We start from the raw sequence: 140,511 nt of genomic DNA, 5'->3' as shown, positions 1-140,511 counted from the left end.
ATTTTGGTCAAGCATTTCCAATGCCAGGATTTATGGATAACTTCATGCTGTTAATAATTTTTCAAATAATTAGCTTAGAGAATGAAATAAAGAGTCAGACAACAGATGCTCTGCCAATTTCTACAGAAAAAGACTTGGGAACAATTGTGTGTCTTTCATCTTCGAGATGACTCGAGAGATAGCCTTGTCATTGATGATAGCATAGTAAATTACTAATGTGGTTGTGCTGGAATGGTCATGATGTGTAGTAGTTGGTGAAGTAATTAATAAAAGCCATGCATGTTAGCAAACAGACTTATCACATGTTCCCTGAAATAAACAGGTTAGGAAATACTTTGTCCGGCGCTTGGTCAGAATTGCATGGATCACAAGACATTGGGTTATTGTTCTTATGAGTTTGAAACCTAGGCCTGCAAGTTGGAACCATATGTTCAATATCATGGTTGTTGCATTGACGATTCCATTGTTGAGTTCGATGAAGTTCCTGAATTTGAATGTCGTTAGTTGATTTCAATCAACTTGCATAACCACTTGGTGTCAACTCTCGATTTACAGGTATCTGTAGGCATTTGTGTTCATATTTTTCTGACATTGCAAGTTCTAGCTAAGTACAAGCTGTACAAGCCCTAAGATGTAGTCATGCATAGGTGATCCATTTTTCAGTCGCACAAACCCTCAATTTCCTTCAATTTCATTTTGTCTAAGTCCACTTAAGCATAGCTAACAGAATGCTTCTTTCCCCACCATAAATGTTGTTATAGCATTCCTGCTCACACTTCCAACCTATTCCTATAATACTTCTTACCAACAAAAGTAGGTTTCAAAGTTAGTTTGTCACTTAGTTTCTTTGTTTTGTATGTGTAGTAACATCTAAATCAGGTCAAAGGCCATTTGTCGGTAAAGCAAGTAAAGATTTTTCAATCAATTGTTCGGATGCAGTAAAATTTTGCTGCGGCTGCAGGCATGGAAATGCAATGACTGATGTGATCGGAATGATCCAAACCAAGGTAATTTAGCACAAACTACACCAAGAATTAATTTGTTTATCGACTTCACCGCTCTAGCTCGAAAACTAAACTACTTTGCTTCTAGCTTGTAGTTTATATGTCTTGTTTGTATCATTTATACTTTTGATTCACTAAATTGTTTAGCTTATGCATTCTTTAGCAGACTATTCTCATGGCAACTCCTGCCTTCTATGATGGTTTGCTTCAATTTGTGCTTCATACTACTGGACATATTAACACTAACTTATTTGGACAATCCATACACTCTATGCCCCTTACTCCTTGTACAGGTGGTCCATCAACAGTAGCCCAATCACCATAAATTGAGTAGTTCTGGCTGTGGATGTAATTGTCTGAACTCCTTCTTCCAACTTGGAATACTTAGATGAGCTCTTTATGGCCTGCATCACCAGTCTTGGAGTTCGACACCAGCAGAGAATCTCAATGGCTGGCTGAGGTCATGATTAGCTTTCAAGAGTATTCCATATTTCAACGGGTCATGCCCATTTGCTTATCAAAGCCAACAACAACTTGCATTTAGTTAGTTGTAGCATTTTTTCCTGCAACTTGGCCAAGTTCAGGAATGGCTAAGATCAAACAGCAGAGAAAGGAGAAGGCACTTCGCCCACTTTTGGCGACTTAATAAAAGCATTGGATGTCTACCGAAAATAAATTCAGTGAATAGGATGTTTTTAAATCAAGGCGAGGGTTTGGGCAGCGATCCGAAGAAATGATCATTTTTCTGATCAAGATCAAGATAGATTTCATATTATTGTATTGTGGGTCCAGCATGACTTCAATAGAAAGCAACAAGTATGGGTTTTCTGCCCTCATATGAGTGACCACACAAAGCTAAGATCACTTGGCAAAGAAATTGGAAGGTTAGGGATCTTGGTGCCTGCCAATCTTGTAGCTTATCCAAGGATCATCTGATAGATGATTATAGTTCCATCTATTAAGATGTTCGTAATAGATTTGATAAATATACAAACTATATTCATCCATAAATTGCATATTGTTTGCCCATTAGTTTCTCTAATGTTTTTGTAGTGTTGGTCCATGCGAAACAATGCTTAAATTGTACTAAATGACATCTAAGCCACCTATGCCAAACCATGCCCATATTGCATTGAATTGTCGGCGAACCAAACTCGATATTTGACCGCATCTAACTAAGCCATCTATGGCAATCCATGTCCAAATTGCATTGAATTGTGAGCGAACCAAACTAGATATTTATTTTTCTAACTCCAACCATATTGACTTGCACATTCTTGAACTAGATTGCATTGTGCTTACTTGTGCCTGATGCAAACGTATGCCAACCAGCTTGAGAAAAAAATGCATTGAGACCTAAGATAACTTCTAGAATACATGGATACATGATGGTGATATAGAAGCGGATGGTATAAATGATGGAAACCCGCAACAAAAGTCTACAATTATGTGGCTTATCCGGCATTGCTATATGACATCATGACCAGCTCGCCCACATAATCAAAACTTCTAGAAAGTATTATAATATCTACAATGCTAAACAGACGTATCTCAGCAGCAAAGCTTCCATATATATGCACAAGATTTAACTTTTATATGTTCATTATTAGGAACCTAATGTAAATTTGACCTGCGAATGATCTGTTTGACTTCATACACAAGTCAATGATATTATCAGTGTGTTGTGTGCCTCTAGAAGTAGATGATAACGTTTATTTTGAATAAATATTCTTTGCCTGCTTGACTTGTTTGAGGAGTCTATTTTATCTCTCAGCTATTTTGTGAGTGAAAATTTGGAAATATGTTGGTGTCGTGAGTTTGGAAACTAGATCTTATATGTGAAGGGTATCATGCTGTGTTTAGCTTAGAAGATTTGTTTGATGATGATAAGAAAAAAAAAATGAAAGGTCAATATTTCATGCGTGACCTTAAATTTTTTTTTCTCGTGTCCAGATCTTTACACTTGCGGTGTCCAAAAATTGACCTAAAAATCTGAATGCTAATCCTCCAAGTTGGTGAACAATGGACAGGCCTCTAAGCAAGTTTATATTTATTTTTTGAGATTTATAATTAAGGGAAGCTGGAAAGGGGGAGATCTAAAAGAAGGCTAATTACTAAACAATTTAAGACAATTTAAGAAAGTAGAAAACATTTGAGGCTTCAATTTCAGAAGCGGAACTCAGGGCAGCATGGGAAGGAATCTCCTATGCGAGGCGAATACTACAGGCTGACAACATCATTCTTGAGGGGGACTCAGTGAAAGTGATTGAGCAGATTTTACGGAAGGGGCGGAGGAGCAGACCACTTGCTTCTAGAGGACATCAGAAGGCTACTGAATGATGTAGCGGTTTTCAGGCTGTGCATGTCTATAGAGAGACAAACAAAGCTGTAGATTGGGCGGCCTCCTTTGCCGCCCACTATTCTGTAAATTTTTTTTGTACCCATCTTGTATCTATTCTCCTATCCCTGTATGTTGCATACTTTTTTTTAACTCCAATGGCAGTAAGCAGTTGATATACCAAAAAATAATAATAATAAAAAAGAAATATTCCAGTACTCAACCTGGGCCCCAACTCTTTCTAGTTGTGAGGAGGTGGATGAAAGACGTGAGATCCAATATCAATCTCAGCAGGCCACATGTCGTGCCAATTGTGGAGAGAGCATTTGGTACAAAAATTGGGCCCCATATCTTTTTCAATTGACAAAAAAATGGTCGCCATCTCTTGGTGACTCTTGCGATCATTTTTTACCAAGTTTAACTATATAATATTATATTAAAAAAAGAAATTTGAAAGAAAACGCCAATCATTGTCCTTCCAATGTGAACGCACACCCTATCACTCTTCAACGAGCTTATATTTCAAACTCCTCACCATAATAATAGGACAGCGATTTTATCTTTCGCCCGAAGGAAAGATTCACCGTCGCATGAATGAACCGTTGGATCGCGCAGCAGCCGCTTTTAGATCTGTGTAGACGGAGGGATGATGATGTTCTGAATGCTCTTCTTTCGTGCGATTGATACAACCCGAAAACTCCCGTTGACTCGTTCGCTTCCCTCGCACTACGATCAGACGGTCAGACGGAACAAAGAACCCATATTTTCTGATCCGCTCCGGGGTCATCCGCTCTAATAATCTTATTCTTACTTTTATTCCCCTATTCCGACGTGGTTGACCCCGCGCCTGTCAGGACCTACTTTTTTTTTTTTTGCCAGGGTGGACCTACTTATTTGTGGGAGTTTAGGACAGGACTAGGGGGGACGGACCTAGACTCGGTAACATGCGCCCCCGCACCTCGAATCTTATTACCGTGGTCCTCTCGGTGGTCCAGAGTTGGATTCGGTTCGCCGGTCCTGGAGTTGGTGCCTGCGAACACGGTATGGTAGACTGCCCTCTATTCTTCTTAACCGCGGAAGCCAAACTGTTTTGTTCCTAAACTGCCCTCGTGCGACCGGAGTTTCGACTATTCCTGGTTTTAAACGAGAATAGCGAACATGTTCCGGAATCACCGCAGATATAACCTTATATCTTTTATGTTTTTAAATTAAAATTATAGTATATCGTACTATATCATGCCAAACGGTACGAAATATACTGTACCAATTCTCTATTTTTGGTACTAATAACAATACATATGGTGTACTGATCTTTCGATATGTCAAAAAAATTTTGTACCATTAAAATACCGTTACAAACTCTGATATCAATACACAATTTTTTATTAAAATAAATATAAAATATATTTTTTTTTAAAGTAGGGAGAGAATGTATCAACTACTTATATGGAAGCATGGCTTTTAACTACTTATATGGTGCGCATTATCATATCTGGACACGGGGTCTGGAAGCGCTACTGATCGGCTGGTAGCTTGGGTGGTGCCAGGTGTGACGTACTCATATGGAGGGTCGAATCGGGTAACCGAGCCGACCCATGGATGGGGAAGGTATGAGTAAAATAGGTCGGGGTGCCCAACACACGACTCGGTCTACCCGCATCGAACATTCTCCTGGCGGGATGGGGGTCCAGTGGTCGGGGCTGCTACGCGGGGGTGGGCTTGTCTCTTCCTCCCCCCTTCCCCTTTTGTTTAGCAAAAAAAAAAAAGATAAAATTTAGCTCTACAATAAAATAATAATGAAGTTAATATTATTATATTGCTGCAAAGAAGTTTTAGAACAAAATATTGCAAGGTGCAATTATATTAGCAAACCTATTTCTAATAACTTTGTTCTTACAAGACCGGTAAGCGAGCAGTAATATAACGGCGATATTTTAAAGCACGGTGCCGGCCGGCAGGTTGCGGCCAGCGGGGGCATTGTTGTCATAAACTCGTACAACATTCCTCGCACGAGCGGCGACCCGGACGCGGTCCTCTTTCACCTCCCCATCCCGGGTTATCCCGTACACGTGTGGCCCCCCGCCTCCGGGACTCCGGCATCCAGACCTGCAAGCGTGCGCCGCGGTGGCCGCTCCCTCCTTCAGCCACGTGCCCTCTCGCGTCCCGATCGCGTCTCGCCCGCGTCCGCCCGGCTCTTTCTCCTCTACCGCGGTCATTCCCACGGTCTAATCAAAGCTTGTTTAATTAGAAGTTGTTTTTACTATTTATTAATTGCTTAAAAAGGGGTATAAATATCTCGCTGTTCGAAGAGTCGGTCGGCCGAGATTCATGAAAGCCCTGCTCTGCCTAGGGATTCTGGATCCATCCGCATCCACGGTTCCTTCCATTTCCTCCTCGAATTCGATCCGATCATAGGGTTTCGATCGTGTTCCCGGGTTTTCTTATTCGGTATTGCCGTGGTTCCGGCGAATTTTTTAGGATTCCGTTGGTGGTTCGCCGGGGGGGAGGGGGAGTGTTGAGAGAGAGCTAGGGCTCTTGGGATGTGACAATGCCCGCCATCGAATACCAGGGATCGTCGGCGCCGTTCTCGTTTATTGGCCGTTCGATCTTGAGCAGACGGCGGGATCAGGTCCACGCTATGGACGCCGGCCAACACCACTACGCCAGCCTGGACCAGGAGCTCGATGCCTTCCAGCGCCGTGTCGCCGTCCTCTTCCAAGACCTCGCCGCCTCCGCCGGCGGCGATGAACTCCTATCCGTCTCGTGGGTCCGGAAGCTCCTGGATACCTTCCTCGTGTGCCAGGAGGAGTTCCGTATCGTCCTTTTCAACCACCGCGCCGCTGTCGGCCGGCCGCCGCTCGACCGGATGATCGCCGACTTCTTGGAGCGCGGCGTCAAGGCGCTCGACGTCTGCAACGCCATCTGCGACGGAATCGATCAGCTCCGGCAGTGGTCGAAACATTTGGAGATCGTTCTCGTCGCGCTTGCCGACCCCCGGCATAAGCGGCGGGGGGCCCTCGGGGAGGGCCAGCTCCGAAGGGCCCGGAAGGCCCTCACCGACGTCACCCTCCTCATGCTCGATGAGAAGGACGCCGCCGGCTCCGTCCTCTCCCACCGCAACCGCTCCTTCGGCCGCAGCAGCGGCTCCTCCAGCAGCGGCTCCTCCAGCCGCGACCACCATCACCACCGCCGCTCCTCCGGCGGCCACTTCCGCTCCCTCTCCTGGAGCGTCTCCCGTTCATGGTCCGCTGCCCGCCAGCTCCAGGCCATCGGGAACAACCTCGCCGCCCCCCGCGGCCACGAGGTCCTGGCCACTAGCGGGCTCGCAGTCGGTGTCTTTACCATGAGCTCGGTGCTCCTCTTCGTGATGTGGGTGCTTGTTGCCGCGATCCCCTGCCAGGACCGTGGCCTTGGTATCCACTTCTCCATCCCCCGGAGCTACCGGTGGGCGGCCCCCATCCTGTCGCTCCACGAGCGGATCGTCGAGGAGTCCAAGAAAAAGGACCGGAAGAATTCGAGCGGTCTATTGCAGGAAATCCATCAGATGGAGAAGTGCGCTCATCACCTGATGGAATTAATGGATGCAATCCAGTTTCCAGTGACGGAGGAGAAAGAGGTAGGGATACGGCACAGCGTGGAGGAGCTGGCCCAGGTTTGCGAGTCCATGAAGGGAGGGCTGGACCCCCTGGAACGCCAGGTGAGAGAGGTGTTCCATAAGATTGTATGCAACCGAACCGAGGGGCTTGATTGCTTGTCTCACAATCCTGAGTGAAATCTCCAGTTGGGGGTTCCTTCAGAATGTGATCAAGATGCCACCATTATTGTTTCTGAATTCCATGGGGTGTGTTTAGTTGCTAGGCAGAGAGGGAGGCGATCGAGGGAGAAGTGATGGAAGAGAAGAATCAAATGTCTCAGCACCCAAATAAGTTAAGCAGGTAATGCTCGTGTATTTACCTTAAATACATTCTGTAGAAAAGGAGGATGGGATTGAAATGTCTGTTACCGATGATGCCACGTCTAGCTTTGCTGTCTTTGCTATATAATCTTCCATTGATTTTCTGAGTTCTTGGATCCTCCATGAACATAGCCAATTGCAGGACGGCTTTTTTACCTTGTAAAAAATTGTACTTCATTTCCTTAAGAAATTTTGTATTGCGTGAGTTGTTTTGTGAATCTTGCATTTCATTTTTAATTCAGAGAAGGGAGGTTTGACGTGATAAAAATGTTTAAATGGAAAGTGATTAAAAGATGGGCAGGTCTGTTTACTCCTGAATCCAAAATATTAAGAAATGTGCTGCTTGTGCTGGTTAATTTTCATTGTATAGGGTGCATATCTAATCACAAAGTAATGCAGTTCTAATGTTTGTGAGAATATTTTTCTCGGCCATTCATGCTCCTGTCTCATGCTAAACTGTATTTGTGGTTGTAAATGCAATCCCAAATGAATGCTTTCTTCAGTTTGTAAAATCATTAGGTTTAAAAGAACAGCATATGAGCCTGGATAGATGTAGTCTAACAAAGGGAGTTGGCAATGGTTTGTGCGGACATATTATTACCTGTAAAAGTTAACCATTTAGATGAGGTTGAGTTAAATTGATTCATAAGCAAACCTGGGGAGAACCTGTTCGTGGTATCAAGATGGTAGGAAAAGAAATAAAATGTCTAAAAAATGCATCGTTTTCATAAATGCAGTTTGTGAAGCTTTTTTAGAAACAAATATTAAGCATCAATTGTTAACTAGAAAATGATGAGAATCTGAATAGAATTCCAGATCTTATCCTCCAAATGTTACCATTTCTTTTCATACACCAAATAGCACATGAATTAGGCAGTGAATTCAGTAAACCTCTAGATTCAAATGATGTGTGTGACAGTTTCATGAAGAGAACCCTAGATTTCTCAACTTGAATGTTTGCTTTTCTCTAAGAAACCAGAACATTTTCGCTCTAGGATATTGTTAATATCTTCATCTCCTTCTTGCTAATGGTTATCTGGATAGGAAAACAATTTTACTTGATCTGATTTGCTAGAAGACCATGTAATCTGAATACATGAACTAGTAGAAGAAATGAGGAAAAAGAAGCTACATTTCAATAAGTCAGCTCGTGTTATTTAAATTTCTTATGTTTTCTTATTTCAAGCATCAAATTAAATTGTGGAAGTTGTGGAGCAGTTTACCAAATATTTTAGTTGAATATTTAGTTGGGGTCAAGAGTTATGCCCAATTAGATGATGCAACATGGGCAAGCTAATCATAAGAAGTGGACTAAGGCTAAAGTGGTAGGAGGATGGACTTAGGATTTGATTGTGAAATGTTTATGGAGGATTACAGGAGCAGTGTGGAGTCCTATAAATTGTGAAGGTCTTGGACGACCCATTTCTTAGATTCGTGTGTTGATAAGGTTAAAATCTTGACAAGGGATGAAGTACCTAAAACTTTTAAAGGATCTATGGGATCAAATTACATATCTTGTCGGTGAGAATAATGAATAAATTGAAGAAAAGCATTGCATCTATTAGTGAATTCTTTATTATAGATAATGAAACAAGTCAAACTTCGCAAAAAACTGTCAAATGCTATTAAGAGGAATGGCTGAATATTGTAAGCATGTGTGTAAACTGTAAACACACTCGTAGATGTCATGGAACAAAGATGTAAGAGGAGATTCAAGAAAGCTGAGCTTTGCTAGATGTTGTTCCTTAAATTGGAGTTGATGGTATTGAAGGAATTAATGAAGGCCCATTGTTCAGATAAGAAATTTTGCAATACTTTTCAGAGAAGAATGATCATATTTAGATAGGTTGATTTGAAATTTAAATAACTTTATGGTTGTTCTTATAGTTTTAGCCTACTGTACATAGAATTAAAATTTAATGACAATTAGAATTTATGCCTGCTTCTTTTTCATAAAACTTGTCAGAGTACAGGATTAAATTTTCTGTCACACATGGGAGGAATTGATAATGTGTATTAGGAATACAGCGATACAGAGATTTCCCAACCAAACTACTTTCACTGCCACTGAGACTTAATGTAGATTAATATGATTCATATGGAGCAGAACATTAAACTGTGACAGAGCTTATTAGTGATAATTGAGCATAGCATTTTTTAAGATTCCAAGGTTCAGGCATCTGTAGAATGTGCTAATTGCTTCTGCAGGAACAGTCCATCTCAAATACAACGTGAAGGGTGAAGCGGATTTAGAAACCTTTTTATTTTGGAGTGGGGTTTGGGTAGGAACCAACGACAGAGTAGAACGGGAAACCTCCAAATTATGAGATTACATTCTTGTTTACTGTTCTAGTTGACCATGGCTTGCTTCTAGTCGGTTTCCTCTGTCTTCTTTTGCTTCTAGTCAGTTTGCTTGTTAATCATATTGAGAATAATGTATCATTTCATATTACTTATTATGATCAATGGAATCCATATTTTATAAGTTTATCTCATCAAAGTACATTAGTGAGTTTAACAGTGTTCTGTCTCCTGAATTTTACCTGGTTGATTAATCAGAAAAGTAACCAAGATGAATTTAGGAGCAAGAGATCTTTCTTATTTTGCATATCATACGAGGAATTATATGTACCTGATTCCATGTTTTGGCCCAACTATCTTGGTTATCATGATCTTTTCAATCTCTCAAGTATTGCTTATTAATTCTTATTAGTTAGGGATTCAATCATGAAATTTTCCTGGTATTATAAATGATGTGTCATTAATTCTACCCTCTTCTGGCCTAAGATTTCTATTCTATTCTCTGATTCAGGTGAAACCTGAAGTCATCTTGTTGCTTTGTGACTTCCATCCTTGATGGTAAGTATTGCATAGTTCCAAAAATTTATAGTGCACGTCGGAGTCTGAAATAAATGTTCTGGACAGCATATGGTCATCACCAATTCGAAAATATATAGTAGTTATGGAGAGAGAATTTATTTGTGAAGCTAATCAATTTTCTTGGTTTTGAGAAAAAGCGAGCAGCTCGTAGCCTCATCATTCAAAGTTTCACATCTAGTTTCTGTGTGAAATAGTTTAATGGCTGAATTGATAATAGTAACTGCTTGAAACAGTAATACTTCGCGTTTGTCGGCTTGGACTTGTTTATATTTGCAATATCTCATCCATGAAAGATGCATCTGTATCCACTCGACACTCTAAAATAATATGTGGGTTTTTTAACAAGCCTTCACCTAGCTCAATACTCTACTAGCAGAAGTTGTTCTCGTGACCAAGCAACCAGCTTGGTTTTGCTTGGTTGGCCGGGAATGCCAGCCTTATCAATGAATGGCAAAAAGTCCATGTAACAAGGAATAACTTAAAAGTTTATTGGTCTTCTGAGCAACCTGAAGCCTTCTTTCACTCAAATCAACAGCTCTTGTTAGGTAATTGGTAATTTGGCAGCAGCAAATTAGCATTTAATCTGCTGCGAATGTATAGATTGGTTCTACCATGATTGGTTCTATTGGGATGGTTGCAGAATGCAAGAGGACTTCAAAACCATCGGTGTTTAATATATGAGCTGTTCATTGCCGAATTTTAGTTTGAATGATACGACCTCTTGCCACGTAAAGGCGGTGTTTGGGATTCGATTGTGAAGGATGTCGATTCTTTTTTTCAGCCCTTTACGTGGTACCTCGATTCCGCAAGCACTGGGCTAAATTTGCTCGGTGGTAGGAGGTGGGATGGAATCCATCCCCAGTCTCAATTAGGGGATAAATTATCCCTCGATTCCGCAAGCACTGGGCTCAATTTGCTCGGTGGTAGGGGGTGGGTCGGTGGGATGGAATCCATCCCGAGTCTACATTAGGGGGGGATGTTCTTTTTTGTAAATTATCACACGCACCGAGATTGCTGTACTGCATTTTAGAGTTAGAGTGGATCATAGCGGCCAATTCACTTGGATGGCGGTGATGTTGAAAAGCGCACCTTGTTTTCTAAACACCCGTTACCTTCACGGTATAACCATACTTAGAGATGAGGCTCTCCCAATACCGCCACCAGATAGATCTTCGTGCTTGGTGCCCAGTAAATAGAAAATTGTACCAAGGGCTGCCCGTTAAGTCTCCTAAATTCTGAGCCTTCCTCGCAGATCAGCTTTATGAAGAAATCCCAGGGATAAATGCTCGCGTATGATCCTGCGGGCTTAGGGAATCCTGGGTAAATAAAACGACCTGCAACTATTTCTATCTACTTTTACTCATCAACAACCCCCAGCCCCACCCCAATCATAATAATAATAATAATAATAAACAGCAAAGAGGGTCTAAACTCATTGATCGGCCTAAGGGTCAACAGCCTAATAAGATAGAATTTTAAAATCAGATGCATAACTTATTTAAAGCATCAAGATGGCTGGCTTTATAAAGTAGCAGCCTCTGCTATCGCTGACAGCCGGACGCTGTGAAAGCAATTCTGCAATGATGTACTCGTCAGTATTTTGTAAGCTAGTTACAAAAAAAAAAATCATCCAGTCACAAGGCAACGTCATGTATAAAACCAGCAGCAGTACCCATTTAATAGCTATCCGAATAAATTCAAAAGCACAAAAGTGAAGAGTAAATGGATAACAAGATGTATAGAAGGATATTCTCTTTCCAGCATTATGATGCAATACATGTAATACAAATGAACAAAGGGTATCAGGAAAAATGTGAAATGCTTATTCTAGCATCAGTTCATTTCTCTCAGCAGCATATATGACCTTCCTAGACTTCACCTCTAGCCTTTGATGTGAACATACTGGTGGAAAGACATAAACAGCAGCTTTACAAATACATAATTACATTTCTTAAAGCTAACAAATGATTACCGATCTCTGTGTTCAAAAGCTTCCCAACTGCATAATTTACAACATACACCGAGAATGCTTCAATTCCAGCATCAGGCTACGCCCAGTTCCTTCTAGTAAATAGCTAAGGAATGTGTTACTTCTCATTCTTAGCAGCAAATGGATTACTCCTAATGTTAATATGGAAAGCAGCTGCAGGCAATAGAGCGAAGATTCAACCTCTCAAAAACTTGGGTGATGGTCAGAGGAAGAGTTCTGGATAGGACCACATTAGGAACTTAGCAAATATGTCGGTCTCCAGAAACTCGATGTGTGCTGCCCGGCCGATGATCGTATTCAAGTTTCTTCCCTGAGCAGACTGGTCAAAGTTCACATCGCAGCGCATAAAAACACGCATTTGAGATGAGGGAGCACGAATCTGATCCAAGCAGTTGTTCAGCATTTCCATGAAGACTTGTGCCTTCTTTGATTGATCCCAAGACGATGCTTGGCACAGCTCAATTCTGGCTGAATGATAAGGAACATAACCATCCTGGCAAAAGAAGGCAATTTAGTGGGGGAAAAGTGCTAATAAGCCATAAAGTATGTTTTATACTCATGGTAAAGCATTGCTTACCGAAATATATAATATTTAGAAATTAAGGGAAAAAGTCAAACACAGCAACAAGTAGTGCTAATCTTGCACCGTATTTGCTGCTACTGAGAGAATAGTTTTAAGGAAATTTGGCAATACAAGAATCAGCTCTTCAGCAAAAATCAGAAGTTTGAGAGGTCATAACATTTAAAAAAAGAAAATAGAAAAAAAGAACATGAAGCAAGACTTATTTCACATTTACAAAGAAAATGCAAACAAACAGAAGAACTGGCTTTTGTACATAGTAAGTACTTGTGATGGCAATCATCTACGGTGGAAGATGGGTTACTGACATGAACAGGGAACAATCTAAAAGAAGTATCTGCATTAGCACTTAAACAAAAGGCTCGCTTCCCCCTACTAATGTATCCGCCACTCTTTTCCCTTCCATGGTTGCTTGGATACTGTAATGTCTGGTGCCAAGCATTAGTATAGGGTGGGGGAGGTGGGGTTTGGACTTTTTAATAGTAGATTTTGTGAACTGGCTCTATGTGATATAACATGATTTTATATTACTAATGAAAAGCAGGAAACTTTTTTGGCTTAAAAGAATTGTATTTATAGCACAAAAAATGAATGACACAATAGAAGTAACATCCAATAGATAATGTTGAAAAATAGCATATGTTGCTACCAGAAGATAAACTGATATGAACCCTATTTCAAGATCATATCTGTTCTCAAATTATATTCCTAGTAACTCTTACGTTGCTTGATGTTTCTTAATTAGATGACAACAGTTTACTAGGTTAGACCGTAAAGGTAGGGGAAAAGAATTGTGCTGTAGGAGATTGTTTTTCCCCTATGAAATCATTCTACAGTAGAATAAACCAAAAAAAATATATAGGTTGTTATCCATGCAGAAGCCAAGTCAGCCGGGTAGAAGAATCATTTGGCAATTTCATAGACATGTACAGGTACTATTATTTTATGTACATGATTAGGCGACAAAAAAGGGTAACTAATATAGAGTAGAAATGAAGGCATACTTAAGAGCTGCATCAAATTCATATGAATCAACACATTTTCTCTAGCAGAAGTTTCCAGTTTATCTATTTGTGTTGTTCTAGCACATCATAATATCTAGGCATCTAGCACATCTAGTTGCCATTTCTACAGAAGTAACTATCAAACCGCAGCAGAAATTTTAAATTAGACTATGAACATGTAAGAGAATGCAGACAGCCTTGAAAATTAAAGAGAATGCAGAAATCTTAAATTAGACTATGAACACATAAGAGAATGCAGTCAGTCTTAAAAGTGAAAGACATGCTTAAGTTTCAACAGAAGCTAATGTCAGATTGAGCAATCATATGCATTTTTTAATATTACATGCATTTTAATTTAGATTATTTACAACGGATTAAAAATATTTAGGGAAAATTACAGTTCAACTTCCTCAAGTTTGGGAGATTCTCACACACAACCCTCATCTTTAGAAATTTTCAAAGTGACCCTTTAGTTTCCAAATCAATGAAAAGCGGTTCTCTGACTCACCAACCAGCCAATGCAGTTAGCCCGCCATTTAAAATGTCCAAAATGCCCTCAACCTCTTCAGACATCTTCGAACGTCCATTCTGTTACCCCCAATTTCTATCATTTTGTTCAGACCATCCGCTCCTTTCCTCCCTTCCAGGCATTTATCGACATTCCAAACAAGCTACAAATGAATATCATTTTTTCAATTTTCGTAAAAATTAAAAATCAATTTATCTACCTATTTTTCATAGTCACTGCCTTCCCCTCCCCTTTTCTAATCTCTATTCCTCTTGTTCCAATGCCGCCAACAATGACCATTTCGTGTTTCTTGGGCGTCCTCCCTTTCCTCCACCATCCTCTTCTCCTTCTATCATGTGTAACGCAAGTTTGGCAAATTCAGCGGTGGGAGAAGCCGGCAGTGGTAGAAAAAAAAGCCGGTGGTGGTAGAGGGAGAATGCGGCAGCAGCGGTGGGAGAAGCCGGTGGTGATGATAGGCGGCGGTGTGGCGGAGGAGCGGCACACATAGGCAGCCTCCCTCCAAGGCTCCATGAAGAAGGTTAAGGACTTTCACCTCAAACAATAAGATACTAAGAGCATTTTCGTGATGTCACGTGCCACCTCTCTGTTAACGAAGATAAACAGCAGGACCACTTTGGATTGATTTGAAAATTTGAAAGGCCACTTTGAAAATTTTAAAGATCGGAGGGTGTGTATGGGAATTGCCCAAACTTAAGGGGGGCAAATTGTAATTTTCCCAAACATTTAATAAGGGAGTTCAAAAGAAATTGAAAAAATATTTAGTTCCGATCCAAATTTGTTTATATTTAATTAGGAAAATAAGTGAAGAGTCCCCAATGTGGAAAGGAAATAAATTAAAGAGGTGATAAAAAGAGAACATTTCCAGATTTATCATATTTGGATGCATGATGACATGCCTTCAAGAGTATGTTAACAACATAATCATCCCATCTCTATCACTACAAACTAAAACTATAAGAGAAAGAAGAGTCATTCTTATCAATGCAGGAAGAAGTAATACCTGTGGGGAAGATAATAGGATGATGTTCTTAAAATTTGCCAATGTGTTCTGCTGAAAAAGGAAAAACAAAAAGAAATTTTTTAATTTTTGAGCAAAAATTATGTTGATAATATATCAGCAGTACTCAAGACATATGTAATCCTTTGGTCAAACTTGTTTAGACATAAACTAGTATCCAAGGGTGTGCAAATGGATGTTTAAGGAGGGGGAAATACAAATCATATCAACAGTTGGAATGGATTGGAAGAGAGAAATTTAACAGAGATATGAATGGTTAGAGATTGATATCAGAGAGGTAGTTAGGCAACATAGTATTACCATTTCAACAGAATGACTGCCCACTGTCATAGTTATATAATAAAGTTTTTCATGAGAACTAAATAATTTTCCACCCAAGAGTAATAATAATGATAACATTAAGCCTTTCGGTGATGCAGATTAGCTATGATCAGTTCGTGCAGCTCTTTTATTGGTCAATAGGCTTGCCGCAGAGCCTCCTCCTAAATGCATCAAAATCCCTAGTTTATAAGTCATAACAAGTGGAATAATGAGGAAGGATCCAACCCTTTGAGGGGAAAAATACACAGGGCTTGTTTGGCAAAATTCCGTGTAATGGGGTGGAAGAATGTGGGGTGGCAGGGAGAGGGAACGCATAGGTTCTGTTCACCCAGCCTACTCCTCGTGGGATTAAAAAGAAGACCTCAGGAGGAGCGTGAAACCCTGCACTCTCCCTCTCCTTCTCCCTCCCTTCCACCCCGCACACTCCAATCCCAGCCTATCCTGCCAGATGTATCCAAACAGGTCCATATATTATACCTTTCCTACTACCCTGAGCAAAAGACTCGATTACTGCTTGTACTAGCCCATCCGGACAGTACATACCATACCTTCTAGGTACTAGCACATGGCAGATCCTCAAAACCGATTCATGAGTGAACCAACACTGAATCAAACCTATACCACAACATCAAGTTTAATGGTGTCTTTACACCTTTTTTGTTCTAAACTCTCATTATTGATCGTACCTTGTGTTGCTATGGTCATACTATATGACCAGCAAGCAGTATGAAGCCACAATGATTTTTACAACACTGCCATGAGCCCCCCAAAAAGAAAAAAAACAAATGCACATAGCATAGGGCATGTTTGGCTAAATTCTGTGGGATGGCTGGAAGAATGCAGGGTGGCAGGGAGGGAGGGAATGGGAGAGGGCGAGGGAACGCATAGTTGTGAACCTCAGGAGGAGCGTGAAACCCCGCACTCTCCCTCTCCATCTCCCTCCCTTCCACCCTGCACACTTCAATCCCAGCCTATCCTGCCAGATGTAGCCAAACAGGTCCATCTATTGTACCTTTCCTACTACCCTGAGCAAAGAACACAATTACTGGTCGTACCAGCCCATATCAGACAGTACATACCATACCTTCTAGGTACTGGCACATGGCAGATGCTCAAAACTGATTCATGAGTGAACCAACCCTGAATCAAGCCTATACCACAGCATCAAGCTTATTGGTGTTTTTACACCTTTTCTGTTCTGGACTCTCATTATTGATCATACCTTGCATTGCTATGGTCATACTATACGATTAGCAAGCAGTATGAAGCCACACTGATTTTTACAACATTGCTATGAGCCCCCAAAAAAGAAAAACAATGCACATAACGTAGGGCTTGTTTGACTAAATTCCATGGGATGAGCTAGAAGAATGCGAGGTGGCAGGGAGGGAATGGGAGAGGGAGAGGGAACACATAGGTTCACCTAGCCTGCTCCTCATGGGATTAAAAAGAAGACCTCAGGAGGAGCGTGAAACTATGCACTCTCCCTCTCCTCTCCCTTCCACCCTGCACTCCAATCCCAACCTATCCAGCCAGATGTAGCCAAACATGTCCATATATATACCTTTCCTACTACCTTGAGCAAAGGACTCAATTACTGGTCGTACCAGCCCATACCAGACAATACATACCATACCTTCTAGGTACTGGCACATGGTAGATCCTCAAAACCGATTCAATAGTGAACCAACCCTGAATCAAGCCTATACCACAACGTAAGCTTACTCGGGTTTTTACACCTTTTCTGTTCTGGACTCTCATTATTGATTGTACCTTGTGTTGCTATGGTCATACTATACGACCAGCAAGCAGTATGAAGCAACACTGATTTTTACAACACTGCCATGAGCCCCCAAAAAAGAAAAAAATAACAAATGCACATAATATACTAAATCACTAGCAGTCACAATTGAACCAGCTAATAGCAGACCACATAAATCACCATCTATAAATAACAAAATAAGCAGATTAGGCCATAAACAATGATCCTTTAAAATGGTGGTAGTGAAGGGCAATGAAAGCAATTATCTAAAATAGAATTTTTAGGAGAAATATAGTTCAAGCAATCTTTAGAGTTTAGAATAATTATGATGAGCTAGAAAATGCACCATCAGAAGAGTACTTACAGTCTCTCGTGAAGGAAAATGATTTGTCTGTTTAAAGGTTTGACAGCTTAAGAAAATAAACATTGCTAGAGATAAAACTTAAGGATTAGTTCTAAGTTATGTATTCATATAATGTAGATTCAACAATATCACTAAAGAGTTTGTGAGTCAGAAAACAATACTATACAAAAACTGGTTCAACCATGTGCCATACTCTAGATCCCAACACAACCCTCTGATAAACAATCTGGTTGCATTACCTTGCAGAGCTTGTAAAAAAAGGTATTTTGGAGATCTGGGTTGTCGCTGAAAGTAAGCTGATGAATGCACTGAGCTCCTTTGAGTTTCTTCAGCAGCCACAACCCAGAATTGAACAAAGAGTTTGAGCTGTACCAATATCCCAAGTGCGGTCCAGATATTGACATGTAGGTATGCAGGTGTTTTAGATAAGGCGCCATCATGCTCTCTGTCAATTTAAAAACAACTATTAGAATGATATATGGATAGTGTGTGGAAGGAATATCATAGAAGTTATGAACAAATACCTGCTAAGGCAGTTCTTATAATTATGTTCCCAATGGAATGCCCGACGAAGCTAAGCTTAATGTCATTGCAGCCTCCATACTTCGAAAGCTTATCCATTTTCCTTCTAATAAATGCAATCACTTCTTCAGCCAACCGGCTTCCCATTTCTCTGAAATCTCCAGATGTCTTTTCTTCATTAGTCTCCGACATGAGACACTCGACTCCAGGATCTATTAAAAGCCATTGATTCCGAACAAGCCGTAAATCCAGATGATGTCCCTATTTTGATGTAGATTTAAGTAAAAGAGTCAACTTAGCCACACTACATGCAGTGGATATATTAATGTTCACAAATGGAAAGCCTTCTCTCACTAACCCACCACTATAAATAGATACACAGATACCATGGTCATAAATAGAAATAAACTGGGGTTCAATAAAAATATGAACACACACAATTAAATCTTATCAAGGCTGAATTATATGCACCATCTTTTGTACTCCCCTGCAGATGATTCTGAGTTCTGAGCATAGATCTTATAGTTCTTTGTTTAGCTAAGCCATTCAAAATACTTCTCTAAAACTTGCATACTTCGTGCTAAAAAATTTTAGAGATCATCCTTTCTGAAGGACCGCATAAGAGTAAATTCAATAACTAAACAGAATTTATACAAATATTCCATTTCAAGAAGCTGACTAGATGGGAACCAATGGTAAAAAAGATCTCAAGTAGGAAGGACAAGGCTTCTTCTTTCTTTTCATCTTGGTATAGAAGAAATCTGTTTATGATAACAAAATCTTGATCATGGATAGACTGGATCGGCAGGCTAGCATGTCTTAGTTAGGATATGTTGAAATAGTGAAGAATTATCCAAAGGTCAGAATTGATATGGAATATGATTCACCATATGGTTCATTCTGTTTTTGTAGCATGTTTGATTTACTCCGAAATTCAAAAAAAAAAAAAATTACTTTGAAGTTTTTTTTGTTGACTAACTACTTGGGGCATCTCTGTAGCATCTCAGCAAGCTTTTCTGACCACATAAAAGAATTCTTGGACTAAATTATCAAAAAGATACTAATGTAGTCAAATGTTGTATGACATGTTTTGGATTGTAAAATCATTATGTGCAAGTTTTAAAAGCAGTCAGCGAGGAGATATTAAAATACAGCTTTTAACCAGAGTCATTTATACATTAATAATAAATAATAGTAAGAAGGAGAGAGTTGATATATATTTAAGTGGTGATAGTTGCATAAGTGGAACAAATTTAATAGTATTTACTACTTATCTTCTTCACCAGATTTCTTTTTTCATTGCTGTCGCCACTAAAAGGTTTTGGAGTAGGTGCAACTAATAAGGAAGAAATAGCATAATCCTTTATATCAAGCAGTTAGATTAACTTCAAACTTGTCAACATACACATGTACTGCAAAAAAAAAAAGTTAATTTCAAGCCTGCCAATAAAATCATGGGTCCATGATCATTCCAGTAAAAATTATCAAACTCCCATCCTAAAAAAAAAAGATTTTAAGAAAAAGGAAAAGACTACAAATTGAGTATGATAGTTTCTGATCTTCAACAGAACTTAAAATAACAAATTTCTTGACCAGATTGCCATTACTGAAAAATTCTTTAAATTTAGAATGCTAATTCCCCTACCAATAAAGGTTAAACTTTTATCTACAACTGCAGCAAGTACAAGAAATCAATTAAACAATATATAGGAATCATTAAAGATGTGGAAGTGCGTCAACAAAAACGTTTTTCAGAGCCAATTGTGATATAGTCCTGTATCAACAAAATACATTTATTTGCAGCAGGTTCACTAAAGGTCGAACGGCATGCTGATCCCCCCATTTTTTACATTATATGAGAAATCTTCATTCACGAATTTATTTGGTAAATCAAATCAGATTCACATCAGGCAATAAAATTTGAATAATATCAGGTAAAAGGCATCAAAGGAAAGCAATATTATGTATGTGTGGCATGATGGTGGACATTTAATCATGCAATTGATTCTTAAAGAAGAATTTGTAAGTGTGTCATGTGCAAAAGTCTTTAATTTGTGGAGGATATAAAAACAGAGTGCCATGACTGGTAACTAAAGACATTTTCTTAACGAAAAAAAAGGAGATGTCTGAAAAAATGAAGAAAATCAATACAACAGAATTAAAGATGCGAGTATTCTTCAAAAAACAAGCTACAAAATTAGGATAAAAGAAGTCAGACAGAGCAGTAAAGTAGCAACCAAAGGGCCAAGCCATCAAGTTTTAGACAACTGAAAAGAAATTAGATAATGGAAGCTGTAAAAGAAGAAAAGGAGTGCTGTGACCAAGCATGCAGATTTTCCAAACTCGTTTTAGCTTAGCTCTATGTGTGAATTAATCAGATGTCTGACATGCGGAAGAACATGCAGGCAGGGGACAGGAGTCACTCGGACTTTATTTTATATGCTATGTATGCAGATGACAAGATAATTGTAAGGGTAACAATAATCAATTGGAAATGTCATCCAAAGTCAAAGAAATAGGGCAAGTCATGCTGGAGCAATCAAATAACTCCATGGTTTTATGCAACACACTAATCTCTAGAACATGAGAAGCATATTAAATAAAAAAGTGCCATTGAAGGTGGAGCACGTGCCTGGAATCCATGCACAAAGACAACAACTTTTAGTATGCGACCGTTTTTTTGGGCACCAAAACCAAGTTTCGGTGCTGTCCTTTCTCCAATCCGTGTAGGTATTGCAGCCGTCACATTACGATCCAGAGAGTGCAAGAGTGAATTGTCAGCAGATCCATGAAGTGGAACATTCATGATCTGTTGCTCTACAAGAATGACAGGAACATGAGAAGGATCACCAAAGATTTGCATGTCTTGAACAGACCGATTGTTAATCTGCAGAGAGCTTACAATTTTTAGAATCCCCTGAAAACATCAAATATTCGACCGCTAAAAACATTTCCAACCTTAAAAATATCTCACCTTCATTTGTCCAATACTTTTTCTATGCAGTTCAGCTCGCATAATTGAACTCTGTGCAGGCTGCAAACACAAATAACCAAACTAATCAATGTTAAATGACCTTGCACATAATATTTGACAAGAAATTCTATGAAGTTTGAAAATACAGAAAATAAGTTTAATATTTAATGTCAGGAAAATGATAGGAAAGTTTTGGGGTCAGGGACATAGTTACATCCTCACTGGATTTTCGTGGAGTTCCAACTTTTCCAAGTCCATTATGGTGAGAAGAATCATTCACTCCACTTCTCAAATAGCGGTGAGGAATTTCAATCTTCGAATGAACCATCCAAATAGACCATTCTGCTTTTCGATCAGAAGCCCAAGCATCATATAGATGCTCAATTATCCTAATCCTGTTTATCCTGAAGTGGAACAGAGCAATTTCTATTATAAGAGCTGTTTCAATTTAAAAGCCAAACTCAGTAAGATCTATTTAGTGATGTCATATGCAATATGCATGGATGCATCTAAAAATTTTGAGTCAACATGCAACTTAAGCAATTCAAGACAAAATAGATTGACAGACATCTTGGGCAAGAGTAGAAATGTATTAAGTGAAAATCAAGCAATTAAAGCTTCCTAGTCTCACAAGTGTACTGAGAAGCAGCTTAAAATCTTAAAGCAATATCCAGGCTCTATTGTTTGCTCTTATCAGCTTAAAATATTAATTTCAGGCAAAAATTAGCGCTTAAATCCTTCTCAATGACCAAGAATCCTAAAAACAAGAGTGTAACATTAAAGACTAAAAGTTTCTTTCACTTGTTATGATGTTGTATAAGTTTGTCTCGCCATAGCATGCAGCATGACATGTAATTAAGTGTATATGCTACTCACTGCATTTATGTGCAAAACAACCATACATATGAGTGCAAGTGTAACAGTATCCTGAAATCCATTATTATATGAGGAGAATTAGTCATAAAAGTGCCCAAGACCAACTCCATGAGACATGTCCGTATGACATGAATCCAGAGCATTTGTCATATCCAGAAAAGGATTTAGCATTAAGACATCTAAATGGCGAATGGATATGGACATTGGACAAAGACTAGAATTTAAATCAAACTCTGGCTCTTCATATGTAAAATAAGGGGGAAAGTGACTATAATACTTATAAAACAAACATAAATAGGTTTAAGAATGCTCAAATGGGGACACATCGTGATCAACATCATCATTCACACCATCATGACACATCACCATGATAACCTCAAGTAAAACTGCTTTAATAAAGTTACTTGACAAAGCATTCAGCAAACCTAAATATGCCCATTCAATTACTAAACCTAGATGATTGTTATGGTATTTCTCTAACCAATCTAAACTCCTTGATAACAAAGTTGAGCTAATTAACTTGCACAAAAAGGCTTAAGCATCCCTGTACTAACATCAATACAGATCAAATGAAGATGTCAAACAATGGAACGTGGACATGTGCTTCCACCAAATCAAAATGTCATATAAACAAAGCTGACCATAATATCTATACTCCATATGAAAAATGATGAATCAAGATCTCCATCTGTAAAATTCTGGATTTGCAAAATGGAGATAGTTTGTCTTAGGCGTACTTGACAACGAATATGACATCTAAATTCCAGTGCAGCGCTTGTGGGTAGCTAGGCAGGTGGTGCGTGTGGGTGCACATGCTCATGTGTGTACAGTATATCTGAGATAAGTTTTCATGGTGTCATCTCATTCAAGAAAGCATATTGTTTCAATGACGCAATATGTAGCAGCCTGTAGCAAGTCCAGTGCATAGTTAGGAATTAGGAGTCTTGTGTGTGAAACTGAAAATCAGACAGTGATTGTTGTGAAAGTGACATGACTCAAGTGCTGGTTCCAGTGGCAATATGTATATCATCATAATAAATTAGCTGTATTAAACTTGAAGCTGAAATAGTATGGGATGATTCAATGGTCCAGGAGTCGCTAAGGCCGAGCAAAAACTTCCAAATTTTAGACAGATAATGCCTCCTAAAGGAGGCATGTGGAAAAGGAACTGTAGATCAAACATGTTTATTTGACATCCACAACAAAATGACATCACTCTCATTAGAAAATAACATCACTCTCATTAGAAAATAACATGATCTCGCAGTAGAATATATGTAAACATCTTTTTTCATAGGCACAGCAGCCAAGTTGTTCTAATCATGAATTCAGATACAAAATTATGCAATGAAATATAAATTGGAACTCTGATAGTCATTGTTTCGCACTGTAGGTAAAAAATGGATGTTCAAATAAATTTAAAATAAAATTTCCAGAAAATTCATTCTGAACAAAGAATAACTTCTGTTTAAACAAAAGCCGTACAAAACTCTCCAATATGACAAAAGGAGGACTAAGTAACAGTCACTGAGAGAATGTACTGCACCTATGAAACTTCAAAAATGCATTCCATATAAATGAAAGTTGGTTGCCCACAGTGAAAAATACATCCAACAGCTCTTCCTGGGATAGAGTGTAGAGCATGACATCATTCCCAAACTCAACCACACCATTTGATTTCTGCATAAGCACAAAGAGAAGTAACACTTAACCAGCAAGTTCGCAATACAGATATTTTGTAGCAAAAAATAAGAAACACCAGAAAATTCTGCATGGAAGTAATGGAATGGAGAACATAATATTACAAAAAGAGGATACCTCCAGAATATTGTATAGAATGCCAACCAATTGCCCCACACCCATATTCATTCCAGAAATGTCCAAACTGGCAGTAGAAGAATCTGTTCTTGAAGAGCTAACTGATTCAAGTCTACCAAGATTCAAGTCGGCATTATTTAAATCATCAATTGTTTCATCAATAGCTTTGCTGATCTTTTGGAGTTCTTCAAGAAGATATTCACGGGAAGCTAGTAATAGCTTGATAAGTTCAATTGCACTCGAGATCCACCCTTGACCCAATATCTGAGCATAACATATTAAAGTTTAGCTTTTACAGTGAACATGCTGAGAAAAAATATTACTGATTAGCTTTCAATAAGAAGACTTGAACTGATCTCAAAGCACTAGAAAGAGTATTGTATTGTATTACTGTTATAGAGAGCATGTAGAAATTCTTACATAAGAGTTGACAACCAGATATTTGTGCTCTAAAAACATGGTTATAAAACATAATTTACACTTTAATCTCCATTATTACAATAGTAAATGAAAATAAAATATGTTCAAAATTAAAGGGACTTAGGATTGGCATTCAAATAAAGGTAAAAGGCAAGGAGAGCAAATTAAAGTGGGAAAAAAAAACATGGTAATTTTTAAACATATTGTTGTCTCCACTTTTCCCTGGAGTTTTTTATTCTCTTAACCCTTAATTATGCAGCCTTCTATCATCTAAAAGAATCCTAGGCTAAGCCATAGCCCATTGCACAATTACCACTACCCGAAGAATTTTGGTAGGATACTAAAGGTCTATTCAATCCATATGACCCACCAAGTCGATGATTGGAACCCTACCTGATTCATTTCTAATCAGGTCAGTCTCACGTTTGGTTAGTCTTGACTAACCCATATCCAACCAATAGAAATTCCCCACCCAAATCCACTAATTTGGGGTGGATTCGGGTGGATAGGTAGATCCTGATTCAAAATCGCTACCCTACCTATAAAAAAATTTCTTAAGCTTTTACCCTATACTGAGGTGAGTAAATAGTGAGCTTCGGGTCAACTCTGATATACACATTTCTTAAAACTATTAGGAAGTGAAAAGAAACAAGAAAGAGGAAAAGAACAGGGATAATGTATACATAGATACCAGAAAAATCTTGAATTAAAAAAAAAAAAATCAGGCATACCTTAAGATCCCAAAGAATCCTGCTCTTATTATATAAATTATTAAAAAAAACTTATTTTGATGTCCCAACACAAATGTTATCCTGCCATTTTCCTTAAAATAAAAATATTGATTTATTTCTCCTTCACAAATCCCCACAAAAAAGCAAACAAAATCAATCAACACATGAATTTCCAGTCCCACTTTCTGACAAAAGTAGATATATAAAAGACACCAATTCTTGTTAAGGCATTGTCTAAGAGATTACAAAGAGGGAAAGAAAGTGGTCCTAAACACCAAATTTTAATTTGTACTAGGTAAATTCATGAAACAGTGCATGACTGATTCAGACCATGCTAACAGCAGCCCAAATCCCACTTTTGAGTAAACTATGATGATCATATTTGAGAAAATAGCTCCAACAAAACTGAAACTTGAGTGAGCATAAAATTCCACATCAAAAGGTAGGATTTGATCTGATTATTAACTAACAGCCCATAATTTGATCGACACGCGCTCGAGTTACATTATTTTCTATACATGTATGATGTATAATAATGATGTTATGATGCATGTCAATTCCATGTATAAATCATCATGCAACACATAGAAGAATAAGAACTTGATATGGTTACGTACTTGATTGGTTTCTTCATGATGTTCATCAGCATGATTTAACACCATGTGAGATGTACTGATATGTTCAAGTTCAACAAGACAATGAAAATAATAAGTATACATAAAATATGTTCTAGCAGGTAGAAAATCCACCTTAAAAACTGAAACCATCACAAACCTGGATACCTTCTGGGCACGGGTGTAAGTACCCGCTTTCAGAAAAACAACATGTATGCTGAGGTCAACAAGCACTGCATGGAAAGCATCAAAATGAACAGGACAATATGAATGCAAACCCAGAAGTGCTTTGGGAGGAATCCTGAATTCATGGCATGCAGCTGAAACTGCATCAAAAGAAGCCTGCATCTCAGGACTGTGACATGAACCAGAAAGGATTCAGACATAATTGCACTGTGATTGCATGTATAATTAATCGTACATAGAAGATAGAAAGAAAGACAGAGATACTATTCGAGAAAACCAAAAAAGCATGATTAAGCTTTTCCACTCACCCATTTTCTAATATTGGAGCATACATGAGCTCAAACTTTAGTATTACTGCAGAAGTCAATGGGCTCTGGAAATCAAAATGCATGGAGCATTGTTAACCAAGAAAATTAACATAAACTCCAAGGAGAAGAAGAAAAACCATGCCAACCTCATCTTTGCCTGTAGTTAAATTAAAAGAGACCATAACAGACAGAAGAACATCCTGTCTAGCATATTTGACTCGGAAGGGTTGCGTAGAGAAACTGTGATCAGCATCATCTATCCTCCAAACACCAAAGATATCATCTGGGGCTACACCAGGAGCTGCACAACCCACCTAGCATGTCATTTCCTATTAGCTAAAGTTCAAATTATGGAGAAAAGTACAAGATAGTAAAAGATCAGTGCAGACAAAAGAGTGTTGGGTGGAATTTCTAGACCTCATTCAAACCTTCCTAATTATTCTTTTTTTTAATTTTATCTCTCCACTAGCTAATAATGTTAATTGGATAAAAATAAAATCAGTCTCATAATTTAAGGAGTCAGAGAGAGAGAGAGAGAGAGAGAGAGAGCATGGGTGAGAAGGCCTAATTATTCTTTTTTTTAATTTTATCTCTCCACTAGCTAATAATGCTAATTGGATAAAAATAAAATCAGTCTCATAATTTAAGGAGTCAGAGAGAGAGAGAGAGAGAGAGAGAGAGAGAGAGAGAGAGAGAGAGAGAGAGAGAGAGAGCGTGGGTGAGAAGGTAAGAAAACAAACAAGAAGAATACGCATTTGCTCTCAAAACTACATGGGTTAAAATATAAAAAATTTATATTCAAACTGTAAAGCAAACAGCAGATTAAAAAGATTTTCAAAACACTTGGCAACAGTTAAACCAAAAGAAAGAAATCATGATGCCTTTCTCGTTCCTATCCAAATATTCTGCAAGTAGAGGATGGATAGCAGGTTGTATCATTTTCAGATGGTTTTAGCAAATGCAGCAATAAGCAGAGATATCAAGCATGCAGCTGATTTCTTCCTTCTGTAATAAAACTTGAACCATATCTCCATGATATTTATGCATCAATATTGAAACATTCAATGGAGATCACAGTAAATACCTCTTCCAATTTCGACTTAGCAAATGGGGATCCAAAAACATCCCTTGCATCTAAAACATTTTTTTTTTTTCGTTGTAGTCTTCAAATCTAAAAATGGCATCATGATACGTATGGTAACAAAATCCTTACCCATGATCAGCTAATTTCACACTATATTACAATTTATCTTCACCAATTCAAAATAAGTACCTTCATACTGAATAACTCTCGCCGGAGTACCACAAGATACCTGGTTAGTGTCCTCCCATCTTACACTTATCTTTATCTGATACCATCTGCAATTCAAACAGATATGCGTCAAGAATAGTGATTCGAACATCCGAAAAGATCAATTTTTGCATAACTTTGTAATCAACAAAGGGAAATTTTTTGATAAAGGCTGGACGTTTAGAAGATCTTGACTTTAAAATTACAAGCAAATAAAACTTCACGTTTCTAAAAATTAGAAAAGATTTCAATACCCTTGTTGAAAGAGATCAAGATTGTGGAAGCGATGGATATAAATAGCGATCTCATGGACGGTCTCCAACATATCTGGAGGCTTGAATCGTACAGCCCTCCGCTGCGACGTCGGAGGTCTTGCATTAAGCAGTCTCTTCGGCGGTGGGCTTTTTGAATTCAGGCCGATGAGGCATCGCATCTGCCGAAACATGTGTGATCAGCGCCCCAAGTCCTCCTCGAGATTCGCATCCCTACGCCTAAATTTTTTCAAGAAACTTGGATCCAATCCGTCTCAGAACGCCGCCATTTCCTCTCCGGCGTCCTTAAGTCCCGGCCCGAAAGAGGAACGGAACGACGATTCCCGCCGATAAATGGACCAGATCCTGCCCTTAATCGATGGATTCCAATGGTTCGAAGCGGAGATCGGGATTACAAGGCCGTTATGGGGTTTCTATCTCCTCTTCTCCAGCAGAGAAACTAGGGTTTTGGCCGTGATCGGGGGAAGAGACGGCGAAGCCGGGGTGGTTTCTCTTCTTGCCGTGAGAGATTCTTTCGGACGGAGAGGGCCAGGGGGGATCTTCTTTTTTTTTTTTGCATCTCTTTTGTTTCTAAAAGTTCGCTTGTTTGTTTCTTCGGTGGGAGCATTGATTGCTGAATCCCCAACCGTCCAAAGAAGGTTCCCGTGAAATCACTGTACCCGTGATGATTCGAATCTTGACCGTCTATTTGGTTTTCTCAATGAATGGATGCTTAGGCTTTAGACTTCAGGTAGTAGTAAAGCGGATACATATTAACGACTGGTATTTTTAATATTTTAGTGACACAGATCAGGCGATGGTCATTTAGATACAATGAACAAATTTAAAAACCACTATTTCTAAATCTATCATACTAGAGCTAGACATGATGACGGTCTACATATCCCCATGATCATATTATTTGGAAGCAATAATGAACTTCCATCTATATCCATGTTCAATAATAATTACATTTTTTGATAAAAATTTATTTTGCCGGACTTTATCTATTTTTCTAAAAATATTATTTTGGTTAATTATAATTTCTAATAAAATATTATATCATAACATGTAGCACATGATTTGAAGTCGTGCTAAAAATGTAGAGAGCAATGTAAATCCAGGCATGGGAAAAATAAGGGTATAATACTGTATTATTTGCAGGTGTAACAATATCCTTTTTTGTTTTTTCAGGTGATTGACATATAATCAAACAATTAGTTGGTGAATAGAGATAGGATAAGTACGTGTGCTAGTTTTTCTATGCATGAATAGTTATTCTATGCTCGGTGATTTATGTAGATTTAGGAGTGAATATATGTAGAATCATTGTTTAGCACGAGAATAAACACCCTAATTAATGTATGTGGTAACTAATAAAAATAAAATTTCTATTGCTAGGATGAGTAGTTATCCTTGCACTATTATGTACAAGTAGGTTTTTTGGCCAGATGCCATATAAAATTATCGAACAAAGATCACTAAATTGTGTCACTTTTAACAGATTTTAATGCATGGAGCAAGATTATTGTATTTTTGGTATTTATACCCATATGTATACACACATATTAAATAAATGCTATACTTAATAAACTAGCATCTAAAATCTAATATGTATTAGACATAAATACATGACTTGAATCAATTCAATTTGCTTTTAGGCCTGATCTAGTGCTTGCAAGATGCTTTACTCAAAAAACAATTTACTTTTGGAGCTCATATAAATTCATTTTATTATCTTGTACAATCTAGTGGCTCTAAATTGGACACATAGACTATAACCTTTTTTAAAGGACGGTGCGCATCAAGTGCTGGTTGGTAGGGAAAATAAATGGACAATAACTCATAGGCATACACATATACCTTTTCTGGATTGTACTGTATGGCGTATAGTACAGTAAGATATAATAATTATACAAAACAAAAGTTGCAATATACTTAGATCCTTTCAGAGATTGGGTGCCTCCGGAGAACTTGAGCATCTCGATTCCAGTCTATTTGATGAATGTATAGATCAAAATAGTTTTCATAGTCTTGCTCTTAATGATGTAGATGGCAAGTAATTTGCTTAATTTTTTAGGGACCGCAGGATATTAACTCTCTCGCTCCCTCTTCGTTGGCCTCCTCCTTCTCCTTCATCTCTCTCATAAGAAGACCAAATTCTAAATAGTGTTATTCGCAATTTTTTAAAACGACTGAAATATTATTGATGTTTCCAAATAGCTAATTTGGATGATGAGGCTATATTTTAATTTTATGGCTTTTGGCAAGGTATAATTTTTGAAGATGATTTCAAGAAGTCCCACCTTTTCTCGTGTCGAAGCCAACTTTTCTGAAGTAACTCTTGGACACCGTACTCTTTTCTATCTACTTTTGCTTTTCTCTTAAGGGCGCTAAATCTGCATGCTTTCCTGTTCCCTTAATTTTTTTTTTCAAACCAATCACAAGGCAATTTCTCTCTCTCTCTCTCTTTCCACAAAAGAAATCTTTTGCTTTCTCCTTTTCTTTTACTTTATCTTGTTGAGACCATGCAAGAATCTGACCACTCCTCAATTGAAAGTTCATTATTCAATAGACTAGAAACTAAGCATGAAGTGTGGTTGAACCTGAGGAAGGTAATTGGTCCTCTTCATGTGAAGTCCAGTTCAATCGCACACTTTTGGTACAGGATGCTGTAGTTGATTGGTGCATGGATGGTGGTAAGTCATTACAATGGTTCCTCAAGTTTGTAAATAAAACTGATGCAAAATCAAGCAATGGTGAAGTGCAAGAACTAGTTTATCTTATAGAAAAAATTGAGAATCTAAGAAGTATGCAGGAAAGGCAATGGATAGATCAAGAAAACCAGGGAAGTTAACCCTCTGACCCCCATTCCTGCTTTAACCTGGGCAGCGGTCGCATATATAATGACTTTAAACCCTTTCCATTTGAAACAATACTGCAATCAGAGAAAGTGGGAAAACCTTTTCCCAAGTTTTTTTTTTTTTTTGGGACAAGCTTTTGATCATTTCTATAAGAAAGGTAGTTAGAGGGAGGATCTATAAGAAAGGATAAAAATCCATGAAACTGACTCATCAACATTTCTAAGTGCGTGGTCCTCGAAGCCTTCCCCTTCATATGTTTTGAAGAGGGGTGAGCTGCGAAGTTTCAACTGCGAGAATGAAAGCATGCTTAATTATGAAAGGGAAGCTTCATGCATGCCAACTGCACAATTGGATAGGGAAATCTAGAGAAGGTTCTACTCAAGGAACAAGATTTCCAACACCTCATAAATGATCGAATTGGTCCTGAATCAGAGTCCAAGCTTATCTTTTTAGATAAAGAAACAAGTCTTTTTCAGAAATAAGGGTGGCCTGATTGCATCGCTGCAACCAATTAGGATGCTATTTCAACATTAGCCAAGGTCCTGAAGAATTAAATCCTCAAAATTTAGAGTGCAGGAAATTCTAAAAGTCACAGATATTCTGAAAAAAATATGAGTTATGAACTAGGCCATCCTGATGGACCTCATGTGTATCAGAAAAATAAGACACCCAGCTGATCCACATGACAGTTTTCTATTATGATCAAATGTTTGATCTTCCTTAAACAAGATCTTAAACTTGAAAATTAGAACAAAAGCGAGCAACAGCTGCAAATTAACATCTCCACGAAGGTTGTTCTAGTATTTGTACAGAGTAGTTTGGCTGTCAGCACTCAGCAGTTTAAAAGCAAGTCCCCAAAGGGAAATAGCGCTCTGCCGCGAGCCCAAAGAAGACCATCATCACCACCATCAGCCAGGATGTCCCAGCTCGGAGAAGAGACCCCTGTCCCACCACCTGCAGCCAATTAAAATAAAAACACGCACGCACACGCACGCACGCACACAAAAAAAGATGGCGAAAGAAATAAAAAAAGAGTAAAAGGACTACTCATTTTCTCAATCATCATTTTTCGGAGAGGAGGGGGGGAAAATAAGTTGATGGAAGGTGAAGGAAGACAACGCACCTGGTTCGCATTCCCAGGGGAGGGCAGAGGGAGAATGGTAGCCGAATCCGTCTCGTCGCTGGGAAGAGGAACCGCCGGATTGCTACTGATGAACGGAATCCCACCGCCGGAGTCCGGCAATGGAGCGTTCGCGGGGGCGTGACCGTTGCTCGGCTCCAATGGGCCGGAAAAAGAAGGAGCAGCCGCCTCCGGCGCGGGCGTGGGGGTAGAACTCGGGGAGCTAATGGGCCAACCGTGGGAGGGCAAATCCCCGCCCGCGGTGGGCGGCAGGGCAATGGGGAACGGGGCGACGACTGTTGGAGGGAAGCTGGGGGCGAGGTCAGGGGTTATCACCCTCACGAGGAGCTTCTCGCCCTTCTCACATCTCCTTCCAGAGCTGTCCCTAGGGGAGAAGTAGTAATAGCCTGGGCGGGCAGCATGCCACTGTGCGCGTGTGTGTGAGAGAGGACATGACATGAGTAGGTAATATGAGTTGAGTATTAACAGTAGAGTAGAAGAGAGTACCGTGAAACGGGTGGAGTTGCTGCCGTCGTAGATGAGGGCAGCCTGGGAGAAGCTGCAGCGATCGAACGCCCTTCTATTGTGGAAGAGGTAAAGATTTTGGAGATGGTGTTTGTGCCTGAACACTAGAGTGGGGTAAGAAGCAGAGAGGAGCTGTGAAATTAGTCGCGGAGAAATAAAGGAAGAATGGGATGCGCATTGCTCAACAATGACGGTCGTGCACTCACCAAGAGAGTCTCCAACTCGAACCGTGAGGCCTTTCCACTCGGCGACGCCGTCCATGACAACGGCATTCATGGCTTGAGAGGGCCGAGCGAGGAGGAAGAGTAGAAGCGAGAGAATTAAGAGGAAGGAAATGGAGAGAGCTCCTCCCATGCTGCTGGATTGTGGTACAACAGGGGAAGTATGAGCCTCTGATGTCTGAATTATAGATACTCTTACTTTCTCGTGAATCAGCCGACGGTGTCGAGACGAAAGCTTTCTGTACGAGCGAAAGTTGCCTGTCGCCAGACTTTGGCGTTGGAGTTAGAGAAGGCTCCGAAAACCGAGCAGTTAAAAAGCGAGAGGGAATCTGTAAAAGGCAAAGTCGGGCATCGATATTGGGAACCGAAGTTTAAAGTTAATAGCTTTTAGTGGTGGAAATGAATTTAATCTAAGCAAATTCTAAAGTAATCACCTTGGTCAGGGAGCGGTTACTCGTTTATTAACTCCAAAATAATTCAGAGAGCAGTCTCCCAGACAAAGGACGAAGACGTTGTCCAGCGAGGCGTGATAGAGTTTTTGTTTGTATCTCTCTGTCATTTGGTCCATGCAACGCATACGGCATCAGTCTCGAAACGTGATGCTGCGGGGAATTCGATGAGTCAATTTAGGCAGTTGAGAGCACCGTCCATGACTAAAGCCATCATCAATTAAAATTTATGGGCCTGGAACTGAAATCGAGGGAGAACAATATAGATCTCGGCATGCAAGAATGAACACATGATCGGGTGCTGGACTCACAGACCTGCGTAAACCCAATCTGGAAAAATTCCAGATGACAAGACGTTCATCAGCATAAACAGAAAAGGGAAAAATACATATATAGCTAAAACACTGGGATGATGACAAGGAAATAGTCCAGGTCATAACTGTCTCATCAGCAAAGATAAGAGAGAACCAGCTGAAAAAAAAAGAAACATATATAAGTAGTAGGCTCGAACTTGTATCGTTATGTGGCAACGTTTATAACTGACAAAAAAAAGAAAAAATACATAGGTCAACCCAACAGAGATATGATCACTGTAATCTATGCCGTTGCACTTTTCCTGCTAAAAAACTTGGAACGGCAACCATCTTCCCTTGTCCAATCTAAAATGCCACCATCTCTAACTATTTTGTTTGCGCTGCTGTGAGTTTTGTACACGCAAATGTATTCTTCTGAAACAGTCGGCAAAGATTGCTGGTGGAGGAAAACAAGTGCTAAATATGCCCTTGTCCCCTTCTTCTAGCTATAAGAGGGGGAAAAAAAGGATCACTATAAATTATGATGTCTGGAGCACTCATCGTACCACTGCATGGAGTGAGCTCTCCTCAGAGAACGTGGTGGTTTCTTCTTCTCGATAACTGGGATCAGATACTTCAGGAGCTGCAAAACATACGACCATCAGTTAGTCCAGCGTAATCCTACACTTTCTTTGTATAAATACCTATACAAAGTAATGCCAAGCTAAAATGATAAAATAGGCTCATGCTCGAACCGGACAATATACTGTTTCACGTACAGAGATGCAAGCAAACAAAGGAACAGAATATCTCGGCGTTGCCAAAGTATTCTGAGAATCATTCTAGTGGATATGAGGGATCCAGCTCATCACATCACAAAGTATACAAAGAAATACATATTTTTTTGAATCACCCCCCACCCCTAACACACACGCACGCACCAATCGAAAAACTATGACCGATAAAACAGGTTCTTGGAAAGGAAATAATATGCTTCTGCTAACCAAAAATTGGCAGATAAATTGCACTCAGTAGCTTACAATGTGAAGAGATCACCAGCATTGGGTGATCGTTGGGTGGCAGATATACCATTACGCCGGTGGCCGACCTAGCTTGCTCGACCCTGGTGGGCTAAAGCCTAAAAGGCCTTACTATAGGTGACCTGATGGTTCTAGGTGCGAGGAGATGGGATGAGTCTATCATTCGATGAGCCTTTGGCGAGCAGTTGGCTGAGCAGGTTTTGGCGCTGCTGCTCTCCGTGGGTGGTGCTGAGGACAGGAGGGTATGGGGCTGGATGGGCAGGTCGGAGGTGAGGACCAAGGACCTCATGGAGCTGGTTAGGAGGACACCGGCTAAACAATTTGAGGGGGGGTGGATCTGACAGATGCGCACCCACCCCCGGGTGGCCCTATTTGTGTGGAAAGTGGCTTGGAGATCCTTGTCTACCAGAGAAGTGCCGGCTCGGTGGAGGGTGGGTGTACCTTCGGACTGTTGGACTTGTTTGGATGTGGAGGAGTCTATTTTCCATGTTCTGTTTAGATGCCAGCAGGCTAGTCAGATTTGGGAGTATGTGGCAACTTCCGTCGGTCCGCTATGAAAGTGGGTGTCGACTGAGGACTTCCTGACCTTCCTATGGACTTCTTTTCGGAGGCCAGCCAGGATGGAGCAGGGGATTAGGACAGTTTATCTGGCTTATCACTACCGGCTAGGTAGGAATGCCCGAGTCTTTGAGAACAGGTGCGCATCAGAGGTTGGTGGTGGACCAGGCTCTCACTCATGCGGCGGAGATCCTTGATATAGCCACTTTGTCATCCCTTGGGCTGGTAAGGAAAATCTGGAGCTCTCATTCCGCTCTTGTAGCGCCCAGGACTATATCCATTTTCTGAGAGCTCCCACCCTCTGGCTTTCTCAAGGTGAACTTCAATGATAGTGTCAGCAAGATAGGAAGCAGCAGAGGTGCTGGGTTTGTCATTAGAGATTAGGAGGCCAGACTTGTGGTGGCCAGAGGTCGATGGATCTTTGAACGGACTGTGGTCGGGGCGGAGGCCAGAGCTGCATGGAAGGGTGTCTCCTACGCAAGGCGAGTGCTAGGCACGGATCGTATCATCCTTGAGGAAGATTATGCTACAGTGATCGAGTACATTCAGAATTCAAGAGATCCTGGCAGCAGGATGCGACTGATCCATGATATCCGTCGACTCTTGGGTGAGTGCACCTTCTATCGAGCCACTCATGTTTAAAGAGAGGCAAACAGTGTGGCTAATTAGGTGGCTTCCTTTGCGGCCCAGCATTCTAAGGGTTTTATTTGGGACAACCACTCCGTAGTTCCGACATCCTTGTATTCTCTTATCCTCTCTAATTTTATGGGTTGCACCCACATTCGTTGTGTGTGAGTCGCTGTTGTACCAAAAAAAAAAACTCACCAGCAAAGAAAAAGAGGAACATAATAGAACATGATTCTAAGGCACTTCAAGAAGGATGACTCAAATGCTGTGCTTAGATCCTAAACATGTCTTTAGTGGTTGCAAATTGAAGCTTCAAAGTTCAAACTCACTGCATCATGTGACCTTTTCACCAAAAGACCAAACCTACAAAATATGGGCCCAAGATATGTTCACCAAGTTTGGAATGCTATCAAATGTGAATGATTTATCCACTCTTGTGCAGTTATCCCTCAAGAGTCGTGACACTTCGGAATCTCACATCAGGAACATCATACTTTGATGTGGAAAATGATATGCAAGAGCAATATGCTAGCCAAAATTCCTGATATGGCCTCTTCAGTGTAAGAAGTAGGTATTGCATGCTTTCATCAAAATATGCTGAAATGGAGCGGACAATACAAGTTTGACAGAAATTTAATTAGCATCAAGGCCACCTTACTGCTGATGCAAATATAATCCTATTAAGACTTAACAGCAATTCTATTCAACCCATGATGCAACTTATACATATCGATTCTCATTTGGTGGTAACATGGCAAATCCAAAGAAGAAAATGCATTTTGGGCCCATTCTTTGGAGGGTAAAAGACTTACCTACGAATATGTATTTTCTTGGAGAAGTGCTTCCGAGGCAGCATTGAGATAGGAGAATAATTTATCTATGTTCTTTTATATATTGGAAAGTGGCTTCAGAATATGTTGTCTTGCTTTCCTACTTTTCTGAATAAGTTGCTATAATTTATCCATATTTCCATAATACGCTTTATTATATAAATATTATTATATAATATATTAATATATATTCTATTCTATTATTATATAATGCAATAGTAATATAATATATAAAATATTATGCAAGATATTATATTATATTGTATTACATAATAATAATAATATATTATGTAATAATATAATATATTATATAGGGTTAAAGATTTTTTAGGAAAAAAATAAAAATACTATTTTATCGGCCGATGGGAAAATGACTTACCGACCTCTTAGGTGGGCAAGAATTTTCCTCTTTTCCATTGATAAATGATGGGAAAAAAACTTACTCATCTAGAAACACATGAGAAGATGGAAAAGTTAGCCAATGAGAAAATTTAACTTTCCCATTGACCATCAAAGAATGAGCCATCCAGCTTATCTTCACTTTATATTATAACTTAGGTTATCTTCACTTTCAGCCCTAGGTGTTTTAATTAGTTGAGCAAGGGAAGACAGCTATGCAGTTTATAAAACAGTCCAACCACCTCTAGCACATGCAGGTCTTAGGTCAAACTTCACAAGTGTCACTTGTTTGGTACATGAGTAACAACCATGACTACAAATTGAAAATTAGAACCTTGTGGGAAAATTGAGGGAAATAATGGATGGATATGGAGAAAAGCCCAGCAATAGTGCTGCTGTTGAGCACCACCAAAGTGTTTCATCATCGTGGAGAAACCAGATAAAATCATTGCGGATATTTCTGCCCGTATCGAACATTCTTCTGGCGGAGCTTTCTGCCCGCATCGAACATTCTCCTAACGGGGCGGAGGCCCAGTGGGGGCTGCTACGCGGGGATGGGCTTGTCCCTTCCTCCCCTCTACCTCTTTTTTCGGGTAAAAAAAAAAAAAAAACAGATAAAGTCAACAGGCCAAGTATGTCTGAGACTCTGAGTAAAAGATGTGGAAAATATTGAATGGGCCAATCGGACATAACAAAAAAATGAAGCCTGTGGGTCTTCACATCCCTAGATGTAGGCAGCATATGCAAGGAAGTTCTTGTTGGACTCAAGCTTACATTAATGTTCCACGAAGTCCACAGAAAAATTGGACAGGGAGCATGAGAAAGGATTCAAAGGCCTGCATCTATAATGTAATATGACCTAAAAAGATGCTCAAATTTCTGACAAGATTTTTTTTTTTACAAAAAATAAAATACTCCATAGAGATGGAGAAACAGATACAAAGTAGGTTTAAAAAATCTCTTCAAAATGATGAGTGGTAAAGAAGGAGACTCAGGTCCTGTTTGGGGGAGCTTTTGGAGGGCCAGAAAGCACCAAAAGTACTTTTAGATGAAAAACTGTATTTGGTAAATTTTTCAAAAAGCTGTTTCAGCTTTTGCGGGAAGCTGAAAATAGCTTTTGAGAGGAAGCTCCAATTTGGAGCTTTTGGGAGGAAGCTGTTTCAGCTTTTTCGGAAAACTGTATTTTTGACAAAAATGCTCATATTAAAATAACATAATTACATAGTTTGTCCCTTTATAAACCTAAAAATCTGCTGGAGCCAAGAACCCTAGCCGTCAAACTCCCTTCCGTAAGAAAAGGTATTTTTCTTTTCAATTTTTGTATGCATCTCTTGAACCACATTTTAAAAGAAAAAAATTTTAATCCTTTTCCATACCTTCCAAAATCAATCTATTGTTTTTTTTTTTATCATCAACCTCGCGACCCACGCTGAGGTCCTCCTTGAGCGTGGACCACGAAGAAGAGCCCCTGGACCGCGGAAAATTATTTTATGAAAAATTATAAAAAATTATTGTGGGAAATTATTTTATACTAATAATTATAATATTTTATACCTTTATTTTTGTATTATACTATAAATATAATATCATATTATATTATATCATAATACATTAATATGTTATGTTAAATAATTTAATATTATGTTATATTATGGAAAATTAATTTATACTAATAATTATAATATTTTATATCTTTATTTTTGTATTATACTATAAATATAATATCATATTATATTATATCATAATACATTAATATGTTATGTTAAATAATTTAATATTATGTTATATTATGAAAAATTAATTTATACTAATAATTACAATATTTTATCTCTTTATTATTGTATTATACTATAAATATTATATTATATTATATTACATTATAATACATTAATATGTTATTTTAAATAATTTAATATTATGTTATATTATGAGAAATTAATTTATACTGATAATTATAATATTCTATACTTTTATTATTGTATTATACTATAAATATAATATATATTACATTATATCATAATACATTAACATGTTATGTTAAATAATTTAATATTATGTTATATTACCAAATATTTATTTACTCTAATAATTATATTACTATTATGCTATATTAACATAATATTATTTTATATTATAATAATATTATACTATATCGTATATTTATGTATTAATTTATGTTATATTTTATTATGTTCTGTTGTATAATACTATGCAATGTCCTTTACGGTAATTTTGTCATACAAAAATACTTTTTCAGTTTGTTTACCAAATACAAAATAAACTACCACAGCACTTTACGAATGTAGTTACCAAACAGCAAACAACTTTTCATAACAGCTCTACTTCAGACAGCTCTACTTTCAACAGCTCTACTTCTAACAGCTCTACTGCCAACAGCTCCTCCAAACAGGGCCTCAGTCAAAAGCTCTATTTGACTTCCATAATATATGGATAGCCTGAAAGATGTCTCGCGGAGAGGGAGTATATAGAGGGGTGGTGCGCGAGTTCGCCGTCGAGGATGACGGCATCACCCTCGACGACGCCATCCCCGGGTCTCCAGGCCTAGGGTTTTGGTTCTCGATGGCAAACCTCTCTCTTTCTCTCCTCTTCTTGCGCCGCTCGATGGAACCATCTAGTAGGAGCCCTTCTTCATTCAGCGACCGGTCTTCGGAGACGAGGGACTCGAGCGGCAATTTATGAAACCCTAGGGGTTTCGAGAAACCGGAAAGCGGCTTCAGAAGTTGCCATAAATGGAAAACAGCGGGCCGGGCCCTTCTATTCTGGTCACCGACGGGGTAACCCAGCGGAGGTGACTCTTCGGAGCGCTTGCTGCGTTTCGCCCCTGATGTCCCGGCTTCTCAAGGTAAAAGGAAGGTAAGGTCACTCCAGGTGAGTTTAGGATGGACACGGCCGCCAGCGGCCGGTTTTCTTGGTAGTTAATTATTTACTTCTCGTGATTGCCGCGCCAAAAAGGTCCTGTTTTTTTTTTTTTTTTTTTTTGGGGGGGGGGGGGGGGGGGGGGGGGGGGTTCAAAAAAGGTCTTTGTTCGTAGTTTTGCCGTCATAGCATCGGATTGTCTACGAGGAGTAGTTGACGGACTTCTTTATAGTGGATATTTATATAAAATTAAGCTAAAAATATTATAGTAATTATATTTATTCACCCTGCTAGCATGTATTTTCTAAAAAAAATCTAAATTCAGCTCATATCTTAACCTTTAGATTGTAGAAAAAAAAATATCGAATTTGGATTGGATGGTGTTTGGTATATTCATAATTATATTTAAATAGATGGCCTAATCTATGAATACTATAAAATTGTCAGTTCAATTCTTTAAGAATATCCAAATAGGCTTTAAGTTGTAACATTTGTTACCATGTTGCCTCGTGAGTGAATAAGGTTAGCTAACAATATTAAAATATCCAACATGCGCCAAATATGCAGATCCATCTATTTTACTCGAGCCTTCGTTTTAGGTCGAGGTTGTTGCTGTTGTGTTATTATGAGACATTCCACACTTGTTATTTCTTTTATTTTTTTATTTTTTATTTATTATTTTCATAAATAAAATTATAAAATTCGAGATAAAAATATATATTTTATTATATTATTTTTATTTTTAAAGGTTATTTTTATTATTTTTAAAAAATAAAGCAAGAAATTTTATTTTAAATAAAGTAAGAAACTTCACAATACCAAACATATTTATTTATTTTGTTTCTAAAAATAGAAAAATAAAAATGATACCAAACAATCTTGATAGCAGTTTTTATACAATTTATTCAAATACAACCGTAAATCATCGAACATCTTCATTGTTAAAATTTTTTACTAAGTCAAATATAATAATATAAAAATATTTGATATAGTAGCTCCTGAATTTAAAATACTTGTGATATGGCAACATTGTATTTTTATAGTTTCAACAAATAATGGTTATTATAACTTGTAACATTGTAGTAAAATAATATAATGATATGAGTTCATATTTATTAGCAAAGTCAGGATATATTGCATTGTTTTCAAGTTGTGCCTGCAATGTTGTTATAACGAGGATATCTTTGGAAATGAAATAAGTTAGTGTGATTCAACATTGGATAATTGATACAATTAAAAGCAATTGATATATACAACTGTAATGAGGGACAAAACCTATAAAATTTCATTTCATGGCAAATGCTTGTATAAATATTATTATCACAAGACAATTTTCCCTCATCTTTGCATGAGAATAAAAATATTGAAATGGGTATTACTATCTCCCACCTATATTTTTATTCATTAGCAATATCTAAGTTTGAAATATACATATACATTCTTTTTGAAGTTATGCCTGTAATGCTATTATAATGACTTTATCTTTGAAAATGAAATAGGTTAGCGTGATTGTAGAGATATATTTCAAAATTAGATACTTCAGAAAAATTAAAAAATAAGGAATAATTGAAACAATCCATTAGCAACCACGAACTTTTCCATGAAAAATGATTGTGATGCACAACTAGAATAAGGGGGAAAACACTGGAGTTTTATCCCATAATAGTTTTTTGCTTAAATTTTGTCACTAGATATTTTTCCATCATCATTTTGCATGAGATTGTATAATTTTGTAATGGGTGTTATTTACATCATACGAATTATGTTCTACATAATGAAATACCAAGAAAGGTGCAGACCAAAATATTAAAGGTGTAGGCTGAGATATTAAAGGTACAAGATCAAGTGAATATAGTATAGATTGAAAAATGTGAGAATCATTGGCCCAAGACAAGGCTATTTATATAGTGGAAGCCAAGAAGTAGCTAATGAGCCGCTCGTACTACTTAGTCCATGGATGAAAATGCTATCTAAAATATATTATGCCATGTGGAACAAACCAACAAATGGATACACTTATCATATCTTTATCTTTATCCCAAAAAATAGGAGAAGTGAGATAGTTACACCTATTTTACCACTATCTATATCGCTATTTACAACATAAAAATAGTGGTACAACTACTCAGGATATAAAAATAGTGGAGGAACGATAACTATTATGCATAAAAATAGTAATCTACCTGATGCAAATCAAAAAAGAATAACTTTCAAAAGTTAAGCAGTGACACCTATCCCAGTAGTTAATGGAACTATAATCATCATCCCTCTTTCGTTATTCTCTTTCCAGATATCGGTGGCACATCTACATGCATGATTGCTCAATTTAATCATCAACCTTGTTACCACCCTCCCTTAGCAGATAAATTTTTCTGTCATACCCGTCTCCTGACGGTCACAACTCAAACCTATATCCAACTATAGTGAACACTGAAATCTCCGTGACTCCAGCTATTATAATTGTTGCTGGAAATTGGACCCGGGGCAACCGGTCAGCCGAGAAGGAGGAGCTCCGGCGAACACTGGCGGGCGGCGATCCGTCGACGAGCGGCGTCCTCTGGGGAACCTGCAAAAAGCCGGTGGCCGGAGTTTCCGGCGCCGGCCCTCCGATGCCTAAGTCAAAGGGGGGCAAGCGTATATGAGGAGAAATAATGTGTGTCCAGAGTTCTTGCCTTCCAGCCCCCTCTAAGGTGGAAGGGTTCTCCTTTTATAGAGGGGCGCTGGATTACCTGTGATGCGATGGGGCGAGGTTGCCATACGACTGAGCACGTTGCATGAATTGGTGCACGATCAAGTGAATTAATGCCTTGCCATAGGGGATGAGGTCGGAATCAAGGAGTTGTCACGGCCGACTCGATGTAGCCGAGCTGATTTGCCGTGGAGGATTGGAGATCCGTAGATAACAGGCGCCATGCGCATTAATTGTTGAGTTAGCCGGAGATACACATTGATTGTGGAGTAAGTCGGAGGTACGCATTAATTATGGAGGAAGCCGGAGGTACGCATTAATTGTGGAGTAAGCCGGAGATCTGCAGAGGCCACGCGTATTAAATGCTAGGGGCGGTGGCAGGGTATGATCTCTGATCGGGCTACAGAAGAATGTGACCACGGTAGGTGAGTGGCGAGGTTGGACTCCCGAGGTAGCAAGCTCTGAGGTCGGGCACCTGGTCGGGCGCCAGGTCGAACGCATCCGAGGTCGAGAGTTCCGAAGTCGGGCGCCCCTAATCACATACCTCGTGATATGCTCATATGATGTGGGGCGACATGTATTACCCCAACAATAATAGTGAATGGAAATCATGACGTCCAATTCAGATCGAGTGGGGCTACCCTTGCTCTATTATGGTATGACCACTTCGTATACACAATCGTGCCGTGTGAGCAAATTAAGCTAGATCAGCTTGTTTGGAAGACGTGTCCTGCGACCAGAGCTTAGACGCGACTAGCGGATTCTCGGATTGGGTGCTTGATTAACAAATATTGTTTGACGTTTACCAAGAGTAGAACCAAGTGAGCTTGTGACAAATTTATGTAGGGGAAGCGAAACTCTTTCCTCCCGAAGCGTCTTGAAGCGTCTTTTGAAGGACAAAACCATGAGGATATCCCTCTGTCAGCGCTAGACGTGCGGGTCGAAAATGTCTCCCCCCGTAGCGCTGGACGCGCGGGCCGGAGCACCCAAAGCAGACAATACCTTGTGAGGGACGCAGTCTCTTTCTCTGCTCGGCTCGGTTGGGACTATGCTATTGCGCGGGTCCAAAAAACCCCACAACAATACGTAACATTGGAGAAATAGTTCAAAACATGGGCAATGAGATTGTAGGTAGTTCAATATGTGATTAATACTTGACTAATACCAACTGGGAATATGATTTAAAGGAAAAACTCATAAAAATGAAAGGAAGATGCATGATTTATAATACTAAGTAATAAAAAAGTTTTTTCTACGAAAAATAATAAAAATTCTAAAAAATAATTTTACTATAATAAAAAATGAGAATACTAAGATAGATTGTTTGCAACTTTGTAAAGATTGAAGTGAAAAATAGATGCGAGTTGCAAGAGAAGCACAAACTAAAAACAAAGTAGTGGGGAATATATTGAGATAATATTGGCATATATAACAAAGACTTTAGGGCACTTCCGCATAGGCGCTTTAATTTATGTCGAAAGACATATCAAGAAGGGGAAGAACTAACATAATATGCGTGGTGTTGTGAGAAAAAATTAGAAAAACTCAAACCGTTATAAAAAAGGTCCATGCTTAGGCGTACTTAACTAATGAGCATTCACAAAGACTAATAGCAGCTGGATGGGAAAAAGGACATGATCTTGTGAAGCTATAGAAAATTATGCTCTACATCTAAAATTTGAATCAAGTTGTGAATGTCAGTTGAATAGGGCTAAATATTTCTTATATTTAAACTAGTTCGAAACTAAGCGCCAGCTTAAAAGCAATCACAATGGCACATTTGCATTGTGCGTCAAACATGTCGACAATAGAAAATAGACATATTATGCCGAACCATTAAATAGAAAAACGAAATATTATTTCAACAATAAAACTTAAGCAAGGAAATGAGGTTTAATTCCACAAATCTTTTTTTGAAAAATATAAACTCCAACCAATACCATGCCTGATTTCGGCTCATGACGTATCTGGATATTCCTGCACGAATATCTTAAAAAAAAAAGAGCTTCTTAGCCCATCCAGCCTGAGGGCTCCTCTAAGTTCTAGTAATAGAGAAGCCATGGAGGTCATTTTATTCCTTCCTCAAAATTCGGATTAGGGTGGAGCGCACGTCGAGCTTCTTTTTTTTTTTTTTTTTGGGTCAAAACGGCATATTATATAGCTCTAAAATGAGTACATCTTGCCAGATCACGAAAAAGTAAAGAGTACAAAGTGGGAGAAATATCTCCTATAGATGTCCAAAGAAACTCCTCGGAATGCCGGACGACAAAAGAGGTGACCCAGTCTGCTGCCATGTTCGCCTCCCGAAATATATGGGCTGCCTGGAAGCCACCCAACTCCTGAACCAGTCTCCGAGTCTCTCTAATGAGGGGATGGCCATCTATCCATACCCTGAATCCAGTCAACCACCACATAGGAGTCCCCTTCGAGAAGCACCCACTCGGCTCCGAGGACCCTCCTCGTAAATGACAACCCCTCTCATGCAACTCAAATCTCTGCCCCAACAACTATAAGTCCCGTCGTGCGTTGACCTCTTGCTACCACCATCCTGCCCGAGGAGTCTCTGATCACAAATCCAACCCCTCCAGATACACCATCCACTAACATGCTTCCGTCGAAATTTACTTTGAGATGACCAAAGGGTGGGGGCACCCAAGAAACGAGGGCGAACCTGGGCGCTGTGACAGCGAGTAAAGTGCCCCAGATGTCCCTGGCCATCTCACCAATAAATAACGCAGAGGCTGCAATAACCTCTCCGGACTGTAATATAGCTCTATTAACCACCATCGTTGGTGACATTCTCCTATCATCAAAAATGTCAGTATTTCTGTCCAACCAAATATAGTAAGCTAGGTATGCTCTGAAGATGCCCTCTTCCCAAGATCTGGGGCTCCGATGAATACTTTCAATAACAGAACGACGAGCTTCTCGATCTACGAATCTAATAATATCCTGTTGAATTACTCGGAAAGGTCCTCACCGAATGTTTGATCACGGGGTAACAAATGGAGACACTTCATGAGATGAATCAGGACCGGTGGCGGGTCCCTAAAGGCCTATGATCCAATAAAAACCGATACTGCCGGCTTACGAATTTATCCGACAGTAACAGTCGTCAGATGGTCGATCAACAGTTTCAAAGGAGAGCCCGCCGCTTGGCTTGACATCACCTTCCCCTGTTCCCCATCCTCATCCAGACTCCAGACAGACCACGGTAAACGGGCCGAAAGTGTCGCTTCAAAAAGTCCACCGATTCGATGCCGTCCGTTTACGGGGGAGATTCCAACGCCGCAAAGGCTGGACTTAACGGCGGAGCAGAGCCCCAAAACAGGCCACATAAAAGGGCACCAAAAAAATATTCATCGGAATATGACCCACGAACGAGCGTAGAGTGGAAAGAAACAGATTAATCACGAGGACTCTTAAATTGCCCTCTCTCTCCCCCCGACCACTTTTTCTCCGTCTCCACTTTCCGCTCCGTTTCCCGGAAGGGGAGGACTGAGGAGGGCGAGCCAAGACGCTTCTGTCGTCTTCCGGGGCGGAGACAGCACCGCCTAGAAAGTGAGGGAAAAAAAGGAAAAAAAAAAAAGGGAAAAAAAAGAAAGAGGAGAGGTCAGCCCCGCCCCCCTCGCCCTCTTATTATAGAAAAAAAAATCAGAAAATAATAATAATAAAAACTCCACCAAAAAAATAAAGGAGGTTTATGTAAACTAAAATATCCTGCAGTCTAGAATCCTATATTCTGCTGGCTTTTGGCTACTTCCTCTCATATCTATCTCCATCCAAGAAAGGAGAAAAAAGATATATGGCCTTTTCGATGAGGAATTTGGGGATTTATTGATGGATTTTGTCAGCGTTTTGTTCCGGTTTGTGTGAGGGATCTGGTTTTTTGTTCGTTTTTGGTCGAGTTCAGATTGAATGGGACGGTGATGTATTAGGAATTTAGGATTGGGATTTGGGAAGATTGGATGGGAGGAATGGAACCGCGTTAAAAGATTTCAGATCCGGGGAGGAGGGGAGGAGGAAAGGATCGGAGGGATCGATCGGGGGCGAGGGCGATGGATGCGGAAGATTTGAGAAGGGTGATGAGGAGCACGGGCGTGGATCTCTGGGCTCTAATCGAGGCCGCGATCGATGTAGCTGCCACGGATCATGGCAAGGAGCTGCGGGCGCGGCGGGACGGGATCGTGGAGCGGCTCTACGCGACGCGGCCGAGGGCGGCGGATCGCTGCGGGAACTGCGCTCCCGCCGCCGGCAATGGCGGCGGGGCGGCGGGGCGGGAGGCGGCAAGCCAGGCGAGAGGGGGAGTGGAGGGGAAGGGGAGCATGAGCCCAGCGGCCAGGAAGCGGGCGGAGACGGCGTCGCCGCCGTCGATGAACGGCGAGGAGACAGAAGGACAGGACTATGCGAGGGATGATCGCCGTCCGATCGACGAGCAGACCAAGATCTTGGCCATTAAAGAGTTTCTGGATGACCCCGATCAGGTCCATCTCCTTCCTTCTATATTTCTTTTTCTTTGCATTTTCTTTAACAATAAAAAGAAAGAGGATATTTTTTATAGTGAATTTTTGTTTGGTTGGAACAGTCGGATGATTCTCTGGTAAGCCTGCTGCAAAATCTTGCAGACATGGAGATTACTTTCCAGGCTCTCAAGGTAATAAAAATAAATCCTAATTTTTTTTTTCTTTTCAAGAATTTTTGCTTAGCGTCTCATTTTTTATTAAAACTTCTTCTCTTTTTCTGCATCCAGGAAACGGATATAGGAAGGATTGTGAACGGCTTCCGTAAGCATCCCTCGTTCGAAGTACGGCAATTGGTTAAGCAACTCGTCAGGTGACGACCATGATCCTCTTCTTTTCTTTGAAAGAAGTTTAGAAGAAAGGCTTAGGCTTCTGATCCTCTTTTCCAATTTGGTCCCCAGGAGGTGGAAAGATCTCGTGGACGAGTGGGTGAAATCGAATTCCGCCGGCGACGCTGCATATATCAGTAGGTCACCAAACTCGATCCAGAAAAAAAAACTTGGTATCATCCAACTGTGTCTAATTTCCTATGCCGATCGATTGCAGCTGATGGAGACTCGCCGCTGCAAATCCCTGTAAAAAATAACAATCAAAACGGGCACCAGCAGGTACTCAATTCTCTATGAAATTTCTAATTTTGATTTCCTTTTTCTGGTATCTAAATTGTTGTTATTATAATTATTTTGTCTGTCATTGCAGGCTTCCGAATTCGGTTTCTCAACAAATCCTCACAGTAAGTGATGGAATTCTGTTTTTTTTTTTTTTTGCCTTTTAAATTAGTATATGGTAAGAAGGCTAATCGTTGGGGTTGAAGCAGATGGTTACGCGAGCTCTGAGAGAAATGGCGGGGAATTAATGGAGCCAAAGGCGAAGCCCGCCCCGCGGAAGGAAGCTGCAGCGAAGCCAAACCACTCCTCCCCGCCTTCTGCGCCCTCTCCAGCTGTAAGGAAATCAGTTTATTATCAAACCATTTTAAATGGAAATTATTTAAATTTCTCTAATTATTATTTTGTAATTCGCGTAAGGCCAAGGAGGACAGCCTGCTCGATCCCGAGAGACTCGCTTCCGCGAGGAGACGCCTCCATGAGAACTACCAGGAAGCTCAGAACGGTATTTGATTATTCTTTTTATTTTCTATTGGAATTTTATGGTGTTTAATTATGTACTAAAATTCTTCTTCTTTTTTTTTAATGTGGGGGGAAAAAGCGAAAAAGCAACGGACCATTCAGGTGATGGATATCCATGAGATACCGAAACCGAAAAATTCCTTCACGCGGAATAAAGGCGGCTTCCAGGCGAAGCACTGGTGAAGTCCGGTGACCGGCGGGTGCCTGTAATACCTTTAATTATGATGCTTTGCTGATGGATTTTTTTTTGGGATTTTAGTTCTCGTTTTCTAATTAACTGGAGATTTTGGAGAAGGATGAGAAGAAAGGGTATTTATTAGGAATTAAAGGAATTTTTTGATTGGCTGGTGGGGATGCAACGCGGGCGATGGAGAGTGTCCACGTGTCCTTTCCTTTTTGACGTCTTTTGTAGTGGCCCGGGGGTGGGGGGCAATCCGCGGATGACTCGGGGAGTGGAGCCGGAGAATTTGGTGGTTCTTTTTTTGGGGGTAAAAAAGGTGAAAAAACCAGAGGCTTTTAATTTGGGGAAAGAGGGACTCCAAAGGATAGGAAGAAAGAAGATGTGTCGTGTATCGAAAAAAGAAAGGAAAAAAAGAAGAAGAAGAAGTTGGACCAGACCGCCCTTTGAAAGTTGGATAACTGTTCGACACTTGTACGCAAAAAAAAAAAAGAAGAAAAATGGATAACTGGATCTTTTGGCGTGGAGTGTCAGATCATGACAACCATAGGACAATCACAGTGACATCTGGCTCACAAAGTGGTTTTAACCATAAGATTTATGTAGAGATAAGTAGTAGCATAGACAGCTAAATTGAAGCCAAAGGGAAGACATTTTTAGGTATGAAAAAATTGGTGGGCAATGGTATCATTCACCTCAAGTGTGAGATAGTGATATATTGGTGGCTCATGCATCCCTTTTTCAAGCTTTGCCTGCACAAAACAAGGCAGTCCAATAAATTACTAGAGGGTTGTGCCTTGCACTTGAGGCTTATGTGAAGCCATGACATGTAAATTGCGCTGGTTCTTGATGCAGAAAAATGCTGGAGATATATTGATGTTTGCAGTTTTTTTTTCTTCTATGGAACGAATTACTTTGTCGCGCTCTAAATATATTATTTTTTTTCAATGAACCATGTCAAGTTTTAAATCTTAAGAGCCATCCTAAGCATAGGAATGACATCCTTAGGAATACTCTTGTATACGATGCTACAGACAAGTAGATCGGATTGTTCGCAGAGTAATAGGAAAGCATGCATGATAAATGGCCGGCAAAGGATGGCTCACAGTCATTAGTTATATTATTGAGATAAATAATATAGAAGAATATGATAAGTAATGTCTTTCATTATTTTTATTATAATGGATGCTTATAATATTAATAACAGTCTTTTTCTAATCTATACTTTATTTTAAATAAAATAATTTTTGAATTTATTTTTGTATCTTTTCAAAAGGTGATTGTACTAAATTATTTTATTTGATAAAACATGAAGAAAAAATAATGCCATTATTTTTTAATAATATCCATTATTTCAGCAACCATTTTAATATTAATAAATATATAAAAATATATTTTTACATAAATAATGACAACTATAAATATTGTAATAATCAGTACAAGCTTCGGTTGAGGCGTTACAACGGGATAGCGGGTCATTTAAGGCCTTGCGTAAAGGCACCTTGCGAGTACCAGTCACATGAAAATGACCTACCGAAAGGAATTACTGCAACACAGTGCACCCCCCGTCACGTGACCAGCATGGGAATAACCAATGATCTTACAGCCAGAAAACATACTATTTTATCTTTTTTTTAAAAAGATAATATCGTTATATTTTCATTATTACCCATTGTTTTTTATTATAAAATCAGCGCTGTTGGGGAGTAAAAATGAATCACCAACACATATGGTTAAAACACCCAAATCCGACAATAAGTTTGACCTCAGAAGGCCGAGCTCAGAAGGCATGAGCTTAGAAGGCCGAGCTCAGAAGATCGAGCTCCGAAGGTCGACCTCAGAAGGCCGAGTGCGGAACGCCCACATAAAAAAGAGAGCATCAAATCCTCTATATTTGGGATCAAATTCCGCAGTCTCTGTCACCACAGCTATTAAAATTTGAATTCCTACCATCTCAACCAATTGCTAGCTAATTTGAACGCCCATGCCATCAAAGGTAATCTATTTAATCCGAAATATGCGCAATCGCAATTAGGGGGCTTCCTCCTCCACAAAAGAAAAGTTTCTCGGCTTTCTCCCTGGCAAAAATACATTGCTACATTACTTCTCTTCATAAAAAAATTTCTCTCTAACTTAAGCATCAGAGGGCCTGTGTCGGAACCTCCGACCATAGGCTTCTTGCAGGTCCACCGAAGATAGCCGTCAGCTGCCGCACCACCAGTCGGAGCTCCTTCTTCTCGGTCCGCGGTCATCTCCTGGTTCAACTTCCAGCAACAAGCGTATTTATATAAGCAAAAGCGGTTATAACTGTTATAGTAACTAATAACAGTTTTGATGAGGGTGTTATAAGGAAATGACGTGTTATGCGCGACCTGGCCGAAAAGTGCTGTTGAGGCTCGAGAGCACGGTATCAACGTGTCAAGACAAGAGCAGAGTTTACAAACCCCAAGCACGTGGTCTCGCGCACCTGCCCAGGACCACAGAATTGTTGCAGCACACTCACGCGACCGGCGTGGGCATAACCAACGGTCGATTGCATCTACGAAACGTTTCCAATGGCGAGCGGTGGTGATCAGGGAAAACAGATTTATAACTGGAGAGCTCAAATTGTTTTGAGATCTGTGCCGAATATAATCTAACGGACTACGTCGCGAAACAAGATCAATCATTCTTTCCCGCGAAAGATGCAACCGGAACCGTTAATTAATCGTGCCGGAGATGAGGGGTCGTTTTCGATGCCGGAGCTTATCCGGCCTCGGTTTCCAGCTTTGACTCCCACGCGCCTTCTTTGACCGGATCCGAGCCCACGGGCCACGGCGGAGCCTAATTTACTGCGCTCTTAATGAACCCACTGATTGAACGGTCGAGATCCTTTGATCCGCGTGATCTTACGACGGTGATCCCGATTTTCCGCGTGGTTTTCCGGCGAATTGGCTGCTCCTTTCTTATGGTCTTCGTGGACCAAGAAAAAAAACTCGTGGGCCCGTGGCCAATTGCCGCATCTATTTGCATGCGTAAAACATCTAGGGCTCGTTTGGTTCGCGGGAAGTATTTTCCCTCCTAGGATGGGAATCAGATTCCTAGGAAGAGGATATCTAGGAAAGTACTTTTGGCATGTTTGGTTAACCATGGGAAAGTGACAAATTTCCAAAGTGCTTATGTTTGGTTGACCATCCACTTTCCTAGGAAAATTATGTATAATTCCTATTATTCCCTTAATAAAAATTAGGTCTTTAATGCCTCTTTAATGTTTCTTTAATGCTGAAGGGTCTTTTTGGGAAAAAATAAAAAAGAAGTGATTTCCGCCTCATGGGAAAGTAACTTTCCCATGTTTCTCATGGGAAAGACTTTCCCATGAAATGTGGGAATCATATTTCCATGGGAATACAACTTTCCCATCTCTCTCCTTTGAAAACTCCAACGAAACAAGAGGCATTTCATTACTTTTCCGTTGACCACACTTTCCCCCCTCCTTTTTCTGCGAACCAAACGAGCCCCTAGAGGTTGAACCGGGAATTGGGTAGCACCTTGTTTTGTTTGTATGCTTATGGTTGTGGTTGAATTGGGAAACAACTCTCCCCTCCCTTGGATACAATGAATGAGGCCTTGGTTGGAAGAATAGTTGGTAGTAGAGTATTTGAAAGTTGAGCTTTTAGAAGTAGAGCTTTTATAAAAAAACTATTTACTGTTTGATAACTATATTTCTATAATATTGTGTTACTTTAATATGTATTTGGAAACAAATTAAGAAAGTACTTTTAGTATGACAAAATGACTATAAAAAATATTGCATAGTATTATACAACAAAGTATAATAAAATATAATATATATTAATATATAAATTATGATATAGTATAATATTACTATAATGTAATATATATTATTGTAATATAGTAATATAATATTGTATATTATAACATAATAATTTAATATAATATTAAATTATTTAATATAACATATTAATGTATTATGATATAGTGTAATATAATATTATATTCATAGTATAATACAATAATAAAAGTATAAAATATTATAATTACTAGCATATATTAATTTTTTATAATATAACAAATTTTCTAGGTAGTGATAAAATTAGTTAAATAATTATTAAAGGGACAATTACACAATGGATATTTTGGTCAAACAAACAGCTTTCCAACCGAGCCTAAAAGTACTTTTTCGAAAAGCTCCAAAATGGAGTTTTTTTCGAAAAGTTGTTTTTAACTTTCTGAAAAAGCTAAAACAGCTGCTCAAAATTTTTACCAAACATTCTTATTTTATCTAAAAATGCTTTTAGAGGGTCAGAAAGTACTTTTTGGCCCTCTAAAAGCTCCTCCAAACATGGCCTAAGGCTGCTACAAGTGCTTAACTATTTGTAGGTGATACATTATACACTTAAATAAGTAGAATTGGAAACACCTTAGATTATATAAACTAAAATTTGTTGAGAATCTATGATGCTGCAACTTGGTTTGCATGATGATGCTTTTTATTTGGCTATCCAAATAACTTTATTGGATAAATGATCGAAAAAAGAGGATGCATTGGGTAAATGATTATCAGATGCCTGCTATATAACAAGTAGATATCATACGGCATTGTTATCTGTTACAAAAGGACATTCTTCCAATACAATTAGCTTGCTTTAAGAGGGAAGCTATAGATATTGGAATAGATCTTGTCGATGCACAGAATCCGCATCCTGAAAGATGAGTGGTTCCATTAGCCCATTAATTATCAGCATTTTAAGTGATGCTAGGCATGCAGGATCTTAGGAGATTGACGAAAAGCTCTTTATTTCCATAACATACAATATAATACAAGTAGATAAAAGAGAACTATGGAGATAAAATGTTCTTGGTATTCTTTAGATAGATGTGACATTGTTATATTGAACATCAATGAAAAGTTCTCCTATAAGAAATTGTTGTTTAATTTATATCATACATTCGCTAATCATGTCATTATTATCTTCACCATGCGTGTCTTGCATTCAAGTGCTCTAAACGGATTTTTTAGTCGGGTATTGAGGATCCAACTTGCAGCCTTTTGGTGCAGATTAATCATTTCCTTTTACCCAAGGTAAAGCTTCATGAGCCAATTTTATGACACCCAAGTAGTTTGTTGTGTAGAATCTTAGATTCACATTAGATGTGTAATTTACATTATGATTAGAGTTGAAAATGCATGGCTTCACCTGCCCAACTCGTGGACACTGGAAGGAAATTACCAATAAAGTCCTGACAAATCAGTTATAACAATTTATACATGACTTGATCAAAACTTTTCTTGTTGAAAATAATGAATAAATAAATGGAGAAAAGAAATAATATCTTGATCACGTGGCAAGGGAGAAATCCAAAGCTAATTAGGGTTTTTTGTTTGTTGGGACTCTGCAGATTTCTTTCTTAGTGCATTACGATATAAAGGAACACTTCCTATAATTATATAATTTTATCATGGATATTTTGGTCTAAAAAAATTATAATTCTAAAACAACTTTCCGATCTGTGCTAAAAATACTTTTCCGAAAAAGCTCCATATTGGAGTTTCTCCTAAGTAGACGATTTCAGTTCTTTGGTAAAACTAAAACAACTTCTCATTTTAAAACACCGCTATTTCATCTAAAAATATCTTTGGAGGGTCAGAAAGTGCTCTCTGGCCCACCAAAAGCTTTGATAAATGATATGTATCCAAAAACTTTCTTATTTCTTACATGCAAGACACACGGTACTTATCCGACAAAATAAAGCTCAGAATTATAATTTATGCTTCCCCTATGAGACCTCCTCACGGGGCCCATGGAACTTTAATACTTATTCCTAACCATTTAAGTACTAATTATTGAGACCATGATTTATGAATGGTTTTTTTGGCTTCCAAGAGTGGTCCAAAGAAAAACTTCTTTTCCCCTAAACTTTAGAGAATGGAAAGGAGACCCATCCACATTACCCATACATTGATCCGAATACTTGTAGATATAAAATCCAAGACTCAAAACTTGAGACAAGAACTCCTGATTGGTAAGCAAAGAGATGTGACTACTAGAACAGGTCGCAATTTGCCTGATTTTGTTGAATATGAAATCTCAATTCAGATGGTGTTGGACTTTTCGATTGCTGTATCAAGTGGCATGCTTTACAATGTCAAGTGTAAAGGAGCAATGTCAAAGCATTAAATTGGTTCAAGAATTTTCTTACTCTTTTTACTTTCTTGGAGTGAAACTTCTGAGTTACGTTGGCATTAGGTAATGATGCCGCACAAATGCGGAAAAAGAGGAGGAGAAGGAAGAACAAGAGAGGAAGAAGGAAGAAGAGGTTCTAGAGACACAGGAAGAAGAGAAGGGGAGGAGGAGGAGGAAGAATAAGATCTGGGGGAAAAGAAATTCTTAATCATTCATTCAACCCTAATCATGAAAATAGTTCCCTATATATAGGGCCCAAATACACAACTTGCATAAACCCCCCTTACACAGAAATAAATCCTAATGAACCCACAAATAACACAAATAAGCCCTAAAATGCAAATAAGCCCAGAAATAAAATAAACCACAAATAAACCCTAGAATGCAAATAAGCCCAAAAATAAAATAATAAAATAAATATGCAAATAAACGAGTCTGGCTCAATCCGGGGGCTCAGGATCATCTGGATGAAGGGCTCTGATGTCCCCATCAACTCCTCCCGGGTGAGAAAAACTCGACCCCGTCGAGTACAGGTCTGGCCGGCTGTCGTACTGCTCCAGAAGATCGGGGTCAATGCGCTGCAACTGTGCTTTGAAAATCCACGTCACATCAGACTTTGGTCGACCTTTCCACCGAACAAGGTAACGTTGGTAACCACCGTTCCTGCTTGAAATAACCTGCTCATCCAATATATGTTCTATTTGTTCTCTGCGTGCATGAAATTTGGGAGGTGGTGGCTCAACAGCAGGTAATAGGGCAGGGTATCCAACATAGGCAGGTATATCAATAAAGGGATCAGAAGGCAGGAATATTATCTTTTTGTATGGGACTAAATCTTCAATATTAAATGTCGCACTAATCCCATAGTCATCAGGAAGATCCACAACATATGCATTCGAACTGGTTTTCTTTAAGATTTTGAACTGTTCTGCACTACAAATTTGCAATTTCTTAAACGTTTCCGAAGAAAGTCGTTCAAACCTAATTCTTATCATGATGTAATCTCTTTCACTTAACTCATTATAACGTCTGTGTAAATCAGCAAAGAATTTATATTTTAAGTTATTAAAGTGACTACAATTGCTGATTTCTCGATGCAATGAATGTGGATGTGATACAATTGATTGTCCAGACTCAAAGACTCTATACTTTTGAGACATGAAAAACAGGTCTATGGGTTGCCTAAGTTTGTAATCATGCACTACTTCGAATGGACTCATACCTATGGACTTGTTAACCGAACTATTACATGCAAATTCAACTGTCGGTAACATTAAATTCCAGGTCCTAGCATATGCATTCGGTCTGAGCCTATGATGTAGAAGGTTGGGCAGAGATGCTCCGGGAACTAGATCGATTGCGCGTTGGATATCATGCATTGGAGAAAGTGCATCCGGAAGATCATCAGGGAGTGCATCATGAAACTCCTCTAGAAGGGAAACTACTACCGGGGAATGTTCAAGGTTGGACTCCGCATGGGTAACTTTAGCTACAAGTGCCAATTCAGATGATTGGCTCTCAATATCTGTCACTACCTCTTCCACAGTTGTGATGTGAAGTGGCTTGGTTGTACTTAGATCACTAGTCTCCCTTTGGGAATCATTTTGGACAAAGTCTAATTCTGTAGGTTCGTCTTCAAAGTCTTCTTCATAGTCTTCTATATTTGGTTCATAGACTTCTTCGACATATTCGGCCTCTTGGTTCCTAACTTCTGGTTCAGTAATCGAGTAGGTTTTAGTGGAACATTGGGGCGCTATGTGGCCGAATTGTTGACACCTAGAGTATTGGGTTTGGTGCCTAGGAGAGTGGGGAAGGACTACAGGTGGTGCGACCAAACCGATTTTAGGTTGGGCTGTAACAGGGGTTGGCGATTTAGGGGTCCTAGAATGTTGCACGAGCTCACGGATCTCTTGTCTGAATTCTTTGTATCCAGCCCGTATGGCAACGATCTGTTCTAAGACAGACCTCAAAATGTCGGAATCCATGGTAGCTACAGGGGTTTTAGGTTGATTGAAATAGTACTCCATATCACTACAGGTTGGCATGCAATGATGACACTGGGTGAAGATGTGAAATGCAGTGTCACTAATGAAACCCTAATAAATATGATGCAAGATCAAATTTGATGCAGGACAACCTACTAATGCAATCTATTATGATTTCAGAAATCAGCAAGTCCTCACAATAATAACTTAAAATTTAAATGTTGCTGATTTTTACTTTAGTTATTCAGAATTAAGGATTAAGATTATTCAATTTAAGAAATTAGATTGCAATCAAGTAGTACAGTTGTTCTGATCCTAAATCAATCTGATCGAAGAATGTTGAGAAGCATCCAGTTGTTAGGGTGTGCTAATTTAATATTTAGATTTTAACAAGGCAAATAGGATGGGTTTGAAAGTAGGGGTTCTATGTTCTGAATTTTGACAACAATATAAATTTTTAAGTATATGGCTATCATGCAAGAGAACTAGAACATAATTAAATGAACAAGCCCAAGAAAAGCGGAAACCTTATTACCTGTCGCGAAGTAGGCGACCAGAATGTGTGCTCGTGGGCTGGGGCGACGATCGTTGCTTGGTTGCAGCTGATGGACCTTTTCAATTGGCTTAAATTGGCTTCTATTTGGATCTGATCACAGCACCTTGGCTAGTCTGCTGGGCTTGTAAAATGGAGGAGAGTAGACCTGCTGAAGTTGTGAGATGGGACCAGGCCTCTGTAGTGATGGCCTGCTGGTTTGGGCCTGTGAGGAGGCAGTGGGTGGCCCGGCCCAAAAGGAGCCTGTCTGGGGGTCGATGGAGAGGTGCTCGGGTGAGTTGCAGTGGCCAAATAAAAAAAAAAAAAAAGATGAGGGGAAAGGGAGAGCGGCGAGCTGTGGGTGCGGAGGCGGTGGTGAGCGGTGGAGGGGTGCGGTGGTGAGCGGTGGAGAAGGTGGACAGTCGGGCCGTGAGGAAAAGAGGGCGGCGGAAGGAGGGCGGCGTGCGGCCTGTGGAGTCGACCGGTGGTGAGGGAAATGGGAGGGGATGTACGAGGAGGCCGGCGGCGTCGGCTCGGGCCCCGACGGGATGGTGGCGTCGACTGGAACGTCGGCGTAGGCGGTCGCGGAGGCGCAGACGGTGCAGCTCGGCGGGGAGTTCGGGGCGGGGCGGCACCGGCGGACGCGGCGGAGGCCTCGGCGGCGACAGAAGGCGGACGGCGGCTCGGGCTCTGGCGGCACGGCGGCCGGACTCGGGTGGCGAGGCCGGAGGGGCGATCGCTGCGGCGACTTGGGTGGAGCGGCGCGTCACGGGCGGCGGCGACGGCGGACGACCCGAGGGAGAAGATGAACAGAGGTAGGGTTTTTTTTTTTTCCCTTTTCTTTTTTTTTCTCTTTTTTTTTTCTTTTTTTTTTGGGCACGTGCGGTCACGTGCGTACTCCTCTTTTTTTTTTTTTTTTAACTCGGATCCGTTAGGATCCGGGTTATCGGGTTTGAATCTTACCCGCTACGCTGGCCGTCTTCAATCTCCGACGGATTCGTTGGGGATGCGCCGGATTTCGTGGCGTTGGCTGCGAGGCGGGGCGGAGATCGCGGCAGTGGCTGCGGGCTTGCGGCGACCGACGGCGACCAACCGTGGGACTCCACGGCGGCGGTCCCCTCTGCGGACACGATGCAGGCGGCCGGTCTCAGGCTTCCGCGGGCGGCAACAGGGTGCCCGATGGTGGCGGAGTGCTCGGGGCGCACGGCGACACTTCGGAGGGGGCGGCGCTCGGCCTGGCGGTGGCGTGATGCAGCGGCGGTGGAGCGTGGGAGTGGTGGCCGCGGGCTTGGCGGCCGGCGGGACGGGGCCGACGAACAGGGGTCTTCCCCTTTTTTTTTTTTTTTTGTGTGTGTGTGAAGCTGACAGAGGGAAGGAGAGGAACCGAGAGAAGCTCGGTGAATCAGGGTTGATCCCTTTGTCCCCTTTGTCCTCTTTTTTTTTTTTTTTTTCTCTCTGGTGAAAACCGACAGAGGGGAAGGGGGCTGGTGAAAACCGAGAGAGAAAGGAAAAGAGGAAACACGGGACCGTGGCTTTGGCAGCAGGGGCAAAGCCTCTTGCTCTGATACCAAGTTGATGCCGCACAAATGCGGAAAAAGAGGAGGAGAAGGAAGAACAAGAGAGGAAGAAGGAAGAAGAGGTTCTAGAGACACAGGAAGAAGAGAAGGGGAGGAGGAGGAGGAAGAATAAGATCTGGGGGAAAAGAAATTCTTAATCATTCATTCAACCCTAATCATGAAAATAGTTCCCTATATATAGGGCCCAAATACACAACTTGCATAAACCCCCCTTACACAGAAATAAATCCTAATGAACCCACAAATAACACAAATAAGCCCTAAAATGCAAATAAGCCCAGAAATAAAATAAACCACAAATAAACCCTAGAATGCAAATAAGCCCAAAAATAAAATAATAAAATAAATATGCAAATAAACGAGTCTGGCTCAATCCGGGGGCTCAGGATCATCTGGATGAAGGGCTCTGATGTCCCCATCAGGTAAGGTCCGGAAGTTTTGCGCAATGAAAAATAATTTTTTTTGTTTGAAAGAGTGAAGCTAAAGTTTTGAAAGATTTAATTTATTTTAGATGCCGACATGCAACCTAATCCAAGCATAAGTCACAATCCTCTCCAGTTCAGGATCAAATGTGAGAAGTCATCTAGCGAACAAAAAGACTTACTATGTTGGAAAACTCTCTCTCTTTTCATCAAGAAAAAAAAAAAAAAGAGACTACCATGTGTCTCTCAGAATGCGATAGGAAATTAACCTCTCTCTCTCTCTCTCTCTCTGTGAACTTGGCAACTATCCCAAGTGAGCAGTTTTACCCTTGCTATGGAGCTCTCCTTGATCCAGTAATCTGGTGCTAGTAAACTTCTCTCTCTCTTCCCCACCTTTTTTTGTGAACTTATTTTGGTCCTCTAGACCCCAGTCACACCAGTTCTGATGATTGTATAATTCCATGGTAAGTTTTATTTATTAGAGCAGTTTCTTCAGACTTATTCATATAGTAACCTGGTGCATGGTGTCTACATGCCTGTTGGGCTAGTCTTCAGGAAAATAAAAGGTGAGGTGTCTGAATTAATTAGATAATGTTACCAATTAAAATTTAAAGGAGAACTGCTAACAAAACTCGGATATTATATTTTTTTTCATGTGTCCAACCAAAGAAGACATTATATGGACCCTATTTGGGTGAGCCCCAGATATAGTGTTCAAGCACCAAGTTAAGAGTTCAAGAGTCGTCATCATCATCATCATCATCTGTACATGAATAATTTGCTCTCCAATCCTTGGGAAAAAGGGGGAAAACGATGAAGTGGATGAATAAAGAAGGGCCAAAAACAAACAAATAAAAGACCACACGCAATCAAGAATCTAGAGAGGCTTGGACTGCCAGAGAGAGACGAGGAAAAAGATAGAGAATTAAGCATGCACAGATGCATTAGATAGGAGGATGGGAAACCTTTCGTGTTGCAAAGAAATTAAGCACATGAAAAGCCTGCCACTCCACTCTACGTAGTGGAGTTCTCCGCGCAGAAGGACCTTATCTTGATTGACCTGATCCACGTATCCAAGATAGAAGAAATATTTTTAGTGAGAGATATCCTGAACGCGAGGTTCCTTGGATTTCTGTCTTGCGTGGGACTATCTCATCTCCTTTGCATCCTTCAAATGGCATCCAACTCAGCAACACATCCAAACATAGAGAGCGAGAGTTTAAGCGAGAGTTTGTTAAAATCACCATTTTCCTTAAAAGCTTAAGCTTGTAGGATAAGATAGATTTATTTATATATTTTATATTTTATAACAGTCCTCCTCACATGTGGGCCGGACTTTTCTTGATGGGTGAGCCCAGCATGTAAAAATTTTTTAATAATGGGGTTAAAGAGTGCGGAGACAAGGTTCGAATTCAGGACCTCTGCTCTGATACCATATTAAAATCCCCACTTGTCCCAAAAACTTAAGCTTATAGGATGAGGTAGATTTGTTTATATATTTTATATTTTCTAACACTTTGTATCATTTAAATGACATAGAGGGTGAGAGTTTTTTTTATTGTTAAAATGGATAAATCAAGTCAAACGAGCATGAGTGCATTGAATCAGCAAACAAAACACATAATAATGGAACAAGAGGGATGTATCTTAGAATTTCATAATGTTAATCCTACGTGATCGGCTGTATATGTACAATGTCATTCAGTCGGCTGCACTGTTAGCTTTGCTATATAGACGAGAAATCTTAAATGAGAATAGAGAATACAACAATTGCCGGCAATCTGGAAAAAGAGGGTAAAGTCGCTTTCTCCAGAATTCAAGTAGGTGAAGGAATCGAGGTTTTGTTAAGAAACGGTGATGTTTGTTCAACTGCTGCCCGGCAACCTAATTAACTGCCTTTGAGAAGCTTCAACTGTGCCTGCCTTTCTCTAGAGCACTTGCATCCAATATAAGCCTTCAAGGCTGTATAAAATACAAATAGAACTAAAATACCCTAGTACCAAAATGAAACTAGTGAAATGCCCAACCCCATATAATAAGATCAGCTTCTAATAAGGAAAAATTGATTCTCCTGTTTCTTCTTCGTCTCACATGAAAGCGTAGTTTGGGGCGCGTACATGGAAGTCATGGAGACTTAAACATGAGCTCTATGTTTGGTAGCTCGGTTAGAGAGCAGCTATGTGCACTGCCATGCATAGAATTAGAGAGGATACAGATAACAATTAAGCCACCAAACTTCCTAAAATTTATACCGTGACAGATAAAGATTTCTCTTCTGGTTTGGCAGTGGCTATCATGACTGCCCAATGCAGGGAAAGAAAAAGAGGAAAAATTAGGATGAACTTTGGGTCTGTAATGATATGACAAGCTTGGCCTTACTCTTCTGTTGGATGGATACATCTGAAGGAAACAATGCAAAATGACTCATCTAATTATTAACCAATAAAATCAACTAGTAGTAATTGAAACAAAGTAATAATATTTGTACCAAAAAATCAAATAGTAGCTTTGAAACCATTATTTTCGGGGGTATTTTACTAGTACATATACCCATTATTACATCACAAGGAAAAAAAAAAGCCAGCACACACTTATTTTAGGTGTCAATATAAAACACATCATCCAAAAGACATGCGATCTCAATCCCATGCCATGATACATATATATTATAACATGGAGATAGAAACAAATTAAGGCTCCATATCCTCTCTAGAAGAAGTGATGATGCTTCTTCCCATTAGATTCCTCGGCCTCCTTCTTGGCTTCCTTCTTCTCATGGTGTTCATGAAAAGCGTAGCCTCCGCTGCCCACCGCCACGGCTGCAGCGATCTCCTCCTCTATCCTGTGCCTGTGTGCATGCTCCGGATGTTTCTTGGCCTCATGCTTCTCATACTAGAAGATTACAGTCGTAAAAAAATTGAAATCAGAACACAACATCGCATTGTTACGTTAAAGAAAAAATCTTATAGTTTAATCATCAATTAAACTCTAAAATTTGGTATATATGAAGTGAACGCCAGCAGCAGATTTCTAATTTTATTAAAATCCAGATGCCTCGCTCTTCCGTTAATTCTTCTGTTCGCACGTATCTCAAAGCGAAGACAGGATGATATGAGACAGTCGTGCACGCAAAATGGTCTTGCTAGTCATCATCAGATTTCTTCGTCAATCTCATTTAAGCGTAAAAATATGGTTATAATCATATTTTTTTTAAAAAAAATGGTTACAATAATTATGGTTTAAAATAATGGTATAGTATAAATAGTTGGAGAGGCCACAGGCTCACAATCATAACTTGCATTTAACATTAACTCTATGTATTTTGGCAGTAACATGGGCAAAGGACTATATTTAGGGCATATTTTGTTGGAGGAAGTTGACTTTAAAATAGAAATTGGATTGTGTGATTTTTATTTGAGCTGTTTCGTTGGGAGGATTCTTATTCTCATTTCGATTCCAGAAAAAAATGAGAATGTTCCAATCCTCCAAAACTCAATCCTTATTCTTTTCTAGTATCCAAATTCTATTTCAATTCCGATTCTAAATTCATTTATGAATCTAACACATTGAGAAATATAACGATTCCGATTTCTATTCCAATCTATTTTGATTTTGATAACGAACCAAACATCCTTTTAATCTAGAATTTCTTACTTGTGTCAAATATGATTATTTATTCTTAAAAAAGTCATTACCAAAAAAAATATATATTATTTTCTATTGTTAGTATCTACTAGTTTCTAGTATAACAAATAATCATGTTTGTTATACTAGAAACCCCGGCCAATTTTGGCCTCGACAGGTCATGGAGCTACGCCACAGCCGCTTAGCGGATCAACGTGTATTGTTTTTCTTTGGTGGATCCCACGGATCATGGGCGTACGTGTCACGCACGGAGTGGATCACAGTCTAGACGCCACACGAGACAGGGAGGAGAAGAAGAAGAAGAAGAACGGTGCGGTGTTCCGCGGAAACAAGCTAAGGTGGGAGATGAGATAAACAATACCAGAGCGAAGGCGCCGGCGGCGACGGCTCCCATCTCGCCGAGATGCTCCATGTTTTTGTGGTGCTTCTCTTCCTTCTTGTACTTCTCATACTCCCCTGCGTTTGTCTCCGTGACTACCTCCGTCGTCTGGGCGTAGCCGGCGGTGTACCCGCCGTCGCCATAGCCTCTGCCGGCGGAGTACCCGCCGTCGCCATAGCCTCTGCCGGCGGAGTACCCGCCGTCGCCATAGCCGCTGCCGCCGGAGTACCCGCCGTCGCCATAGCCTCTGCTGGCGGAGTACCCGCCGTCGCCATAGCCTCTGGGGGCGGCGTACCCGCCGTCGCCATAGCCGCTGGGGGCGGAGTACCCGCCGTCGCCATAGCCGCTGCCGCCGGAGTAGGCAGTCTCCGAGTACACCACGGGGTTCTCCTCTTCCTTGTGGTGGTGGTGGTGGTGGTGGTGGTGGTGCTTCTCCTCCGACATCGGTGATTGATGACTTTGATATGATCCTGGGTTTAACGAGGGAAGCAGAGCGGAGCGAGGGGGTATATATCGGAGGGGAGGGGATGAAACCGGGCCGGATGCGACGACCCGCTGCTGCGACCGGACCGGATGGACGGTCTTGATTTGCTGAGTTCACGGATCTGGTTCGCCCTTGAGTTTTGATATAAAAATTAGTTACTTTGTTGTTAAGTTAACCGGACTAATCTTCTATGTTGCAAATAAAAATAATAAGGGAAGCTTCGCTTGAGCGCGTCCTTTGCTTGACCGCAGCGGGAACCCCGTTTTTGACCCTTCTGGCCTGGTGAACCGTTTCAGGCTTTCAGCCGTGAGAATGCTGACCGTGCCCTGAAAGATGAAAGGTATAATGAAGCATTATCTTTGTTACAACTAAAACATAGCCCATGTATTACGTGGGACATAATTTTTTTTTTTCTTTCCTAACTATTTTTGAAATACAATATAATATAATAAATTATAAAAAATAGAAGCTTTTAATTATATATTAAGCTATAAACTTAATGGTAATTGAGTAAAAACTCCTATCATTCGTACCAATATTCATATGGTGAGCGGAATAACTCCACATAAGCTGAGTTTTTATGGACAAAATCTCACCATTAATACTGGCATTATGAATATTGGCCCCGTATAATGTTCGGGATTAAAGCCTCCGGTGCGGGGCAAACTGAGATGATGAGCCGGCGCGGCCCTCACTTAATTCGGTAGTTGGGATATGGTATTCAAGGGCAGTGCGGACAAGGATAATCCCCGGAATATCCACTGGTATCCTTGGTCGTAAAGGGCTCCACCATTTCTTAAGACATCCCACCAGTCATTATCGATCAATCCAAGCCGTTCGATCGATATACCACTTTATCAGCAGCATCATAGGGGTCATGGACAAGATTGGACGGTGCCGATGTACGAATTGCGTCGTCGGAAGTAATTGCGTGGATAGTGGGTCGTGGTGACCCAGTATTATTTCCAATCATAGCTTCCTTTCTGTTCATAGGATCAAATCATCCGCGGAGTAAGTGTTATGCGGAAGTTTGCATAGGGTGTTTTCAAGGACGTACGAGTACAGGTGATGTGAACGCGGGTTAGGTGGGTGGCGGGCCGGAAGTTGCCGTTGTCGTGCGGGTGTGCCAGCTTTCTGTAGTCGTAGTCAAAGATGTCACGCTATTGTTACAAGGAACCTTCGGCTACGACGTGAGAAGAAGTTGGCGAATGAACCCTTCGGCTAGTTACAAAGAAGGAGGCATTTATTTAGCAATTTGTCTTTGTCTTGGGTGTTCCTTCCTTGAGGCCTGAGCTCACATGGTTATAGGTTCTAGCCGTCCCCGGATAAATGAATAACCACATAGATCTAAACTAGCACAGGAAGTTGGACTTTGAGGAGATAAACATCGTGCCATCATATTTCATATTTTTTAAAGTTTTTATTTCGAAGCTATTGATGCTAAAGATAGAAATACTTCTTAGTGCATCTCGCACAATGTAAGCGCGTTTGTTAGTTTCCACACGTTCATACGATAACAAACAACCTAGCTGTTAATTCCGAGATACATATGGACGTAAGGTTTTCCTGGTTTTCATTTACTTATCTCTCCTGTTTGACCTTATCAACTAGAGATCCAGAAACGAGTCATCTGCCATCTTCCAACATCCTGCCTCTAACCAACATTTGAAGCTAGACCTTGGAAAGCAGTGCATACGTTCTTTCGTTTTGTCAGCAAGGATGCCTTAACAAAACAACTAAGAACAAATGACATCTTTGGTATGGATACCAGTGCCACATCAGCCGGTCGCCACAGGATCCAGCCAGCTCAGTGGGCCCCAGCCGATTCAGCCAGCCTAATTTTATTTTAGGTTGATTTATTTTAGTTGGATTTATTTTATATTGGTTGGGTTTGTTTGCATATTGTCATCCATTTTAGGGCATTTTTGGAATTGTTTTATTTGTAGGGGTTTATTTGTTATTTTGTGATCCTATATATATGGGTTCATCCTCATGTTTAGGATTTTTGATGAATGATGAATGATAATTAACCTCCTTGTCTTCTTCTCCCCCTCCTCTTCTTCCCCCTTTTCTCTCCTTCCTGCAGTTGTCCTGCATCAGCTTGGTATCAGAGCCAGCCAGCTCAGCGGGTCCCAGCCGATTCAGCCAACCTGATTTTATTTTAGATTGATTTATTTTATGTTGGTTGGGTTTGTTTGCATATTGTCATTTGGGTTTATTTGCATATTGTCATTTTAGGGCCTTTTTAGAATTATTTTATTTGTAGGGATGTATTTGTTATTTTGTGACCCTATATATATATGGATCCATCCTCATGTTTAGGGTTTTTGATGAATGATGAATGAAAATTAGCCTTCTTATTTTCTTCTTCCCCCTCCTCTTCTTCCTGTAGTTGTTCTGCATCAATTTTGAAAAGTGATTTTTTTCCTCAACTGATTACGGCTAAAGGTTGTGCTAAGTTTCGTAATATTGGATTAGATCGAACGATCGGTTCATCGATGAAATACATTTTGGTTCTGTCAAAAATTTTGATTAGTTTTGTAAACTGTAGGCGATCATAATTCATAATTGGAGAGAGGCTGAGCAATACAAGAGGTAACCTCCTGGCGGTACCAGATGGTTACTCGCCCAAGTGTTACAGTCCTGTAAACTTTTGTGATGAGTACCGATAAAGAAGGCATGGGACCACCACCAAGAGGGCAGTTTAATATAAAAGCCGCAAGAATTTGAGGTCGAATTTGAGATGGGTGAAAGTCAACTAAAACATCATCAAATTGCCATCAAATTTGAACAGGCTCTACCTTGTTCCAACTACCTTCACCGAAAAGCACACATGTATAGGATCATTAACGGGGGAGGGGAAGTTGAAATCACCACTTTTTCTAAAAACTTAAGCTCATAGAATGAGATAGATTTATTTATATATTTTATATTTTCTTACACTTCCCTTATATGTGAGCCGGACTTTTCTTTAATGGGCGAGTCCAACATGTCAAATTTTTAATAATGGAATTAAAGAGTGCGGAGATAGAGTTCTAACTCAGAACCTCTGCTCTGATACCAAGTTGAAATCACCAATTTTCCTAAAAGCTTAAGCTTATAGGATGAGATAGATTTATTTATATATTTTATATTTTCTTATAGGAGGAAGCAAATGCCCAGAGAGGGTAGACTATTAAATGACACTATTCATGTGTCTACTGGACATCGTAGGCGATATTATCAAGAATAGAGTCGTAGTTATTGAATTTGTAAGATCCATGGAGATGTTGAGTCGCTATTTCAATCAAGTGCTGGGAGCCATGTGTAGCATTCGAGACAAGTATGTTTCTCCCTCATGGAAGGCAGAATTCGCAAGCAGGTCTCCTGGTCCAGTTATCTTGACAAGCTAGCACTTTCTACCTCTTTCTAACATTGTTAAGACAGTAAAGCTCACTGCAAGTGAAACAGTTCATACGGTATTATAAAAAGCAATGGAGAGAGACTTTATCATCCTACACTAAAGCAACACCCACTCACCAAGCAAAAGGTTAAAAAAAAAAAGAACCAACAAGGCTGATCACCAAGTTTAGACCATGTCAAGTGAAAAGTTGCCTCCGCCAACTGAGCATATCTTCACCATGGGAGTTAACACAATCAGAATAATAATAAGAAGAAAAGGAAGAAAAGGTCAAGTACCTACCCATGCATTGGGGAGATAGTTTGTGATCCCCAATCAAGAGGAAAAATTCCCCCATTTTCCACCTCGAAGTGCCAGATTACATACGCCGGTGACCCTTTTTACACAAACAAATAGAAACATAAGAAAAGGAGTATGCAAGACTGCCAATAAATGGGGAATCTGAAATCCTCTCCATGAGTTAATAAATCCTCTCCAAATAGCTCCATGAGCCAACTGTTAGGGCCCTCGTCATAATAGATCCTTGAAACTGCTCCCTTCATTTAACATATTCCCAGTACAGCTATTCTCGCACATTCAGAACAAACAGAATTTAACATTTACATGGCATTTCAGTCTCACGATTTAATTAATATGGTGAGGCCAGTATAGCAGACAAGGAAACTTCAGACAAAATCAATGGTAAAGTATTATATGTGATACAAAGTTGAAAAGAAAGGACTATATGCTTTTGTCATATGGTTTTTCTCTTGGAGGAATCATCCTGCATTCCAACACCTCACCTCCTCAGACATGTTTATAGAACACCCATCCAGTTCATACTTTATGCCTGCTCAACAATGAAAAGGAGCAGCCATCAGTAGATCAAAATGAAGCAATCAAGTTAGACAAAGCAAACACAATAAGAATAAGTTGATACATGTATTTTCAAGAACAAATTAATTTATCAAACAAAAACTAAATAATAAACTAGTCACCGTAAAAGACATTCCATCATCTCGATATTGAAAAGCTTACCATGTATGTTATTGGGGGACTGCAAGAACACTCTCAATGCGGTGGATGAGCGCATGAGCAGGCATTGCTCCTTCCTGAATATGAACCATAGAGATAGCCAGCAAAATAAGCATAGTCAAGGTAGGATCATATAGATGATTAAAAATATAACTCAATCAGAAATGAGATTATTAGTTAGGGCTGTGATTCAAATAATTTGGTGGGGCTATGATTCAGTTCTATCTTACGAAGCGATCACAGGGCTTCCCATCCCTGAAAATGATGAATGTAGGCAGTGCTTCAATTTTGTACTGATTCGCAATGCTTGTGTACTGCTCTGTGTCAATTTTGACCACTTGGATTTTGTCTTTTAGTTGTTCACCCACTTGTTCAAGAATAGGAACCATGAATTTGCATGGGCCACACCTGCAAACAAAAACATGGTATCTGCTCCCGAAAAAAAACAAAGGAATGTAAAAGTAGAATTCAGACACTTTATGGTACCATGGGGTGTTAAGGCAGGAAGTAGTAGACCGGGCCAGGTCGGGCTATGCCCCTACCCGAACCCACCCCACTTTTTTTGGGCTTCGGGCCAGGCTTAGGCCCAATTTTTTTTTGAATAATCCAAGCCCGAGCCCAGCCCAACTTTACCCATTTAGGCCAAAAATAGGTCCGGCCCGAACCCGATTGAAGTTTCATATTTCATAATATTGCTTCACAAAATAATGAGCTAGTGGATAATTAAGCTCTTTTCTATAAATTATAATACAAGTAAATGATATAATACCTTATTCTCCGCTAAACCTATTTTAATTTGTCCTTTACTTTCTCATTATTCTCTCTAAATAACAACATACAAGAACAAATTGATTCGGGCCTAAATTTGGGCTTTGTTTTGGGCCTTGTTCAGGCTCGGGCTAGGCCAATGACGAACCCGAGCCCGGTTCGAAAAATAAATGGGCTCTACATTTAAGCCCAAACCCAGTTTGAACTCTTTGGGCTTAGCCTGAAGCCCGATCCGACCCCGATGGGCTTCGGGCCATCCTGAGCTTATTTCCAGACCTATGGGGTGTATAAAGGATACATAAAATAAAATGTTTTAAAATTTATAGTCATGTCCTAAAGAAGAACTTGTGAATAAACGATAAGACCCACTGGAAAGGCCAGCTCTCTAAAATATTGGAACTCTAACTCCTTAAACTAACAAAAGATAGCCGAGCACGGAAACTCTTCTTCTTTATCGAATACCTAATTGATTGAGAGACGAACGAGATAGATTTTATTAAGCACAAGCCCTTTTCCAATTCTTTTCTTCTTTTTAAAAGAAAAAAAAAAGACATCGACATCTTCATTGCCCACCTTGGGAAGGAGGTATAAAAAATGACAAAGAGACACAAATTTGAAGTCAAAAAAAAGATCCACGGATTGATGTCATTTTGCTTAGCATTAGAAGCTGTAGATATCAGCATTACTTCCTTTCCATTTCTCTTCTTAGAGGAGCTCAAGCCCCCAATGATAACAAAAGAAGTTTGAAGAACTTATCAGAGCAAAAGCAATGAAAATATCATAACAAACCAGGGAGAGATGATTATCAATCATGGTGTGAATACAGGTAATTCACTTGAATAAATAACTGCTTACCAGGTTGCATAAAAATCAACCAACACAGGCTTATCAGACTTTTCTAACAATTCATCAAATGAAGAAAATGTTTGCTTCTTTGCTTCAACCTACAGAAGAAGAATCAAAGAAATTTTATTTTATTACAACAAAATAGATCAGAGCGTAGTCATATCTTTTAGAATCAGCAGTACAGCATACAATTGAAGGCATGATGAGAGAGAGGGGGGCATCAAACCCAAGTCATGTGTTTTAAGCTGAACTAACAGAAAGAATTGAATGCCTATAGTAAATTCCCCGCCTACATCAGACACTTTTAGCAGTGGAGAGTTAAGACTACTAACAAATCAAGAACAGAAAAGTGCTTGTTATCTTCCATGAACGTCATTGTCAAAAAATGATGATGATTTACTAATCTTGGTGGAAATTTAAGGTTCTGTTCTCAGGAAAATTCCACTGACCAGATAAAGCTGGAATAATAGGTGAAGCCATTTTATGCACAAAGTAGAGAAGATTAACATTGTAAGGGTGGAAGGATGATATGTTCCAAGAATATTTCATCCACCATATATTTGATTTTAAAAATATACATATACAAACTTCCCAAAAAATTAATGCACGAGAGAGATTTTGGATTGGTTCATACTCAAGAAGCTATTTGTTTAGCTAAAATGTTAATTTATATTAATGGGCTATTAGAGTAATTAGCTTTCTTGTCAAAACTCGACTGGCCATGGATAGGAAAGTAAATGGTAGAACACTAGCTAACTCTCAATTAGAACAATAATTTTTTAAGTCTAGGTACGCAACCCATCCCCAATCTTCTTCTATTCTTCTTCTAATCTACACTGTAAATCAGATTGTAGATACTAAGTATGTCCTAATCACCAACAGTATAGCGCAAATGGAGGCAATTAAAACCAGGGATGATTCCACTTCGGTTAGATCAATAAGATTCTCATACTTTAGAATAAAAAAACTCGAACCAAACCCAAGAAAAGAATTAAGATAAGGCAATCCATCACCTGGGGAATTATTCCGCGCTGAGGAACCGCCGACAGCTTCCGGCTCCTCGTCGGAAGGCGGCGGAGAGGCGTCAACTGCAGCCATCTCGAGGAGGAGAGCTTGGAGGGTTCAAGGGAGATCGAACGGCCGAGATTGCACGACGATGGCACGGCCACCGCGGTGGAGCAGACCACCATTTTCTAGGGTTTCTAATTTTTCTTCTTTCTCGTCAAGCTCCCCGAAGATTGCGGAAGAGGGGGGTGGATTTTATTAGCGAAGAGAACGAGGGGCCGATGTCGCGTGTTCCGGGTTTTTGTCGATCGCCCCCAGCACGTCACTGTGAACCCAGAAGGCACGCATCGGTATTTACTTATATGACGATATTACCCTCGTCATGCTGTTGGATTTCCGTTGTGTGGAGAGAATCGACGGTCTGTTATCATTTGATCAGGCTGATATAGGGGCTGAAATGTCCCTGACTGAGGTACGTGTTTGCCACGAGAGCTGGCTTGTGATATTGGTGCAGCATCTAGTGTTATATAAAAAAAAAGGCGCCGGTAAACTGCCTATATATATATATATATATATATATATATATATATATATATAAACTTGCATGAATGTCTCTATAAAATTATTATTTATTTATATATTATTTTTTTAATACTTATCTATACCATCTAATATTATTAAAAAATAAATAATTTAAAACTAAAATAATTGAAATACTCTTATGAATAGATATGCAAAAAAAAAGTTATAAGAATTGAAATACCATTTTTTTTGAGATCTTTTTATGTGCCATCATTTAACAATTAATCGAAGTTATATAAGTGATAAAGAGGGATAGCAACATGGCTTTGCCTCTAAGTGAAGTAGAGAGGTTCCTTAATGAGAGCAAAGTACGGAAACCCATCGGATCCGGCAGCATTCTGGGTGGGGAGGCATAGCTCTCACATATGGAGGGAGATATGCTCCCGTGCTACTGTGGTGTTTTTAGAAATTAGATGGAAGATCGACGATGAACGAGCGGTGAATGTCTTGGAGGACTGCTGGGTGGCTGATCTGCCTTTCTGTAGGTGGCCTACCATGCTCGACTCCAGAGAGCTGGAGGGCTGCACTGTAGGCGACCTGATTCTTCCAGGTGAGCGATGCTGGGACGAGGCTCTGGTTCGACGGATCTTTGGTGAGCAGGTGGCCAAGCAAGTTTTGGCAATGCTGCTAATGACAGGTGTTGTGGAGGATAGGAGGGTATGGGGCCGGACGGGTAGGCTGGAGGTGAGGACCAGAGAATTATTGGTGCTAATTAGGAGGGAGTCGACTCGGCAATTTGAGGCGGGATAGATTTGGTGGATGTGTGCTCACCTTCGGGTGGCCTTGTTTGTGTGGAAAGTGGCTCGGGGATGCCTGCCGACTAGAGGAGTACTATTCGAGCATAGGGTTGATATTTCTCCCGAAGTGTGGGACCTGCTCGGAGGAGGAGGAGTCCATCTTCTACGTTATTTTTGGATGTCTACGTACGGTTTAGATTTGGGAGTGCGCAGCAGCTTCCTCCGGTCTGACACGGAGGGGACGCGGACAAAGGATTTTCTGGCTTTCCTGAGGGTCTCCTCCCGGAGGCCAGATAGCGTGGAGCAGGGGACGAGGGCAGTTTATTTGGCTTATCACTGTTGGTTGGACAGGAATGCCCTAGTGTTTGAGGACAGAGGCGCGCATCCGAGGCTGGTGTTGGATCGAGCTCTTGCCCATACGATGGAGGTCCTTGGCATTGCTACTGCGTCGTCCCTTGGGTTGGCTTGGAGAATCTGAGGCTCTCATTCCACTCTTATAGCGCCCAGGACCATATCCATATCCCGAGAGCCCCCAATCTCTGGCTTTCTCAAGGTGGACTTCGACAACGGTGTTAGCGAGATTGGGGCAGCAGGGGTGCAAGGTTCGTCATCAAAGATCAGGAGGGCAGATTGGTGGCAGCCGGGGGGTGTCGGATATTCGAGCAGATGGTGATCGGGACAGATGCCAGAGCAGCGTGGGAGGGCATCTCTTTTGCGAGGCGTGTGTTAGGGGTGGATCGCATTATCCTTGAAAGAGATTCGGCCACAGTGATTGATTGGATCTGGGATCCGGGCAGTGATGCTGGCTGGTTGTGATTGATTCATGATATCCGCCGATTTTTGGGCGAGTGCTCCTTCCACCGGGCCACTCATGCCTATAGAGAGGCTAATAGTGCGGCTGACTGGGTGGCATTTTTCGCAGCTTATCACTCTAGGAGTTTTACTTGGGATAGCTTATCCTTGGTTCCATCATCTTCGTATTCTTTTATTCTTTTTGATCTTATGGCCGGCGTTATACCAAAAAAAAAAAAAGAAGATGTTCTAATATACAATAAAGGAAAGCAAGGACAAAAAAGTATCGTCCCTCAATAGAGTCATGCCAATGGTTCTCATTATACATACTAGATCTTATATGTTCTTTGCACATGCATAAAAATGGATGAATCTGATCAGGTAGATGGAAGAAAGAGAAAGAGGATAATTGGAAATAGTGATAATTTTTACGAGAGGGTATTGGTATGTCACGAGTCCTGTATTTTTTCCCTCTTTAAAACTCTAATACCTGAGAGCTCTATAATTTTTTATAAATAAAAAAAGATTTATTCTACATAAGACTTTTTGTAAATGTTTTATTCTATTTTTTAAATTACGAGGGTTTGAGATTTAGTTTGATTTTTTACCCTGAGTCATATCATCCTTCCTTTCTCTCTCTTGATGGAAAATGCCCTCCTTATTTTTATCTTTGTATCATACACATGTTTTACTTTGGGTGAGTTTTTTGATTTCCCTTAAATTTTCTGTCACAAGATGCAGGTGAGAGGGTCCATGTCAAAACCCTACTCAACGATTGGCCATGTCCACAGTGTATATATAGTATGAGACAAGTAGATAGATAAATATGTAGATAATCCAATTCATGCTTTCGAAAAAACTTATGTAAACCAAAATAAAAATTTAATATTATAGTACTAAATATCAAATAAGAGATTTTCTTAATTTCACTTGGATATTATCTAGATGAGATGTTACTAAACTTAAATACAAGATAAAGTAACTTGTGAGAGAGGCCTCTAAACATATTCATCAAAAATGTCTAAGCTTGCGAATTGCATACTTCACTCGGAAGGAGTCTAAGCATTAAATGAAATTTACTCACAAACTCCTTGTTTTTGCTCCTCCAAAGTGATCAAGTGAATAATTTTCCATGCAACCGAATATCCAAAGCGTGCACTTATGCCATCTCTCTAGGATTCCACTCAAACACACTGACCCGTTAGGGCTCCGGAGTCCAACCCGAATCCCCCGAGCTTATAACCGTGCCGGATTCGGGTTGACCCGAACTTCGTCAGGTCCGCAGATTTTGAGCCGCCCCGTATTTTTTTAGGGCGGGTTCACGCCGGTCCGAGGCGATTCTCCAGCTCTCGGTGAAATAAGGACTCGCTCGCCGCCGCACCACCGCTTCTCCGCTTCCCCTCTGTAAACCAGACGCCAAAGCCCCTACCACCTGAAACCCTAACGAGGAGAGGATTCCAATAAAAAGGATTAGAAATCTTGTTAAAACCTCAATTTCTTGATTCTAGTTCTCTCTACTTGGGTTTAAACCCTAGAGAAATCGAAATCGAGCTCCAGAGATGCAAAACGACGAGGTGATATGGCAAGTAATCAGGCACAACCACTGCAGCTTCATGGCCAAGTAATCATCTCCATCTCCTTCTACTCCTCCCCCTTTCTCTCCGAATTGTTTTTCTTCTTTTCAATGGAGGAACTATTAGTGTTAGTCTTTTGTCAATCTTTTTTTTTTCCCTAGTTTTTTCACAGATCTTTAACACTTTGATGTCGTGTAGAATCACTACTGGGAATTTCTGTAGAAATCCATACAACGTTACAGGCATCTGCAATCGAAGCTCGTGTCCCCTTGCCAACAGCCGTTATGCCACTATTCGCGATCACGATGGTCTCCAACTCCACCTCCCTGGCTTTTAATTTCCGCTTTACTGTATCCTGTCTTTGTTATTCGTTAATATGTCTTCTTTTAATTCTACGGGATATTTTGTCTTGCACTAATGACTCTAGCTTGGTTTTGCTGCCACTCAATCATGTGCACACACAAGAAAGATTTTGATGCTCATATCATATAAAAACCTGGAAGAGCTGATAACCTTTCGCTTCAACAAGTTCAGATTTATGAATTTTTACGAAGACTTGTTTTTTGACACTGGTTTATATCAATTTCAACTTGAACCACCTCATTCCTCCTCTCCTTAGACCTGTCAAATCCTTTTGAAAAAGCACCGCTAGAAGGCAGGAAGAATGTCAGTCTTGTGGGAAATGCAAAAGCATTGCCACATTATTGATGCGACTTAATTCAAAGAGTTAATTGCAGTAAAAATAGAGATTTTGTTACCGATGGAAATTACATCAACGAACGGAGCGTTTTATTGTGAAATGTCCTCAGAGATTGGCTGATTAAGCAATTTCTTGTTTTTAGCATGAAGTAGCAGTGTGTAATCATTTAAAAAGTTTGAAACCATTCATTAGAGTTTGGCTTAGAATTGGTGGGTCAAAGGTTAAGAACATCATGGCTGCAAATAAAGCTTTTTAGTAGAGGTTTTCTCTTGAGATAGGGTAATGAGTCATGCTCTTTTCATGGGAAATCAAAATGAATAGGAATAAACTCGAGGGCAAAAGGTCTATATGGGAGCTTACTCCTCAATGCTTTGGAGTATTGTCAAATTTTATGTTTCAAAAGATATTTTAGATGTATTTGGTTTATTAGACAATCTCCTATGAGGGGATCATTTCCATTACGATGAGTTTGAAACTGCAGCAAAGGTAAGATACATTATACTAGAAATAGAAGAATAGTTGGGAAGAAGTAAAGCACAACAACAAATTGCATATTGGAGAATAATATTGAATTCTATTTTTCTGTGATTGTCCTCAAACTTATAAACTTAAGTTATAATTAAAATTGTAAAAGGAAAGCTAATGAGAATCTCGATGAAGTGAACTCCAGCCATTGATTTGAAATGCTAATGACACCTCTAACCAAACCTTGATCCAAACTGACCTAGATATAGTTAATAACTTGGACAAGTCTAGAGTTAATATCCCACATTTATCCCAGATGACTGGTCCTCAAGCTTATTGCCATGATTTAATGTTTTTCTTGGAAAAGAATATCATAATTAAATTATATAATTTCCTACTTTAGTTTTTATATGTATTTAAAATTAGAAAGCTGTAACCATTTCACATTTTTGTACTGGAAAAGGCATATTTCTGATGTCCTTTATGAACTTAAACGTATTTTGAAAGATACGCAAATGTCTATATGTCTGGCACTAGCATATCAGGACATCTAAGCAAAATCTGTTTCATGATCTGTACACATTTTTGTTTCTATTCTCCAGTTTGCATCCCAGTTGTTGGGATCCGTGAGCTCATTTATCATTTATATGTGATGCTCTCAATCCTTTTATTAGCTTGCTTGAGCCTCCATAGATTTCCTCTTATGGGTTGCCTGAACATGCCAAGACATGCATGGTTTTGTTGATATTTGTCAACTATTACTCTGCTGAAATTAGGAAAATGAAAATTACAACAACTATGAGTAACTTTTGGCTTTTAAGAGCCATATAACCTTATCAGAAGCTTTGTCACCTGCAATAAAAACCAGAGGAGGTCTTAGGAAGGAGAGAAAATTAAGATACATGAAAGGGTCAGGGAGGAGGAAGGGAGGCCCACAAAAAATGGGAGTTGTTGGGGAAGATTTAAAAGCTTTTTATTGTCAAAGGATGCAGCCTTATTTGGAAGAAAATTCAGATTCCAGTGCCAGAATAAATTAGATAAGAACTATTTACTATGATTAAAAAGTGGCTTTATTGTGTGCTACTGTTGATTGGTTACAGAGTGAATATGACAATTCTCATTTAGCACTACCACACATATGATTGTTCCATTACATCCTGACTTGGTGCCTTGTGCAGGGGTTTTTTACTTATACATGAAAACTATTGAAAGGGCTCATAAGCCAAATGAATTGTGGGAAAAAGTTAAACTGCCCAGAAATTATGAGAAAGCACTAGAAACTATTGACAAACACCTGGTATGCTGTACTAAATCACTAATAGTTCTGATAAGATATTTAGGCTTTAGATTAATATTTGAAGTTACTCAGTAACATGACCTGTTTTTGTTTTTGCAGGAATATTGGCCGAAGTTACTTGTGCATAAAATCAAGCAACGTCTCACCAAAATGACTCAATATCGGATCCGTATGAGGAAGCTCCAGTTGAAAGTGAGGTATGAATTTCTGATACAGATCCTCTCTTCAGCTTCTGAAAGTTGCAAGTTCAGTAGGTTTAGGTAGAATTTACCATGTGGAGATATATTATTCATGTAATTGTTTTCCCTTGCTTCTTTGGTATGTGTTGGGGATTGAATTTATAACATTGGAACTATCACATAATTGTTGTAATGATTATTCCACGTTCTAAGCAGAAACTTTATTATTTATTTCCTATAAGAAGATGGATATAAACTTTTCTTATAATGGAACAACGGTACAGCAAATCCTTATTCACCCATATTGTCTAAGATCATTTATGCTCTTTTTTTCCTTCTTGTAGAATGTTAATTAATGTTCAGTGTGTTATCCATTTGTAATCTATTTTATTCTATGAATTTGGGCATCTTATAAATATATTCATCAATATAGATTTCACATGCGAGTCTTATATGTGCATCTGTGAGCAGTGTATTGTACATACGGGTGTCTGACATAGACCATTCTTCATTTCTTCATCAAAATCTTTGTCAATATAGGGTTTGGATATGGGTTCTTAATGTAAACTTGTTGGCACCATGTTCTTTGTATATGTGCTTGCATTAAAATGTTGTCTTCCCTTCTTAACCAAGATATGAAGGATGGCCCAACTATATTGGTCTCTGTTGAAGTTATTTCCAGGCAATATCTCTAAGAGAAAAAGTTTATGATCCTATGACATGCTTCCATGGTATAGAAAATTGCCATACTTTCTGATCTCCACTGTTTGTTTGCTTCCCAGTTTTGATTTTGATGAAGTGTGCTTTATCTTTCGTAACTCCTTGCTCATCAGCATGCTCAACTACATGTTCTTTCTCATTATTGTCTTTCCATTTTTTCCTGGAGTCATGCATAGACATATCTTTTACACCACTTTGATCTCAAAGTAGTGGTAGTATTCAATCTATAGTTCGAGTATCAGATTTCTGGCTTCTTTTGTGATAATTTAGGCATTTTCAGAATTCATATACTGTTCTCTAGTCTACCAGTTTTTGTACTAGCAAGCCCATCAAATACCTTTTCATTCTTTTCTCCTCATCTATCAATATTCAACCAAATCTTTGTTCTCCTGTCTTCATTCTTCAACAAATACCTGATTAAGCAGTCTTCATCTTGAACTTCTTGCATTCCACCTTCCTTGACCATGTTTTATCATAATCAATTCAATTTCATGCATTTGAAAGAAAAGATGACTCATACTTTCTTCTTGAAGTTGATACCTTGGGCATGAACTATCTGGTTATGATATCATTCTGAGTCAGTACGATGCGCTTCTTTAAACATGGAGTTTGTGCTTCCCATTTTGTAGTTGAAATACCTTTCATTTGAAAACTCATGGTGATTTCAAGCACTTTACTGAAAAGCTGTACTCACAAAAGGTATGAATGCCATGTCCGAAATGATGCTGAGATACTCTAGGGGCACATTTGTTTGCTTGTAAGTGTCAGACATGTCTGAACTTGGGTTCGGAACTTGAGTTCTAATCTGATGTTTGTTTCACTGTACTGAAATCAAGTTATTTCCACTCAGCTGTTTCTTTTGCACGAAATTGGTGCATAGGAAGTGCCATTTTTCCCACATGCATTATTAGATTATTTACAGGAATGATCAGTATATTATTCACTTAAATGGTTCATTTCTAAGGATGGAGTGAGTGGGAGAGCATTAAAGTAGCATTAATTTTTGCTTATCCACTCGCTCTCTCAAAAAAAAGAAAACTTTTGCCTTTTTGGGTGGATGGGTAACTTATATTCCAGAGTTTGGGCTTGGTTACATTAAAACAAACAGTTGGAAGTACCCACTTCCAACTGAGCTTGACTTCAGGCCCCTCGGTTATGAAGAAAATACATATCCTAGAAGCATGATACATGAGTCCAATGCAACTGGCCTAATCCATCACATAACTACTTGTCTTCATCAACATCAACCTACTTAGCATTTTGAGGCTCTTAACCTGCAACCTGCTATGCCATATTGTGCCATTGGATATAAAATTCAACAAACACAGATCTCCTATTTCATATCAAACGTCTGGAGGAACATGTGAAATTTTGAGTAATCAGCAAAAATTTCAAGATGGAAAACTCGTGATGTGGAATAACAATGTTTAGTCCATCATAAGCTTCCACTTTTCCACCTTACATAAAATCTCTTTCTTTTCCCCATGAATTTCAACACAAGATTCCTTCATGTCAAACTTGCTCGAAAGAATACGTGATCACATTATATGAACTTGAGATAAAACCTTTGTCAACCCATCTTATTCGAAGGAACGCTGGATGACAGATCCTGAAACTCTTGGTTGAGGGAAAATTTTAAGCAATTGCGATCTGAGGCCTACATCATCTCCATATTATTGCCAGAAAAACTCTGGTTTGATGTCTACCTTTATTTCTTGCCAACAGCACTTTTCTTCTCATCACAGATCACTGTGAATCCATGACATAAAATATGCTGCTGAAAAGATTTGTCGGGTCATCTTTATAATTTTATAGTAGTAGTGCTGTAGGTGGTATATTGGTATGTAGCTTAAGTTTGTCAGTTGTGACAATCACCAGAATTCTTATTATTTAGTTTTAATTGTTTGTACAATGTGATTATGCAATGTTACTCTTCTGGTGCAACTTCTTTTTCCCCTTAAATACTTAAAATTGTTGCTAGTTTCTTTTCATTTATAGGGAGAAGATAATGACAGTGCCTAGAAAAGAGAAGAAAAGAGAGGCTAGGAGGGAGGAAAAGGCTGAAAAGGCGGCAGTTCTGGATAAGGTTTCCCCCTACAGCCTCCTGTAACTTAGTTTGCCATCATGTTTGCTGCATCAGCTGTTAACATTTCTTGATTTTCTTTCCAGAGTATTGAGAATGAATTGTTGGAACGGCTAAAGAAAGGTGTTTATGGTGACATATACAACTATCCTGTCGAGGCATATAATAATGTCCTTGAAATGGAGGGGCTACAGCCCAGCATTGAAGAAGAAGATGAAGTATGGTCTTGGATAGTCTATTCTATTTTGCGACTTATTCTTTTCAGTACCCATGACTTGTATGCATGTTTTGGAGCTACCAGGAACCTGAAGTGGAGTATGTTGAAGGCTATGATGTACTTGAAGAGGAAGAGGACATTGAAGACTTTGGTGGATTTGTAAAGGACGAGTCATTGAATGAAGATGGTTATGGTAAAGAAAATTCAGATTATTTATAATATAGTATTAAATTTATGAAACGCAATTTTCATTACTACTCCTGTTTAGGGAATTTCCACCACTGCTAAGCTGCAAGAACTGGTCGTCTTCACATTCAAAATACAAAGTTATGCTGCCAATTGTTGGCATGGTTACTAAGAGTCTGAGAGCTCAGAATAAATTATCAATAAAAGGAAGTGAAAATATAAATGACGTTAAGTTAAATGGCCTACCGATTTCCAAAACTTAAAATCGCCATCAGGAAAAGTTTAAAAAATGAAAAGTTGAATAACTCTATCACTCAACTAACCTTGCTACATTGCCGTCGTCTCAATCTAGTTCATCTTTATCTGTATGTTTGTGTAAGTAATGTCTTTTGCTCACTCAGATGACATGCACGAGGACGAGGAAGAGATGGATCCATCTGATCAGCAGGTTGCAAAGAAAATGCGAAGAGGATCTGGGTCTGATTCAGGAACAAAGGTGAAAAGAAAGGGGAGGGTACTTATTGAGGTAACATGGAATTCCTATCATCTTACCTGTATTTGTATCATTTAGAAAATCATACCTTATAAACAAGAGAGAAATTTTTGAACTAGACCCGATTTATTAAGGATCTAAGTCAAGATCAACTTAAAAGGGCTGTATGTTTCTGTTTGGATTCACTTGAAAGGGAAGTACGATGAGTAAACAGCAATATTCTAGAAATTGCTTAAATTACTGATCTCTATGAATGAAGAATTGAAAAAATATGATGAAATAAAACTGCTCAGGTATCTCTTTGGACTTCTTTTTAACCATACCCCTCTTGCCTCCCTCCGATCTTTCTTCTGTTTGTGAATTCTTCTTTCACAGTTCCTAATTGGTTTATTAAACGTCTAGCCTTCTTTCCAAAACCTTCTTGCCTTCTTTCCACATGGCCTTGTGGACTCAATATCTCGTTCATTTTCCCTATACTTATCTTGATGCACTCATGTTAACCTGCTATTTTTAGTGGTACTGTTCATTTCCGCACGGTGCAGGATTTGAACTCAGCTGTCACCAGTAGGAGAGGGAAGTAGGTTTTCATTGAAAACTATTAGGATCTTGAAGTTCTTTGGCTGGATTTTTTTAATAGTAAATGTTGAGCACTCATTAGTTTTCTGATTATGTGACTCGATTTTTGCTACGTGAAGTCCTAAATGTGTATAAATCTTCTTTTTTTTTTTTAAATCCCTCTGGTTTGCACGATTTTAAACGCTGAAGCTGAATCAAGATAGTGTACTTGCACCCACCATAGAAAAATAGTGGCCTTGTTTGCTTCACGCATAGACTAACAATTCTTTATTGGTGACAGGTTGAACGTGATGAAGATGTGGATGATAGACAAAAGACACATATGTGAGGTTAAGATGAAGTGCTTATTTCATTCACATTGGCATCTGGCACTGCTTGTGTTGTTAACATGTTTCCCGAGGTTATCCTACGGAAAGCACTTGGCAGAAGCGGCAAGAGGATAATCTTCCCTCGCCTTAGAGATGAAATTTTGAAGGGGGTGCTTGCGGATGAATATTTTCATGAGGTTGATACAGTATGGATCCAAAATATTCATGCGAAGTTCTTTTAAAAGGCATATTTTATGTTTTATTGCCTTTGTATTTTTCTCGCCATGATAAATAGGGCTTGTTAATTTTGACCTTTTGGTTCAACGATCAAACCACCACCTTTATACCTGTCGAGAATGGGCCCGGGTCCAGTCCAGTCTCTCGTGGACTGGACTGATAATTCTAATTAGTGTTTTTGACATAGAGCCAGAGATTGAATTTAGAGGTTTACGATGTACATTTTCTGGTCAACTGACTGAGTAAGCTTGTTGCTGGATGTCATCATTTAGGTTCTTTGGGGATGCTTTTTGAAAGTTCTTGGGCCAGGCTTGCCAACCACAAGAGATGCACGCCGTGATCATTTCATATTCCAACTCAAGCTCCCCTTCCATGTAAAAATCAATATCAATATTGAAGACTACGAAGCAAAGAAAAGATGATTAACTCTTGTAATTATAGGAGTTGGATCCACACCATTTGTGTTTCTATCCGGTCGAATCACTATTGAGATTCAGGTGATTCTCGCTAATCAACAGAACAACGGAAAATGAAGGGCACATCATCTGTTGGATCATTTCGATCATTCGCCATTGATCGATGAATAAATGGTGGCAGGTGATTTAACTACACATAAACATTAATTAGGATCTTAGAAGGCTAGTAGGAAAGAGGCATGTAAACTTCGATTCAATGTCTCAACCGTATGAGACTAAATACTGAGGAGCACCAGCTCTCGTCCCTGGTGCAATTGAAGCCGCTGGGCACTGGCCTAGACATGGGCCACGGACCCATTCCAAAGATTTAAACTGAGCCTCGTTCCCGCCGACGGCTCAATGGCAATTCCGCAAATACCCCGTATCTGCACCCAAGAAATTACCCCATATAAACTCGGCATCCATGTTTCTCCCAGAACTCAAGAACTCCCCTCTCCTCTCTCTCCTCCCACTCTCCCTCACCAACGGCGACCACGAACCACCCGCTCCTCCTCGCCGTCCTGCTCCTCTCGCTATTCCCCCGCCGGGGGGACTGAATCTCCGATCGAGAGCTCGACGCCACCATCTCCGCCCTCCGGCCTCGCGGTTACCAGTTCTTTGGCGACGCCATCGCCGCGTCCGACCTTCGTTTTGACCTCCTCCGTCTCAACTCCTCCCACACCCTATTCGCCCCCACCGACTTTGTCCTCTTTGCGCCTCCGCCGCCGCCGACTTCCGCTCTCTCCGCGAGCACGTCGCCCTCCGCCGCCGCCGACGTCCGCCCTCTCCGCGACCACGTCGCCCTCCGCCGCCGCCGACGTCCGCCCTCTCCGCGACCACGTCGCCCTCCGACGCCTCCCTCTTCCCGCCCTACCTCCCTCCCCACCGTCGTTCCCCACCGCGACATCCGCCCTCGCCCGCCACCGCCAGCCCCGGATCGCCGACTTCGCCATCGCCGACGTCTGGAACGTCGTCCTCGCCCTCCACCGCCACAAGGCCTCTGGCAGACCCGTTCCTCCCCCAAGACCGCCCGATCTCCATCTCCCTCGGTACCCGTCCGCCGATCCGCCTGATACGCCAGCTTCGGCGCCGTCTCCGATCGCGGAGCTCTTCCCAATGTTGCCGGAGGCGCCGATCCGGGATCGAGATCCACGTTTCCGGCGGTGGTTTCCCCGTCCTATCTGGACGGAATCCAGCTGCCAATGGAGCCCGGAGTCGCGCCCAGAGGGATATCTTCGGCGATCGAGGCTCCGATTACCGGGGAGATCATGCATCTGGGAGGGTATCCCCCAGAAGGGACGACGATGAATTCTCCTGCGGCGAGTCCTACGGGGATCGTGTCTCCTGAAGGGAGTCCGCTGAAAGGGATCCAGGTGACGGCGTTTCCGATGGCGATGGGGTTTCTTGGAACCAAGCCTGAGCTCATGGATCGCCGTCCGTTGGGGGAGGAAGGGTCCCGCCTCTTCGCTAACTACCGTGGCCGCCCACGCCCGCGTCCGCATGCCAGCGATGACGCCTTATGATCGATCAGATGCCAATCTTTAGGTCAGTTTTTTTCCCCCTTTTCCTCATGGACAACATCTACCAGGCTTGCTGTTAACCCGGATTTGGTTCGATCATGGAGTCAAGTAGATATATTTCTGTTTAAAAGAAGGCTGTTTATCCGGTATAAAGTTTATTTCACTTTGGATGTTGTTCTAAAGGTTTCTTTCAATTCCATGTACTAGAGAACTTGTTGACAACTTGGGGCAGTCTGTGAACTGTGTCTCATTATGGAACGATAATAACTGTGTCTTAGCAAGTTGCTTGGACTCTACCCTACGTCTGCTGGACATATAATATCCTTCACTATCTCCTAGAAAATTGAGATATATCTCATACATGCTTATTTATGATTTGCTTCTATTGTTAGGTCCCCGGGGGAACTTTTGCAAGAATACAAGGGGCATACCTGCAAGGTTTGACAGACACGTTCTGTAGTTTATTTTGTTGTCATGTTATCCCGTGATCCCTGCTGTTAAAGTTTACGTTGCTTTCGCAGTGGTGTGATACTGCTGTTTACTGTGAATTTCTTTTTCATAGTCTTACAAGATGAATTGCTGCCCGACCAACACTGATGCACATGTTGCTGGTGGGTTTGATGATGGGTTTATTTTCTTTTGGGATTTAGTAGATGCATCTGTGGTTTCGAGATTCCGAGCACATGCCTCCGTGGTAATTTTTCTTCCTTCACTTCATTTTGATTATTTTGAAATTGATGTTTAGATATTTAGTAGTGGTAAGGCATGTAATTTATATAAAGACGTTATTCACGTTTTTATGCCTAGCAATCTATACCAGGCTTCTTTATTTCTTACACAGCTGTCCTCCATCATTCAATGACCTTCTTATGAAGATGCTAATATTTTAGCTTAAAACATGCAGTCTTTGTATGCATGGCAACATAAGACAACTTGAAGTACTGGGCCCTTCTTATGAAGATGCTAATATTTAGCTTAAGGCACAGTCTTGGTATGCATGACTAAATAAATCAACTATGAAGTTTCTGGGATTTTCTTATTCTTGTAATATAAATTCTGACACATGCATCTATCTTCTTTGTTTAAGTCTTTCAGGTGTTGAGTAATGCATAATTTACTGACTGCCATTTGAGGCATGTAATTTCAGGTGTCCGAACGCATACACTCAATGGAGCCAGTCTCATCATTAACTTCTTGTGGGATGCCTCTGGTAAGGTGTCCTTGCACAGTGGTGAGAACTCCAGCCGTGCACCTTCTTGAGATTTGTTCAAATCCTAAAATTCATGAGTTTGTCCATTAAGCCTTTTGATTGGTTGCTTTAGTTTCAGTTTGAGACGGTGCGCCACAACCCCACCCACCACAAGTCCTTATCAAGTCCTGCAAATCCCACAGCCGCGAAGCCTTTGACATTTATATCCTATCATACTGTTCCTCTTCCATTATCACCTTTTCTATATTTAATCGAGAGCTAGTAAATTTTTCTTCCATAACTATTAGAATATAGATAACTTTGTATTATATATCTTAATGCAGGATAAGGCGAAGCTATGCTCGTGCATTGGAAATCGACAGGTGTTCTTTTGGGATGTCATGATTGGGCGTGTCATCAGGAAATTCCGTGGTCATGATAGCGAAGTTAGATTTCTACTTTTTCTTCTAACTTTGTAAATTATACTATTTTTTCTTTCTAGAACTCGACTTAGCATATGTGAGAAATAAATACATCATCTTAATTGATCTTATTTCATATATATTCTCCTTCAACATAGCATAGCAAAAGATTATGTATATCCGATTAGTGCACAAACAAATAGCTCAAATAGTTTTGCGTTAGTATAACAAATGTCTAGGATATTAGAAATCTGGTTCACAAATATTAAACATCCTACACTAGGTTTTCTATATTCGTGGTCTCTAGAAGTTCTTGCACTTAGATCTAGTTAAGAGCTATTTAATCTGAGTTTCATATAATCATTTTCCAATATGAGTTATTATACAATCACGTCATATACAAAATTATGAAAGACAAGAAATATGAAAATAAAGGAGAAAGAATTAAATTTAATATGGGATATATTTAAATGGAGCTGAAAATATCGCACCACCAACAAAAAGGCAACATTTACACTATATATAACCTCAGAATCGATTAAAGATATGGTAATGAGTAAAGAAGATGGCACAGAGCATACTAAGATTCGTACAAAATGTGCGCAAGTAGCAATTGGAGGACAAGAGGATTGAAATTTAGTTTGTTTTCTTTTTTATTATTCTAGTAAGCTATAGCTTACCCAAGAATGCCACCGATTTATGAAAATATAGTTAAAGTACATTGTAGAGCATGGTTATCTAAATTAAATGCTTCACAGTACCTCCATTCTGGGTCAAAAGACTTTAATTTGTGGTCACAATGTAAACCTAAAGTTTGCCAGAAAAATGTTATTGTCAAATTTTTAATTTGGCCGCCCACGACTGAACTAAAGTCAACAATAGAATAATAATATTAAAGCATAAAGAAGTCAAGTTTAGGAAAACATTTAGAATATTGAGTTGTGAAAACAAAATCAGATTTATCACTTTAGTGGAAAAATGTAAGCAAGTTTTAATAGTGACGCAGGCAAAGCAACAAATTAAATAATTCAGAGGCATAAAATGTTCTACAGAAAATGGAAACAATAATAAAACCCTCAAGGAAAATTAATACAACTAGATTACCATGCTATGTTCCAGAAAAATATCAAGTATTTTAAGTAATATCAAGTGAGCTAAGTAAGATGCATGCAATAGATCTCGCCAATCAAATGCCAAGTTTCCATGCATATACATCAGACAATTCAAACTCACTCTGAGAATCCACAAGAAGCTCTCCGTTGTTTTAAAAACAGAAAGCATCCTCAACAGCCTTGGACTGTGTTTAGGTTCAGCTTTATCCAATTGCTTGAACTCCCCAACAAGAAAAGTTCAAAATGTAAGGGTCTATCTACCACCACATTGTTCCACCAAAGCAAAAGCATATGCACTTGGAGCCATTCTCTCCAGAAACTGCACTATTCAAGACATCACTAAGTCATTATTTATATAAACTGACCATTTAGTTGATAGTTGGACCCACTTGGCCTTGCTTCCTTTGGACATGAATCAATTAAATCTAACACATTAAGATATATAAAAGTTAATCAAGCTGAAGCCAACTTTAATTTAGCAAATAATAAACACTTCTTTTCTCTTAACTTTCTACTCTATGCTTTTGTTATTCTCCCTGACATTTGCAAGGTGAGACCCTTTAGCATCATTTCATTATTTCAATGACCTAGGTGGCTTACCACAGTTTCTCCAATAGAAATTAACAAATAATGAAATCAAGGTCTACAGACACCTGAATAAAATGAAAACTCATCCTTGATGTCAAGGACACCAATCCTACTAATAAATTCCACAATTGCTAACAATTTACTTCTGATTGTTCTTTTTTTTTTGAATATGAGTGAATTTGAATAGAGAAGTAGGAAAAAAATTTACCTTTTCCTTTGAAAGGAGCAAGAGGTCATTTTCCAACACTTGTTCTCGGAACTCATCAAGAACTGCCAATGGCACGTTACGAAACCCATCGGCTTCAACTAAGGAAGCCATTTAAACCGGTAAAAAAAATTGACTGTGTTTTGTAATATGTTGTGATGAAAGATTAGATTTTTCAATAAAGAAGGCTTTTGTTAATAAGGGACTGTGAATACCGTTGATTCTCAGGTTAATCATGATACGACTATGTTATCTTTTAGATAGATTTTTCTATTATTGATATGCTAAAGAAAATTTTGAGTATGTCATGATTAGGGTGATTTGATCATTGGTTAAATATGATCTAAATTTTTAAGAAACCAAATAAGTCTTGTGTTAATTTTTCCCTCTTTATGATTTATAAATTTAAGTTAAATTTAAATCTTTGTGGCATATTGAATCATGGTATCAATACTTTGCCTTATCGGACTTGCTCTTGTGAACTGAGGTCAATCATTTTTGAAATAGACCATTGGTGTTTAATGACCATCATTACATGTTCATTTTGTGAATCATATTTCCAGCCATATAAAGATTTGATACTAATAAGGTTGGTCATTATCTTTCATGGATCAGCACGCTACCCTAATAATTGTATTAGATCCATTGTATTGGATCAATTTTATTTCAAGTTCTATCCCAAATATTATTAATTTAGTCGATCTTGTTGTGAATTGATCCCAATCCGATCTAGAGTGAACCTGCATCAATCTTAGATTTTAGTTAGACACTTATCTAGTGCCAATCTTGCTAGTTTATATGAAATTTTTGATAATTGATTCAAAGTTATCTATCACACTGATTTTGATCGAGAAGAATAAGATCTTGGATTTATGTTTCTCAATGGGCTAAGCATCTCTAAATTGGAAGGTCTAGATTCTTTAAATCTTGAGGACAATTTTTTTAAAGAGGGAAGAATATAAGACCAGTCCCAAAATGGGCCATATTGGACTGAAGTCGGCAGGCCCAACCTACTTTAATCCAATTTGGATAGAAGAAGCACAATAGAGGATCATGAAGAAAGGAGGAGAGAATGTAAGACCAGGGCCAAAATGGGCCATATTGGACTAAAGTCGATAGGCCCAATCAACTTCAGTCCAATTTGGATAGAAGAAGCAGAACAGAGGATTGCGATTACGATCCTCTGTTTCACCTTCCTCGGGCGTAACAGGGGTAGGTTCCGTGGCAGCCCCATGACAGCCTGAACAATCGCCGATCTTGCTCAACCGTTGTGATAATTGTGGTAGTGAATGAGTCGACCCAGTTTGGAAACCCTCCTATAAAATTCTGCCCCCCTACGGTTGATCCACCGTCGAGCGTTCTCCTCCCTTTCCTCCCTCCTTCTCCCTTCGATGGCCAATAAGCGCCATGCCTTGAAAACCCTCTTGTTCCATTACTCATTTTTTTGTCGGAAGCGCCGCCGCCGCCGCTAGCCTGTCGGACTAGCTACCCTTGTCCGAGAACCATCCCCTCCAGCAACTCACCAGTGAACTCCCCTTCTCCTTGTTCTTCTATTGCTAGATAATCCGAGCCTCCTTTTTCTGTCCCGGCCCCAAACCGAGGACGCCCTCGGTTTTCCTCTTCTTGTCGGTCGCCACAGTAGCCGTCGGCCACTACTGCCGTCAGCCGCCCAGCTCGGCCGCCATCGGATCCTTTCCTCTCTTCCCTCTTCCCTCTTCTTTCTCTTTCCCTTTCCTCCTTTTTGAGTTTATCAGGATAAAGAACTCTTGTGGGCCGTGTCCATCGTAGGTCGAGTTTGGGCCCTGTTCACCATGTTGGGTCGTATCCATTGTGGGCCGAGTTCAAGCCCTGTTTATTGTGTTGGGCCATGTCTATTTTGGGCCGAGCTCGGGCCCTGTTTATCCTATTGGAACGTATCCATTGTGGGCCATGTTCAGGCCCTGTTCATCCTATTGGGCTGTATCCATTTTGGGCTGAGTTCGGCCCCTGTTCACCATGTTGGGCCGTGTCCATTATGGGCTGAGTTTGCACCCTGTTCATTATGTTAGGCCGTGTCCATTGTGGGCCGAGTTCGGATCCTGTTCATTCTGTTAGGTTGTATCTATTGTCGGACGAGTCTATTCATTTTAGGCCCTGTTCATCTATTATAGGCCATGATTATTTGGGCCAAGTTCATTCATTTTTGACCCTGCTCATCTATTATGGGCCATGTCCATTCATTTTGGGCCCTGTTCATCTATTGTGGGCTGAGTCTAGTTATTTTGGGCCCTGTTCATCCATTGTGGGCCGTGTTTATTTTGGGTCGTGTCTATTTATTTGGGCCCTATTTATCCATTGTGGGCCGAGTCCATTTATTTTGGGCCCCATTCATCCATTTTGAAATGTGTTCATTCATTTTGGGCCCTATCCATCCACTGTGGGCCGAGTTCATTCATTTGGACTGTGTTCATCCCCGTTTTAGGCTAAAAGGAAAAACAAAACTAGCCCTTGACTTTCTTTAATCGAGTAGATGTAGACCTTTCTCCTAATGGTTGGGCCGCACTCAAACCGGGCCTGTGATCATGATCAAAGCAAGAATTGGACCGAGATTCTCTCTCTAAGCTGGACCTATGGATCTTAGTTTAAAGTCCTGGCTTTCTTTTTGCTCAGATCCAAGTTGATCTCTAGGTGGACGACCTGTACTGCCTCGATATCCGGACGGTAAATTGGCCCATTGCTTCAACCCCACCTAGATTTGACCATCTTTGATCTACACCATTTCGGATCCGGTCTTACATTCTCCCCTCCATAAGAAAACTTCGTCCTCGAAATTTGAAGAACCTAGGCCTTCAATTTAGAGATGCTCGACCCATTAACATAAATCTAAGATCTCATTCTCCTCGATCAAAATCAGTGCGATAGATAACTTTGGATCGATTATGAAAAATTTCATATAAACTAGCAAGATTAGCACTAGATAAGTGTTTAGCTAAAATCTAAGAATGATGCAAGTTCACTCTAGATCGGATTGGGATCAATTCACAACAAGATCGACTAAATCAATTGTATTTGGGATAGAACTTGAAATAAAATTGATCCAATACAATGGATCTAATACAATTATTCTAGTAGAGTGCTGATCCACGAAAGATAATGACCAACCTTATTAGTATCAAATCTTTATATGGCTGGAAATGTGATTCACAAAATGAACATGTAATGACGGTCATTAAACACCAATGGTCTATTTCGAAAATGATTGGGCACAATTCACAAGAGCAAGTCCGATAAGGCAAAGTATTGATACCATGATTTAATATGCCACAAAGATTTAAATTTAGTTTAAATTTATAAATCATAAAGAGGGAACAATTAACACATGACTTATTTGGTTTCTTAAAAAATTAGATCATATTTAACCAATGATCAACTCACCCTAATCATGAAATACTCAAAATTTTCTTTAACATATCAACAATAGAAAAATCTATCTGAAAGATAACATGGTCGTATCATAATTAACTTGAGAATCAGCAATATTCACATTCCCTTATTAAGAAAAGCCTTCTTTATTGAAAAATCTAGTCTTCCATCATAACATATTAGAAAACACAGTCAACGTTTTTTACCAGTTTAAATGGCTTCCTTAGTTGAGACCAATGGGTTTCGTAACGTGCCGTTGGCAGTTCTTGATGAGTTTCGAGAACAAGTTTTAGAAAATGACTTCTTGCTCCTTTTAAAGAAAAAGGTACAAATTTTTCCTACTTCTCTATTCAAATTCACTCATATTCAAAAAAAAAAAAAATAGAAGTAAATTGTTAGCAATTGTGGAATTTATTGGTAGGACTGGTGTGCTTGATATCAGGGATGAGTTTTCATTTTATTCAAGTGTCCATAGACCTTGAATTTCATTATTTGTTAATTTCTATTGGAGAAATTGTGGTAAGCCATCTATTTCATTGACATAATAAAATGATGCTGAAGGGTCTTACCCTTCAGATGTCAGAGAGAATAACAAAAGCATAGAGTAGAAAGTTAAGAGAAAAGAAGTGTTTATTATTTGCTAAATTGAAGTTGGCTTCGGCTCAATTAACTTTTATATATCTTAATGTGTCAGATTTAGCTGATTCTTGTCTAAATGAAACAAGGCCAAGTGAGTCCAGTTATTAACTAGATGGTCAGTTTATATAAATAATGACTTAGGGATGTGTTGCATAGTGCAGTTTTTGGAAGGAATGGCTCCAAGTGCGTATGCTTTTGCCTCGGTGGAACAATGTGGTGGTAGATAGACCGTTACACTTTGAACTTTTCTTCCTGGAGAGTTCAAGTAATTGGATCAAGCTGAACCTGAACACAGTCCAAGGCTATTGAGGATGCTTTCTATTTTTAAAACAACGGAGAGCTTCTTGTAGATTCTCAGAGTTAGTTTGAATTGTCTGATGTATATGCACGAAAACTTGGCACTTGATTGGCGAGATCTATTGCATGCATCTTACTTAGCTCAATTGATATTGCTTAAAACACTTGATATTTTTATGGAACATAGCATGGTTGTCTAGTTGTGTTAATTTTCCTTGGGGATTTTATCGTTGTTTCTATTTTTTGTAGAACTTTTTATATTTCCGAATTATTTAATTTGCTGCTTTGCCTATGTCACTATTGGAACTTGCTTCCATTTTTCCAGTGAAGTGATAAATCTGATTTTGCTTTCACAACTCAATATTGTGACGGTTTCCTAAACTTGAATTCTTTATGCTTTAATATTATTATTCTATTGTTGATTTTAGTTCAGTCGTGGGTGACCAAATTTAAAATTTGACAATAACATTTTTGGCAGACTTTAGGTTTACATTGTGACTACAAATCAAGATATTTTGACCCAGAATGGAGGTTACCATGAAGCATTTAATTTAGATAACCATGTTCTACAGTGTACTTTAACTAGTTTTTCATAAATTAGTGGCATTCTTGGGTAAGCTATTGCTTACTTGAATAAAAAAAGGAAAACAAACTAAATTTCAATCCTCTTCTCCTCCAATTGCTAGCATACATTTTGTACGAATCTTAGTATGTTCTGTGCCACCTTCTTTACTCTTTGCCATATTTTTGATCGATTCCAAGGTTATATATAGTTTTATTGTTGCCTTTTTGTTGGTGATGTCATAAATTCAGCGCCATTTAAATATACCCCTTGTTAAATTTAATTCTTTCTCCTTTAACTTCATATTTTCTGTCTTTTATAATTCTGTATATGCTGTGATTGTATAATAACTCATATTGGAAAATGATTTTATGAAACTTAGATTAAATAGCTCTTAACTAGATCTAAGTGCAAGAACTTCTAGAGACCATGAATATAGAAAATCTAGTATAGGATATCTAACATTTGTGGACCAGATTTCTAATATCCTAGACATCTGTTATAATAACGCAAAACCATTTTAGCTGTTTGTGTGTGCACTAATCGAATATACATAATCTTGTGCCATGCCATGTTGAAGGAGAATATATGTGAAATGAGATCAATCAGGATGATGCATTTATCTCTCACATATCTTAAGTCCTGGAAAGAAAAAATAGTATAATTCACAAAATAAGAAGAAAAAGTAGAAACCTAACCTTGCTATCATGACTACGGAATTTTCTAATGAGGCAGCCAGTTGAGATATCCCAAAAGAACACCTGCCGATCTCCACTGCACGAGCATAGCTTCGTTGGGCTTGCCAATGCCCGCGAGCTCTCCTCCGTGGAACCCGCCATTAGCCCTTTCGAGGCCCGGATCACCTCCAACGGGGGGCTAGTTGACTGCTGGAATGCACTGCGGGACCTGAAATCATGCACCAACGAGATCTTGCTCTTCTTCATGAGCGGCGAGACATACCTGGGAGTCGTGCCTGGGACTCCAAGTACCTGGGATCCCCAAGTCCGCTTCTTTATGTGAATAAGTCCGGTGCCACTCCTATTTCCAATTACATTGGTGGGGTTTACTTGAGCGTTGCTACAAAGTTTGATTGGGCTTATACTGATGTACTTGTCTTGTCTTGGATCTAAATTAATTATGGATACTTTAGTTCATATGCTGATTTATATATGTGTTGTCTTATCATTGCAGAATATTTTACCTTATATGTGCATCTGTGAGCAGTGTATTGTACATACGGTTTTTTGACATAGACCATTCTTCATTTCTTCATCGATTTCTTTTTCAATATAGGGTTTGGATATGGGATCTTAACATAAACTTGTTAGCACCATGTTCTATGTATATGTACTTGCATTACAAGATTGTCTTCCCTTCTAGACCAAGATATGAAGAATGGCCCAACTATATTGGTCTCTGTTGAAGTTTATTCCAGGCAATATCTCTAAGAGAAAAAGTTTATGATCCTATGATATGCTTCCATGGTATAGAAAATTGCCCTACTTTCCGATCTCCACAGATTGTTTGCTTCCCAGTTTTGATTTTGATGAAGTGTTCTTTATCTTTCGCAACTCCTTGCTCATCAGCATGCTCAACTATATGTTCTTTCTCATTACCGTCTTTCCATTTTTTCCTGGAGTCATGCATAGACATATCTTTTAAACCACTTTGATCTCTAAGTAGTGCTAATATTCAATCTATAGTTCGCGTATCAGATTTCTGGCTTCTTTTGTGATAATTTAGGCATTTTCAGAATTCATATACTGTTCTCAAATTAGTGCCCTTCAAATACCCCTTCATTCTTTTCTCCTCATCTATCAATATTCAACCCAAATCTTTGTTCTCCTGTCTTCAGTCTTCAACAAATACCTGATTAAGCGGTCTTCATCTTGAACTTCTTGCATTGCACCTTCCTTGACCATGTTTTATCATAATCAATTCAATTTCATGCATTTGAACGAAAAGATGACCCATACTCTCTTCTTGAAGTGGATGCCTTGGGCGTGAACTATCTGGTCATGATATCATTCTGAATCAGTACGATGCACTTCTTTAAACATGAGTTTGTGCTTCCCATTTTGTAGTTGAAATACCTTTCATTTGAAAACTCATGGTGATTTCAAACACTTTACAGAAAAGTTGTGCTCACAAAAGGCATGAATGCCATGTCCGAAATGATGCTGAGATACTCTAGGGGCACATTTGTTTGCTTGTAAGTGTCTGACATGTCTGAACTTGGGTTCTAATCAGATGCTTGTTTCACTGTACTGAAGTCAAGTTATTGCCACTTCAGCTGTTTCTTTTGCACGAAATTGGTGCATAGGATGCGCAATTTTTCCCACATACATCGTTAGATTATATACAGTAATGGTCAGTATATTATTCACTTAAATGGTTCATTTCAAAGGACGGAGCGAGTGGGAGAGCATTAAATTTGCATTAAATTTTTGCTTATCCACTCCCCCCTCTCTTTCTCAAACAACAAAAAAAAAACTTTTGCCTTTTTGGGTGGATGGGAAACTTATATTTTAGTGTTCGGGCTTGTTACATAAAAACAAACAGTTAGAAGTACCCACTTCCAACTGCGCTCGACTTCAGGCCCCTCGGTTATGAGGAAAATACGTATCCTAGAAGCATGATACATGAGTCCAATGTAACTGGCCTAATCCATCACATAACTTACTTAGCATTTTGAGGCTTTTAACCTGCAACCTGCTATGCCATCTTGTGCCATTGGATATAAAATTCAACAAACACAGATTTCCTATTTCATATCAAACGTCTGGAGGAACATGTGAAATTTTGAGTAATCAGCAAAAATTTCAAGATGGGAAGCTCGTGATCAATAATAACAATGTTTAGTCCATCATAAGCTTCCACTTTTCCACCTTACATAAAATCTCTTTCTTTTCCCCATGAATTTCAACACAAGATTCCTGCATGTCAAACATTCTCGAAAGAATTAGTGATCACATTATATGAACTTGAGATAAAAGCTTTGTCAACCCAACTTATTCGAAGGAACCCTGGATGACAGATCCTGAAACTCTTGGTTGAGGGAAAATTTTAAGCAATCGCGATCTGAGGCCTACATCATCTCCATATTATTGCCAGAAAAACTCTGGTTTGATGTCTACCTTTATTTCTTGCCAGCAGCACTTTTTTTCTCATCACAGATCACTGTGAATCCATGACATAAAATATGCTGCTGAAAAGATTTGTCAGGTCATCTTTATTATTTTATAGTAGTAGTGCTGTAGGTGGTATATTGGTATGTAGCTTAAGTTTGTCAGTTGTGACAATCACCAGAATTCTTATTATTTAGTTTTAATTGTTTGTACAATGTGATTATGCAGTGTTACTCTTCTGGTGCAACTTCTTTTTCCCCTTAAATACTAACATTGTTGGTAGTTTCTTTTTGTTTGTTGGGAGAAGATAATGACAGTGCCTAGAAAAGAGAAGAAAAGAGAGGCTAGGAGTGAGGAAAAGGCTGAAGTTCTGGATAAGGTTTCCCCTTACAGCCTCCTGTAACTCAGTTTGCGATCATGTTTGCTGCATCGCTGTTAATATTTCTTGATTTTTTTTTCCAGAGTATCGAGAATGAATTGTTGGAACGGCTCAAGAAAGGTGTTTATGGTGACATACAACTATCCCGTTGAGGCATATAATAATGTCCTTGAAATGGAGGGGCTACAACCCAGCGTTGAGGAAGAAGCTGAATCAAGATAGTGTAGGTGCACCCACCACAGAAAAATAGTGGCCTTATTTGCTTCACACATAGACTAACAATTCTTTATTGGTGACAGATTGAACGTGTGAAGATGTGGATGATAGACAAAAGACACATATGTGAGGTTAAGACGAAGAGCTTATTTCGTTCACATTGGCATCTGGCACTGCTTGTGTTGTTAACATGTTTCGCGAGGTTATCCTACGGAAAGCACTTGGCAGAAGCGGCAAGAGGATAATCTTCCCTCGCCTTAGGATGAAATTTTGAAGGGGGTGCCTGCGGATGAATATTTTCATGAGTTTGATACAGTATAGATCCAAAATATTCATGCGAAGTTCTTTTAAAAGGCATATTTTATGTTTTATTGCCCTTGTATTTTTCTCGCCATGATAAATAGGGCTTGTTAATTTTGACCTTTTGGTTCAACGATCAAACCACCACTTTTATACCTGTCGAGAATGGGCCCGGTTCCAGTCCCGTCTCTCGTGGACTGGACTAATAATTCTAATTAGTGTTTTTGACATTGAGCCAGAGATTGAATTTAGAGCCAGTCTGGTCAACTGACTAAGTAAACTCGTTGCCGGATGGCATCATTTAGGTTCTTTGGGGATGCTTTTCGAAAGTTCTTGGGCCAGGCTTGCCAACCACAAGCGATGCATGCCGTGATCATTTCATATTCCAACTTAAGGCCCACCGTGCCCCCCCGCCACCCCCTGCGCGCCCGCCAAAAAAAAAATGAAGGGTTCATGTAAAAATCAATATCAATATCGAAGACTGCGAAGCAAAGAAAAAATGATTAACTCTTGTAATTATGGGATTTGGATCCACACCATTTGTGTTTCTATCCGGTCGAATCACTATTGAGATTCAGGTGATTCTCACTAATCAACAGAACGGAAAATGAAGGGCACAGCATCTGTTCGATCATTTCGATCATTCGCCATTGATCAATGAATTAAATGGTGGCAGGTGATTTAACTACACATAAACATTAATTAGGATCTTAGAAGGCTAGTAGGAAAGAGGCATGTGAAACTTCGATTCAATGTCTCAACCATTGAGACTAAATACTGAGGAGCACCAGCTCTCGTCCATAGTGCAATGGAAGCCGTCGTCCGTGGTGCAATGGAAGCCGCTGGCCCAGACTTGGCCCACGGGCCCTATATCAAAGATTTAAAACAGAGCCTCATTCCCGCCAACGGCTCAATGGCAATTCCGCAAATACCCCGTATCTGCACCAAGAAATTACTCCTTATAAACTCGGCATCCCTGTTTCTCCCAGAAATCAAGAACTCTCCTCTCCTCTCTCTCCTCCCGCTCTCCCTCACCAACGGCGACCACAAACCACCCGCTCCTCCTCGCCGTACTGCTCCTCTCGCTATTCGCCCGCCGGGGGGACTGAATCTCCGATCGAGAGCTCGACGCCACCATCTCCGCCCTCCGGTCGCGCGGTTACCAGTTCTTTGGCGACGCCATCGCCGCCTCCGACCTTCGTTTTGACCTCCTCCGCCTCAACTCCTCCCACACCCTATTCGCCCCCACCGACTTTGTCCTCTTTGCGCCTCCGCCGCCGCCGACGTCCGCTCTCTCCGCGACCACGTCGCCCTCCGCCGCCGCCGACGTCCGCCCTCCGCCGCCTCCCGCTTCCCGCCCTACCTCCCTCCCCACCGTCGTTCCCCACCGCGACATCTCGCCCGCCACCGCCAGCCCCCGATCGCCGACTTCGCCATCGCCGTCGTCTGGAACGTCGTCCTCGCCCTCCACCGCCACAAGGCCTCTGGCAGACCCGTTCCTCCCCCAAGACCGCCCGATCTCCATCTCCTTCCGTACCCGTCCCTGATCCGCCGGATACGCCAGCTCCGGCGCCGTCTCCGATAGCGAAGCTCTTCCCAATGTTGCCGGAGGCGCCGATCCGGGATCGAGATCCACGTTTCCGGCGGTGGTTCCCCCGTCCAATCTGGACGGAATTTAGCCGCCAATGGAGCCCGGAGTCGCGCCCAGAGGGATATCTTCGGCGATCGAGGCTCCGATTACCGGGGAGATCATGCATCTGGGAGGGTATCCCCCAGAAGGGACGACGATGAGTTCTCCTGTGGCGAGTCCTACGGGGATCGTGTCTCCTGAAGGGAGTCCGCCGAAAGGGATCCAGGTGACGGCGTTTCCGATGGCGACGGGGTTTCTTGGAACCAAGCCTGAGCTCATGGATCGCCGTCCGTGGGGGAGGAAGGGTCCCGCCTCTTCGTTAACTACCGTGGCCGTCCACGCCCGCGTCCGCATGCCAGCGATGACGCCTTTTGATCGATGAGATGCCAATCTTTAGGTCAGTTTTTTTTCCCCTTTTCCTCATGGACAACATCTATCAGGCTTGCTGTTAACCCGGATTCGGTTCGATCATGGAGTCAAGTCGAAAGAAGCCACGGGTTAAATTCTTGTAAGTTCCTCATATGGTTCCTAAAATTTTACACATGGAAGAAAATGTAATGTAAATGTTTTTCAGGAAGCACAGGTAGAAAGTTTGCTAGTATCTTTCCAAATTTTAGTTTGTTCCTTGTCTTATCCGGCAGTCATCTGTTAATTCATCAATAACATGGTTGAGGTGTAATTTTCAGGTATATCTATTTGGAGGACCTTATGCGATTCATGAGGGAAGATGAAGCTCAGAAGACAATGAGCTTTTTTGAAGGAGCTCAAGAAAAACAAAGGGTTAGCAGGAAGTCTCTCAAGAATTGGGTGGTAATGATATCTTGCTATTGCGCTTCACAAGATCTCAGTGTGTTAAATATTCTTAAGACTTGGCACAGATGGTGTAACATTTTGTTGCCTGGACTGCAGATTAATGCATTCGGAGAACGCAGAGCCCTTTCTTTGACACTGAATGACAAAAACTGCAGTGAACAAACTCCACCAAATGGCAAACATAATTGTGGGCATCATCATATTTGCTCTCTGGGCCTTGAAATCACCCATTTCTTTTATCTCATTAGTTCTCAGGTTTTATTGGCGGTATTTGTTTTTGGTAACACTTTGAAGACAGTCTTTGAAGCTATCATTTTCTTGTTTGTGATGCACCCACCCCTTTGATGTGGGTGATCGTTGTGAAGTGGATTGTGTCCAGGTAAAAGGAACCAAACGGGTCTGGTGGCTTTGTTTCAATTCTTATACATGAGTTACTGGAATTAATTTTTCTAATTTTCAGATGATTGTTGAGGAGATGAATATATTGACAACAATTTTTCTGAGGTATGACAACCAGAAGATAATTTATCCGAACAGTGTACTGGCTACCAAATACATTGGCAATTTCTATCGAAGCCCAGAATGGGGGATGCAATTGACTTCTGTGTTCATGTTGCAACTCCGGTGGAGAAACTCGCTATAATGAGGGAAAGGATAATAGGGTAAGAATAAGAATTAATACTTTCCTGACCTAAAATATTTAGGCGACTGCTGTCAGTTATTAATTTTTCTTAAATTTTGCATATCCCCTGTCACTTCTATTCTTCCTGTAGAAGTAGAAGCAAAAAAGAAACTGGTGAGAAGCAAGGGAAAAAAATGTGAATATAACATTTCAATATGGAAATTCTATAACACACTTGTCTCTACATGCTAACTCCAGTTAGTTGAATGTTCAACCCTGAAATTGTGGTCCGAATAACATAATATTTTGGATGCTTGCAATGTCATCCTTGCTATTTTGTTAGAGAACTTACATTGACAAGAAGTTGATTTAAGGAAATCTGAACTGCATAATCAACCTTCTATGTAAACAGTAGCCTTATTTCCAAATTAACTTTTCACTGCTGATCATGACTTATGCAATTAAACACATCAGTTGCATTACTTGATTAAGTTGACTCATGGTACCAATAACATTCCTTCTTAGCTTGTTTTTTATCCTTCTTGCTAGCGTATAAATTCTTTTCATCCATTCCTGATGTAGTAAATTACTCCATATTGTCCTTCAATTGCATGAATAAGAAGAATATCCTCAAAGCAGCAGAAATATACAAGCTTTAGTAAAATATGATGCAGCAAGCCCAAGCTATGACGCTAATCGTGTTATCAACCTCCAAAAGACTTTAATGAGAAATAGGACGATCTTATTAAATTATTGAAGCCATGACAACAGTAGACAATGCAGAACTTTTTAACATCAGGACATGATGAGAGTAAACAAAGAAGCATGACTGATATCGAAGGACCCTCCCCATCGCTCGTGGAAACGGAAGCCCAGTGAAGCGCTAGGCCGCCGCCGGACCGGCAAACGCGAGTGCGGCTTCGGCCACAGAGGGAGACGACGTGGAGTGGGGATGCAGTGACACAACGGCGAAAGGAGGAGGAGCGGCCTCGGCATCGCAGTATCCTCTGAGAATGTCGCCCTCCTAGGGAGTGAAGCCGAGGGACTGGAGCATCGTGGTCCAGCACTGGCGGGTGATGACTTGGATGGCGCGGCAGCAGTCGACTCCCAGGTACGACTCGCCGTTCATGAAGAAGAGCAAGATCTCGCCGGTGCATGATTTCAGCTCCAGCAGTGCGTTCCAGCAGTCCACTAGCCCTCGTTGGAGGCAATCCGGGCCTCGAGAGGGCTAATGGCAGGTTCCATGGAGGAGAGCTCGCGGGCATTAGCAAGCCCAATGAGGCATGCGATCACGAATGAGAGGGCAAGCTTTTGAACGGGCGACATGTTTGTGGATCTCCTAAAAGCTTTTTCAAGCAAAGGGAGCGGCATACATGATGGTGTGAGGGTAAGGAAGGTTGTGGCAGGGCATATTTATAGATGGGAGGAGTAGTGTTGGTAATTGGAGTCGGAGAGGAAGAGTTTGGGAAAGCGAAAAGTCTCTAACGTTGCGAGACGTTCGGAATGCCAAAATGGTAGGATCGTTTGGGACTGCCATTTCAAGAGTCAAGACAGTGTAATGTCTCTCTGTTTGACAAAAACTGAAATTATTGCTGTAAGCGTTGATGGGACCATTCGCACATTTGACATTCGGATTGGGTAGGTGAGTATGGTCAAGCCCCACTACTACAATAAGATATATTTCTGTTTAAAAAAGGCTGTTTATCCAGTATAAAGTTTATTTCACTTTGGATGTTGTTCTAAAGGTTTCTTTCAATTCCATGTACTAGAGAACTTGTTGACAACTTGGGGCAGTCTGTGAACTGTGTCTCATTATCGAATGATGATAACTGTGTCTTACCAAGTTGCTTGGATTCTACCCTACGTCTGCTGGACAGGTAATATCCTTCACTATCTCCTAGAAAATTGAGATATATCTCATACATGCTTATTTATGATTTGCTTCTATTATTAGGTCCACCGGGGAACTTTTGCAAGAATACAAGGGGCATACCTGCAAGGTTTGACAGACACGTTCTGTAGTTTATTTTGTTGTCATGTCATCCACTGATCTTGTTACTTCAGTGTTTACTTTCCATCCACCCCCTCCCTCCAGCGCCCCTTCTCTCTCTTTTCAGTTGCCCGGTGCTGTTAAGGTTTATGCTGCTTTCGCAGTGGTGTGATACTGCTGTTTACTGTGAATTTCTTTTTCATAGTCTTACAAGATGGATTGCTACCTGGCCAACACTGATGCACATGTTCCTGGTGGGTCTGAGGATGGGTTTATTTTCTGTTGGGATTTAGTAGATGCATCTGTGGTTTCGAGATTCCGAGCACATGCCTCCGTGGTAATTTTTCTTCCATACTTCATTTTGATTATTTTGAAATTGATGTTTAGATATTTAGTAGTGGTAAGACATGTAGTTTATATAAAGACGTTATTCCCGTTTTTATGCCTAGCAATCTATACCAGGCTTCTTTATTTCTTACCCAGCTGTCCTCCATCGTTCAATGACCTTCTTATGAAGATGCTAATATTTTAGCTTCAAACATGCAGTCTTTGTATGCATGGCAGCATAAGACAACTTGAAGTACTGGGCCCTTCTTATGAAGATGCTAATATTTAGCTTAAGGCACAGCCTTGGTATGCATGGCAACATAAATCAACTATGAAGTTTCTGGGATTTTCTTATTCTTGTAATATAAATTCTGACACATGCATCTATCTTCTTTGTTTAAGTCTTTCAGGTGTTGAGTTATGCATAATTTACTGACTGCCATTTGAGGCATGTAATTTTAGGTGTCCAAACGCGCACACGCAATGGAGCCAGTCTCATCATTAACTTCATGTGGGATTCTGGCTAGGTGGCCTTACGCAGTGGTGAGAACTCCAGCCGTGCACCTTCTTGAGATTTGTTCAAATCCTAAAATTCATGAGTTTGTCCATTAAGCCTTTTGATTGTTTGCTTTAGTTTCAGTTTGGGAGGGTGCACCACAACCCCACCCACCACAAGTCCTTATCAAGTCCTGCAAATCCCACAGCCCCAATGCCTGCGACGTTTATATCCTATCATACTGTTCCTCTTCCATTATCACCTTTTCTATGTTTAACCAAGATCTAGTAAATTTCTCTTTCATAACTATCAGAATATAGATAAATTTGTATTATATATCCTAACGTAGGATAAGGCGAAGCTATGCTCATGCAGTGGAGATCAGCAGGTGTTCATTTGAGATGTCACGACTGGCCGCGTCCTGAGAAAATTCCGTAGTCATGATAGCGAGGTTAGGTTTCTACTTTTTCTTCTTATACTATTTTTTTCTTTTCAGAACTCGACTTAGCATATGTGAGAGATAAATACATCATCTTGATTGATCTCATTTTATATATATTCTCCTTTAACATGGCATGGCAAAAGATTATGTATATTCGATAGTGCACACATACATAGCTCAAACGATTTTGCATTATTATAACAGATGTCTAGGATATTAGAAATCTGGTCCACAAATATTGGACATCCTATACTAGGTTTTCTATATTCATGGTCTTTAGAAGTTCTTGCACTTAGATCTAGTTAAGAGCTATTTAATTTGAGTTTCATATAATCATTTTTCCAATATGAATTATTATACAATCACAGCATATACAGAATTATGAAAAACAGAAAATATGAAGATAAAGGAGAAAGAATTAATTTTAACATAGGATATATTTAAATGGAGCTGAAAATATCACATCACCAACAAAAAGACAACAGTAACACTATATATAACCTTGGAATCGATTAAAGATATGACAAAGAGTAAAAAAGCTCGCACAAAACATACTAAGATTCATACAAAATGTGCGCGCAAGTAGCAAATGGAGGAGAAAAGGATTGAAATTCAGTTTGTTTTTTATTATTATACTAGTAAGCTATAGCTTACCCGAGAATACCATCAATTTATGAAAAAATAGTTAAAGTACATTATAGAACATGGTTATTAAAATTAAATGCTTTACTGTAACCTCCATTTTGGGTCAAAATACGTTGTTTTGTGGTCACAATGTAAATCTAAATTCTACCAAAAAATTATTATTGTCAAATTTTTAATTTGGCCACCCACAACTGAACTAAAGTCAACAATAGAATAATAATATTAAAGCATAAAGAATTCAAGTTTAGAAAAATGTCAGAATATTGAGTTGTGAAAACAAAATCAGATTTATCACTTCACTGAAAAAATAGAAGCAAATTTCAATAGTGATGCAAGCAAAGCAGCAAATTAAATAATTTGGAGATATAAAAAGTTCTATAGAAAATGGAAACAATCATAAAACCCTCAAGAAAATTAACACAACTAGACAACCATACTATGTTCCAGAAAAATATCAAGTATTGTAAGTAATATCAAGTGAACTAAGTAAGATGCATGCAATAGATCTCGCCAATCAAGTGCTAAGTTTCCTTGCATATACATTAAACAATTCAAACTCACTCTGAGAATCCACAAGAAGTTCTCCGTTGTTTTAAAAATAGAAAACATCCTTAATAGCCTTGGATTGTGTTTAAGCTCAGCTTTATCTAATTGCTTTAACTCCCCAGCAAGAAAAGCTCAAAGTGTAAGGGTCTATCTATCACCACATTGTCCACCAAGGCAAAAGCATGCGCACTTAGAGCCATTCCCTTCAGAAACTACACTATGCAACACATCCCTAAGTCATTATTTATATAAACTGACCATCTAGTTGATAGCTGGACCCACTTGACCTTGTTTTATTTGGATAGGAATCAACTAAATCTGACACATTAAGATATATAAAAGTTAATTGAGCTGAAGCCAACTTTAATTTATCAGATAATAAACACTTTTTTTTCTTTTAACTTTCTACTCTATGCTTTTGTTATTCTCTTTGACATCTGCGGGCGAGACCCTTCAGCATTATTTCATTATGTCACTGAAATAGATAGGTTACCACAGTTTCTCCAATAGAAATTAACAAATATTAAAATTCAAGATCCATAGACACTTAAATAAAAAGAAAACTCATCCCTGATGTCAAGCACACTAGTCCTACCAATAAATTTCATATTTGCTAACAATTTACTTCTGATTGTTCTTTTTTTTTTTGAATATGAGTGAATTTGCATAGAGAAGTAGAGAAAAATTCTATCTTTTCCTTTGAAAGGAGCAAGAGGTCATTTCCAACACTTGTTCTTGGAACTCATCAAGAACTGCTGACGACATCTTACGAAACCCATCGGTCTCAGTTAAAGAAGTTATTTAAACTGGTCAAAAATATTGACTGTGTTTTGTAATATGTTATGATCGAAGACTAGATTTTTCAATAAAGAAGACTTTTGTTAATAAGGAAATGTGGATCTTGTTGATTTTTAGGTTAATCATGATATGACTATGTTATCTTTCTGATAGATTTTTCTATTGTTGATATGCTAAAAAAATTTTTGAGCATTTCATGACTAGGGTGAGTTGATCATTGGTTAAATTTGATCTAAATTTTTTAGAAACCAAATAAGTCATGTGTTAATTGTTCCCTCTTTATGATTTATAAATTTAAGCTAAATTTAAATCATTATGATATATTGAATCATGGTATCAATACTTTGTGTTCTCGGACTTGCTCTTGTGAATTGAGGCCAATCATTTTTGAAATAGACCATTGGTGTCTAATGACCATTATTACATGTTCATTTGTGAATCACATTTCTAGCCATATAAAGATTTGATTCTAATAAGGTTGGTCATTATCTTTTATGGATCAGCACTCTACCATGATAATTGTATTGGATCAATTTTATTTCAAGTTCTATCCCAAATATAATTAATTTTAGTCGAGCTTATTGTGAATTGATCCCAATCCAATTTGGAGTGACCCTGCATCAATGTTAGATTTTAGTTAGACACTTATCTAGTGCTAATCTTGCTAGTTTATATGAAATTTTTGATAATTGATCCAAAGCTATCTATCACACTGATTTTGATCAAGGAAAATGAGATCTTGGATTTTTGTTACTAAATGGGCTAAGAATCCTTAAATTGCAAGGCCTAGATTCTTCAAATATCGAGAGCACAATTTTTTTAAGGAGGAGAGAATATAAAACCAGATCCGAAATGGGCCATATTAGACTGAAGTCGGCAGGCCCAACCGACTTTAGTCCAATTTGGATAGAAGAAGCAGAATAGAGGACTGCGAAGAAAGGAGGGGAGAATGTAAGACCAAGTTCGGAATGGGCCATATTGGACTGAAGTCGGCAGGCCCAACCGACTTCAGTCCAATTTGGATAGAAGAAGAAGAATAGAAGATTGTGATCGCGATCCTCTTCTCCACCTTCCTCGAGCGTAATGGGGGCAGGATCTGCGATAGTCCCGCGACCGCATGAACAGCCGCCGATCCCACTCAACCGCTGTGAGAATCGTGGTGGTGAATGAACCGATCCCATTTGGAAACCCTCCTATAAAATCCCATCCCCCTATGGTTGATCCACCGCCAAGCATTCTCCTCCCTCCTCCTCCGATAGTCGGCGTGCCGCCCTGGCCGAGCGCCACCCCTTAAAAACCCTCCTATTCTGCTGCTCTATTTTTTTGACCCAAGTATTGCTGCTCATTTTTTCATTGGGAGCACTAGCGCTGCTGCTGCTAGCCCGTCGGACCAGCTACCCTCGCCCGAGAACCCTCCCCTTCGGCGACACACCGATGAGCTCCCCTTCCCCTTGATCTTCTGTTCCTAGATAATTTGAGCCTCCTTCCTCTATCTCGACCCCAAACTGAGGACGCCCCCTATTTTCCTCTTCTCGCCGGTCGCCGCAGCAGCCGTCGGCCGCTATTGTTGTCAGTCGCCCAACCCGGTCACCACCGGATCCTCTCCTCTCTTCCCTCATCCCTCTTCCTTCTCTTTCTCCTTCCTCCTTGTTTCTGAGTTCATCGAGATGAAGAACTCTTTTGGGCCGTCTCCATCGTGGGCCGAGTTCGGGCCTTGTTCACCATGTTGGGTCGTGTCCATTATTGGCTGAGTTCGGGCCCTGTTCATCCTGTTGGATTGTGTCCATTGTGGGCTGAGTTTAGGCCATATTCATCTTATTGGGCCTCTCCATTGTGGGCTGAGTTCAGGCTATGTTCATCCTGTTGGGTCGTGTCCACTGTGGGCCAAGTTCAGGCCCTGTTCACCCCGTTGGTTCGTGTCCATTATGGGCCGAGTTCGGGCTCTATTCATTTTGTTGGGCTATATCCATTGTGAGCCGAGATCGGGCCTTGTTCATCCTGTTAGGTCGTATCCATTATGGGATGAGTCTATACATTTTGGGTTCTCTTCATCCATTATGGGCTGTGATCATTCGGACCGGATTCATTCATTTTTGGCCCTGCTCATCTATTGTGGGTCATGTTCATTTTGGGCAGTGTCCATTCATTTTGGGTCCAGTTCATTTATTGTGGGCTGAGTCTATTCATTTTGGGCCATGTTCATCCATTGTGGACCAAGTTCATTTTGGGTCGTGTCCATTCATTTTAGGCCATGTTTATCTATTGTGGGTTGAGTCCATTCATTTTGAGCCACGTTCATCCATTGTGGGCCGTGTTCATTCCTTTTGAGCCCTGTTCATCCATTGTGGGTCGAGTCCCTTCATTTTGGACCGTGTTCATCCCCATTTTGGGTTAAGAGAAAAAACAAAACTAGCCCCCGACTCTCCTTAATTGAGTAGATTTAGACCTTTCTAATTCTCCTAATGGTCGACCCGAACCACTCTGATCGGGTCCGTGATCAGAATTAGACCAGACCTAGGGATCTTAGTTCAAAGTCCTAGCTTCCTTTTTGCTCAGATCCAAGTTGATCCCTGGGTGGACGGCTTGCACTGCCTCGATACCCGAACGATAGACCGGCCCATTACTTCAACCCCACCTAAATTTGTCTATCTTTGATCTTCACCATTTCGGGCCTGGTCTTACATTCTCCCCTCCTTAAAAAAATTTCGTCCTTAAAATTTGAAGAATCTAAGCCTTCCAATTTAGAGATGCTCAGCCCATTGAGTAACATAAATCCAAGATCTCATTCTCCTTGATCAAAATCAGTGTGATAGATAACTTTAGATCAATTATCAAAAATTTTATATAAATATGCAAGATTAGTACTAGATAAGTGTCTAACTAAAATCTAAGATTGATGTAGGTTCACTCCATATCGGATTGGGATCAATTCACAACAAGATCGACTAAAATTAATTATATTTGGGATAGAACTTGAAACAAAATAGATCCAATACAGTTATTATGGTAGAGTGCTTATCCACAAAAGATAAAGACCAACCTTATTAGAATCAAATTTTTATATGGCTAAAAATGTGATTCACAAAATAAACATGTAATGATGGTCATTAGACACCAATGGTCTATTTTAAAAATTATTGGCCTCAATTCATAAGAGCAAGTCCGAGAAGGCAAAGTACTGATACCATGATTCAATATGCCACAAGGATTTAAATTTAGCTTAAATTTTTAACTCATAAAGAGGGAACAATTAACACTTGACTTATTTGATTTTTAAAAATTTAGATCATATTTAACCAATGATCAACTCACCCTATTCATGAAATACTTAAAATTTTCTTTAGCATATCAACAATAAAAAAATCTATCAGAAAGATAACATAGTCATATCATGATTAACATGAAAATCAATAGTATTCGCATTCCCTCGTTAACAAAAGCCTTCTTTATTGAAAAATTTAGTCATCCATGATAACATATTACAAAACACAGTCAATATTTTTGACCAATTTAAATGGCTTCCTTAGTTGAGACCGATGGGTTATGTAAGGTGCCATTGGCAGTTCTTGATGAGTTCCAAGAACAAGTGTTGGAAAATAACCTCTTACTCCTTTCAAAGAAGAAGGAAGAACTTTTCCCTAATTCTTTATTCAAATTCACTTATATTAAAAAAAAAATCAGAAGTAAATTGTTAGCAGTTGTGGAATTTATTGGTAGGACTAGTGTACTTGACATCAGAGATGAGTTTTTATTTTATTCAAGGGTCCATAGACCTTGAATTTTATTATTTGTTAATATCTATTAGAGAAACTGTGGCAAACCACCTATTTCATTGACATAATGAAATAATGCTAAAGGGTCTCACCCTGCAGATGTCACAGAGAATAACAAAAGCACAGAGTAGAAAGTTAAGAGAAAAGAAGTGTTTATTATTTGATAAATTAAAGTTGGTTTCAGCTCAATTAACTTTTATATATCTTAATGTGTCAGATTTAGTTAATTCTTGTCCAAATGAAACAAGGCCAAGTGGGTCCAGCTATCAACTAAATGGTCAGTTTATATAAATAATGACTTAAGGATGTGTTGCCTAGTGCAGTTTCTGGAGAAAATGGCTCCAAGTGTACATGCTTTTGCCTTGGTGGAACAATGTGGTGGTAGATAGACCCTTATACTTTGAACTTTTCTTGCTGGAGAACTCAAAACAATTAGATAAAGTTGAACCTGAACATAATCCAAGGCTATTGAGGATGCTTTCTATATTTAAAACAACGGAGAGCTTCTTGTGGATTCTTAGAGCGAGTTTGAATTGTCTAATGTATATGCATGGAAATTTGGCACTTGATTGGTGAGATCTATTGCATGCATCTTGCTTAGCTCACTTGATATTACTTAAAATACTTTGATATTTTTTTGGAACATAGCATGGTTGTCTAGTCGTGTTAATTTTCTTTGGGGGTTTTATAATTGTTTTCATTTTCTATAAGACTTTTTATGTCTCCGAATTATTTAATTTGATGCTTTGCCTATGTCACTATTGGAACTTGCTTTCATTTTTTCATTGAAGTGATAAATCTGATTTTATTTTCACAACTCAATATTGTGACATTTTCTTGAATTTGAATTCTTTATGCTTTAATATTATTATGCTATTGTTGACTTTAATTCAGTCGTGGGTGGCCAAATTAAAAATTTGACAATAATATTTTTCTAGTAGACTTTATTTACATTGTGACCACAAATCAAGGTATTTTGACCCAAAATGGAGGTTATTATGAAGCATTTAATTTAGATAAGATGTTCTACAATGTAATTTAACTATTTTTTCATAAATTGGTGACATTCTTGGGTAAGCTATAGCTTACTAAAATAATAAAAAGAAAAACAAATTGAATTTTAATCCTCTTCTCCTTCAATTGCTAGCGCACATTTTGTACAAATCTTAGTATGTTCTGTGCCACATTTTTTACTCTTTGCCATATCTTTGATCGATTCCAAGGTTATATATAGTGTTAGTGTTGTCTTTTTGTTAGTGATGTGATATTTTCAGCTCTATTAAATATATCCCATGTTAAATTTAATTCTTTCTCCTTTATCTTTATATTTTCTATCTTTCATAATTTTATATATGCTATGATTGTATAATAACTCATATTGGAAAATGATTATATGAAACTTAGATTAAATAGCTCTTAACTAGATCTAAATGCAAGAACTTCTAGAGACCACGAATATAGAAAATCTAGTACGATATGTCTAATATTTGTGGACCAGATTTCTAATATCCTAGACATATGTTATAATAACGCAAAATCGTTCGAGCTGTTTGTGTGTGCACTAATCAGATATACAAAATCTTTTGCCATGCCATGTCGAAGGAGAATATATATGAAATGAGATCAATTAGGATGACGTATTTATCTCTCACATATCCTAAGTCGAGTTTTGGAAAGAAAAAATAGTATAATTCACAAAATAAGAAGAAAAAGTAGAAACCTAACCTCGCTTTCATGACTATGGAATTTTTTGATGATGCGGCCAGTCGTGATAGCACAAAAGAATACCCGCCGATCTCTGCTGTACGAGCATAGCTTTGCCTTATCCTGTGTTAGGATATATAATACAAATTTATCTATATTTTGGTAGTTATAAAAGAGAAATTTACTAGGTCATGGTTAAACATAGGAAAGGTCATAATGGAAGAGGAATAATATGATATGCTTACGGACGTCGCAGGCTTCGCGGCTGTGGGATTTGCAGGGCTTGATAAGGATTGTGGTGGATGGGGTTGTGGTGCAGTACTTGCCGGAGCTCAGGCAGCAGTGGATGCACCTGTCGAATTGGATGGCCAGCACCGCTCCCCTATGCCCCTTCAGTACGTTCGCTCTCTCGAGTTGATCCCTCGGTGGCCGCGGGAACCGGAACATGACACCAAATCAGTGCGAGGCTCATACTCGACGCCCAGTCTGGGACTCGTAAAAAATCAATGGCTTAGCAATGGATATTCTATAACTACGAATCCTTGCATTTTTCCTATCTAAATAAATGATGGAGCATGCAGAATTGAGTGGTAGCTCAGACTTATCCCTATGCTTGTTTATTCTCTTAAGAGGTGATATCTTCCAAGAACTTCAGTCTCAAATACTCTTCCAGAAAAAATCCAGAGTTTGGATCCCTAATAGAATGGGCAACACTTAGATGCATCCCGGTCTTTATAAGTGACGCTGGAGCGGTGGGTCAAAAATCCGTTGGGTCAAAAATTGTAGCGGTGGACCTGACCCGATCTTCTATTGGGTTGGGTCTGGGTCCAAAATTAGGACCCGAACAAGAAACCAGATTGGATTGGGATCACTTATGATCCGACCCGACCTATTTGTACTCCTAGTATTATGTTGTTAGATGACTAATTTGCTAAGTGTATATCATCTGACCGTGTACTATATACTAGTGAATGCTATATTCTAGAAACTATGTATTAATTTGTCTATATGTGTGTATTGGCTTGCTAAATGACTAATTTGCTTGGTGTATATTACTTGGCCATATAGTATGTACTGCAATTTTATTTTTTTTTAATTTTTTTTAATCACGAGACTGACGACTCTATTAGTAGGAGTCTATGACTTTTGGATTTTCTCTTTAAGATGGGTACAAAACAGGAAGCCCGCCTATATTTTTTTCTTTGGTGCCTGTCCCATATGATTTTTGTTCACTTTTTCGAGAAAAATTTCAAAGTTAGCTGGCCTTTCATTTTGTTTTCCACACTCACCCTCTTCTCTTAAATTAAAATAATCAAATAAATAGATTTTGGCACTATAAGACTATGGTTTGCTTTACAAAATACGCAAACAAGCATCTCCAAGTAGGGATGGCAATCCAGTTAAGTTGGATTCACATTGGTCAAAAATTTATCAACCCAGACCTACATATTTATTAAATAGGTCAAAACTTCAAATCTGAATCCGATCTATTTATTAAACTGCTAGTCCAACCTAACTCATTTATGAAATAAGTCTAATCAGATTAAACGGGTTAAACAAGTTAAGTAAGTTTTTAACAGATCAAATAGATTTAAATAGGTTAAATAGATTAAGCAGATTGAGTTAAACACGACAGAACATGTTAAATAGATTTTAAATAGGTTAAATATGGCTTAAACAGATTAAATAGGTTAGGTATTGATCCGATATAATTATTAAATAGGTCAAAATAGATTAAACAACTCTAAGATCTAAACATTTAATTAAGAAACTAGGTAGGTTGACTTGTTTATGATCCAAACATATTCATGGCAAACCTAAACCTATTTGAGATAGATTGTTTGTAAGTTGCGTCATAAAGTGCCACCCCTATTTCCAAGATGTGATGCATGAGGATCTATGTGATGGATGTAGTATATGAAAATATATTTTTTAAGTTTTGTTTCGTATTACATCTCCTTTTGCATTATTATGGTAAGTTAATTTGTTAGTTCATTTGGTTTGATTTTAGAATTAGACTTTTCATCTTCATTACTAAGTTGAGTATTTTTTGATAAATAATAGATTGGATGTGTCTGGAGTTGCTCGTGATTCATTTGATTCACACACGTGCCAGTAATAGTTTCTCTTTAGAACTCGTACTGGACCTGCTCCATCACGGTCCGGGCCCGCTTTTTTCCTCCTCTAGTGCTTCCCGATTAGTATTATCCCGCGCCCACCCACCCTGTGCTCCGTCTCTCCCTCCCCACCCTCTTCCTCGCGTCCGGCCGCCGGCGCCGAACCGAGGGCGAGCTCCGGCGATTCGCTCCAGGTACCGCCCTTATCCCCCTCTTTCTCTCTCTTCTTCCATCTCTCCCTTCATTCCTTCGCCGCTCTCTCTCTCCTTCCCTCTCTCCCTTCATTCCTTCGCCACCCTCTTCCTCGCTCCAGCCGCCGGTCGCGCATCCCCTTCGCCGCCGGTCGCGCATCCCCTTCGCCGCCGCTCCCATTCTCGCCGCACCGCCCCCAAGTCCGCCGCCACACCCCAATCGCGCCGGTACCGCATTCCCAATTCAAGATCCCTTATCCACCCATGCCTCTCCGTTCTCCAAATCCAAATCCCACGCACATTATTCCCAATTACATTTTTTGCCATATTTTTCCTTAAAAATTCCATCATTCTCTTTCACTGTACTCAAAACGGCCTGGATCCGGTCTTTATGGTTTCTTTATATGAATAAGTCCGGTGCCACTCCTATTTCCAATTACATTGGTGGGGTTTATTTGAACGTTGCTACAAAGTATGATTGGTCTTATACTGGATGTACTTCTCTTGTCTTGGATCTAAATTAATTATGGATACTTTTAGTTCATATGCTGATTTATATATGTGTTGTCTCATGATTGCAGAATATTGTACCTTGAAGCACTGAGATTTCACAATTTTTGTTGGTCAATGCGACAAAATGATGCCACCTCAAGATCCATTTTACATCGTTAAAGAGGAAATTCAGGATTCTGTGAGTCAGTTTGTTCATCTACTTTGTATATGCACGATTCGATTTTAATATCAGGCAACAAGAAGACAGTATAAGGAGACTAGATTAGATGATGCGGGTAGAGGTAGCAGTAAGACTATGAAGGATTGATTTGGAGATGATGGCACTAGAGGGTGCTTAAGAGAACATGTTGAGAACAAAGTGAGGTAAAACCATTTGAGATGATTCTGATGTGTAGCATAGGCCAGAGGTAGTGTTCATGTGATGCACATAGTGGTTCCGGAGAAAGGAGGGTTGAACTTTGGAAGATGTGAATGGAAACCATGAGAAAATATTTGAAGCTGCTTTCCATCCGAGAAGGTGACAAACTAGGATGACCCAAATGAATAATATTTCTTTATGTCGTGTTCCTTGAAGAATTATGGGACATAATTGTGTTTCCAAATCTTTTTGAGTGTTTTACATATCTATTTCCATTTTTCACAGCTAAAACCAGTTATGGTGGAAGGTCTTCCGTTGACCTATCTCTTTAAAGGAGCCACATGTTTAGCTGTTGAAAAATGAAAATCTTACTTAAAGTGGGTCCTTTACATTGTCGATGACACTTATTATGAGATTGTGCATGCTTTTATACTCCTAAGAAAATACTCTTTCACATTCATATATAACCATGCCCTCAGTTGATGGATATATTAATGTGAAAAGAAAACGACAGGTCCTTTTTTTTTTATCAATCTAGAAAGGATACATGAACTGGAGTGAGGAAGAAGGCACCTAAGTAGTGTTAATGAAGATGGAAGTAGAATGGTAAAAAACAACGACTGGAGAGAAGAGGGAGGTGGCCATAAGGTCTGAATCTGAGTATGTGTTTCAGAGAAGCTTAAGGTTCTGGAGGTCATAAAAAAAATATCAGATATCTTTTCATCATGCGCAGGAGAAACTTGGTCTAACAATGCCACACTGAGTGGCTGTATCTTCGTGCTGAGGGGTCAGTGGATTAGGAGAATGAGGCCGAAAAGGCGTTGATAGACATAGTGAACAGTGATTTATTTTTTTCCTCTTTTAGGTAGGTTTACGTGATAAGTAATTGCGAATGATAGTTGTAATATATAGACATATATTCCGCTGTTTTTCTTTAACTTGCAAATATATAATTGTGAGTGACAGTTGTTATATATAGAGGCTCCATTTCTCAGTTTAAACATTCTATAAGTGTTTGAGACTCTATAGGAGAGGACCAGAGTTCTTTAAGTTTAGATAGCATGCATCTCTTTCTACATTCATTGATGAAAAATGCATCTTTCGATAAATATGTTAATTGTGCATTCCAGCTATCTTGATAGATATCGGGCATCCTTTCCTATATGTGACTTAATTGTTTCTGCTTGTTTTAGATACAAACCATCTCCTCTTTATCTTTTGTATAAATGGTGGCAGATTGATAAACTTCAAGCTACTTTTCACCAATGGAAGCAGACCCCTTCAGACACTGGAGAGCATGTTCATCTAACAAAAGAGTTCCTTGCCAGCTGTGAAAGCATTGAGTGGCAGGTATTGGGACCATGGATAATATTCATGTTGTCTATTTCCACTTCTTCTACTTCTAAGCAGTGTCTTACTTATCAACATGTCAATATACTGAGTTCCTGACATATTACATTGTGAGGTAGTGAACAAGCAAAATCGGACATGAAATGGAAGATTGTTTTTGCCCCTTTGATTTGGATGACATTCCGCCACTACTGGCACTGTATAGCTGATATTTAGCTAAGCTTTTGTCTGTTCATGTTCTTTTGTTGTGCTACAATTCTTTGGTTGAATTTATAATCTTATCTTCCTTGAAAGGTGGATGAAATGAAGAAGGCAATTGCAGTTGCTGCAAGAGATCCAGCGTGGTATGGCCTTGAAGATGTTGAAGTTGAAAGACGTCGAAAATGGACTAGCACTGCTCATAATCAGGTAGACTTCATATAATCGTCAGATTTAGGTTTTCCATTAACCCTTTTGGGTTTTGTTGTTTCATCATCCCTAAACTAGGGAAGTATATCAGATGTTCTGATGAAATTTCTAGGTTGGTACTGTGAGGAGAGCTGTAGAAGCTGGAAAGGGGAAGAGCAGTTCAATCAATGGTATGCAACAAGAGCTGATAAGACTTCCAAGTGGTCATGCTTCTCAGGCAGGCAGATCAAACCACTTCATTGCCAACAATGATGATTTTATCTCTTCAGAATCAGATCGTCAGCTGCTCCTAATAAAGTAATGATGATTTTATCTCTTCATTATTTACTTGAACCTGTCCTTCCATATATATAGTGGACATGGTCTAAAATCTTATTAATCGAACACTTTCTGCTATCAAATTTTGGAAATCACTAACTAAATGAAATTACTTATTCAGTTAAGGACCAGCCATCAAGTGATTCTTTTGAAAAAATAGTTTGACTAGATTTATTGAACAAAATAGGATGTGTTGCACTATCTATGTGAGGTCAGGGTTTCAATCCATGGGGAGAGGCAGAATCAGGCTGGCCAAGGCTTTAACTATAATTCCTCCAAGGCATTGAAGAATGTTGGTGCCCTGCTGTCATTTTCTTCCGATGGGGGCATGGATATAGGCACTTGTGTTGGGTATTGGTGCATGTGGCAGGCCCTTCTAGAATCTAATATTTTTTTCTTTATAGACTTGTACATAGGCCTCATATCAAGTCCCATGCCTGGGTACTATGTACAGGTACATTATACTAACTGAAAGGACCATGTAATATAGTTTTCTTCTTTGTTGATTTAGAGAAACTTGTCTGCATCCATGGGGATCCACATCGTGGAGAAGAATGCATCAAATTAACAAAAGAAAACTCACTATTTTAATTGCCTTCTGATTGCACTGGTTTAACTTGTTTCATTGCATGGCCAAGTCTTTGAGTTAAGGCTCTTGATGAGCAATTTTATTTCACTGGCCGCTTATACATGCCCAATGATAATACAGGCGACAAGATGAGGAGCTGGATGAGCTAAGTGACAGTATTCAGAGAATAGGTGGTGTAGGACTCACCATACATGAAGAACTTGTTGGGCAGGTATTTTCGTGTTTGTGCCAATTTTTTATTTTATGTCTAGATTAAATTGCTTTGACGATATGGTTCAATTGGTGTAGATATAGTTCAGATAAGATGTTTTTCACTTTCTTCTATAAAATAATACAATGATAGGATCTCTCTTCAGAGAATTATCCAGCATGTCATTATTATTTCATCGACATGTAAATATGCTTCTTGGCTGGGTCGGCTAAGTGTTTTGATTGTCTCAATTTGTATGTTACATGAACCTTGCTTCCTGCAGTGATTCATAGATCATATGTTGGTTGTGTTTAGTTTCTTAGTTACGATGCAGCAGGATTGATATTTGCTCATTTACAAGTGCAGTAGTGCAGGAGACTGTTTTAATTCCTGCTTTACAATATCTCGGTAGTGGCAATTTTAATTCATTATCGGCGTGCATAACTTTTCATGGTGACACAGGAAAGAATTTTGGATGAACTAAGCATGGAAATGGAAACTACTTCGAATAGGCTTGATTTTGTTCAGGTGTGTTTTTGCATTCTTTGTTTAAAAGATGGCTGCATTTTCTTTCCTTCTTTATATAGTTCTGATTCCTATATTCTTTTGATCCTTTTAATATAGCAAATTATGATTCAACTGTAAATCCAGTCAAATATCATATTTTCTAGTCTTCTCCTTTCCTTTCCTCTCCTTTTGTTCTTCTTCTTCACCTCCAAAGTGCCAAAAAGCATTATTAAATTGAGAAAACACTTATTGTGTGCAGAAAAAAGTGGCCAGGGTTATGAAGAAGGCTGGCGCAAAGGGACAACTTATGATGATAGCATTCTTGACAGTTCTTTTTATTATTCTTTTTGTTTTAGTCTTCTTTACATAGAAAACAGAATAACATTGTTTGACTGAGTATTTTGTCGAATGGAAGATGTAAGCAAAGGTTTAAAAAGATTTGAAATCTTCAAATATATCACTAGTGGATAGATATTCATATATCACTCGAATCATGAAGGGTCACCCATGCATCTTAGTTTTTGAATTCTGAAGCATCAACTGTATTACCTAAAGCGGAGCATCTGCTCAAACATCAGCGAGCTCTTATAATTCTTCACCTAAGAATTTTTATTTCATTTTACTTAAAGGGAGCCTATTTATCACTGACTCAGGTCAGTGGTTGATTTTTATAGATGTGGCAAAGATTTTTTATGGTCGCACATCAAAATCATTTTGAAACTTTGAATAACTTGCTTATGATAATACGCAAAATTCTAAATTCTTGCAAAACGTCAACGGGCAGCTCAAAATTGCATTGTCAAACTATTCCAGGTCTGTACAAATCATTTTATCAAGAAAAATAACCGTTCTGGCTCAACAAGGTTTGCTAGATTTGTATTTGACCCTGTTTTATAACTCGACGACATTCTAATGCTTTCTTCTTCTTTTTTTCACATTACCAGTTCCTTCTTTGATCTGAACTTGGGTAGAACGTGTACATCTGTGTATGATATATTAATAATGATATTTATTATTATAACATTGTATGATCTTATATTTATATTTATCATACTACAACATTGTATTATAATGAGGTGAAGCCCGTGCTCGAGATGGCGAGTAGCATCCCTCTGATCAGAGAATCACCCCTCCCCTTTCCCCTGCTCCATCTTTCAAAATCTAAAGAATTTATGAGACAATGATCATGATGCATGTCTCAAATTATATTCGACTGCTAGAACTGCCTCTGTTGTCGTTCCTATTGTCCCCTGCATTTCTTTTATCTGCACGGTCCCTTTTGCTCATGGGGTACGGTAAACCATGCTCCGATAATAAGTTTCCACGCAAGCTAAAAACAGAAAGCATTTTGGGAGTACTTTGCAATGTGAGAAGATACAGTCATCCACCTTCATTCATTTTGGGTATGCCTATCTTAGATTCAACTTCCAACTCCAAAATAACTTCGGTCCGACATGCAGCATGCTCGCATTGCAATGTTGGTGCAATATATCTAGTTTCTAACGGAGCCATGAAGACAAGCTTTTAATTTGACCATTGTAAGGCAGCCCAGTAGCACATGGCAGCAACAACCATTACCGAACCCTCATCGTCTGAGCAGAATCAGAGCATGCTTCCTTAAATTGCTCCCAAAAAATCCAATGGATATCCACAATTTGACTAACAGCAGTGAAGGAAAAAACTCTTTAAAATGCAAAGGAGATCAGTGCTCCAGGTGGAAAACAAATTCTGTCAAACGCTGGAGTTTGCTAGGGTCTAACTTCTGCTCTGTAGTGATCTTTGGCTTCCTAACAGTCAGCATCTGCGAAGATGAATCCAAAGTCCAACCTTGCTGCAGCGCATCTGCACGTACCAGCCACAGAAAGTAAGGTATCAGTAGAAATAATACAAAACCTTAACTCTTAGGGCACTTGAATCAATTAGCTATTTAAAGAAAGGGGTTCTGAGGTGATTTGAATGCCATACAAGGATGGCAAATCAAGATGGCATGAAACTGTCTTCTGTAGAAGTTCATACTACATTTTGTAGACAAGGCTTTCCAAGATCCAAACATAAGGCATGATACACAAAGTATCCAGATTTGTCAGATTGGAGGTGTCGTGTCTCTAACACTCATTAGCAGGGGGCAGGCGTGACAGTCCTTGCCTGGGACCTGCAAACCCAACGCAAACCCATTTGGGAATTACCAGGCTTGGCTTTGCCATAAACAGGGTTGGGTCAACATGATTATTTATGACCTAACCCAGACCCATTTAACCCATAGCTAACCTGTTAAGAGTCTATGTTTTAATAGGTTACACCATCAAATCAGGTTATCTGTGTCAGTTTAACTGTTTAACTGTGCCATCATAGACCCAACCCAACTTGGCCTGCTTATATCAAACAAGTTACATTGGTCGGATCATGTTTCTTGCTTAGGTATCGATATTTGACTCATTTATCGAACAGCTCAGGTTTGAATTGACAGTTCTCTTAAATCTAGCTAAGTTATAATGCAAGTTGTCATTAAAGACAACGTTAGACTTCAAACATTGCAACTAAACTCTAAAATTTCACAAAGGTTGAAAATTCATAATCTAATAAATTTTATTTAAATGAATAGTATTTAACATTTTTTTAACTAATAGTATAAATACGTCATAAATAACTAACCAAAAGCATAATTTTATGACATATTCAGTTAGCCAAGTTGCAACATTATTATATTAATACAAGAGAAATTCTTATCCTTTATGTTAATGTTAATCAAAGTCTATATCCAACTAACAAAATACCTAGCTGTAACTTGACATAACATTATTGTAAATGACCATCCACATCGAACTTGACTCTGATATTTTCAATCCCAACAAGCTTTGGAACATTTTATATCCAAATCTTCAATTGCAAGTCCAACTTTCAAATTGGACCTTGTTTAGGCTATATTGCATCCAATCTAAGACCTATTAGAAATTTTTGGTTTAGCTTAGTGGGTCAAGACTAAAAAAGCTGCGCAATTTAACATTAGATTTAAGGTTTTCTAACCAACAGAGAATAGCTGAATCTAATCTGACATAATATGAACAAGAGAAGCACGAACATGACCCAAAGATTGGCTCATAATTAAAAAAGAAAGAAAGAAAGATTTATGGAGAAGTGGGAATAATCTTGCATAAATAATGGATAGCTAATCTGCATGAGTCATAGACACCTTTAAATCAAACGAATCACTAACCCCATAAATATCATATATATCGCTTGTGGGACATCTTTGACATTGAAGGGGGTCTAGACTGAGCTTTGGTTGTGGGAAGAAGAAAATATGTTTTACAATTTATATACCACAATTCTATTGTAGGACCTCAAAAAAGTTCATATCTAATTCAAGGAAAGTCAACAGAAAAATAATAGAAGTTGGAGAGTACTCTCGAAAAAACAAAAAAGCAGTCAGGATTTTCTACCCCCGTGTCAGTCATAGTTTGGATATATATGCTTCCCTATAATTCGCTGCTGTATCTGCTGGTGATTGTGATCTCCAAGCTGCCTGGTAATCTACCTGTTCACATGGTTGGCCTATGAAGTTTGTGGTGATCTTTCTTTAATCCCTCTTTTAAGTTCTCTCCCTGCTTCTCTTTGGGAGTCTATTCCAAAACATCCAAACTCCATTTTTTTCACAATGACATTTAGATTCAGCGAACATCTACTTTTAGTTTAATCAGGCATGTTCTTGTTATGGCCTTATCTTTTGCATGCTTTCTCTCTCAAATTCTAATTTCACTTCTAATTTTCATGTTTAAGAAGATCCATCAAGCAGCTACATTTTTATTCCTGGTTTACTGTGATGCACATGGCTAGTGCTCAGCAATTATAATGCATTTCAACGAGATTAAAGAAGCCTTATGTAAAACTGTTTTCTTTTAGAATTTTTATTATCAATTTCTGCTTGATCGTATTTACATAAACAAAGACCAAAAAATTATAGGAACAATGATCTGTTTTTAATTAACTTTCAAGTTGCAGCTTAAAATATATATTCAAAACCTCCGGGACAAGGTTAGCTGGGCATGAGAACTTGGAATTTCTTTTCCAGGTTCCCTGGTTCTGGACTAAAAGCATGGAAGCCCACTCTTCCTTTATTATTGAAGAGAAAGATGGTCAGAGACATGGTCACACGAGTTGGGAAGGAACATAGGTCAAGATTAGGATTTGGAGGAGATAAAAGAAATAGGATGTCTTTCAGATTGGAATTGTGATGGGAGAGCTCAGAGAAAGAAGGATTTGGTGAGGTAAACCCAATAACAAGACTGGACTTGCCAGGCTTGGAGATGGTGATCCATCAACAGATCCAATGGCAAATAGCAGGATGGTATATGTTAATGGGAACTTTAGAGTTAAAGAATTAGATGGTATCACTAAACATATGAGTGTCTTCATGGGACAAAGTTGTTTGGATGGTTGATTTTCTACAAATTAAATCTAATGGCCACACAATCATCTCCAAAAGAAATTTATTAGTGCTTTGGGATAAGGGTATTTTGAGGATAAAAAGTTTAAAAACTTAAAAATACTTAAAAGTATTAATAAGGGTATTATGGGAGAGGGGTATTTTGAGAATAGGAAAGGGTGTATTTTGTGAATAGGAAAGTTTTCACATGAGACATTGGCGCACATATATTTTTTAGGACAATACCTATGTCTCAATTCATCATGAATCTGACCCACCCATTGCCACCCCTACTCATTCGACCCTTCCCACACTTATTCTACCTTGACTCAACAGGCTGACAGCCATTTCTAGTTACATATCAAATGCTTTGCTATTTGATCCTGGCATGACATATCGTAGGATTTGTGATGCCCGGCTGCTAAAATTTGCTATACAAGAAAAGCAAATCAGAGCATCATGCATCCAATCTGGAAGTGAAAAGTGGCTGGTGGCAGCATTCAAGGTGGAATCATGAAGGGGAGTGAGAAAGAATAGAAAATGGATGGCACAAACAGAAGAAACACCTGCCTTATCTTTATAATTCAGGTGCTTATAAGCCAGTCTTAAACTTCACATCGCAGGTAGAGCTGAGAAATCTGAAGTCAGGATAACAACTGCACCATAGCTTTTCTTCAGTAGGAGATTGGCTGATTAGATACTGCCATCAATATTAAGCAAACTGTATCCCCGAGAACTTAACTTTGTTGAGTTCTAACTATGGATTAGCAACTTCGAGGTTATTAACTCATAAGCTAATATGGCACAAATTTTATTTAAAAAGGCATTTCTTGAAAATGCAATCACCATATCTATGATTTGTCTTCATAATTTCAAAATTGATTGCTAAATAGAAGTTGAAAACAAATGGCTGGTTGACAAAAGATGATTTTCAAAGCGCTCAATTATTTCCAATAAACTTGCTTGCTTGTAAAAAGAAAACAAATGTTATAGCTACTAGTTTCTTAAACCATCTCAATGAAAAGAGCAAAAGAAAGGCATGCCACTCCATCCCAACAAAAATATGTTAGCATTAAGTGACAATAATAAAATATTGATTACATTGCAGAACAAACTATCTATCTGTACATATTCCAGCATTATGAAACATAGCATCACGCAAAACTAACAAGAAGAAAAATAGAGTTTGGTTCTCTCACTCTCTCTCTCTCTCTCTGTGATGCATGCATGCTTGGTAAACTGCTCACTCTCTCATGAGATTAGTCATGATCCACTAGTAAATTAAATAATGTGATTGATATTTATATGGGATCTTGGAATTAATGGATGAGTGAATTTTGATATGGAGAAATCTGTGCAGAGAAGATATGAGAGAGAAGGAATTGCCAAACCTACAATAACATGCTCTCAAGAATGGGTTACATTTATTTTGGAAAAATGGCAGATGTGAGTTCTAGTATAAATGATGTTATACAAAACATCAGGTCGGATAAGAGTTTGTCTCAGCAGCATTAATTGAGAAAGTTTGACCTCCCCCTCCTTTGCCCCCTTTCCTCACACACACAAAAAAAAAGAAAGGAAAAAACAACTCAAAACCAAACAGTTACAATGATAAGAAAAACTTTATAACAATCATGCAATTAGAGAAAAAAGCTTGATCCAGATTTTTCAATAAATAATGGATCAAAAAGATTTTCCTGTGCACTAATCAATCAGACAAAGTATCCAATTAGTGATGGAAGAAAGGCCGATAAATTAAGCAGCAATTAAGATCACAACACAATCAGACCAGCAGCACATAGGAATGAGCTGTAAAACACTCCATGCTCAGATTGCAATGTTGCTTCATTTACATTTCTAGGAAGAAAAGTTCCAAATGTTAATCAAACACATGCAGTCAATTCATATGGCCAAAAGGATTTAGAAACATACAGTTTGTGGCATCATCCTCGCTCATTCCCACAAAGTGAGCTACATCAGCAACAGTAATTGTTGAATATGCAGAAGTTAAAAGCTGAAACATCTTTTTTGTATAGTTCTCTGCACCATCAGATATTGAGAAATCATTCAAAAAAAAATTCTGTAAAAAACTTTAAACTTATATCTCAAGACATAGTTCAATTAATCATCAAGCGATTCAAGGAATTATTTCAAAAAAAAATACCTATAACATAGCATGAGCATATGCGTATGTTGGAATCTCATACTGTCACTAACCATGTGCACTAATGTACTCCCATAACCCACTCATGCAGGTAATTATATTTATGATGCACATGTTGATACAAGTGGCCAGAGAGACCAGCACTATGAAATATGCAGAGAACCAGCAACTGTAGGTAGTGCAGGGGCGTGTTCTCGTTATTGTTGTGACAAATCCAATCTGATTGGGAGCAGAAAATGATATATGCATTTTGTTTAGTAAGACAAACTCTTTTCTTTCTATCTCTTCCTAAAACATGACTGGAGAGAGTTACTGAGGAAGAAAACAAGTAAACAACTGCAAGGTTATAATCACATGATCCAGAGAAGCAAAACAGATTTTCACCAATTACACCTGCCTCCAAAAACTACCTGTCCACCAACATCCGATCAATCTCTCGTGAGGAAAATCAAACCAATGAAGTGAATTCATGAATAGGTGAACAGGTGATAATGTCAGCTTGGGTTACTTTGAAGAGGTAATCAATATAAGAAAGCATCTATTATCTCCTAACTATTGCAGTAACCATCATACTGCAACTTTATTGGAAGCTTCTCCAATTGGGAAACAAAATAGTCAGTCCGCTGTAGTCCCTCACAACCTTGAGATGAAAGATTGGCAGGTTTGAAAAAGAGCTACTGTTGGTATTGGTGTTTGAATAGCTCTAAGAGAGAGGATAGCAGTTTTGCAAGAAAAATACGGCTTTTTTTCTCAAGAAACACAAAAATCTAAAAATCTACAAAGAACCTTAATCGATGAACAGCAAACCAATCAACATCTTAACATAAAGATATCAAAAGAACTAGAACCTTGGTGAATGATATACGCTACATGCTCACCTGAGAAGGTGGTGACGAGACCAATCACTTCAGGGCTCCACCCGAAGCCACGGATAGCGCCATAAACCCCGGCATAGTCCCGATTCCAGAGGCATTGCCCAATCTTCCAAGCAGCCACGAGCTCCGGCCGGCTCTCTTTGATCCTCTGGGGTATCGATTTCCACAAGAACCTCGCGCTGTTGCTGAACAAACCAATCATACAATCATAAGTATATCAATACTTAGAATCAAAAAAAAAAAGAGGCAAAAAAGACGAAAATTCAAATAAAAAGGGGCCAACTCACAGATCGTTCACATAGATGTGCCCTAGGAGATGGATCGCGTAAGGCCACTCCTCTTGGAAGGCGATTCCTCTCGAGGCAACCTGATCCAACAATTCCATTAAACATCATTAATTTAAGGACTAGGCCAAGAGCTATTCGAATTTTTTACCCAAAAAGAGAGCGAAAACCCTAGCAAAACCCTGGGGAATCGATGGGCTTCTACCTGGAGCATGACCTCGTCGCAGATGTCTGCAATCTTCTCGTACGATTTGGAAGCAAGGGTGCTTTGGAGCTGCGAGAGATCCATCATCTCTCACCCACCCTTTTTTTTTGAGGTAACTCGCTTTCTGCGATCGCTCCTATTGGGCTAATAATAAGAACACAGCACGCGGCGACTCATAAAACTGCCGACTTTTTCATAGGCTGGGCTTTGCTTAAGTTAAGAGGCAGCTACACCTCAATACTGCACCCTTTGAGTACACGCTCCCTCCCGTCCAGCTCGCTAATAATGATAGCGTTAATGTAGGTGTAGAAAATAACTTAAATGCTCTAATTTTTCTCACTCTCCTCTCTTTTATCTGTTCTTCCATCCATCTCCACCATTAGACGATGAAGCGAATGCATTAGCATCCAGCTTCAGGATCCATTGGGCGTGCGAGCGGAGGAGGAGGCCGAGGCTTGACAATGACCACCATCCTCGTCAAAGCAATAGTGGCCATAGGCAGGGCCGGCTCGGGCCTTAGGCGACTGAGGCGGTCGCCTAAGGCCCCCAGCTCATGGAAGGCCCCACTCTTCCCATGGACTCGTGGAGATTTTTTTTTTTTTTTGCCTGCACGGCTGCACAGCTTTGAGCTTTCCCATCTAAAAGCTAGAAGGGTGATGGGCGACGGCTACGCAGCTACAGTGCGTCCCCATCTCCCCGACGACAGATAGCTGAGACAGGCTACGGCCTGGGCGACGGGCATGGCTACGACCTACGACAGCTGAGACAGGCAACGGGCATTTCCTCCCCGGCTCCCCTCTTCTCTCCCCCCTTCTCCACCGGTGCCTTTTTTTTTTGCTGAACGGCAGACTCGGCTTTTTTAGTTCTCCTCTCCGGCTGTCCCCCCAGTGCTTCTTCACTTCACTTTGCCGTCCTCGGCTCCTCCGACCTCCAGCCTCCGGCTTCGGGCTCCGGCCTCCGGCTCCTCGGCTCCGCTCTAGCCTCTAAACCTCTAAAGGCCCCCGTCCTCCTCGGCTCCTCCTCCAGCTCCAAGAAGGCAAGAACCCGTCGACGGCTTGAGGCTCGACCGCCCCTGCTCTGGACTCTGGAGTCCGGATCTCCTCTCCAACTCTGCTCGCCGTCCTCGGCTCCTCCGACCTCCAACCTCCAGCCTCCGGCCTCCAGCTCCCCGGCTCCGCTCTAGCCTCAACTTCTAAAGGCTACTGTCCTCCTCGGCTCCTCCTCCGGCTCCAAGAAGGCAAGAACCCGTCGACGGCTTGAGGCTCGACCGCCCCTGCTCTGGACTCTGGAGTCCGGATCTCCTCTCCAGCTCTCCTCCTCACCGTCCTCGGCTCCTCCGACCTCCGGGCTCCGCCGCTCCGCGGCTCTGGCCTCGTCAGCTCTGCTTCAAAGTCCACGGACCACCGTCCTCCGTTAGCATCCCAATTCCCAAGCAGGGCCACAGTGGTGAGCCTATCTATTGACTAATCACTAATGACTATTGAGTCTATTTCACATGTAGTTAAATGTTTTGGGCCGCCCCTGTTACATTGTATTCGTTATTTTATTTGTCAGAGGATTCTTGACTATTTACATGGCTTATCTTATGGAGTTTTTCTCTAAGTTGTTGTTATTGGCTTATTGCATTTAATGTTATACAATAATAGGAAAAGCTAAGGAAATAAATGGCCAACTGATTAATTTTTTGGTCCAATTGATTTTGATTTAGTCAAGTTAGAGACACTACAATTGATTTTTTTTTTGTCCAATTATAGGTTGGTTGTGACTTCGGCGGTTCGGCCTCTTCTTGCCGTCGAGTTCGGCACTATTCGGTCTCTTCTCCCCATCAAGTTCGGCACTACTTATCGGGACCTGAGTTTGTTTTTTTTTGACACAATCAAATTTTATCATTTTCAACTTTTTTATATTTTAATTTGTTTGTGGTGTTTTTTTAATTGCTTTGTTTGATAATATTATTTTTAGATTAAAATGTTTAATAGAAAGTATGAATATGGGTATGAAAAACTCAAAAAGAAAAGAAAAATCGATAAACTCATTCAATCTCAAAAAGGAGCTCTAGATAGATTGTTGTCACAAACAAGGAAAAAACCACATCAAATTCAACTCAGAAATTAGCAACAGAGCATGCACCCGAAATAGAGTTAGAAAATGACATAAAAAGAATGAAACAAAATGAGATAGACAACCAAATTCTTAAATAAAATTTTAAAGTATTTTACACTTATTAAATTTTTTAATCATTTAAAAAAAAAAAGGCCTCCCCTAGTGAGTTCGCCTTAGGCCTCCAAATGTTTTGGGCCGCCCCTGGCCATAGGGTTGGCGATGAAGGAGACGTACGTAGGCTTTGATGGCATCAGGAACCTCGTCGGAGCCGAGAGTGGAGAAGGCAGCGCGTGGGCATTGACGGTGTAGGCAAGCAAGATGTGGGCATCACCTTAGCACCACTAGCCTCCTTGACGACCCCACTCTCTTAGCGATGCATGAGATACCATCATTCAAAAGGCATTATGCGATTTTCCATCGTTTGAAAATTAATTTATTCATTACCATGCAAATATATCCACAATTCGACCAAAAGCCATTATTCCAAGGAAGGTCTATAATATGTAAAATAAATTATTCACCAAGGACATGTCGGATAGCGCAAATTCATTGACGATCTAATAGAATTTCTTGAACAAGCTGCTTGTAATAGAACTCCGGACTGCCTTTTTTTTTCTTTTCTTTTTTTTTGAGATACCTTTGACTAGGATCCTTCTTGCTCCCAATATTTCCGGAGAGAATCTAATAATCTGAGGTCCATGGACTCAATGGCAAATACAACCTCATTGGTCAACAAAGGTGGAGCCATTAAGAGCTTCTATTTCTAAATTCATCAAGTACTGTGCTTTTGCATGACCAACCACAAAATCACCAGATTACTGGAGTCATCAAGCACACCGCAAGCACAAGATTGACGTTGCCTAACCTTCAGAAGTTCGAGAAACACTCCTGAATATGGCTTCATACTCTTCGGGCCGCTGGAAAGAATGCAATCACGTAAGCTTGACAGCATATAATTGCACAGATACAACAAAGCAACTTGGGATAGAAAGAGGAGAACACACACACAGACACACTGGCAAGATTCTACATATCAGCAATTTGAGTGAACTGTTTGTGGTATATGGTTCTGCTCGCATACAACCATTCTGGCCCTCCACCAAGAGCCAGCTGGCAATCTGAACTTAAGTTCACCTACATAATACTACCTCCGGTGCCATTCAACATTGGCATGGAATATCAGATTGACAGAGAAATTGATGGAATTTAGTTCCTTAGAACTGTTGATATGATTCTGGTTTCTCCAGATCTCTTTCTACATATTAATTACTTCATTGTGTGATGGTAACGTTTCTTTTAATAACATTGTGTAACAAGCCAGACTCATACCATGAACGCCGCAGATATAGATCGCCGTGCATACCATCTCATGTGCATTGCTCGCACACAACTAGCAGCTGCTGCCACAGAATCAAACCTCAAATACACATGACCAAGGCTGTTCCTGTAAACATAAGAACCAACAAGAAAATATTTAGTAGCCAATGACAAGCAAAATAAAGCATGTTGAAGGATTTGTAATTGCTCAACACGATAAAAGGATACTGGTAACAAGGGATGCTATGTCTAAGCGAAGACCATTACTCGACTTGGATACAGAATTCACCTAAAAATTTGTGCGATCCACAAATGGTTCGCCCAAAAACGATCCACAAATTAGCCTAATGTTTTCCCTAAAAAGGTCATGTGCTCTAGATGACACAAGTTTAGATAATATTGGCATCAGATTTCCATAAACATTTAATGATCTAAATGCTCAGTATAACACCTAAAACTATGACTGTTTTCATTATTGGATGTTTGCATCTCTCATTTCTGTCCAGAAATTCAGACAAAAATCTGACTCGATAGAACAGTAAACATCTAGGAAATGTCTTTCCTCTGATACATCAAAATTTGTTATCTCCAATTTTAAAATGTAAAGAATGTCATAGTTACCCATGTTAGAGCAAAAATAGGCTCAGAATCTTTGGACCACAACATTTGTTGATATAAACACGCACACACATACACATACCACAAGGAAAGATGCATAACATGCATTAAAAACACAAGTATCTAATCTAAAATGACTAGAATCAGACACCAATTATATGTGCACACACCATATATCTAATCTAAACTATCAAAAACATCTTTTTGTGTGTGTGTTTGAGAGAGAAGGGAGAGAGAGAGAGGAGGGGAGGGGGGGGGTGTTCACAAGCATCCTCCGTTATTCTTATAACTGCCACCATCCTCTTCTGAACTGAGAATATTTAAGATAGTCTTCTCAACTATATTGTATTCCCGCACCAAACTCCTTATTCTCTCACAATTAATAAATATCACATGTTTCATTTGTTTCTTCTTCATCTCACATATCATCACAGACCTCCCTTTCTTTAATTGCAATTGCATTTATCACATTTGTCAATACTAAACAAGTTTATGGCACTGTTGGAACCCCCATTACATGTCCATGAGATATCTCCCGCATGGATAAGTAGAGATGAAGTGTAGAACTGTAAAGAAATAAAAGCCACCAGATTGAGAGAAGCATTCGATGCATTATCCTCAACCTTCACGGAAACTGGCAGTCACATTCACAAAGAACCAGGCATCCCTAAGAACTCAGGATTGTGTAACTACAGCAACCCTCAGTCTTGCACTTCTTTTTCCCGTCCTTTATATTTGTCATCACATTTCACACCCAGATACAATCTCACTTGGACAAGGAAATCAGCCATCCATAAGTCCCTATGTCATAGTCATCTATAAACCTCTGTTTGTCTAATTGCCTAGCAAAGTGATGTTTGTAAACTAAATTCCACTGAGATAAAGTAAGATGGTTTTTATGCTTCATTAATCAAAAAAATGGGTTAAAAAAACGTACTTGTCCACATATATATGTTTAACCGGGCCAAACTTGGAACATTCTTCTTCGACTTCATCTAAATCAAAATCTGGATCCATCTGTAGGACAATTTCATAGTTTAGTATTTCAGCTAGAATACAATTGCCATGTATGCAGTAGTTTGTTACAAACCTCAGTGCCTGGATCAAACATATTCTTCAATATAACACACTCACTGGGCTCCCCTATAGCCTCGGTGAGAGGGGAAGCTAGTGTTGGAAGGACTGCAGACACCCTGACCTGCCCATTCATTGGCAAGCTTGAGGCCTGCTGATTTGGAGCAGCTCCATTAAGCACAGGCACTCCAAGTGACCCTGCAATACTGCAGAAAAAGGCTACACAATCAGCTTACATGAAATGATATCAGGAACCCAAAAAAAAAAAAAAAACTAGACATAGAAATCAACCTTGAGGCAGTTCCAGTTCTATCCAATCTCTGCATGAGTAAAGCTCTAGATTGAGCATTCAAAGACTGCATCAAAGAAACAAGACATCAGCTGTCTACTCATTAAAAGCATGTAAATTGAATTTATATTTTGATGCAATATGTGAAAATAATTTCACAAGTTTAAAATCAAAACAAACAGAAGAATATGCAGTAGTCTTAAGATCCAAATGTCACATAAAGCAATTAGCATAAAAAAGTCAGAGTACTAATCACGACTTTCACAGACCAATGTTAAGCACATTTACTCACCAAACAACCACCATCATCATCCTCAAAGTCAGCAGCATTCGCTCCAGCATCCTGCCCACCAACATGATCTGTGACAGATGATACCTGTTTCAACCATATGCATGTCTGCTAATTCAGAACAAAAGCAATCAAAGAGGAAATATCTGAAAAACATCATGCAGCATCAATTAAATGAGCGCCTACCTTGATGACCCGTCCTGCAATTTCCACCTTTCCATTCAAACTCTGAGCTGCCTTTGCATGTTCAACTTGAGCAAACTGAAGGACCAAATAGTATGTCAGCAAATATTAACTGAAATAACAGTCACTACCGAAAATATATACTTACTTGGATGAATCCATAACCTCTGCAGTGCCCCGTTTCTAGATCCACCGGTAGTTGGACAAGCTCCACTGGACCAAAAGGCTCAAAGACCTAAAAAAATGCATTTAACAATTCTAATAAACATGTTGGAAGCTGACATGAAATGTAATAAAATGATCAAGAGGCGATAGGCACAACTCTGAAAAAAAAATTAACAAGGCGAAGAAGAAGAAGAAGAAGAAGAAGAAGAAGATGTCACGCTACTATAACTACATTCAAATCAAGAAAAGATAGCAGAACATGAAAACTTCATAAATGGATGACAGATTTCACCTATTAAAGTTACCTGAAGAGGAAATATTATTTAACAACAAGCACACCTGATGCATAATCCAAGTTGTGGGATCCATTTTAACAGAACTAAGAAATTCCACTGGACTTCTCAGATATACTTTTATGGAGGATAGAAGTAATGGATATCACCTATACATGAAAGAGCACAAAATATCTTCAGCAATTATGACTAAGCCCCATGATCATGAGGAATCTGAGTGGACATAACCTATAACCAGAAGAGTACAAATTACTCTTAGTGATCAGCACCTATACCACAAAAACATGAGTCTTATCGTATAGCCATACACTAGCTTAGTATTCTGCAACATGCAAATCGATGCCAGCGGAGTGAAAGTTATTGAGAATTACCAAAATAATGAATGGCCAAGAAAAATCTGCAATTTAACACAACCAGCATCCATTGAGATGATTCTTGCGAATTTATGTTCCAGAGCCCAGACTGATGTAAATAGAAAATATTAATATCCACAAACATGAAATGGTAATTGAAATTCATGCATGTTATACGAAAGAAAATTTTGACTAAAACATAAGTACTGATCCTGGATTATTTTTTCTTTAATAAATATAAATATTTCATAAAAAGCGAATGACACAACAACTCAAACCCAGCAACAAATACAATATTAGCCAATGATATAAAATTGAAAAGGAGGAAGTCAACAAAAAATAAAAGAACCTTGCAGCTCTTTAGGTAAAAATCTAGATACAGAAATGCAAAAAAAAAATGTAGGATAAAAATCAAGTTTAGGAAAGAGAAGTAAATGTACACTCTATTCTAATTATGAAAGCTTTATCATCCAATTTTCTATCTTACAAACTTGTCCTAAAATCTACATTTTCAGAATGAGCTAAAGACTAAATTGCATCCTTGTCAACTTAATTTCCACAATGCACCTCTCCTCTAGCTTGTTTTATAACCAGACAAGAAAATGATGGCATGTCAACCTCACCAACTGCCAGCTCATTCTCCAAAGTCTCAACCAATTGTCATTCAAGTAGACTCACAATCTCAACAATATGCTTGCAAGAGCACAACACTACAAGTATAATGTTTAACCTGTGAATCAAACCATAAGCCAAGCCTGATTTTATCAGCCAAATATCTCATTAAAAAAATGGATCTAATCATTCCTCAGCTGAACATGTTTCTTGCAACATTGTCAGAGTTACCAGGAGCCTGGTGGGACTGACATCCCAGAGCTCTTTGTCAATTTAATTTATTGAAAGTACATAAACTAAACTGATTTTCTAGATAGATTATATCATGAATAGACAGGGTTTTACAAGAAATAAAAATTTGTCAATAACCCATAAAGCCTAGGAGCACTGAGTGTATAAAACTTCCAAACTAATTCTTTATCCTTCCCCCTCTGACAACTGAGAAAATAGAATACCATTTATACCATGGATTGCAAAGTGAAAACAAAGTTATTTTCGTTTAGGAAGGGTGGTATTTTACAATTAATTTAATCCTAGTATGACAAAGATGGGGTCTTCTCTATCTGGTTTAGGCATATAATTTAAGTGACCTAAGAAGCATACTCTCTGGTCAAATCATAAAACATACGAATCCAATAACTAGAAAAAAAAAAATCAAGCCTCATATTTTTTATTTTCATTTAGAATCTTTTTTTTCTTAAAAGCCATACTCGGGTTGTCCGTTCACCGGAACAGCTTCTAAAACCTGAATTTCTGTAAACAAGCACGTGGAACATTGAAGTTTAAAAATGTGCTCAAGAGCTTAAAAAAACATCGAGAAAAAAAAATCCCTAAAACTATCCCTTTGAAAAATCAAGTTGCCACAAATTTGCACATACATGAGCAAAAGAACACATAATAACACATTATGATATAAAAAAAATGTTTAAATTAGCCATATTTCAGTTTACCCATCAGCTGTATTCACCTGACGAAGCTGATCTTCTGTAATGTTTAAGGGAAGGTTTCCAACATAAATTTTTCTTGCAGCAGCTGCTCCTGTAACACCCGTCCCAGTAGAATTTGACTGAACAAGATTCTTTTCTGCTTCTGAAGGTTTGACCATCACTGGTTGCCCAAGAAGGAGTTGACCAGAAAGAGCTATTGCCATCGGCACTGACATTGCATCATAAAACTCGATGTAACTGTAACAACCCCAATATAAACAACAATAAGATGTTTGGCCATGCAAATAGACATTTCACCAAAAAAATGCAAATAGACAAAGGGTTCTCTTGCAATCAAGCAAGGAGAAATGGTATTCAATAGAAGTCATCAAGAGAAAAGATATACGCAACTTGAAGTGTATAAAAATGAAAAAGATTTACATGATGTATTAATAATCTTCATGTCAATATATCACACTAACATTAGTCAGAAATACAAGTTACACATTTTAACATCATGAAAGGGAAGATAGTCTTATGAAGGCTCAAGGACAGAAGCACTTTCGGCAGCTGGTAAAAAAACAAAGGTCTCGTAGAGATTTAAAATCAAATAGAGAATTAGTAGACAATCTAGAATTTTTCTACAATCTCTAAGGCTGGTTATAAACACAAGCTTATGCTTGAGTTTCAGAAATATGAGAACATAACGTACTACCATCAATAAAAGCAGACAAAGAAAGAGATTGTTTAAATGCTTCAGAATTGCTTTTGAAGATATGTACACCCACAAATATTTTCACATATAAGGCAAATATTGAATGTTCATCTAATGCCATAGACACTCTATAAGAATTAAAATGATATACATAAAATTCCCACAATTGGTTGTTATAAGTATCTTCTTTTTTTCTTTTATTAATCCCGATGCAGTTAATAAACATGATAAAATTAGGCAAGAGATTTGTACAAGTAAAAGGAAACATAGCAGTATTAGAGGTCATAAATGGGAAGCTTAAGGTACAGGGGAATCACATACCCTACTCCCTTTGAACGCCTTGAATTCCGATCCGAATTCCGATCCATAATCAAGCGGACATCCCTCACCTGGAAATTATGAATATTCAAAGTTGTAATCTTTACGAGAAGCAAAGAACATGCAGTGAAGCTGCCATATATGAGATGCAATGATATGTCTTATACATATGACACCACCCGTTAAAGCACAGAGTATGATCACTAATTTAGCTTCTCCATTCATCATCAGTAACCAAATAGCAAGTGCATTGAGCCACCAAAAAAATAGGTATTGTATTTCACCCCAATAAAGGAGATGCATATTTACTGCAATAAGCAATATCTCTCAAATAGTATGCACCAAACAGATTTGAATGGTTAATTAAATACCATATGTTCAAAGATATAATATATACTAATATACCTTTAATTGCATAACATATATAGGTTCCAGGATAAATTTTACCTTGCAGGTGCAATGACATGTTAAAACATGCAGGATATAAACACTGGCATCTTGCTGATGTAACATTATTTAAGAACTAATAATATGTTTCACTAACCTTTCCAGCTTTTGAGAAGAACTCGTAAGCATCTCTTTCGGTCGCCTTCAAAGGCATCTAACATACGAATGAAATAAAAGCCAAATTAGACTACATGTGTGAAACACAGCAATTGTCAAAATTATGTGCACCATATTAAATATAAAGTCAAAATACTAGTTAACCTATATACCTGATAAGCAAAAACAGTCCTCTGGTCCCTTTCTGGATCAACTTCAGGTTCCACCGCTTCTTTTTTCTCCTTGAACCTCCTACATGACAAAAGAGATTTCACCATTAAAGCAGACAGCTCCATATCAATTTTTAAATAAATGCTTAGCTAATACCCTAATCCTACAATAAAGCAAGATAATTGGAGAAACACTATAAATAATTTACGAATGAAAAGTAAATAATGCTCAACTTAGACAGAAAATTAGCGCAAGAACAGATAAGCTTAAGAGAAGGTGTGAGAAAATAAATATAAAAAATACCTGCTCTCTTTTTCCATCATCTCTTTCTCGAGTTCTCTTTCTCTCAATGCCCTCTCTCTACTCCTCGCCCTCTCCATCTCTCTTTCAACCTCTCTATCATGCCTTCTCGACCTGCTGCTGCTTCTCCTCTCCGTCTCCCGTTCCCCTTCTCTCTCCCTCTCCCTTTCCCTCTCCTGTTCCCTTTCTCTCTCCCTCCTCTCCCTATCTTTCTCTCTGTCCCTCTCCTTCTCCCTTTCCCTCTTTTTATCTCTATCCCTCTCCTTCTCCTTCCCCTTATCTCTTTCCCGCCGATCCCTCTCTCGGCTCGGGTGGTCTCTATCCTTGTCACGCTCCCTCCCGGCCTCCCTGCTGCTCTGGTGGCGAAACTTTTCGCGCCGCGGCGAGCGATCCCGATCCTCGCGATCCACCTTCTCACCGTTCTGCTGCTCCTCCGCCCTCGACCGCCTCGACGCCCTCTCCCCGCTGCCTCCGTCCTTCTCGTGGTCGCCGCCGTGCCGGGAGCTCCGGCGCTCCTTCTCCTTCCGGATCTCAGCGGATTCCTCCACCGATTTCTCCAGGTAATCGTACTCGTCAAACTCCATTCTCCCTCGGAGAAGATCGAATCCAGGAATCTTGAAAACCCAAGAACCTTCGATCTCTAGAAGGGAGAGGAAAATCGAGCGCTTAGGCTTCGGGTTCGGGGTTGAGGGCTCAGAAATTAGCAGGGGTGACGGACGACGGAAGCCGTCAGAACGCGATGCTACCAATGTAGGAGAAATCCTCGAAAATGGATTGCGTGTGATCCGAAAACCTTTGCCGTCTGATGATAAGTTGATGGATAACGTTTCCACGGTTAGGATCACAGCCAATATTCTAGAAGGGCGACCCATACCGAGATGAACCGTTCTAGGTTTTGTACCAAAAATGAACCGTTACATGTTTACTTTGGTCGAGATAAACCGGCCGGAGAGGTCCAAATTCCAAAATTTAAAATAATTTTATCATTTATAATTTTAATGGTTAATCATTAAAATAACTCTTGTAATAAGATATTAAAAAAGAGATTGAAAACTTTGATGCCATATTGATTGTTGTTTTGGAGTATATTAGTTTATATTAGCCTGTCTTCAAAATATGCTACTACAAGATGTCTTCGAACTTATATTTGCTTTGATATATGAGATAAAACTAAAATCGACCGAGATGAAAGCTACGAACATAAGGCAACATTGTTCAAATGACATACTAGGCCTACATAATAAAACAAGCATGTTTATTCAGCCATGACCATCAAATTTGCAATTGACTTGAGCTGGTATTTATCATATGCGATGTGCATGAAGAGATGCATATGCGTAGAGGATGTGATTATCCAATAGTGCAGTAGAAATAGTTCATATTAGAAGCATCAGGACTCGAAATAAGGGTCCATGCATGATTTTCCCTTGTTAAAGATGATGACATGATTCTCTATTTCATTAAAGATATGGATTGCTAAAACATCAGAATTTTTATAATAATTTAACAATAACATGCAGAGGTCTCTATGTTTGAACTCTACGTGTGGATTTTTTTTCATATTTAAAGATCACTAAATGATGAGCAATGAGAGTTCTTTCTATACAGCAAGAGCTCGGTTTTGGTCAATCTACACTTGAATAATCTGACAGGTTGTTCATCATCTCTGGATTGGCAGATGTCGGCAATTTCATGTCTTGACTTTGGTTTTGTTGGAAGGTTTGGCAGCTCATTCTAATCAAAATCTTTCATCAAAAAATCTGATTCCTAAACTGAATTAACCCTGTTGTTTCTTGTATGTGTTATTGAATAACCAAATTATGCACAGTTCATTTTTTTTTTTCCTAAATTATTCATTTTCTGGTTCAACTTAATATATCCGATGGATTTATTAACCTGACTTAACGTGACCCGAACGACAATTTGATGGAGTTGGATTTCAATTTTTGACCCAATTCTGATAGGAAGGGACTCGATTGGGCCGAAAAATGAAACCCAAGCTGCTTGCAGCTAAAGCAGGAGATAGTTGGTCATAGATCATTTGTTTCTGTGTTTGAAGCTGATTCTTCTGGTGTTGAAGGAGTGTGCTTTGTAATAGATTCTCCGAACTATGAATAGTACCCAGAGCAAGCACTCCTTAAGCACAATAGCAAATATGGATGACAACTTCCAAGACATAAAGGAGGCTAATAGAAAGAAGAATCGTTAGGCTGGATGTACAAAATAATACACAGATTTATTATATTTCTCCTGATTATTGCAACACACCACAAAGCAAAACATATAAAAAAACATTGGAATAATTATACCTCCCCACTAAACAAATAGAAACAAAAATTTCTTACAAAGAAAAGATATACAATTGCCTTCCCTACATAACATGAATACAATCCCTATAAAAAAATAAATGCCTTGAAACAAAGAAGAATCGTTAGGCTGGATGTACTAAATAATACACAGATTTATTATATTTCTCCTGATTATTGCAACACACCACAAAGCAAAACATATAAAAAAACATTGGAATAATTATACCTCCCCACTAAACAAATAGAAACAAAAATTTCTTACAAAGAAAAGATATACAATTGCCTTCCCTACATAACATGAATACAATCCCTATAAAAAAATAAATGCCTTGAAACCAGTCAATCAAACACTAAACAGCAAGAACATCAGATACAGTGTCACATCTGAGCTATCCCAAATTTGACTTTCTGAGCTTCTCCAAAGTAAATAGATCTTCCACAACAAAAAAATTCACCTCATCAGCTCTTCTCTTCCTTGTTGTGGTTGAGAGAAGTATTCCTTTGATAGGATGATTGGGAGAAAAAATCTGAAGACAAGATTTAACTCTATGTAGTCATTATGTTTGCTCCATAAGATTTCTGCACACCTCCTCATGCAGGCCTGCTGTGTTTGGTTGGAGCCAAGCACTGGAGTACATGCTCAAGGATCTGTTATCCTGCAAGATTGGTGGCTGGATTTGGTGATAGATTTGGGACCAATTTCTATTGCATTCCCTTCAATAAATTTCTTTGACTCGTACATGCAAAGGACTTGATTTGAGAGACATGCATTTTTGTAGTCATGGCAATGGCAAGTGATGCTTCGACAAGCGTGAAGTCCAAAGTAACCGAAGGCCCACATAGATCAACAACCGAAGGCCCAAATCCTCTTCGGCCTTGGAAAAGTGACAAAGGAGCCCAATAATCTAGTATTTTTCTACCCCAAAGTAACTATTTTACAAGAAGCTACACGGTCTATCTACTCAATATAGGTGAGGAAATGTTTCTGAGCTAGCATGAGATCTACGTTCTGAATGAGAGAACTAGATGGGCTCCACTAGCCAACGAGAATGACATGTTTCAACTAATCAAAGTTTCAATCGACCATTTTATGATGTACTTATTTCATAATATACTTGATAAGAAGTGCTAGCAGCAAAATTTAATAACTAAATGCATCTTAAGAGACGTAAACCACCATCTCAAGTAACTAGAAGAAAATGTTATAAAATGGAATATGTTATAGGAACACCGACCGAAAACAGCCTTTTCACCATATCTTTCATGAAGACAACCGCTCGTTTACGTGTGGCTCGGGGACAAGAAAGAAGAATCTGAATAGCTATATTTTTCAGATACCATGAACAAATAAAGTTGCTTCGAGCTTTTTACAAATTTTGAAAATTATTTTTTGGCAAAAATTTCGGAATATATTCAATTGACGGATTAGTTGGATCAAGTCCACCAGCTTAGCGGTGAACCAGTCCAACCATAAAGAGACATGCGTGAATATGCATGTATTACTTGTAAGAACTCGAAAAAAAAAGAGGCACCTTTCAACAACAACTCCATACGAGAAAAATGTTTAACTTTTTTGCTTGAAATAGTTATTTCTCGTATGAGCATGTTTGACCGATATTGTTATTCTTTACTTATACATATTCGTAAAAGTTATTTGACAAATAGCAGACTTATTCAAAGTCTAATGTTAATTATTCTCTAACCTAAAAGCTAACATGCAAGATCATATTTAAGTGCTAAAATTTGTCTGTGAAACATCTAGACTAAAAGCTAGCTACACGCACCAATCGATCTCTAAAATCCCAATTTTTTAAAACAAGAACATGGAAACGTGATGCCACGATCTCTTGGATTTTCTCTATTCTTTGCCTATTTTAAATTGCAAAATCCCGTTCACGGTAGGTCATCATCAGATGATGATAAGACCCGGCGTCACTTGGTTGAATTGCCGTCATTTTTGGCATGGCCAACTCCAAGGAGGAAGGCAAGCCATATATGCTTCTTCTTTTTTAATTAAAGATCTATGCAGCATTTGGTTGTTGAGCAATAGCTTGCTAATGATGTTAACTATGAGGCATCTGCCACGTTAATCTCCCTTCTTATTGTTCATAAAAGTGCAATTCTTTATGATATGTTCTTTGCTTGTTAGGCCCAACAGCCGACAAGAGGGTCATCATCAGGCCTTGACAAGGTGCCAATTTGGACAACTATTAATAATCGCATGATGTGATCCCAGGTGGTATCAACGTGTCTCCTAAGCACCTTCTAAACGTTCTTGAATTCTCATCACAAATGGTCTTACGCATGAAGTGTGGTTTATCTTTTGAGACCAGTAGATGCATGCAAGTCTATAGAAGAGGCAGGATAAGATAAAATATGTACAATTAGTTATAAAATTGGCAACGTGCAATTTAATAATCCTCTCTTTGCTAAATGGGTGCGGAGGTTTCTTTCTAACGAGTCGAAGTGGTCATTGTATTGAAAGATATTATTAAGGAGAAATTAACGGCCGGTCCATCCTTGGACCGGACTATAATTTTTAGTCCATATTGACTGGTTTTATAATACTTTTCCGGCTTTTTGGAAAAGAGTTTGATTCAAACATGGGAAGATGGTTGAATTTTTGGTGCACCTCGACACTTTATCTCCAAGATTATCATGCAAACTACTACTTCCATCCTTCATCTATCACGCATAAATCCTATGTCCTGCGCTGACGTTCCATAATTTTTTATTGCAAATAAATTCTTTTTCAAGTAAAGTTATTTGAATCCTCTTCTAGGTGTTTTGGTAAATAAATGCACTCCCATTACATTCATTTTTTTAATAAATTATTTTTAAAAAGAGTATCATATTTGTATTATTAGTCGTCACGTTTTTTTATATTTTATACAAATTCATGTAGACTTTTCTGCCCATTCATATTGATCCTTTACTGGCTGCTTAGGGTTAACCGGAAGAGGGCGGGATACCCCGTTCAAACGTTGACGCGCCAATCCAATTTTACATAATTTAATATCATTAAATCTAAAATTTGAAAAAAAAGGATTGAAGTAGTCTATGTTTGACTTAATCAGGTATCCGATCCATGCCTGGTGTTTGCCCATTCATACCGATTCTTTACTGGCTGCTTAGGGTTAACCGGAAGAAGACGGGATACCCGCTCAAACATTGACAAGCCAATCCAATTTTACATAATTTAATATCATTAAATCTAAAAATTGAAAAAAAAAAAGAGATTGAAGTGGTCTATGTTCGACTAAATCAGGTATCCGATCCACCTAATGTTTGCCCATTCATACCGATCCTTTACGGGTTGCTTAGGATTAATCGCAAGAGGACGGGATACCCACTCAAACATTGACAAGCCAATCCAATTTTACATAATTTAATATCATTAAATCTAAAAATTGGAAGAAAAAAGAAGGATTGAAGTGGTCTATGTTCGACTTAATCAGGTATCCATTCCACCTAGTGTTTGCCTATCATCTTCGAACATATCATTAGATTATGCAATAGCTGCTTTGACAACGATCCCATATCAATAGATGCAATCTAATGGGTAATAATCATTTTTGTGCTTGAAACATATAATCTGAACCCCTCATCATCTTCCACATTGCCTGCCTCTAATCTCTATCCTATAATAAATTATGAGTTGGACTAGGTCTGCTGCTGAGGTGATGGATCACTCCATTCAAAAAAGGCGACATAAATAAAAAAAAATTAAGAAAAAGAAAAAGCAAAAGGGATGGGGTTGAATTTTTTGTCCACGTTCTTTTTGGTTGGACCAGCGGTGG

At 39.3% G+C, this 140,511-nt stretch overlaps 11 protein-coding genes and 1 long non-coding RNA gene across 26 annotated transcripts; 6 read left to right on the top strand and 6 right to left on the bottom strand.

The window, feature by feature from the left end:
• The first annotated feature begins 5,600 nt into the window (after nt 1-5,600).
• Nucleotides 5,601-10,288, top strand: LOC103703177. Its single transcript, XM_008785942.4, has 2 exons — nt 5,601-7,277; nt 10,110-10,288. Exon 1 carries the CDS (start codon nt 5,891-5,893, stop codon nt 7,112-7,114), a length of 1,224 nt encoding a protein of 407 aa, XP_008784164.1. The 5' UTR covers nt 5,601-5,890; the 3' UTR covers nt 7,115-7,277; nt 10,110-10,288.
• A 1,581-nt stretch (nt 10,289-11,869) lies between these two features.
• On the bottom strand, nt 11,870-28,311 carry LOC103703178 (protein FAM135B-like). Of its 4 annotated transcripts, none has more exons than XM_008785944.3 (15): nt 27,740-28,311; nt 27,468-27,553; nt 26,341-26,495; nt 26,195-26,259; nt 25,861-26,055; nt 25,704-25,758; nt 23,936-24,199; nt 23,664-23,797; nt 21,456-21,645; nt 21,242-21,301; nt 20,900-21,154; nt 18,270-18,528; nt 17,985-18,190; nt 15,281-15,328; nt 11,870-12,660 (listed from the first exon to the last, which is right to left on the bottom strand). In XM_008785944.3, the coding sequence occupies exons 1-15, from the start codon at nt 27,928-27,930 to the stop codon at nt 12,370-12,372; spliced, it is 2,454 nt and encodes an 817-aa protein (XP_008784166.2). In that variant the 5' UTR covers nt 27,931-28,311; the 3' UTR covers nt 11,870-12,369. The 4 variants fall into 4 exon arrangements, with proteins under 4 accessions (XP_008784166.2, XP_008784169.2, XP_008784165.2 ...); XM_008785947.4 differs by having other exon boundaries at nt 15,281-15,331; nt 26,341-26,508; nt 27,740-28,310; XM_008785943.3 differs by having other exon boundaries at nt 15,281-15,331; nt 27,740-28,310.
• A 2,887-nt stretch (nt 28,312-31,198) lies between these two features.
• LOC103703179 (early nodulin-20-like) lies at nt 31,199-32,739 on the bottom strand. 2 transcript variants are annotated; one of them, XM_008785949.4, is made up of 4 exons: nt 32,452-32,739; nt 32,228-32,349; nt 31,724-32,146; nt 31,199-31,542 (listed from the first exon to the last, which is right to left on the bottom strand). In XM_008785949.4, exons 1-4 carry the CDS (start codon nt 32,597-32,599, stop codon nt 31,441-31,443), a joined length of 795 nt encoding a protein of 264 aa, XP_008784171.2. In that variant the 5' UTR covers nt 32,600-32,739; the 3' UTR covers nt 31,199-31,440. The 2 variants fall into 2 exon arrangements, with proteins under 2 accessions (XP_008784171.2, XP_008784170.2); XM_008785948.4 differs by having other exon boundaries at nt 31,202-31,554; nt 32,452-32,733.
• A 13,079-nt stretch (nt 32,740-45,818) lies between these two features.
• Nucleotides 45,819-48,952, top strand: LOC103703180 (probable mediator of RNA polymerase II transcription subunit 26c). Of its 2 annotated transcripts, XM_008785951.4 has the most exons (9): nt 45,828-46,712; nt 46,814-46,882; nt 46,979-47,061; nt 47,150-47,214; nt 47,295-47,356; nt 47,448-47,481; nt 47,566-47,690; nt 47,774-47,858; nt 47,955-48,952. In XM_008785951.4, the coding sequence occupies exons 1-9, from the start codon at nt 46,287-46,289 to the stop codon at nt 48,056-48,058; spliced, it is 1,053 nt and encodes a 350-aa protein (XP_008784173.2). In that variant the 5' UTR covers nt 45,828-46,286; the 3' UTR covers nt 48,059-48,952. The 2 variants fall into 2 exon arrangements, with proteins under 2 accessions (XP_008784172.2, XP_008784173.2); XM_008785950.4 differs by having other exon boundaries at nt 45,819-46,712; nt 47,566-47,858.
• Nucleotides 48,953-61,232: 12,280 nt separating this feature from the next.
• LOC103703181 (abscisic stress-ripening protein 5-like) lies at nt 61,233-63,274 on the bottom strand. Of its 4 annotated transcripts, none has more exons than XM_039130710.1 (3): nt 63,107-63,274; nt 62,761-62,974; nt 61,233-61,646 (listed from the first exon to the last, which is right to left on the bottom strand). In XM_039130710.1, exons 1-3 carry the CDS (start codon nt 63,220-63,222, stop codon nt 61,464-61,466), a joined length of 513 nt encoding a protein of 170 aa, XP_038986638.1. In that variant the 5' UTR covers nt 63,223-63,274; the 3' UTR covers nt 61,233-61,463. The 4 variants fall into 4 exon arrangements, with proteins under 4 accessions (XP_038986638.1, XP_038986636.1, XP_038986637.1 ...); XM_039130708.1 differs by having other exon boundaries at nt 62,761-63,056; nt 63,123-63,274; XM_039130709.1 differs by having other exon boundaries at nt 62,761-63,023; nt 63,123-63,274.
• A 3,904-nt stretch (nt 63,275-67,178) lies between these two features.
• LOC103703182 (thioredoxin Y, chloroplastic-like) lies at nt 67,179-70,577 on the bottom strand. Its single transcript, XM_008785953.4, has 5 exons — nt 70,304-70,577; nt 69,300-69,388; nt 67,907-68,084; nt 67,680-67,753; nt 67,179-67,491 (listed from the first exon to the last, which is right to left on the bottom strand). Exons 1-4 carry the CDS (start codon nt 70,478-70,480, stop codon nt 67,688-67,690), a joined length of 510 nt encoding a protein of 169 aa, XP_008784175.2. The 5' UTR covers nt 70,481-70,577; the 3' UTR covers nt 67,179-67,491; nt 67,680-67,687.
• A 3,156-nt stretch (nt 70,578-73,733) lies between these two features.
• LOC103703184 (protein MAK16 homolog A) lies at nt 73,734-81,552 on the top strand. Its single transcript, XM_008785954.4, has 9 exons — nt 73,734-74,027; nt 74,179-74,288; nt 76,324-76,442; nt 76,542-76,639; nt 79,340-79,427; nt 79,511-79,642; nt 79,726-79,834; nt 80,229-80,353; nt 81,177-81,552. Exons 1-9 carry the CDS (start codon nt 73,966-73,968, stop codon nt 81,222-81,224), a joined length of 891 nt encoding a protein of 296 aa, XP_008784176.1. The 5' UTR covers nt 73,734-73,965; the 3' UTR covers nt 81,225-81,552.
• A 331-nt stretch (nt 81,553-81,883) lies between these two features.
• LOC103703185 (WD repeat domain-containing protein 83-like) lies at nt 81,884-95,975 on the top strand. Of its 4 annotated transcripts, XR_005513587.1 has the most exons (7): nt 81,884-83,441; nt 83,809-83,854; nt 83,979-84,110; nt 84,564-84,647; nt 84,739-95,339; nt 95,423-95,562; nt 95,639-95,975. XR_005513587.1 is itself a non-coding variant. In XM_026803023.2 (4 exons), exons 1-4 carry the CDS (start codon nt 83,416-83,418, stop codon nt 84,351-84,353), a joined length of 237 nt encoding a protein of 78 aa, XP_026658824.2. In that variant the 5' UTR covers nt 81,884-83,415; the 3' UTR covers nt 84,354-84,545. The 4 variants fall into 3 exon arrangements, 1 of the variants encoding a protein (XP_026658824.2); XR_005513586.1 differs by having other exon boundaries at nt 84,564-95,339; XR_005513588.1 differs by lacking the exons at nt 84,564-84,647; nt 84,739-95,339; nt 95,423-95,562; nt 95,639-95,975 and adding an exon at nt 84,321-84,545.
• An 872-nt stretch (nt 95,976-96,847) lies between these two features.
• On the top strand, nt 96,848-110,672 carry LOC103703250. 3 transcript variants are annotated; one of them, XR_005513591.1, is made up of 10 exons: nt 96,848-97,993; nt 98,172-98,295; nt 98,395-98,677; nt 98,759-98,960; nt 99,541-100,562; nt 100,690-100,797; nt 100,875-100,920; nt 101,116-101,247; nt 101,457-101,543; nt 101,640-110,672. It is a non-coding gene; the product is annotated as an uncharacterized LOC103703250 (long non-coding RNA). The 3 variants fall into 3 exon arrangements; XR_005513592.1 differs by having other exon boundaries at nt 99,544-100,562; nt 101,457-110,672; XR_005513590.1 differs by having other exon boundaries at nt 101,457-110,672.
• Nucleotides 110,673-111,833: 1,161 nt separating this feature from the next.
• LOC103703186 (syntaxin-61-like) lies at nt 111,834-116,667 on the top strand. Its single transcript, XM_008785956.4, has 8 exons — nt 111,834-111,952; nt 112,531-112,640; nt 114,057-114,170; nt 114,465-114,578; nt 114,691-114,875; nt 115,606-115,696; nt 116,138-116,203; nt 116,442-116,667. Exons 2-8 carry the CDS (start codon nt 112,587-112,589, stop codon nt 116,550-116,552), a joined length of 735 nt encoding a protein of 244 aa, XP_008784178.2. The 5' UTR covers nt 111,834-111,952; nt 112,531-112,586; the 3' UTR covers nt 116,553-116,667.
• Nucleotides 116,668-117,675: 1,008 nt separating this feature from the next.
• Nucleotides 117,676-124,621, bottom strand: LOC103703187 (COP9 signalosome complex subunit 8-like). Of its 2 annotated transcripts, XM_017841828.3 has the most exons (6): nt 124,134-124,621; nt 123,932-124,011; nt 123,648-123,829; nt 122,538-122,645; nt 121,176-121,261; nt 117,676-118,024 (listed from the first exon to the last, which is right to left on the bottom strand). In XM_017841828.3, the coding sequence occupies exons 1-5, from the start codon at nt 124,218-124,220 to the stop codon at nt 121,218-121,220; spliced, it is 501 nt and encodes a 166-aa protein (XP_017697317.1). In that variant the 5' UTR covers nt 124,221-124,621; the 3' UTR covers nt 117,676-118,024; nt 121,176-121,217. The 2 variants fall into 2 exon arrangements, with proteins under 2 accessions (XP_017697317.1, XP_008784180.1); XM_008785958.3 differs by lacking the exon at nt 121,176-121,261 and having other exon boundaries at nt 124,134-124,617.
• Nucleotides 124,622-126,656: 2,035 nt separating this feature from the next.
• Nucleotides 126,657-135,161, bottom strand: LOC103703188 (RNA-binding protein 39-like). The gene is made up of 13 exons (XM_008785960.4): nt 134,406-135,161; nt 134,105-134,183; nt 133,933-133,989; nt 133,392-133,459; nt 132,397-132,613; nt 130,155-130,241; nt 130,010-130,084; nt 129,827-129,910; nt 129,537-129,601; nt 129,262-129,451; nt 129,109-129,188; nt 127,566-127,680; nt 126,657-127,153 (listed from the first exon to the last, which is right to left on the bottom strand). Exons 1-13 carry the CDS (start codon nt 134,984-134,986, stop codon nt 127,097-127,099), a joined length of 1,755 nt encoding a protein of 584 aa, XP_008784182.2. The 5' UTR covers nt 134,987-135,161; the 3' UTR covers nt 126,657-127,096.
• Between the last annotated feature and the right edge of the window lie 5,350 nt (nt 135,162-140,511).

The sequence above is a fragment of the Phoenix dactylifera genome, chromosome 10 (assembly GCF_009389715.1).
Source record: "Phoenix dactylifera cultivar Barhee BC4 chromosome 10, palm_55x_up_171113_PBpolish2nd_filt_p, whole genome shotgun sequence".
Taxonomy (NCBI): Eukaryota; Viridiplantae; Streptophyta; class Magnoliopsida; order Arecales; family Arecaceae; genus Phoenix; species Phoenix dactylifera.
Note: the sequence above shows the minus strand (reverse complement) of the source record. Positions and strands in the feature narration are given on the sequence as shown.

What these genes read in the sequence shown, in the direction of transcription:
- LOC103703177 (XM_008785942.4), top strand. Translation starts at nt 5,891, where the DNA reads ATGCCCGCCATCGAATACCAGGGATCGTCGGCGCCGTTCTCGTTTATT.
- LOC103703188 (XM_008785960.4), bottom strand. Translation starts at nt 134,986, where the DNA reads ATGGAGTTTGACGAGTACGATTACCTGGAGAAATCGGTGGAGGAATCC. An exon ending in AGGCGTTCAAAGGGAGTAGG is followed by an intron (nt 132,614 to 133,391) that starts GTATGTGATTCC and finishes GGGTTGTTACAG; the next exon opens with TTACATCGAGTTTTATGATG. An exon ending in GAGGTTATGGATTCATCCAA is followed by an intron (nt 130,085 to 130,154) that starts GTAAGTATATAT and finishes TTGGTCCTTCAG; the next exon opens with TTTGCTCAAGTTGAACATGC.
- LOC103703187 (XM_008785958.3), bottom strand. Translation starts at nt 124,220, where the DNA reads ATGATGGATCTCTCGCAGCTCCAAAGCACCCTTGCTTCCAAATCGTAC. An exon ending in TCTCGTCACCACCTTCTCAG is followed by an intron (nt 122,646 to 123,647) that starts GTGAGCATGTAG and finishes CTGATGGTGCAG; the next exon opens with AGAACTATACAAAAAAGATG. An exon ending in CGAGGATGATGCCACAAACT is followed by an intron (nt 118,025 to 122,537) that starts GTATGTTTCTAA and finishes TGGTACGTGCAG; the next exon opens with ATGCGCTGCAGCAAGGTTGG.
- LOC103703181 (XM_008785952.4), bottom strand. Translation starts at nt 63,222, where the DNA reads ATGTCGGAGGAGAAGCACCACCACCACCACCACCACCACCACCACAAG. An exon ending in CCGCCGGCGCCTTCGCTCTG is followed by an intron (nt 61,647 to 62,760) that starts GTATTGTTTATC and finishes GTAATCTTCTAG; the next exon opens with TATGAGAAGCATGAGGCCAA.
- LOC103703180 (XM_008785950.4), top strand. Translation starts at nt 46,287, where the DNA reads ATGGATGCGGAAGATTTGAGAAGGGTGATGAGGAGCACGGGCGTGGAT. An exon ending in TTCTGGATGACCCCGATCAG is followed by an intron (nt 46,713 to 46,813) that starts GTCCATCTCCTT and finishes TGGTTGGAACAG; the next exon opens with TCGGATGATTCTCTGGTAAG. An exon ending in CGGCGACGCTGCATATATCA is followed by an intron (nt 47,215 to 47,294) that starts GTAGGTCACCAA and finishes GATCGATTGCAG; the next exon opens with CTGATGGAGACTCGCCGCTG.
- LOC103703182 (XM_008785953.4), bottom strand. Translation starts at nt 70,480, where the DNA reads ATGGTGGTCTGCTCCACCGCGGTGGCCGTGCCATCGTCGTGCAATCTC. An exon ending in AGCGCGGAATAATTCCCCAG is followed by an intron (nt 69,389 to 70,303) that starts GTGATGGATTGC and finishes CTTCTTCTGTAG; the next exon opens with GTTGAAGCAAAGAAGCAAAC. An exon ending in GTTGATTTTTATGCAACCTG is followed by an intron (nt 68,085 to 69,299) that starts GTAAGCAGTTAT and finishes TTTTGTTTGCAG; the next exon opens with GTGTGGCCCATGCAAATTCA.
- LOC103703185 (XM_026803023.2), top strand. Translation starts at nt 83,416, where the DNA reads ATGATCGATCAGATGCCAATCTTTAG. An exon ending in GATCAGATGCCAATCTTTAG is followed by an intron (nt 83,442 to 83,808) that starts GTCAGTTTTTTT and finishes TTCTATTGTTAG; the next exon opens with GTCCCCGGGGGAACTTTTGC. An exon ending in ACAAGGGGCATACCTGCAAG is followed by an intron (nt 83,855 to 83,978) that starts GTTTGACAGACA and finishes TCTTTTTCATAG; the next exon opens with TCTTACAAGATGAATTGCTG.
- LOC103703179 (XM_008785948.4), bottom strand. Translation starts at nt 32,599, where the DNA reads ATGGGAGGAGCTCTCTCCATTTCCTTCCTCTTAATTCTCTCGCTTCTA. An exon ending in TCGAGTTGGAGACTCTCTTG is followed by an intron (nt 32,350 to 32,451) that starts GTGAGTGCACGA and finishes ACCCCACTCTAG; the next exon opens with TGTTCAGGCACAAACACCAT. An exon ending in CCCCTGGGAATGCGAACCAG is followed by an intron (nt 31,555 to 31,723) that starts GTGCGTTGTCTT and finishes AATTGGCTGCAG; the next exon opens with GTGGTGGGACAGGGGTCTCT.
- LOC103703186 (XM_008785956.4), top strand. Translation starts at nt 112,587, where the DNA reads ATGATGCCACCTCAAGATCCATTTTACATCGTTAAAGAGGAAATTCAG. An exon ending in AAGAGGAAATTCAGGATTCT is followed by an intron (nt 112,641 to 114,056) that starts GTGAGTCAGTTT and finishes AAATGGTGGCAG; the next exon opens with ATTGATAAACTTCAAGCTAC. An exon ending in GTGAAAGCATTGAGTGGCAG is followed by an intron (nt 114,171 to 114,464) that starts GTATTGGGACCA and finishes CTTCCTTGAAAG; the next exon opens with GTGGATGAAATGAAGAAGGC.
- LOC103703184 (XM_008785954.4), top strand. Translation starts at nt 73,966, where the DNA reads ATGCAAAACGACGAGGTGATATGGCAAGTAATCAGGCACAACCACTGC. An exon ending in AAACTATTGACAAACACCTG is followed by an intron (nt 76,443 to 76,541) that starts GTATGCTGTACT and finishes TTGTTTTTGCAG; the next exon opens with GAATATTGGCCGAAGTTACT. An exon ending in AGGCGGCAGTTCTGGATAAG is followed by an intron (nt 79,428 to 79,510) that starts GTTTCCCCCTAC and finishes TTTTCTTTCCAG; the next exon opens with AGTATTGAGAATGAATTGTT.
- LOC103703178 (XM_008785943.3), bottom strand. Translation starts at nt 27,930, where the DNA reads ATGTTTCGGCAGATGCGATGCCTCATCGGCCTGAATTCAAAAAGCCCA. An exon ending in GCATTTTTGAAGTTTCATAG is followed by an intron (nt 21,646 to 23,663) that starts GTGCAGTACATT and finishes GTTCCACTTCAG; the next exon opens with GATAAACAGGATTAGGATAA. An exon ending in TCTTTGTGCATGGATTCCAG is followed by an intron (nt 18,529 to 20,899) that starts GCACGTGCTCCA and finishes ACATCAAAATAG; the next exon opens with GGACATCATCTGGATTTACG.